The sequence below is a fragment of the Nesoenas mayeri genome (genome assembly GCF_963082525.1).
Source record: "Nesoenas mayeri genome assembly, chromosome: 2".
Lineage (NCBI taxonomy): Eukaryota > Metazoa > Chordata > Aves > Columbiformes > Columbidae > Nesoenas > Nesoenas mayeri.
In genome coordinates, this window is record NC_137543.1 from 26,565,289 (window position 1) to 26,709,467 (window position 144,179).

A 144,179-nucleotide genomic window follows, 5' to 3' on the forward strand; every position below is an offset into this window, starting at 1 on the left:
CCAATTAACAGTGGCCTTCAGTCCTTCCTCCCAGCTGTGGGTGAAGGAGGGAGCTGAAGTCCATTTTGAGCTCGGAGACGCCACCTGAGTCCTCCAGCCAGCTTACAGACGTGCTCCAAGGGCAAATGCACCACAATGCCCTTCCATTCACTTCACAGTTCCTTTTTTCTCAAAAATAACTGATCTGTGGGCAGGAAAATCATTTACTCAAAAATAAAGAGTAAAATGTTTTTCCTCTTCGATAATGTTCCCTGTTCTTTCAGTAGGTATTATGTTCTGTAATGTGCTGTGTGTGCACCCATTTTGCCATCGCTTTGGGTCATCCTTGCTCACAATTGGTTATTTACTCAGGGGCTTTTGAAATTATTGAGTTGACACATCTGTCAGACGGCAAAAGCAGAAATGCTAAAAGGTCACTTGGAGAGAAACCAGCTGCTTCATACAAACCTTTCTGCCTTCAAATAGCACAATCATTATAGTCTAACAGATGGGGCCACTGCTTTCATTTCTGTTTTTCTCCTTCACTTCAGGTATTTAGATACACTACCTCATTGCCAGGTCAACATAGGCCTTCTTGTAATTACCTACACAATAGGCAGCTCACCGCTTAAGAAAAAACAGTTCCATTTTCTGTAAATGGGGAACCTGTTTCCTCACAGATATGAGTTACAGCCACAAACTTTCCTATTAACAGATTAATTTTGACAGCGGTAAGTACATTTTTATTACTCCTGCTCCAGTCATTACACCATGAAGCATGCATTTAGTACTCATCTAATGCTTTGGAGAGCCTGGGGGTTTTTGGCAAAGATGGTGATAAGTAGAAGTGAGTGAATAATTCTTAACAAATAATTTATTCAACAAATTTGGACTGCCTCCCTGTTTGGTGAACATTAACCAGGTGACTGTGATTTCCTTTGATTTATTCAATATCCATATTTTGGGAAAAGCGTCCATCCAGATGATTTATATGGCAGCTGGTGAGTAATTGTGATTCCAAATAGAGGTATTGAGCTGCTGTGAGTCATAAATCATGTGACATTGTTTCTGTGCTGTGATTGGGCAAAGCAAGATTGGTTCTGACATAATTGTTCCCCTGTTTTAAACTCCGCTTTTGGGGGAAAAAAAAACTGTCAAAAACTTGGTTAGTCATCTCTGTGTGGAAAAAGAACAATGACAGGCTGCAGAAGTGTTCAGGTGAATGGAAAAGAAAGCCACTCACCAAGTTTCTTTTATCAGAGATCTCTTTTTCAGAAACACCATGTGCATCTACACAAATTTGTAGACAAGAAAAAGCCTCATTTTCAACAGGAAAAAACCCCAACAAAATAAAAAGCATTAAAAATACAGTAATTGTTTCAAAAAATCCAAGTTGATTTCAAATCAAATCAAATTAATGACCAAGATGAAAATTATGTATTTTTTTACAGAGAGTGCACATTTGAACTTTGTGAAAGTTCTTGATTTTCAATAGATGTAGCAGAACATTTTGTTTAATAAAATTATTGCATTGCAGGCAATAACAGAACACTGAAAAATTGTACTTTGGGAAGGCCATTGCTCTATAAATTAAGCAGGTTTGGAAGTGGCACTTTCAAACTAAGTATGTATTACACATCCCGTTTTGACAAGAATTGGCACCAGGACACAGAAATTTGAAAATAACGAAACTGAACCTACTGTAAAACTGTGATTCTTTGGAAACATGAAAGGAGATGGAGGAAGATCATTACTCTGGAGGACTGATTAGCTCATGGAAGGGAGGAAGGAGAGAAAGAAAGAAAGAGAAAGAAAGGGAGAGTGAAAGGGAGAGAGAAAGAAGAAGGAAGGAAGGAAGGAAGGAAGGAAGGAAGGAAGGAAGGAAGGAAGGAAGGAAGGAAGGAAGAAAAAGATAAGAAAGAATAATTCAGAAGGTATCTTTTTGTTTTGATGGTGGTTGATTTTAATGCACTCACTTGGTTCAGTTATTTTCAGGTAACTCCGGTAGGACAGGCTAATCCTCAAGCTGTGGTTAATCAACCTGATCAATACTGCAAGCTGTATGAAAATGAATTATGGGAAGGAAATATTTTATTTAGAGTATTGTGATGAAACAATTCAAAATGCACCTTAATGTGTAATTTCAAAAACCAATCTTGCAATTTTGAGAGGTTGACTGACTGATAAGGGAAAGGACCACGACTGCAATCTGAGTCAAGACATATAGGAAACTATGTAATATTTAAATTTTCTCTTGATTGGGCATTTGAACTTGGAAAAAGCCACAAAGAGCTCAGTCCAAGATGAAGCTTTGGAAAAGGAAGACAATGCTTCCCAACGTGCTTATGTAGTACTAAATGCTGAAAGAAATGAGATGTCACATGTGAAGGCCTGCAAAACTCAATAACTGAGTTAGGCAACAATACCTGAGGGACTGCTGTGCATCCTGTTACAGCTAACCTGAACTGGGATGATCTCTGACAAAAGGAAAAGATGCAGAAGAGCAGTGATATATTTTCATCCTTTTTCAGGAATTTGCAAGGGTTGACATCACAGCATAGAGTTCAGCACAGTGAAGAAACATACCCAACTCAGATGGATTTCTCCTGAGAAGAATGGATTCTGCTTAATGATAATAATGTGTGGAGAAAAATCTACACAAGTATATCATAACAGCAAATTGAAATGTGCTTTACTCAACACGTAACAAAAAGTTGCAGATTCCTTAGCAAAATAAATTACAAAGGAATTCACTGCATTCCTTTGATGGGAATAGGATTTACTGCTGTCAGTAGCATAGTGGTTAATACATAACAAGCATTGACACTCCCTGTGCTCAAAGAGAGAGATTTTATGGGAAGCCAGCATTTGCTGAAACTTCATCAGGTGTCACCATAATACCTTTGCCAAAGTGAACAACAAACATCATCTTTAAATAATAACAATTATTATTATTTAAGTGAGGTTTTGTGACCAGAAAACAAAGTACAGATGGATGACTGTGGAGTGACAGGATGCCCTCAGGACTGCTTTTCAACACTGCAGTAGAAACAAGTTCAGAGTGGGGTGTCCTAAGCTTGTTGGGATCCATATGAAGTCTGGACAGATACTGAATTATTTCTGCACAGAGCAAAGGCCATTAGGACAAGGAGGTCAATATCCTGTGCTCCAGACTCCTGTTTGACCAGTTGAGGAAAACATCGGTCTAGAAGTGCCAGGATGTAGCTTCCTAGAATGGTGCTGAAAAATATATTTGCATGAATAGACAAAAGTTATTCAGGGGCTGAAAGATCCAAGGAAGGGCCAGTACTTGTCCCAGATGAATAGTGACACGGAGGAAGTTGTCAAGGCTTGGAACCTATGCCAAAAATGCAGGCCAAGTCAAGCAAGAGAGTCCATGTTGGCACAGGAAAAATTGTTCTGGAGCAAAGTATGCACAGAATTGTTTAGAATGACTGGAAAACATTATGTACTTGTCCTAGACTATTATTCTCATGTCAGTAAGATAGCTTTACTAGAAGATACTAGAGCTAAACTATGATTATGCCTGTCAAATGTGTTTACATTAGACATAGAATACCTGGCATAGCGATACTTGGCAATGAAGTGCAGAGTAGTAGGCATGAGTTCTGGCTGCTAGTGGTAAATTTGGGGTTTAAGTCTGTAATCCTCTGTCTTTTATTTACATCAGTCCAATGGGCAGGTTGAAAACAGTGTCAGTATAATTATAAATCTTCTCTTAAGAAGACATTCTGAAGTCAGAGTCTAATCCATAGTGAGGATAAACTGGTAAATTACTCCAAGAAAATGATGCTGTGTGTAGCTCTGAGCAGAACCAGAGATTCAAAACAGTAGCAGTATTCTGGAGATCATCAATCTGATGACATTGTCATCACACTGAAGGGAGATGAGCAGTCCCACCACTTTGCAGGTTGCAAGGTAAGGGACAGTGATGTAATTTTTTTTTTTTTCTGCAGAAGGTGTTATGTCAGCAATATTTCTGGAAGGATAACATAGAAAAGCACAAGGATATTGTATTTTCAGACAAAAGCAGCCTGCGTGGTGGCTGCTGCTGTTAGGGAGGTGGAGCAGCACTGTGTGCTTGGCGAGGACTGCACCTATGAGCCCTCTTCCTCTGCAGCAGCTCTGCTGAAGGGTGTCCTCCTGCGCCAGAACAGAAACCCGCTCCTAAAATAATGTGTCATGATGGCTCCTGTGTGTGCATCTTCAAGGTCCAGGGCTGTATTGAGGCCTGTAGAGCCTTTTGTTTGAGTTATTAGCTTGAATCAGCTCTATGCAAGTCACTGAAAGTCATTACCAGCCTAAGGTTGTTCTATGTCCAATGTGAAATGAAATGAATTGGTTGTTCTTGACAACTGGGATAGAGCTTAGATGCTTAGATGCAGAGCATATTGCCATCAGGTTTTTTTCACAGTATACAGCAAAGATTCTCCTTTTTTTTTTAAAAAAAAAAAAAAAAAAAAATCAATTTGCTTCTTACCATCAAATATTCTGTAAGAATTGCTACTTGCTGGGAGCTGGATTGGCAGTGTTCAGACTGGAAACTATTTCCCGTACTGCCCAGGAGTCCCTGTAAGGGGTGAGACTGTGAGACCTGATAAAAGCAGGTTGAGATGTTTTGAGGAAAAGTAGCAAAATGAAAGAAGTATAAAAAATGAGGTTAAGGAATTTACATCAAAGTAAGCAGAGTGTTGTTTGGGTTAACATTATTTCATGTCAGCTTCAGCTGGCCTCTTTTAAAAAACATCTAAAATAAAAACTACTTAAGGTTTCTACTCCTAACTTGAATCCTAGGTTTTTCATGATATAAAGAGGTAATATTAATATCATCCATCATTAAATCCACTGAGTGTCAAACTTATCACCTTGACACTTTAATGATCCTTAAGATGTCCTTGTAAAAGCTGGGTACCATGGCAACCACTCAAACACAGGGCCCTGGCACTGCTGAACTTCTCTTAATAAATCAGGCATAATTGGCATCTATGTATTATAATAAATTAAAAGTTATTCAACTGGAATGATTTTATATTGTACAATATTAAGTCATTAAGTTTGCTGTTCTGATGTCTCCTTTGTGATATAATTCCTGCATGTGCTTTTAACACAGAAAATGTTATCTCCCCTCTTGCAAAATATAACTAGGGGGTTTGAAAGTGCAGCAAATTAGTGTATAGTTTGTCACCCCCAGCCATGCGGGTTCAGTTTCTGGTTAAAACAGGACCCCACTGAAATGATCTGTTCCCAATGGCCAAAGTAATTAAATTAAGCAGATGAGAAATTCCCGTATGTGTACTCAAGGCATTGCAGGATACTTCTGAGGGGATCTGTCCTTCTCCTCCTTGTCCTTGGCTTTGCCCCCTTACTCAGCCTGTAACCCTACACAGCAGCTGGGGTGGACTGGCCTGGGACAGGGTGGGTGGTTTTCCCTATGTAGCCCCTGGTCATTACCTGGAGAGGGCGAGAAGGCACATGTCACCCCCCTGATACTGATGTGGTGCCAGCAGTGCCCAGATCTGCGCCTGCTCCATCTCCTCTCTCTCCTGCCTTGTCACCTCCAGGTCACCCATTGGAAAAGGTCCAGTAAGGAATTACAAACCCTTGAAGGTAGGAGCCTGCAGCCAAAGGAAAGCAGAAAGCTATATACACACAGAGAAAATTGCCATATACCCAAGCTTTTCCCATCTATTTTGTCCTCTATGGCAACACCAGCTGCAGACAACAGGGTTTGAATTCATTGTCTTTGGGCGGCAAAAGGTCACCACACTGTCTGTGTAGTGTTTTCTGGGAACAGACTGCCTGAATAGAATATCAAATGTTGGATGCAAAACTTGTAAAGCATATTAAAAATATTCCCATGACAGAATGAATAGGGCCAATTTTGAAACTTCATCTCCTTTCTTTCTTTAAATATACTTTATTTTATTTTATTTTATTTTATTGATTTTCTGAACAGTTCCTTCATGTCACTGAGTTATAAGATTTTTTTTAAAACAATTATTATTTTGCCAATAGGATGTCTGCAGTGGATACCATGAAAAAAAAAAAAACCAACATTTGTTTTCTTCAGATTCATATTTTTAAATGTTTAGATTTTAAATGATAAATCTATTCTGGTAATGAGATTGTGAAACAGAAAAAGATGACTTTTTATTGTGCTATATTGTACCTGTTTCTTAGCATCCAGTGGTGCTCCCAGGAAAAGCTGAAAGCATCGCTGAACCTTATCATGTTGAGGATAACAATACTCCCTCATGGCTGGGAGTGCTGGCAGATTTTGCAGAGCTGTTGGCTAGAAAGAGAGCTTTTCATGGACTCGGGCATGAGGAACTCAAGGGTAAACTGGACAGATCTTGGCCCAGTGCTCTATGCCTCAAAGCTACTTTTGTGACACAGAGGAATGGAGAAAACGCAGTAACTGGGCTTTTTCTAAGGCGCTGCAACCTTCACTTTCTCAACCAGGAGACTCCCGTGTAGTCCAGGGACTTGGGATAAAAGAAAGATAGTGGCAGACTACAGAAAATGACCAAGAGAGAGAATTCACCATGATAACACCAGTTGTGCTGGTAAGAAGTAGGAATGAGGAGATTTGCCAGGTTCTCAGTGAAGTCATTGCGAGCTTTGGCTGGACTGGAGTCTGTCTTAAACCTCACTCATTACCCTGTGTGACCAGATTTTGTGACTCCATGTGCTCGTTTGCTTGGTGTGTTCAGTTTTTCCTCGATGCCACACTTTCTGCTTTCTGACCTTCTGATTTGTTACTGAACATCAATAAAGTAAAAGGTCCTTCAGAAATGTTTGTTAGTCCATTTAATAGCAAGCAAATCATGCATGAAAGTTCTTTTTGTTGGCACATGGTCTCTTTGTATCCTGTAACAGCGGTGGCACAGTAGACAATGACACGTTTTTGGAAAGGTCTGCATTAGGAATGTCTAAGAAGTTCTCAAAACAGCAGAGTATTTGTGCATGTACTTAATTTGAAGCCTGTTTCAATAACTCACTGATAGAAAAATCCTACAAATAGTTATGCAGGTGTTTATCTGGACTGCTGAGCCACTTAAGACTGGTCCTCTAGACAGGGAAATTAAGACAAAACATAAACATCTACCTATGTGTCGTCATGATTTTAACTATTATCCTAATTGCCCTTCATGTCAAATTGTTTCTTAGGCTTTCCAATTTTGTTTTATATTCAGGTGTCAGCTCTCAAGGACAAAGAGAGGGTCTGAGTCTTTTGTGACAAACAGGTTTAGCACACTTGAAGATGCAAAAAAGAATGTGAATCATTAAAGAGCTGTTAATAATCCCCTTCGTTTACCTCTACTGCGCACCTATATCACACAGTACATTCAATAGTTCAGTGATTATAAAATAAAAAAACCCTTGAGAACAATACCTTTGTCAATGTGCAGGTAAGAATTTTTACATCAAAAGTTTATTGGTAAAATATGTTAATTTTATCAGTATTTTTGTTTTTAAAAGCTTCTAAATTAATACGTAAAATCTAAAGCATGTTGAATTTCACTACTGAAATTAGTGGGTGTTTTGAACTCCTCTGAGTCCTCAAAAACTTGATTTGGGGTAGTGATACACAAAGACTAAATGCACTACGCAAAATAATGCCGATGGGGTTGGAACTATAATAGATCATCTTTAAGGTCTCTTCTAACCCAAATTATTCTGTGATTCTATGATTCTATGACATCGTAGCATGGTGGAAGAGAAAGACCAAAGTAGATCAGAGGTCTGTACAATATAGACATCTTTAAAGTTTACATGGTGTCTTGGGGCCAGAATAATGGAACTTTGACTTTTGACTATAGAGTTACCACTATTGAAACTTTTGTTTCTGCAAACAGATTTCTTGTTCGTTTGGGTTTATTGATGTATTTGTTATCACATCTGAGGTACCTTATCAGGATTCAAACTTTTTCTGCTATCCTAGCAAGAGTTTCCGAAGAAGCACCTTTTTTTAAACTTCTTTTTTCTTTTTTTTTTTTTTTCTAAAGAGGAGTTGCTGCTTTGGCTGTGCCAAGAATTCTTATGTTCAGCAATTATGCTTGATATATACATTAAACTGTTCATTTTTATCTAATGTATCTAATGGAAAATGATTGTCAGGATGCTATGTGAGATAATTTATAAAAAGCTTGTTCTTCCTCGTCATATCCACCTTTTAGGAACCTTAGACAAGCTACTGCATTATCTGGTAGATGCTCTTCTCTGGGCTTGCTACCTGTGACTCTTTTGAGGGTGCCTCTTTGGTTCCTTAGAAATAGAAATTTTATTAAAAAGAAATAAAGATAAGGGAAAGCCTTAAAAATATGAAATAGGTGCACCCTGATGCAGCTGATGTCAGTAATGCTGATGCTGAGGGATATGACCTCCTTGCTCATCAGTGGATATTGCGTTCAGACGCTAATCGTTTAAATGCCTAATTTACTAGAACCTTCAGAGGCTATGGAAGAAAGGAGTGAGGAAGCAGCATGTGATGTGTTGCAGCACTTCACTCTTGATCTCTTGCCTACACCAGTGTTTCTGTTCATGATTTCCTTTACAAGCAAACTTATTCTTTTATTTTTTAATAGAAATAGAAAATCTGACATCTGACCAAGGCAGCTCTGGCAGCCTCTGCATTTGCCTGTGCTTTAATTCAGTGTGCACCAGCGGGTGTCCAATACTCACTTCTTGATGCTTATATATTGTGTTTCATCCACTGTCATTCTTGGAGCTAAAAAGTGCTGGTTCCTCAGTTCAAGTTTTATATCTGCGTGGGAGAGCAGAAGTGTGAACTGTGACTGCAGCTGGTACAGACCCCTGTGACGTAGCTTTGATCTGCTTAGTTTCCAGTTCCAGCTTCCAGCACCAGTTCCAGCCTCCCAGTATGAGGGAATATTCATGCAGCCCATGTGGAAAGGGACTGGTCTGGGCCTGAGCTCAGTTCAGTCCCTCTCAAGATGAGGTCTTGTTGCATCAAAAGAATATTACAGATTAATTTTCCCAGAAGCTGCTCAGTCTGAGTGGCCTCTCATCTAGGTGCTAAGGGCACGATAAGGCAGCAGAAAATGGCTGACGGGTAATGTGCAGAGTACAACATTATTGTTTTTTATTGTTTGTTTGTTTTCTCCTTCCATTATGAGACCTGACTTGTAGGTTGTCAACATCTCTCATGTACAATGTGTGGGTAACAGCGTGAGTGCGACAAGGATGGCTATGAATAATTTTACACCTAATCATGTTGCGATGCATGCAGACTGTATCTTTGATATTTGTGATTTCCGTGTGATGTGCTTTTAACTGAAGGGAATTTCTACTCTCTGAGAGACAAGAGGGTGACTGCTCTGTTCTCCAGACTCTGAGGACTCACCCTGCGACCCCTGAGAGCAATGCAGTCTCTTATGCTTTCTTCCTCTTTTCCACAATCTATAATCAATTATTTTAAGGAAAGAATAGTTTTATTTTATTTTTATTTTCTGCATGGGACCAGTCCAGACGTTTGACTACTGAGAAGAAAAACAAAAGACAAATCAGATACTCCAAGTTAAAAATACTTCTAAATCAAGCTTTTATGGTTGCTCTCATAAGCATATTTATTCACCACCACTTATCTGGATTTGTTGTGTTTTTTGGAAATTAATAGTTGCAGAGTCAAGGTAAAAAGGTGTCTTTCTGCTTTTACAATAAGATCAGCAGCAGGTATTTAGAATATCCCCTTCCACTCATCATGCTGCAATGCAATTGTCGCTTTTATCATAAAAGAATTACGTATCTCTGTATATGAAAAATGCATTCTAGAACTACTCTGAATTAGTTTTTAATGTACTGTGACCTTGAATTGCCCCAGGATATTAATGCTAAATGATTACTTCTGAATGCTTTTTGAATAGCTGCACAGAGCAATTAAATGCACCATACATCACATGCGACATTGTTAAACACCTCTTCTGGTCAAGGAGCCTAAACAGTACTTTCAAATGATGGTAATTCCTTATTACTAAAGACAAAAAAACCACCAAAACCAGTAGTCACTTGTTAGTATTAAGATAAGCATAACCTGGAAGAGGTTATAAACTTTACCTGAGATGGAACAAAAGAAAAAGATTTTCTTTATGGTGATCTACAAGATCACTACAAAAACAATACCCTATCACAGTGCATTTTCTCTCTAGAGCAGGGGTGTCAAATGTAACTACTCCTACATTTATAAAGTCCTAAAATGACTGTCGGCCCTTTGAAGGCAACCATGAGGATGATGTGGCCCCCAGTGAAAATGAATTTGACACCCCTGCTCTAGACAAAGCAAGCAGTAGCAATAAATCCCTCACTTTCTGACAAGTTGCCATTTTTTTTCCTGTAAAGTGAAAGAATAAATAATATGGCTCATAAAATGCATATAAAATGTGGACACTGCTATTGCATACCTTATATTGCACAACAGTTGATTTTAGAATGTGGAACGGCATAAATCTGATCTCTGCAAAACCTTCTTATGAAATCAGTGGTGTTCAGAAGTGGTCACAGGGGCCGAGATTACTCTGGTAAAAAGAGAAAAAAAGAAAAAAAAAGAGCCTTTTGCTTGGGTTACAGATTCAACTCTATCCTGATTTGGTTTCCTTAAAATGTTGTGACTTCTTGACAGTATGCACTATTTCACCTAACAGCTGCAATTTTGTCCCAGGTTGCAGCAGACACTGTTGATATTCAGTGGATATAGATGTTGAGCTTGACTCTTTTGGTGTGTTTCCAACAAAAAATCAGCACAATTGCTTATATTACACATCAGATGCTTGTGACAAGTGCTTGATAGACTCAACTTTGAGACTTGCCCCCCAGCTTGTTGCCACAGACCATTTCCTCACCTCCAGCCTGGTTCCTGGTAGCAATTCCCACCCTGTGCTGAAGATGCAACATCCCTGTCCCTGCTCCCCTTCCAGACCTCCCAGGCTCATCTGAGGCTGAGACATCATCATGTGTCAGGCAAACTGTCTAAGCTACAAAATGTTTATGACAAATACATATTGACCTTGGAAATAACTCTTGAGTTACTCTCCAAGGAACTGAGCAAGGTCCTGGAAAAAAAAATAAAATTAAAAGAAAGTGTGTGTAGGGCATGCTTCATATGAGATTTCCAGCTTTTGCTGGTGTTCTTGCTCAGGTTTTGGAGTGGGGTAAACTGCTTGCGGTGATGTCCCCTGGCTGAAAAGGGTTAAGGAAGTGGGACTGTGAAGCCATGGTAAATAGAGCAAGTTTTGGAAACTGGCTTTGTTAGCTCTGAGCTGCAGAGCCACAAGGCATCACTAAGGAAAGGTGGGATGTTGGGCGGGTAGAAAAGATAATTACTAGAGGCAGCAGCCCATTACTACAGTCCTGCAGCAGGAGAGAAGCTTCCAAATCATATGTCAAATAAAGAATCCATTTCTGTCCACATGTACTTTAGCTTCCACACACTGAGAAGAAATAACCCAACAACTTCCAGAAGCAGAAGCTGGGGGAGAGTAGGGAGTGAGAGCTACTGTTTGTAGGGGAATTGGTTATTCAGCTCTAAGATAGTTTTCACTGCATGTTTTCAGTGTGAAGAAGCTCACTGTTGTATGACTGGATTAGAGTGTGAAGACAAGCTGTATGTGCTCTACAAAAGGAGAAAAAAACATTTATGATGAAACAGATCTGATGCTCCAGCTACTGAAATCAGCTGCTATGCAATCAAATCTGCTTTATGGCTGCCCCATGTCAGCCAGCAAGGATGTAGACATAAACGTCTTTGAAAAGTTAGAGCATGATTTAGACTAGCCCAAGGCAAGCAGAACATGCATGACTGGCACTTGCATGGCAGGTAATCCAAGCTGACACTGACCTTGCCAACATTACATGACTATATTTTTATTAGAGTAAACTGACCTTGAATTTCCTAGCAGTATTATGTTCCAGCAGGATTCTCTGCAGCATGAGCACAGCATAATCCTGTTCTGTTTATTGTAGAGTTTGGAAGTGTTTGATATGGTCAGCACAGTTACTTCTCCCTGTCCTGCCCTGGTCTTTGGTTTGTTCTCAGCCCCAGAGATTGTATCACAATCTCAAATTACACAAAGCACTTTTCTAATTTTCTAATCTCATGGCCTTCATGGCATCTGTTAGATTGTGACCTGTCTTTACATGTATATGTGGATAAGAAAGCGGCTTGGGGAACATTTCTGTGACCATCATAGGCTATACATGCAAAATACTTGGTGAGTAAATTTTCCAAAATTGGGCAGAGGAAGAGGCAGGACTGATAGCCTTCAGCTTTCTCTTATTCACTAGAAGGGGATAAGCTGGGCTGTTCAGCTGGTGCAATCTGCATCCCTCCATCTGCTGCATCCTCCTTCTGAACTGAGCTCCTTTGCAGGGGACTCCCGTGGGATTGGTTTAACCTCAACTTAATTTGACGTGACTAAGATTTACTAAAACTGGGACGTATTTTATGGCTTTGTCTTAGCTTCTCCGCATCCCTTTTGCTTTGTAAATCTGAAAGAAAAAAGCAACCCACAACTAAAGCCCAATATCAAGTATTTTTAACATAACTTAACTGATGAAGATGTCAGTAACGAAGGTGTAATTTCATTATTGGTTGCTTCTTTGGAAAACTTAAAGCTTCATGAGATGTGATTCTGTAAATTAAGCATGAGGAAAAGAGTAAAGGGAAGGTAGAAATTACTAGAAGCCAGTTTTATGGGACAGAGCCAGACTGTAGATTACCTTTCTCAGCCTTAAATTAAAGTAATAGCTTTTGAGGTAGCAGTTCTCTCTTGTGTGAGGGATCTCAAAAGTTTCTGATGTTATAAACTCCAGGTACTGTGGAAAGGGACAGTACTCTTTGCCTCTTTTAAAATAAATTGGTAGATTAATCAGTCTTTTGCTTCTTACATTTGTGTTCTCTCTAAGCATCCTTACAGCCAAACTGAGGGAGTGCGGTCTGGACGATCAGGTAGTGAGGTGAACTGTGAACCAACTGAAGGAAAGAAGCCAGAGAGTCGTGATCAATAGTGCGGAGTCCAGTTGGAGGTCTGTATCTAGCAAAGTGCCTCAGGGGTCAGTACTGGGGCCGGTATTACTCAGTGTATTCATCAATGATTTGGATGAGGGACTAGAGTGTACTATCAGCAAATTTGCTGATAACACCAAGCTGGGAGGAGTGGCTGACACGCCAGAAGTCTGTGCTGCCATCCAGTGAGACCTGGACAGGCTGGAGAGTTGGATGGGGAAAAATTTAATGAAATATAACAAGCTAAAGTATAGAGTTTTGCATCTGGGCAGGAACAACCCCAGGTTCCAGTATAAGTTGGGGAATGACCTATTGGAGACCAGTGTAGGGGAAAGAGACCTGGGGGTCCTGGTGGACAGCAGGATGACCATGAGCCAGCACTGTGCCTTTGTGGCCAGGAAGGCCAATGGCATCCTGGGGTGTATTAGAAGGGGGTTGGTTAGTAGGTCAGAGAGGTTCTCCTTCCCCTCTACTCTGCCCTGGTGAGACCCCATCTGGAATATTGTGTCCAGTTCTGGGCCCATCAGTTCAAGAAGGACAGGGAACTGCTGGAGAGGGTCCAGCATAGGACAACAAAGATGATTAAGGGAGTGGAGCATCTCCCTTATGAGGAAAGGCTGAGGGAGCTGGGTCTCTTTAGCTTGGGGGAGACTGAGGGGTGTTTACAAATATATAAAGGGTGAGTGTCAGGAGGATGAAGCCAGGCTCTTCTCGGTGACAACCAACGGTAGGACAAGGGGTAATGAGTTCAAACTGGAACACAAGAGGTTCCACTTAAATTTGAGAAGAAACTTCTCAGTAAGGGTAACAGAACACTGGAACAGGCTGCCCAGGAGGCTTGTGGAATCTCCTACTCTGGAGACATTCAAAACCCGCCTGGACGCCTTCCTGGGTAACCTCATCTAGGTTCCTGCTCCGGCAGAGGGATTGAACTAGATGATCTTTTGTGGTCCCTTCATTCTAACATCCCTAAAATTCTGTGATTCTGTGATTTCATGAAGGCTGTATGGTGTAAAGGATAGAGACCACAAAAGGAATCTGCACAGCCAACCGAAAATCTGTTTCCTGTTGTTTACCTCACAGAACTGACAAACTCAGTCTTCTCATCTTTCTTCATTAATTTCTCTCTCTATCCCATAACTGTGTGTTGAATAATTAGTTAATGGGCCTAATTTTGTTTTCATTTACACTAATGTCATTATGTGTGATACCTGATGAGATCAATGAAATCAAATAAACCTGAAGAAACTGCTGAGGCCCTAATCACAGACAGTATTTGAAAAACAATAAAAACAACCTTTTATCCAGAATCTAGAGTCTTGTGGTCCTTTGTATTCCCTATGCATTCCTAGTGACCTCATGTTTTATCTCTGGCTATGTGCAGCACTGCTCAATGTCATTATCTCAGTTTTGTCATTGCTCAATGACATTATCACATTGTTCAATGTCATTATCCCAGAAATGCAGCCACTTCAAAAAATGGATGGGCAGTTATGATGCTTAACTGTACCACTAGACTAACATCGTCCAGAACAAAATGAAATTGTTCTTTCTGCAATTCTGCAACTACAGGGTAATTTTGAAAGACAGGACGCAGTTCTGCACCTGTGGGTTAAAGCTTTCTTAGCTAAGGAAGGGGAACAAATTTTTCGCCTGTAGGAACTTTATTGAAGTAGGTTTGCCAAATTATTTTGAATTTAATTTTGATATCTTTCCTGGTTTTTAGGTAGATGACTTTGATGCAATCTTTAATTTAAATTAAATCTTGCTTGGTTTTGTTTCAAAGTTAACATAATTTAAAAAAAAAAATCCCCCATTTAAAATTTCTTTCTTGGACACAGTGTATTTTTCTACAACTATTTTCAGTCTCAAGCATATTTTTTATGCTGTTATTTGCTTCACTTCTTCATATCATTTTTATCTCTGAAACAATTACAACTTTATTATTATCATTACAGTAATGTGGTGACCAGAACTGAACACAAAACTCTAAACTCCCTGCCAGAACCTTATATAATAGGAGAACAATGGATGAATGTTGTTAATTTTAAATGCAAAATTATAAATCAATTACAGTGATGGCAAAAGTCCTTTGTGACATGCCACAATTTACTTTCAAAGACATTTAAACTGATTTCACATGCTGAACAATCTGTAATAAATTATGATTTTTTTTTTCTTCTGAAATGAAGCTATAATTATGACAGTTGAATTCTTGTTCTGAGAAATAAGGTGGCATTTAATTCCTTGAGAACAAATGACATTCACAAAAGAACGGTTAATTATTCTCAGCTGCAAAAAAAAAGGGGGGTAGGGAGAGGAAAAAAATATGAAAGAGAATGTGGTAGCACTTTATGCGAAGTGTCTATTAATGAATCCTTAATGAAAGCCGTACTGCAATTGAACTTTGCTTGGTGTCCATGTGACAGAGACAATCTTTAAGTCCAACCCTTCCCATAAAATCAAACCCACATTCAGAGTAGGAGTACAATGAAGTGATATATCTTCAGGAAATATTACATCTCTCTTGCCAAATCTTCAATATCCAAAGAACAAAATGCAGAAAAACTCTTGAGGGTGACCAGACAGGCAAACAAAAGTCTAAGTCAGGTTGTGTCGCAATGATACCATGTTATGACTAGTCCTAATAATTCTTAATTTCCATGCTTACCCCCAGGAGGATTCTGATTGGACACAAAAGGACAATTTTTCACAGTGAGAACAATCAGCCATTGGAATAATCTCCCCAGGGAAGTGGTGGATTCCCCAACATTGGACACTATTATGATTCAGCTGGACAAGGCACTGGGCCACCTTGTCTAGACTGTGCTTTTGCCAAGAAAGGTTGCACCAGATTATCTTTGAGGTCCCTTCCAACCTGGTATTCTGTGATTCCATGATTTTATGAATCATTTTGACTTCCGCTAGTATTAATAGTGCGGTAAAGAGGAATGTTAACCAGTCATTTCCCTCACACTACAAATATGTGACCAGGTGCTTAACTCTTCCTGCATACACGACTCTGAGCCTGCTCAGTGGGACCAGACAAGGGTTACAGAGTAAGAGACTCGCTGGATCCAGAGTTTCTTCCCTGAAAGTACTGACCATCCCACTTTCCGGCTGCAGCTTTACCACAACCCGTACACAGCTGTATGTATGAGCGTAGCTTGATCTGCACCTCACATTTCCAGTTCTTGTTGGCTGGTGAAGAGTTGCCAGTATTGCTAATCTGCCTTCCTTCCTCAGGGAAGAGAGATGTTTCAGAAGGGGCATACTAAGTGGAATGCCCTCATTCTTCTCCGTTCAATTATGATTTGTGAATTGCCTAATTTGGGGGCTCTCTGAAATGTAGTCGGAACAACACAGTTGCATGTAAAACAAGGCCTAATGCACTGAGTTACATTAATGTTAAATCAAAGATGATTGGATTAATTGCTGTTTCATTTTATCTTCCGTGCACGTGTGGTGCTGGCAGAATTTCAGAGCTTTTAGAAAAATTAATTGAAAACTATGGGGAAATAACAGAGGAAAAAAGACTTTTGCATCAGGTCTGCTAGTTGTTAAGGGGTATACAGTCTGAAATAGGAAGGTCATAATGTATTTCTTAGTATTTGTATTTTTTTATATTGCTCATAAAATGTGGGGAAATGAATTGATCATACAGTGTTTGAGTTACTGAATATTATAACTGCCAATTATACCTCAGGGTGAAAGCACGTTTTGCATAAGACTTTCACCGCAACAAAGCATATGAGAAAAAATGGCTAATTTCTAATGTGAAAAATGAAGATACTTGTAAAATGTAAAAGTACACATTTTAAAATAGTGTTCACATATTTTTCATTTTGTCACCTTTATATTCAAATCTGGTTAAATCCCTCAGTAGCATGATATGATAGAACAGTGTTAGACCCATGTGGGAACTCACACTATTGAGTAATTTATTTTATTTGTCCACTCAGTTCTGATAGCAAACAGAAGATTTATTAATGTAATGTAAAATATTTGCTGGCAGGTAAAAGTAATTCTGTTAATGAACATGATTAGAACAGCAGCTGGAATATAGAAAATGCAGCGTTTGCAAGATTCGTTGGAATTAATAGACCTTAAAATACTTGGGAAATCAATTAAAATACATCTTCAAGATTATAAAAATGACTGTGCGTGTGTTTAACTTGAAAACGAACACTAAAAGAATTGAATCCATACTTCCTCAGCAAGAACATTTCAAAGTGCCCTTTCCTGACCAACAACAGAGCTTGCCGAAAGATCTGGGGAGCAGATATTTTTCCATGACTTTTAAGTGGAAAGGTTCACTGCCAGTTAGAGCTTGAGGCAGTTGGAAGTCTGCACTTCTCTCCTGTCCTCCCTTAGGGCATACTCACACTGACTATGTATTTTATGTATTTATAAGATTATTTATATCCCAGTGTGTGGGATAAATGTCCATTTAAGTTGCCTTGCTGCCACTGCAGACGGACTCGCTGATGAGGGCTGGCTGCTGCCAGGGAAAAGGAGGAGGCTGGGACTGGCGTTAGGTGGGGTGAGCCGCTGCTGCACCGTTCGGCCAAAAGAAGTTATGCTTTGAGAGAGCCACTTGATCTCCCTCTGCTTTTGTGAGGCTGGCTGTCTCACAACTGTAGGAAACATTTTCCCAGACAATCAAACTGGTGGTTTTTTTTTTAACTAAGTGTAATAGCACTTTTTTTTTTTTTTTTTTTTTTAACTCTGTGGATTTTTAATGCCACTTTCTCTTCTCTAGGCTATATATTAGTGTAGAGATCTGTCCCTGTGAAGCGCAAAACTGGTCTGTGCTGTTCTTTCTCATGTAGTAAGTACAGAAAATTATGGATTTGATTGTGCTTTCATTTCCAGTTGTTAAGCCTTTCAGCCTTTCTTGGCTCCTGCGGTAGCAAACCTAGGGCTGTGGAAAAGTAAGGATACAAGTTGACATCCTCTGCTTGGTGACATCTCTGGTCCAGCATGAACAACAACATACATCCCTGTGCCAACCTATTCATTTGTTTATCCAAAGATAACAAAGATAACTCTTGGGGAAAAAAAGCTATGAAACATACAGCATGCATTCCATTTTTCAGTCACCTATGGACTTTGAAACACAATCACCTTCGCTTGAGACATGCTGCAGATTTTGGGGTTTTATTTACCTGAATATATCACTGATGATCTAAACCTGGCAAATCCAGTATGGATTTAGGTTATCCCTCTGCTATGGCAATATCAGATGCCATAGTGTTTTATTCCCTAGAATTTGGATCTGTGTTACTGACGAATGTATTTGATACAGTAATACAGGTAACATAATTGAAGGTCAATGATCACAGAGCAATAAAGAAGCGAAAAAACCTGGGATTAATGTCACTGTAAGAGATATAGTGTATTTATATCTACATAGACACTCCAATGAATAAGAACCTCTCTGCCATTTCATAATCCAGCCCATGTGAAACTGATAAAAAGCACGATATGCAGAGAGGATTTTGGGACAGCTACCTTGCATGTGAGCAGGCAGTGGTGTTTAAGTGAAAAGTGAGTTTATGAACTTAATTTATACCTTTGTTTTCTTTAAAGAACAACACACTTACATAGACTTCCAGAAGAGATGAGAATTCAGGGATCTTGTCCAGTCCAAGAGCAATTAGTGCATGTCTGGTTGGGAAGGCTTTTTTTTTTTTTTTCAGAATTTCCTGAGAAAAGCAATAAGACAAAGGCTGTAAGTACAAGGAGAGTGTTATCCAAAATACTGCTGCAATCACCAAAGGAATACAAAGATCTGCAGATAATTTTTAGCACATCTATAATTCAAGAAATTGGATTTGAGCCTGAAAGAGATGCCTTCTTATGCAATGCATTCATTAATACCTGGTTATTGGTATATGACAATACAACATCTACTTTATGCCAACAGCAAGAGTTAGAATTTTTTGGAGTGCAACAAGATCTGAAAGATGTAATGCTATCAAGTACTTTGCTTGAGAGAATTGAAGGTCTAGTACTCCAGGTGGCAAAAATTCAGTGTTCAAAAATAAGTCACTCTTCCAGGGAAATCTGTTTCAAATCAGCATCCTGGTCCTTTTCTGTAAGAGACCCCAATTAAAGGAAATGGCTAATTTTTTTTTTCTGTTTGAAAAAAAACACAAAACCAACCCACCCAAGTAATTTTATCCTTTTAATGCTTTTTACATGCAGTGAATTCCTTATTTATGCAAACATGATGAAAAGGAGTCAGAAGGAGACAGAATGTGCACCTCCTAATGAGTTTCACAATATAGTGTTCTTCTCATACGACTGAATGAGCGAGGTTAGATATACAGAAGGCCCAGGCGCTGCTGAAGTCCTCAAATTCCTCCGAAGGGTAGATTTTCCATGACATTTCTTTCCATTTGTACTTTGGCTTCCAAAGAAGGTGCAGAGGGGCAGAGCTGTAGCCAAACCATGAAAAAAAGTCCCTCATTCAATGGGGATGGAAGCCTTGATGAGTGGAATACGAACCTCAGTGGACCAGAGTAAAGTCCAGGCTACCTCCTTCCAGCACATACTCCCCTTGAACTTTCCCCAAGGTGGGAAGTCTTCAAGAATATGAACTGAGAAATGTTGCTGTCCATATACATCATCATTCAGTCTTAAAATCATAGAAACACAGAGTGATTTGTGTAGGAAGAGGCCTCTGAAGGTCACCTAGTCCAGCCTCTCTTGGAGCAGGACTAACCAGGTCTGGTTGCTCAGGTCCGCATCCTCTCCAGTCTTGAACATCTTCAAGGATGAAGGCTCACAGTCTCTCTAGGCAGCCTGGTGCAGTGTTCAACCACCATTATGGTAAAAAAAAAAAGTAAAATCTTCTAATATTGAATTGTAATTTCCAATGTTCTAGCTTGTGCCCTTTGCTGCTCACCACACACTTCCAAGAAGAGTCTGGCTCCCATCTTCTCTGTACCCTCCAATACAGACAGCAGTAAGGTCTCCCCTCAGCAGTCTCCTCTTGAAAATACTGCTTTTATTAGAAAACTCTGTCTCTTGAGAAGTGTGTGACAACATTTTCCTAGGAATGACAGTGGGATTTCTGTCTGCTGTCCATAGTCTGTCCTCATGATCTACTCTGCACTGTGGTGAAAGAACATAAAATCTTGTTTACAGCCACAGGCTACCTTTCTAAGCTGGTTTAAATATCTTCTCTGTTGCTTCCTGTTCAATTCAGGTTAATTTCTAAATGTTTCTGATAAATGTAAGCCGTGAGTATAGAAGGTACATCAATGATTTTTGAGGTTGAGCTTGGAAACAGAAAATATGAGGAAGAGCAATAATTTTGGGTTTAACATAATATTTTACTTAACTCAAAAAGTCCTTGTTCATTTCATTGATAAGGAGAAGTATTGAAAATTTTGAAATGATAAAAGAAGAAGGACTTAAATTTGAGAAAAAACTTCTTCTCAGTAAGGGTGACAGAGCAATGGAACAGGCTGCCCAGGGGGGTTGTGGAGTCTCCTTCTCTGGAGACATTCAAGACCCACCTGGACATGTTCCTGTGCAACCTCACCTAGGCGTTCCTGCTCCAGCAGGGGGATTGGACTAGATGATCTTTTGAGGTCCCTTCCAATCCCAAACATACTGTGATACTGTGATACTGTGATTGGTTTTTTGTATCCCTGGGATAGTGCTGTTGAAATTTTTCATTGAAAAGATGGCATCCTGGATTACTTCAACGTTTTCCAACTTTTTAAACTGGAACTACAACTATATTTGTCACAAATGTATAGCATATTCTGTCTGACTTTACCTTGCATTTTTCAACCAATAGATTATTTGCCTGGACGATTTCATCGAGCTCCATCTACGACTTTTGGGGAAGCCCCAGCTCACATGCCAATATCTGCGCGTGGCCTCATGACTCTTGGTTTCCAGAGGAATCAAACAAGAACCCGTCTTTGGAGCTTTTTTTTGCCCTTGGCATGTGTGCTTTTGAGTTCCATGCCAAGAAGGCATCTCAAAGCTTCTAGAAAAGTAGAAATACTGAAAAGATGAGTGACTTTCAGAGCAGAGGTTTAAGAGTAATGAATATTTGTAAACTATTCCAACAGCATTCTTGGCATCTGGCTGGCAATTTCATGTAATCAGATTTCTCCTTTAGTTCCTGTTATGTTAATTTATTGGTTTGCAGATCTGAAAAATTGCAGCTCACACTCTGTTCAGCTTCCAGGTTCAGGCTTATGGTTTTAAAAAGCGCACTGTGCAATATGGAAATCTGGGTTTTTAATGCACGTTTTAACAATTGCAGTTAAATTATTTGGGGTGGGGGAAAGACATATTCAAGTATAACACCTGTTTTGATGCAATTAAGGCCCTACAGCAGTATATGGATAAAATACTTCTAGAAAACCTTGCTCTGCAGAGTTTAAAATAATTACAGATCCAAAGGAGTTGTAAGTAGGTAGTCCCCAGGAAATAGATTGGAAATGATGGAAGCAGATTGATTTGAACTAACTGTTGCCCAGGTGCAATGGAAGGTGTATGATGGTGACATTTAAAGACATATAAGTGTAATTGGAAAGACAGGTGCTGCTTATGTTGAGACTCACCTGTTTTGGTGTATGCAAACTGAAGCAAAACTGCTGGTGAAGTGCTGTGGCTCTAAACCAGGATCAATTAAGTTATTTTATTTTTAAAACGTTAAAATGTGTAATCAGTTCCTCTGTCCTTTCCTGCAGTAGTGTTCCTTAACAATTGTCTTTGTGAAAGTCATAAATTCAGAATAAACCAAATACAGCACAACTGTCCCCAAAGAAAAACAAGTCTCACATTTATTTCTTTGCCAAGTGCTCTCCTGCAGCAAACAAATGCAGTTCTTAAATCTTTACAACCCAGCCTGATGCTTTCCTGCAAATAACATGTGGGGAAAATGTAGGTTCTTGCTTACAGTGAGATTTTTTCCCTTGTCTTTTGGGCTGGTTTGACACTTATTCTGATCTGCCTTAAAGCACATTATGGAGTACCCCAGGCTTGGGCTACTGCATATGGCCTTTCTTTCCTCTCCCTACACTCCAGGTATGTCGTGTCCTTTCTGTTTGGTCTCAAGCTTCAGTTTAGGTGGACTGGGAGGAGCCTGAAGCACTGTTGTGGGAGATCTGAAGCAAAGGATGAGGGAAAAAAAGGAGAATATGGGGTGGGAACCCAACAGGGGGAAAGAGAGGGTACCTGAGTTCCGGAGGCGTCAGGACACCCCTTGTGAAGGGCTGTGTCATTCCCAGTCATTGTGCTGTCTCATGTGCATCCTTGCTGTGACCCGTGTCCTCTCCCCCTGCTCCAGCTGGGCACAGGTACTGCAGGCTGTGTTCCCAGAGCCAGTGGCTTTGATGCATGGTGCCTCCAACCTGCCTGTCTCTGGCCTTCCCCTGGCAATTCTCTGTGGAGTGCAGCCCCCTCTTGCCAGAAACTTTGAGATATCTATGCAAAAGATAGCTGTGCAGCTTCTGCACTCCCTGGAGCCTGTAGATGTAGCCAGGTACATCTCTTGCTACTCCCTGTTTATTTCCATAGAGAACTGTGTTAGAAGTTGCTGACTGACTTAACCCTGAAAACAGTTCAAGAGCTCTACAAAACCATGAATACTACTATGTCCTCCAGCCCTTAATACTGCAATGAATTACTGCAATAAATGTGAACTTTTTGGTTAATGTAATATCAACAGAGTATCCTCAGAAACAACAGCAACCTACCAACAAAAACCAAACAGACAAATGAAAATGGAATAGCCCCATCACCGTGCTTGGATGTAATTTGTTCCAACTATACACAGAAAGTGTCTAATCTTCGTGTTAAACCCAGGCACTGCAAACAGTCCATTGTGTAAACTGACAGCACAGAAGAAAGTGGGAGAAGCATGCACTGAGAACTACCTGCTCCCAAGTTTAATTTTGGGTAATTTCATGATTCAATTGGCCTGACCCCAGCTGTTCACTTGGCTTTGCTATACACCAGTTGCCTTAGCAGTGAGTAAAGGCGAGATTAAGGTATTGTCTCTCCAATTATAAAAATCCTGGCTAGAAAAACATGTAGCAATTCTGCTGGTAGGTGGGGTGTAGGGGTCACTGACTGTATTGAAACAGAATGAGCTAAATTAATTTGTGATGATATTGGGAGTTGTTTTGCTGGAGTTAGGGCAGGGATTGTTTTGCCCCAGTATGCGTTGTTTCCTCCCATCTTTAATGAACTAGAGTGATCTATCAATGTTTAATCCAATTACTGATGACAATGGAGAAAACAGCAGCAGAAGTGGCCTGGATGGTAGAAATGTATTAACACAGAAAAATCTGATCTTTCCCTAAAGAAGCAGGCTTAAAACAAATCCTGGGAATCATCAAGTGCCTCTTATTTTGGTTCCTTGTGTAATTTAGGGTTAGTCGGTTCATTTGCAATCATTTAACCAATAAAAACAGTAACGACAGAGCTGGTTGCAGATCTGAACAGGAAATGAAAACAACTTTTTTTTCTTCCTAATCAGTTTGCATAGAGCTTTAAAATAATGGCAGAAAAAAATGAAGCCTGGGTTTAAAGAGGTGTCAGTTACAAGGCATGTTTGAAGGGCTCCCATGAACTAAAGAGAACCATGTCGCCCAGTGCCCTCAATACATTTGCCTCCAAGGGATGCAAGAATATACATATATATTATTTTTTTTTTAAATGAGAAATATTACTAATATGCTTGCCTTGCTCATTCTCTTAAAATGAACCATTTTAGTTACTTTCTAATTTCCAATTATTTTTATCCTATTTGCAAATCTAACATATGCACATAATATTAAGCGACTGGTACCTAAACCACTTACTACCCCACTGAGTTTAGGATTTTGCTTGGCCCTATTTGTGGGTTGTCTGTTGGTACTGATAGTTTGTGGTTTTACTCCTTGCTTGGAAGATTCCTACCTCACAGCATTCAGGGTAAGAATGCAAAGTTTAAGTAGTTGCACAAATATCTGAACAAAATGCATGTGTATGAGTTTCCCATTTTTCTTTCCCCTGCTGGGATATCTTGGCAGCCAAGACGAGCACAAGTGCGACAAGAAATTGGAGTTCAGATATTTACCAAAGTGCTGCTGAGGTTCACACCACTTTGCTCACCCTGGTCCCCTCAAACAGTGTTTCTGTTAGCAGCGTGTTTCAAACAGTGATTTGTTCCCTAATATGGCTGTTCCCAACAGTCCTAATTGCTTAAGATAGGCAGATTTCTTATGCCTGTGACCCACTTGAGCACCCTTTGAAGTAGTTTAGTCCCACATGGGTAGGTATGAAGAAAGCAAACCCCAGGCCAGACCTGGGAAAGGCATTTCACCCCTGTGTCATGGGCAATGGTCTGACTGTCATGTCTAGAATTCACTGCTGTGACTTTTGGCACTTTCAATTTAATTCACAAGCGGTAATGAGGCCGGTTCAAGCCTGTGGATGAGGTCTTTCCGTGTCTGTGCTGCCTCTTTTAGGCAGGTGGTAAAAAATGCATTTTGTAGTTGTGACTGATGTCTGTTCAGTTACTATATTTAAAGTGTAATAGACTTTTAGAAATACTGTCTTAGCCAGCAGGTTTTAACTTCATTGGTTTTGAAACAGGAGAGAACTGTTAGCCACTGTGCAGTCTTTGATTGTGCTCTGGGGAATTTCCTAGGGTTAAATTAACCACAGGGGAACTCTACTCTTGCTCTTTAAATGCCAATGAAACATATTGAGAAATACAGGGGAAAAATAATTATAAAACCGAAATGTAAAAACAATAAACTTTATCTTATGTATAATCCCTAGTGCACAGTAAGTTCTGTGTACTTGCACCATTTAATGTTAATTATACCATTTATTTTATATTTTGTTTTTGCTTTATAGAAAAAGTCATGCGACCAGCAATAGGATTTGACCATAAAAGGAGTTTCAGAAAACTACCATTTCTTGGTTTAAATTCAGGGGGGAGATAATTTAGCCACTAAATGTCCTGCCTTACCCACAGCGTCATTAGAGAATTACTCTCCAGAATCGCTTTCATCCCCCAGCTGCTGACAATTTGGCAATGCTGCTTGCTTTTAATTAATCTCTTTGAATCTACATGTAGAAGGTCAATGTCAATGACTATGGCAGAATGAGCAAAAATTTTTGTCCAAAAAATGCATTTTGGTGTCATTGGAATCAAAAGCCTTTTTTGACAGGTTTTTATGTTATACTTGGAAAATATGAAATGGAAGTTTGTTTCTAATTTCATATATCAACAAAGATTTCAGTAACTTAGTTTCTGAAAAATGAAAATTAGCCAGTTTTGGTTTTCTTTTCATCTGCTGATTTCGTTTTTATCTGCTCATCCCACTCATTTCAAATGGAAAATGAAGAGTGGACAGCAGAAGTGTGGAGTTAACACATGGAAAAGTGAAGGAATCTCATTTCCTTCCTCACAGAAGAGTTTTTTAAAAAAAGCAAGAAAGACCTTGTATTTATGTTTTCTTCCATTCAGCACTCTTAAAAATATTCCCTTCCTTTTCAACTGAAAAACAAGTTGGGTAAAATATGGAAATCCATACTTTTAAAATTAGTATTTTTGCATTGCCAAAACCCAACTAATCCTCAAATCAGCATTGAATTTTTAAGCAATGCAAAAGAAAGAAAATTGCATTTTTTTTAAAAAAGGCCAAATTAAACTGGTAAAAGTTTTCCTTTATTTTTTTCCATTCTCTTAATGTACATGTAATCTAGTATTTCTGTCCAACAGATACAACCCTAAAGTGGAATTGGATTCCATATGACACTGAGAAAGAAATACGGAAAAACATATTTCTTCTCAAGTTACATATACTACTTAACACAAAAACATCTACCTAATCCCTAGTCTGTTCCTCTTCTTTTTTACTCTGTTGTAGAGATACTTACTACAACCCTTACTGTCTTTTCTCCTGCTGGATCTTGTGCTAAAATTTTAAGCGAACCATCCATATATCTTCTCACAAAACACTTATGAAAACCATGGATTTAAAAAACCTATATGTGTGTGCATCCTATGCAAGAAATGTGGTACGTTCTCAGATAATGCTACCTGGATACAGACTCTACTTTGTAAAAGCAGGACATGCCGCACACGGCAATATCTAGTTAAAGGAAAAGCTTAATGTGAGTGACTGACCTGTTCATTGCCAGTACTGGAGAGGTATGTTTGTGATGATGCAGATGAATGTCAGTCAGGTACAGAGAAAACATTGGTCTAAAGTTTTCTCCTCTGTGCTATTTAAGCATGTTGGACTAGTGACATGCCTCCTTCATTTATTTATCCCTATGCATTTTCTTGGCTTCTCTAATTCCTCATGATCTGTGCCCTTTTGCACAAAATTCACATTGCATTTAGCTTTTATCTATGGCTTATCCATTTATCACTGCCATAAAGATGGTATTTCACCATTTTCCAGACTACAGGATATATGGAAGTTGGCTGTCATTTTCTCTCATTGGGGTAACAGGAGATGCTTCTGGAAGACTTCATCCACACCTGCTCTCCTGTTTCAATACAATATCCTTTCAGCAGTGTGCAGGCTTCAGACTAGACTTGGCAAATCTGTTTGCTGAGAAAAGGTTAAGCCACAATACCAAATGAGAAAACAAGCATGGCAATACATTTTTCAAGACTGATTTTGATGGTCTAGGGTAGCTTATGACTTCATTGTCATTATTTCAACCTCACACAACCCTGTAAGGTAGGATGTACAATATTGCTGCTGTTCTAGAGATGGAAAAACAATTAGTTTATATAATTCAGTCCTAAAGAAGAATGACTCAACATTTAATCTTCAAAACAGAACTTCATTATTCCTGGCTTTATGACGAGTCTGTAGCTGCAGCTCGAATAACACACATTTCCCTATAGCACCTTTACACAATGAATAAAAGATGATCAGGAGAAAATAGTCCTTGACCTGAAAAACAGCTTTTTAGAGAAAATCTGCAAAAGATGGGAATTTGTTAGTAACAGGTTTCCAGAGTAAGAATAGCCCTAATTTACTCTTGGTTCTGTTAAAAACTCAATTAAAAGATAGGGAAAAATTGTCTTTCATCAGAGTACATTTTGAAAGAAATATATAATAGGTGGAAGAAAGCAGAAGAATAGGATAAACCACAGGAGAGAATGAAAACACGTATGTGAATTGGCATGTGTTGTAAGATAAAATGATCCATGAACTTGGGTTATGCGTATTATTTAGAAATAAAGACACTGGACTACAGAGGTCAGCGTGGATGACTGAGGAATACAAAGGGTCAGCTCAGATATAAAGGAGTGTGTAGAAGAAAGAAAGTGGTTGATACTGAGCAATACCAGAGAGAGCCTGGGATGAAGTTAAGAGAGTGTAACACAAAAGAACAGTGAAAGAAGAGACTGTGAAAAGAGTACTGACTATGCTAAAATAAATATTTCTTTTTTTGGATGCTGGAGAGCGATACGGTCATGTAATCTGCATATTGCCATCACAGTTTCTATAGCGAGTGTAATGTACTGTATTTTTTTACCACCAGGGAGACTGTTGCAACAGACAGGGAGCTACATTAGGAAGTTATGCTTAACAAGTCATGTGTGATTTTACTGTCAAACTGCAAAGTGCTGTTCTCCTATGGAAGAAGGCTGTGAGTTCTTTCTAGGAGTTGATAAACACCACATGATGCAGCTTTCTGGGAAAAACAGAATCCTTTGAAGCATTTCCAGCAAAATCCTTGGAGAGGCAAAGCATATTTTCAGATGCATGATTCTAGGTTAAACAGCTATGTCCCCCACTTGTTTACAAAGCAGCTCGACAGCTGCTGTGAGCCACTGGCCCCCTTTGGACAGACAGGACACATTTGGATCTGTCACAGCGAGCCACGGCCGCCTCCGCTGCGTTACTCCACAAAGATCTCATCAGAGATCTGCTGCTGGCAAGTCTAAAAGCCTCACCAGTTTTAACAGCGGCAGATGATTAGTTTCATTCCTGCTTTAAGTTTCCATGTTGTTTTTAACTCTGAAGTCAGGGGAAACATTTTTAGTGGTGAAACTGGTCCTGAGAAAGCTGCACTCAGCTTTATGCATGAAGAATAAGATATAAAAATAAACAGGAACAGCTGTTTTTTGGCAAGGAATGGACTCTTTAATAGAAGTGAAAAAAGACCTGAAGTCTGTTTGGGCACAGAGATACAGTGTCCAGTCTGAAATTAAAAAGTTTCATTAAAAGAGCAGAAAAAAGGTTGCCATTGCAGCTGTACTTTAACATTTGGGAAATCAGGCTGATAGATGCAGCTCCTGAGCCGTGAAGCCCAGCCGTCACTCCTGAAAAAGCCACTGGAAACAAGCCCAAGCCACAACACCCTGTAAACACCAATGAAACAACCTGTCTTGAGGAATGAGGGACAGAGGTTTAAATCTCTTCTTGCAAATGAAGACGTGCCTGGTTATGGCCCTATTCTTTGTGGATGTGGCTAAGGGTGATTTGGTAAGCTTGGTGCAGCTTTCTACAAAACAAGAGGCACAGCTGGTCACAAAACAAGGCCTGGCTGTTAATTTTTTACTCCAGGCTTTCCTCTTCCTGTCACGGTGGCACTGCTGCTGGGGAGCAAGAGGGAAACAGGACAGGATCAGTGATCAGCCAGGACCACTTGCCTCACGCTGCACCTCTTGGCACCATTTGCCCACTGGCATGGCCAAAGGATGGATGCAAGGGAAAGGTCTAGAGCAGTTTTTCTCCTCTGCTTGCTTTTCTTGCTATATAGCTCATGAGAAACTTTTACTACAAAATAGTACTTGTCCAGCAGTCCTTCTACATACTTCTTTTAAAGGTTCTCGTGATGCTTTTACCCCTATGTAATTTGCTATTCGATGTATTTAGGTTTCTGCTTACCTCCATGCAACACATTCCTAGTCTCTTCTTGCCAGCAGCATTTTTCTCCTAACCAAGTCAAGGGAAAACAGCAGAGACGATAAGTCTCTCTTGGGGAGAGCTGCTGTCTGGGTCCAGTTGCTGTGTGTCCATCAGGGAGGGCAGCTGCAGACCCTGTGCCTCTAAAGCCCACAAACCACAGGTGGCCAGTCCCTTTCCTTTGTCCTCCTTACCAGCAAGTGGTGGTAGAAAAAATTATTATGAATGGCATCTAGCAGGCCTACACTACATCATGTTTTGACATTAGCTTTTAACTACTATTCTGTTTTCTTTCTTCTTTTTTTTTTTTTTCTTTTTTTAACAGCTACCAGTCTGTTCAGTCAAATACCTGTCTGTCTACCACAATCAGACAGACCTTAATGTGTCTGCATTATGAAAGAGGACCTCAGTGTCTTTCCATCACTTTATGATAGTCCCAGTATAGCTTTTTGTCACAAATTCCTCACACATAGCTGTCTCTGCTCCACCACAGAAATCATCTGAGCTAGCTGCTCCAGTATCTGCTGCCATTAATCTTCTCCATGGTGTGGTGAGCAGGACATGGGCTGATTTATGGCAATTACCTGCTCTGATACTGCAGAGCTCAGGTGAGTTAGGTGGAATTGCTGTTACCGGTATGACTTTTGTCCCCAAACAGCCCAAGGGTGTAAAATACACCTCTGTATACCTGCATTCACTTTCTTCTTCACATATTGCTCAGTTAAACAGCGGGAGGTAATATGTGTTTTAATCACATTTAAAAATAATATTATGGTGGTGGTACACTGGTAAGTGAAAGGTTAAACACTTTGACACCAATCCAGAATTAAAAGATGTAATCAAATGTCTTTGTTAGTTTTGTGAAAGCAATATTTACCCATGAAGGCTGTGATTTCTCAGGCTAAGGAAGTTCTAGCTTTTGTTTTAAGTGTCATTCTCAGGTTTTCCTCCTGATTTTCTGGTCTTTGAACTGGTGGGGACCTGGAGTGATGCATGGGACATTCAGATTGTGCCAAGCTGAGATCAGAAGCGATGCCTTGAGCCAATTAAGGAGCAACATTAATGGGGTCTCTGGGAATCCTTGTAAGTGTTCCATACCAGAAAGGATGATGCCCACAACACAGGGCTGAGTTGAGCATTTAAAGCCTAGAGAAATAAGAGCAGACTTTCAAGTCTTCATTATTAAGCAGTTTCCCTACTGATTGTAGTGATAGACAAGTGTGTTTTGTAATAGGAAGACATGTGATTTCTCTTCTTACAAAGATTCATGTGGATACATGAGTTTGTGTGTATGCAGGTGTGTATTACAGCATCTCAACAGTTTATATCCACTAGGTATTAAGTCAACTGCCACATTTTTTTCCCCTGATGTTGCTTTTATTTGCTTAATGTCAATGTGGAAAAAGACAGGTAAGATGAATCCTGTGAATATGGTTGCATATAGAGGAAATGAGGTGAATTTAGGAGGTGATATGTGTGTGCAGCAGGTTGAGTCCATGCACCCATTTGGAGAACAGGTGCAGGAAGAAGTGCAACCAGCAGCTGGAGGAGCAGGGGATGCTGAGGAGGGGCACTGGGGAGCCCAAGCACTGAGGGGCCCGGGGGAGTCTGGTGGCTGGTGTGTGGCTCCATGGACACGGATCTGCCCTGCCCTGCTGTGCCTCTGCATTTTCATGTGGGAAATCACAAGGGTCAATAGCAAATTGGCAGTCCTGCTGATGTGGGACATGCTTATCTGGGAATAAATAATGTTTTTTTCTTCCTTAGTCTGAGCTGTTTCCAAAGCAGCCTAAGTTAAGCTGGAAAAATGTGCTCATTCTAGAATGTGAATCTGTGAGGGCCTTACAGGAATATAAATATAGCATCTTATCTTGCACTGTTATAAACTCCCACACAGACAGGCCTGGAGGCAAGAGGAAAAATGAAGGCAGGGCTATTCATGATACCTCTGGCGTCAGCCACAGTCACGCACGGGCATGTGGGCAGCTGGAGCTGACATATGCTAATAGCGATTAACATATGTACATGGAGCTCAGCCACACAGAGATGCCGCACAAAGAGCCCGGTCAAAGTGATGTTTACCAGGGCATCCTTTGGCCATTGAGCCTTCTATTAAATGCTGTGTGTGATTCATGCTGTGACAAGATGTAGTAAACCTGGTGCCACCTTTAATGTGAAGCCGTGGTTTTCCTCCAGGATGCCTTGCTTGAAAGCCCAGTTTTGGTACAGCTTGTTTGGACAAGGTGAGCTCAGAGCATAAAGGAATTTTTGATCTATATTTCTTCCCAGTGGTTCGTTCCTGGGGGAGGACCACACAGCCCCTTCCAGCTATGGGACTGAGAGCTTCCAGCATCCTCAGTACTTTGGGGCTTTCAGGCCAGTTGTACTATTTGAGGAAGCCCAAAGAAGCTGGGCAATGGTGCTCTCAGAAGCAATCCTATTTTTAAAATGCTTAACTCTGTCTAGGGCCATCTCTAGTCTGAAGCCATGTCATAATCTGGCGGCATGCTGGGGCTTGTTTACAAGATAAACTAACAGCTGCTTTCCTCTCATTTGCTGCCCCTGCTTCAAACTTGAAATGGGAATTATCTGTGTGTGTCAGAAGCAGAAGAGTCAAAACCTCCTTGGAGATGCCCTTTGGGCCTCTCTTTCTGTTACCTTGCAAACATCTTTCTATTTTCTGGGTTGACAACCCAGCACCTAATCTTCTAGAGGCACATGTATTGCTCCCAGGGAGGCATGTTAGGAATGAAGGAACTGATTATTTTTTTTTAGCCCCCCTAACCCCCCTCCATGGGTTAGCCCACTTCTGCTTATCAGCTTACCTCAGCCATTGGTGTTTGAAATCTGGATCAGAACTTTTCGGCTTTCAGGTCCTAGGAATGATTTTTCAGTGGTGGCATCATTTGTGTTCAAAGAAATTGAGTGAAAATGCTTTCATTTTGGGTTTTGTGCACCTGTGGTTAGAAATATAAGAGGAGAGGTCTTAATAATTCTTTTTTTTTTTTTTTTTTTTTTTTTTTGTGCTGGTGTTTAGGCCACACGCAAGCTCCTCTCTTATTTTCATATCAATACTTAGCCTATTAGAAGCCAATGGATTGAGGGTCTCGCAGTACATAGCCTCTCACAGCGTGACGCTCAGACTTCCCATGACATCCTTTCTTCAGCTTTCATGTCAGTGAATATTATATTGTGATGCCTTGAAGCCAGGATAAACTGGGGCCGTTAAATGTTCAGATGTATGCTCAATCTGTGAAGCTTGCAGCTGCTCCACTCTTTTGATAATGCTAGTAAGCAAAATTAGTAAATAAAATAAATGCTCAAGGTTCATTTGCTGCACACCCCAATACATGAATAAGAACAGAATTGAAGACATCAAAGAAAAATAAAAAACAGGCTAGTAATAACATGTTCCCCTTAGGCCTCCTGCTTAACCTAAATGTTATGTTAAAGGGATAAATGGGTGAACTGAATTATTATACACAGTTAAAAGCCAGGAATCCGATTTGAGATCACACCTCTGTTTGTAAGGTCAGCGTTATCTCCTTAAGACAAAACCCAGTAAATATTTTATGGAGAAAATGTGACTTGTTTGACATATTCACAAATTTTGCTTATTATTTACCTACGTGATGAAATCCTGAAGCGGCCCATGAGGCTGGAGCACCGTCACCCTCCTCCCCTCCCACTCTCCCCAACTGTCCCTCACTTGTCTCAGAGACCCAAAAAGGAGTGAATCTGCTGCAGCCGCCTGTGGTTGAAATACTGCATTACCTGCGTACACTGCTAACTCATGCTGCTGCTGGATTAAAATGTAACCCAGAGGTTACATGCTTGAGAAAACATCTCTCAAGGAGGCTCACAGAGCTGGACTGATGAGGTCACCTCAAGTGATGGTGACCAAGGCCAAGGCCAGAGGAAAGTATCTGTGGCAGTGAAGGTCTTTGGAAGTATCACTTGTGAGACAATCTTGCGGCACAAGTGTACCAACAAGCATCCCAAAGGGGGATGTGTTGAGAAGCTCCTCGTGAGTCTCTACCCGCACTCAGAGCTGTTCTGTTGAACTGCAGTTATTGCCTTCACTGTGATGAGTAAGCCCGTCAGAGAAGCTCCTACAAGACTTCAGAAAATGAAGGTACTGCTACCTCAAGCACTGGCCAGCCCTCTGGCAGAAAACTCTCTTCCAGAGAACTGAGATTAAGCACACGAATTACTTTGTCCTGGGAGAAAAGAGCTACATTCTGTGAGGAAGTATCAAAAAAACCCCAACCCTCTTTGTCTTCCTCTGCTTCATTCAAAGACAGAAGGGTGTGCCAGGCAGGTATGATGCAAGGTGCAGAAACTGTATATTTTTTAAAGAATATCAGAAAAAACAGCACAGACATTTAATAAATCCAAAAGTGATTTTACATGGATCACGTAGAAGGATAAGATAAACAAAACGCTGGAGTTGATGCACACTAGGTATGCTGATTGGAAAAGATTGCATTTCTCTCTCCTAGCCTGTGCTTCTTAAGTAGGATATGACTCACACCCCTCTGAAATATTCACCTCTCTTTAAAACCACCATCTCCTTTTTACTCTAAAGTCAATTAATTAAAAAACCCCCTCTCATAATAGGAGTATCAATGGCAGAACAATGGACTGCCTTGGGAAAGGTGATCAGATAAGATGGAGTCTTAAAAAAGTCAGGTGATACACTAATATGAAAAATATGATCCAGCAACAGACACATTTAGGAATATGCATTGTCATAAAAAGGGACAGATTGTATGAAGTGATTGTATCAAAAAGCTCAGCTTAAATATAGAGGAAATACAGAGTAGGAAAGCATAGTATTATTGCAATTCTGGGGCTGAAGACTGTGTTCTAAAAAATAAAAGGGCATCTGAAGTTTAAAGTTAATTCATCAAATTTCTCTCATCTACAGTATGTGTTCTTTTTTTTCTCCCTCCAGTGTTTGAATGTACCACTTGCAGTGTTAACACTAACTCTTAATCTGATTTTATGTATGCTTAACTTTACACTCTATGAGTTCTCATTAAAACTCAAAATGTATAAATTTAAACACATGCTTAGCTCTTTGCAGAATTAAGGTTGCATGTTGTGAAATACATAAGATATGTAATACAGCTGCATTAAAATTACAACAGAATTCCTGGCTGGATTTTCCTGGTCACTTTTGATATTTTAATACAATTTTAAAGGTGGATACCTTTAAAGATTGTGCTACAGGTTAAGAACTTAGTTGGAATTTTTTAACAGAACAAATTCTGCCTAAAATCTTTGACAAATGCAACCCATTTTCCCATTTTGAAGTTATGTGTAAATAACTTACAATTATATAAAATATATTGCAGATTTTATCCCAAATTCTTCTGAATCTTGTTGATAAGCAGTTCATCAGGAATGCTCAGTGTATGACATTCCAGATGCTCCTTAGCTTTGCCTGGGCCAATAAGTCACAACTTCCATCAGACTTCTTCAGAAAGTGGTCACTGATATTCCTGTAAATCTCACCATTTTAATGAGCTTTCCTACCAGTGAACTCATTTCCTGTATTGCCAGTGGAAATAGAACCATGGAGATGTGAACACCCTTGAAACAAAACGAATTATAGGGAATGCACACAGCTAATTTCCATGATACATTCAGCCACTTCTAAATCAGAAGCTGATGAAGATTTCCCACCTGGCCTCCAAAGAGAGGTCCATGAGGCATTGAAACTGTGGCTATAGGAGATATTTCAGGGCAATGTATAGGAAATCTTGCAATATAATTTCTTAATAGTCTAACTCTGGAGAAAGTTTCTTCTTCCTAGCTATCCATGTAGACATTGCCCTGAAGCACGGGAATGTCTTTCTCTTAATTTTTCTTTCTCTAATACCAGTGTTATTATATCAATTTTCCACAGAAGAGCATAACTCTTTTTCTAATCCTGCCACAGTGTTGGCCTCAGTGACAAGAATCTAATTTACAGCAATCTCACATTATATCACTTCCTTTCACCACTGGAGCATGTCAGCAGCCCGAGCAGTGGCAGGTGGCTTCAGGTGGCTGCATTCAGGTCTGATGTGCTGATACCAAGTAAAGAGTAATATAAAATATCAGACCTCTAACACTGCTACCTAAATATCTGTGTATTATATGCCATGTTTTTAAGCCAGTTTTGAACCCCCTTTGGAAATTCCTCAGGAAGACTCAGGAGTGACAGATGGGGTTGATGTGAAGTGCGAGTGGCACTCAGCCCTCCCATGCTCCTGAGAGGGAAAACTCCAGATCTCTCAAATCTGGCTTCAAGACTTAAGTTTATTAAGTTTATTTAATGGGGAAAGAAAGTGAGGATGGAAAAAATGTAAACAAAACACCAGTTTGTCACAGGATCAAAGGAAAATTAAAACTAAAGAAAGAGCACAGAATTGGGGGAGTGTTTGGGGACTGTTTCTTCTGCTCAATATCCCTTACTAAAGAAAGACAGAATTATAAAGATTTCATTGAATTTCAGGCCAGAAGGGGACCATTACGATCAGTTACTCAGACTTCACACCGCTGCCAAGGATGCTGATGCAGCCAGCTTTACCGCAAGGCATCCCTGGAGAGATGGCAGACTGCATGCTGGAGCCCACAGCCAGTACTATGCTTTGCAGGCTGGAGAGTGAAGCAGCAAGGGCTCCCTCCCATTCCGGCCGTGTGCAGGCCATGGATGCTTGTCTTGCCCACAAATTCTCACTAGCCTGTGGTGACTGTCCCACCTCTGCCCTAAGGTGACACCTGCCTCCCCTTGCCCGCCTAGTCAAAATGTCAGGAGGAAAACCTTGTCTCACAAAGTGGCTGGGTATGGTTTTCCTCCAAAGCACCATACTTGTTGGCTGCTGCCTGCTCTGTGCTGTCAGGGGTAGGAAGCAGGTAGGGTGAAGCTGCACCAGGGGAGTACAGATGGAAAACACACTGGATTTTTCTTTGCTTTGATTTACTTTGATTTATTTAATCTTATGAGCATGTACAAATCAGGAAAGGACTTCCAGGTGCTATATTTTGTCCATTCAGTCCACCAAGACCTTATCGGAGCTGTGGTTTGGTCTGCAGGAATCCCTGGTGGGACCCCAAGGGCTTCCCTTGCCTCCTACCAGCTTGGTGCTTCTTCTGCCTGTGCTCCTGGAGCAGCGCATGCCCTCACCTGAAGATACCACAGAAAGAACTGAGCATTTTAGTGCTTTCTTAGCTCATCTGAATGTTTTGTACATTCCTCTTACCAACTGCAGTGAAAATTTTAATGTAGCAACCACTTTTTTATATGTAGCAATAACAGATTTTGTCTTATATTTTACAACACATGCTAACAGCTGTTTACAAAGTAGTGGTGGAGGAATGCAGTCCAGTGGGTATACTGACTATTCATTTATCCAGAGGGATTACACTGCGGTGAACAGCATTTGGACTTCAATTTAATATGCATCCAGCCGAATTATGCGATTAGCTGCTATGCAATAAACCAGAACAGAAACACATGCAGTCAAATGGTGCCAGATAAAAAGCCTATGATTCTTATACAGGTCCTTATAATGTTGTACCATTAAATTATAAATATATGGTTACATGGAATTTGGTTATCTTACTGTATATCTATACTTCTGGTGCACTGTGTATATATATCTGTAGCTATGTGTACAGAGCTGCACTGATTTCAGGGTCTTTATCTTACCCATTAAATAATCTTTTTTTCTTTTTACTTTAACTATGCCAGACTTCAAATGCTGGCACAGTGTTTTTCTGTCACTTAAAAGAGGATATGCGAGTTAAAAGGGAGTCTTTTATTTAAAAAAAACTTTCAGAGGAAAAGCCTATCCCAGCAAAAACAGCCCAGTGATTTTTTAAGAACAAAGAGAAAGAAAGAGATTTTTGATTGGCGCTTGGACTTTTGACAATTACTAGGCTGTCCTTGTCTGCCTCCCAACATCTCTAGCAGTGCTGTCTCTCCCCAGGACAGAGGGGACAGGGATGGGAGGAGATCCTCTCTCCTTCTCCTGCCCTTGTACAAGGGAGGGGGTCAGAAAGAGCCCTCCATAGCGTTTTTGTCCTTGAGCATCCCTAGCTGGCTGTGAGGCCTGGGGAGGAGATCAAACAGGGCAGAGAACCAGGCCGAGAGGGTTGTCCTTCCACTGTCTCCAAGCATTTATATCATCACGAGACTGACCACAGTCCTCACCATCGTCCTGCTCCTCATGAGAATACAGGGAGTTGGCAATACTATCCTATGGACCAGTTGTGGACAGGAGCTGGGTTTTGACATATGGTGTGTATGAACTCAGATAAAATGAGGTGTTGAGTGTAGCAAACAAGGGCACCCTAAATCGATGGATGCTGCTTAATCCACCTGTACCTCACCCTCTTGACTGCACACAGGAGTAAGTTCCTCTCCATCCCACCCTATCCAAAAGAGTTTGTGTTGTTACCTTTCTAGCTTTATAACTTTGTTTCATATTAAAGTGATCAGTGCCCTGGCAAAGATCAAAAGGAAACAAGCCTTCCCTTGTTTTCTTGTTGCACAAGACACAAAACGCTCGTCACATTAAATAAAAGACTGAAAAGAAATAGTGAACAACTGCTATCATAGTAATTGCTATTCATCCTCTGCATTATGTGAGGCCAGAGCCTTATGAAAAATGTACAGAGGTAATTAAAGCTATATTGCTGTATATGCCTAAGTAGGCTGAAATATGGCTGTAGGCAATTTTTCCAAAACGGTGCAGTAGGAAAGTTCTTGGCCTCGTCATAAGGCTCAGACTATGCATATAACAATCCCATGTGATTCCAAGTGTGTAGCCAAATACACTTAAGTAACAAAATGCAATTTGGTTAAGCATACTATCAACAATATGTAAAAATAATAAGTAAAAACATTATAATACAACAAATGTATTTACAGGTATTGTATTAATAAAAGGTTGTTGAATCTTTTTCATTTTTTAAAGTGCTCTCCTCTCTCATAGATGAAAATAAGTAAGCAGCACTGCCTCTCCACCTTTAGACAGCTTAAAAAATTGTAAGGTTTATATGAAAAAAAATCTTACAAATATTTAGCCAGCTTGGTTTTTAATTTGGAATGTGAATTTGCATCAACTCCTTAGAACAGCGGGAGGTCTGTAATCAGTTCTGTACATAACCACATGTATTTATTTTTTCCATATCTTTGTTTTCTGGAAAATTTGCAGTAGATTTTTAAAATATATGCTTTTATTTTTGATACATAAACATGCAGAAAAAGAGAGACAGAATAAATGCCTATGAATTACGTGATATTCTAAAACGTGTTTCCAAACACATTTATCTGAATTCAAGCTGTGACTTAATAGCTATAGCTATATCAACACTATCAGTTTACCATAGGAGGAAAATATATGAAATGAGACATAACCTACTAAGGTCACTTCAGGGGCTATCACCGAGCGGAAAATGAATGCTAATATTTTCAGATTTAACATGGGTAAGCTAGTCAGAACCAATAGTTTGGGGCTGAATTCTGAAATGCCCTCGGTGAAAGTAATGCGAGGGGGGTGGTCAGTGAGATGGAATTATTAAAAGATAGGGTGGAGCCAAGCCCAGCCATATGGTGAATGCCATAACCGGGGCAGACCTGTCATGGCCAGGCACGCTGGGAAAGCAGGCGAAAAGAAATTGTCCTGAAAGAACAACATGCATCCCGCCATGAAGAAATGAGGGCAGAGGGCTGTGGGCAACATGTTGGCCAGTGACTGACACTTGCACTGATGAAAAACAACACTGGAAGTTGAGCCCCGGCTATGCAAAGTTGATTAGGGTAGATGGGACCCTTCATCATGCCTCAAAAAATCATCACAGCTCAAAACACTCACTTCCAATATGCCTAATAAAACCCTCGGTCATTCATGCAAGTTGGATGAGTAACATGTCTATCAGCAAAATAGCATAATCGGGTACATCAGACATAGCCGTTCACATCACACAAGCCCCAAAGTCCTTCTTACCAACAAAAGATGTGAGAGTTTCTGTCTCGCTGCAGCTATGACAGCAGTCTGTGACTGACTGCAGACATTCTTCATTTTTCTTCAGTTGTACTTTTTGGTGAAGGAATTTATACATTAAAATGCATAAATGTTTGCATTTTGTTAAGTGTTAGAGCCAAGAGAATCATTAACTAGATATTTAATTAGCTGTCAAAATTAGGGATCAGTCCTTAAATACTTTATTCATTGAATGACTCTGATGGGAGAACTAACAAAAGTAACGTTTACTTCAGGCGCTTTCAGAACTGAGCTCTCATACAGCAAAAACCTCTGTGCAAGCAACCTGCCCCTGTGCTCTCCAGGTTGCACTGGAGCACTCTCTGGATCATTGGCTGGTCACTAAGGGGGTCTACATTGTTGGAAACACCTGAGCTGGTGCCGACTCCAGCATCTTCTGTCCATGTGGGCAGTGATGCACCAATGCGGTCTAGGTCAGAGCTGACTTGTCTAGTGCTAGTCTTGTGATCTTTGCAGCAGTCTATGGTATGATACAACTGGCATGTCCTTTAAGTGTACAGATGATGGAATGCCATAGCTGGAAACACTCCTTGGCATTATTTAGTTTTCTGTTATGGATGTCATTACTCTGATGTGCCATTGAACTGTGTATAAAATTCAGTTTTAAAATAAAACATTAGAATAAAGCATGCTGTTTGATTCTGAAGTTTTTTGCACCTTGTCTTTTTGCGCAATGTTCACCGTTTTGTCAACTTTCACTTAAATCATTTTTTTTTGAAAATACTAAAGTTTTGAAATGCTCTTTTGCTCAAATAAGAATACACTCTTTCTTTTTCTGTCTGACTACTTGGAAACTGGAAGATTTTAGAAGGTTTTGCTTTAAAAATTTATTTCCCTCTTAGTTTTTCTAGAGAAAAAATGCTGCCTTTCAGGTGGAAAGTTTAAAAAAAGATTACATCTCTGGTAGGTTTTAATTTTTCTAGGAACAAGCCATCCACTACTGCTCAACATCTGCGAGCCTCAAGAGCAAGTTGTCATACCTCAGACAAGCACAGAGAAGTGAAGATATTTTCTAAGAAGTCAGATATCATTTCATGGCAGTGAATTGCTACCCTATGAACACTGAGGAATTGTGGCGTTCCAGTTCTTATTACGTATGCCCACAAGAGAAATAGTAAATTAGACTTTTCTTTGACTGTTTCCTTCGTTCTCTCCTTTTCTTGTACATACTTATAAAATAAAGATCAAACTTCCCTGAATCCTTTTTATCTGCTTTGAAGTCTAAGAAAAACTTTTTGGAAATTCCATTTTCATCTTTGTGAATGTATTCTCTAATGCTTCTAACTTGTTAAATATGGACTATGCTGTTCAAGGAGCAGTTAAGGAAAAAAAGCCCATCTTTGAATCTACATGAATGGACAATCATTCTCACCATTCATGAAAGCCTTCAAAAATAAAAAGCCACAATATACCCCCCTTCTATTACAATTTATTTTAGACCATTTCTGAGGCATGTCCTCTATATTTTGTGAAGGGGAAAAATAGAGTATTTTTTTTTTAATTTTTTCCCAGCAAATTGCTTTGAGTATGTAAAATAAGTAAATTCTACAGCTTTGGATATTTCTTTTAGTATTCATTCATTATTTCTTCCCCAAACTATTCATTCTATTGCCTAGAATATTGTAAAGGGAAGAGACATAATAATGTTAGAAGGATAAATAAAAAGTATCCAACTCAGTGCTATTGCCCACAGATATGAAGATATACATACTCCCTTTCCCTGGGGAGTTGCAGGGGGTGTCAGGCTGAAGTCTCTTGGGTTAGCTGAAAGAAGCTCAAATCTCAGACCCTGATTGGAGAAGAGATACCAACTCCTGTAGCAGATATGGTGCTTTTCCAGTAAAGCAGACTGCGAGGGCAATCCTCAGGCAATGCCTTAGGAAATCTGGGGAGAAAACTCCAATTAGAAGTCAGAAATGCACCTCCTACCCTGGAGGGCTTGGTCTCACTGGCCCACCTGCACCTGAGCCCTCCTGCCCTGGGCAAGGTGTTGCAACCCAACCCCCTAGTGCCACTCTCTAATGACTTGAAATTTCTCTGCAAGGTGAGTCCGTGTCCCACTGATGAGATTCAGCCCCATCCCTCTGGCTAAGGCAGTAAATCCTCTGCCTGGCTTTTGCCTACAAAACGAGCATTGCTTTCATATTTTCCCAAGAACCTGAACTGAGCTCATCCTATACAACACAATGCTTCTTAGCCCAGATCCTGGGACCTACTGGTGGCCTGAAAAATACCATCAAATCATCTTCCTGGTTGTTTGTTACTGTAGGCCAGCTGAGCTATATGAAAGGAACTCAAGATTATGGTCAATCAAAATGTTCTTTCACCTGGAGAATGAAAGAGAGTCTGGTGGTCCTAGTGGTGGAAACATGAGTGACAAGCTGCATTTGCAGTGAAACAGTATTGGGGGAAGCTTATGTGGCTTCAAAAGCAACCTAAGGGGCAGTGCTTCTCTATGAGGATGGTCTTCAACCCAGCTTCCATTTAATGCATGTGCAAAGACACTTTTTGCTTCTCCAGTTCATGGGCAAAGAAAGGTTATTTGTTTCTTCAAAGACAGATGACATGCTGTTCAAAATCTGCTTGGGTCTGAAATGGGTGTAGATTAATCTGGGACTATCTTTAGACTAAGATACTGTTGTAGAAGTTGCATGAATGTTATAGCCGTAAGAATTTCCAGAACAGATATATAGATGTTTCTACTTCGCAAATGTACAGATCTACTGATGGATTTGTATAAACACACACATTCTATTTAGACCTCATCAAAAGGCTGATAATTATAGGCTTTACATCTTTTAAGCGACAGGTCTTATGAGTAAAGTACCTAACTCAGAGATCTGAAAAGGCATTGTATGGCTACCATTTTAACAGAAAAAAAAAGACCAACAAAAAACAAAACACCAACAAAAAAAAGAGAGAAAGAAATAAAAGCCTGCAGCAATGAAGCTCTTAGTGCAAGGTTTCAATTCTCAGCCTTACAGCTATTACATTTCAATTTGATGCAGTAAAAGATTTTGCTGATCCTAAACTAGCGAACAGCAAGAAGGAAATGTCTTTTTTCCCCCTTCAAAGCAGGTGGTTATTGTCTTAAATTATTAGGGATCTAAACTTGGCCATCATCCAAGATATGTCATGGAGCTTAGGTCCTCAGCTCCAGAGTGAAAAGCACACACCCAAATATTTGATCAGAGCATATTCTTCCAGCCTCACTGACAAAGACAAGCTCAGAGGTGATAATACACATAATAATTCTCTTTCAAAATCAAAGACTTTTTTTTTTTTTTCCCCTGGAAGAATTAAAATGTGTTCAATCAGAAAGGTCCAGTGTGTCTCTGGCAAACAGAAAAATTCCTCGGGGATTCAAATTAAGAATGAAAAAAATTCAGAAGATGGCAATTCACAGCAGTGCATAGACACCGCCTCTTGTATAATTTTACTCTTGTGTGTTTGATTGCCTGTGTGAGTTTTGCATCTTGTATGTTATTGTTTATCAGAGACAAATCAACGAGAAGGGAGATTAGAGGGGAGGAAGAAAGGAAAAGAAAAAAATGAGAGGAGGAGAAATCTTATGCATATATGAGGCCAAGGGATATTGCCTTTCAGGGTTCATGCACTGTTACCTTTAATTTTTGTGGTATTTAAAAAGGATGGTAATGAGTGTTGGAGTTAAAATGCAAGGGTTGATGATTTCAGAGAAGACACGTTGTCCAGAACTAGCTAAGGCAGTGGCCCCCAAGGCTTTTCTAGACCACTGAACCACCTTTAACCCTAAGCTGCCATGTGCCCTTTGAGGAACCTATCAGGGCATTTTTTAAAGCAGGGCCCAGAGCAACTGTGCAAAATGCACTTTGCTGAAAAATTCCTCCTGGCAAATCAGAAAAACTACACGGAAAATAGCAGCATAGAATGCTTGGACACTATGTAAGTTTATATATTTTTCTGTTTATTATGGTCGTAGTCCATTTGTGACTGTTTATCTGGGGCTTTTGGGCCACTACAGAGCCATGGGCTATAGTTTGTGGACCACTGAGCTATGGAACCAGTCCTCATTAAACAACACCTGCCAGGGATTATTCATCCTTCAGGGTAACTTCCATACATTAAGAGTCCTGACACTAGGAAAACATGAAATAATAAATTTAGAAGGACTGTATCAGTAGGAAGTGATTTGATTTTGTGATTGAGCTAGTTCAGCTGATGGCATCAAGAAAGTTTATTGTGCTTTACTATTGCTTAGCTTGGAATCTGGTAAGCCAGTTCTTTCCTGAATCTGTTTTTAAAACCAATGTTCTCAAGACTTATTGTACCTTCTAGCTGGGGCAAAGATGGTTTCGATGGTTTTTTAAACTTGACAGAAGAAATGGACACAATTGCAAAGCTGGGTTGCAATTTCTTATACCTACTGATTTTACTAGAAAGCATTTCAGGTGTACTTGTTTGCTTACACAAAATCAGATCTGTTTATGTGTGTTCAACAAACACATATTGAATATGTAATGTGACAAATGAGGATGCACTGAAATGCCTGCCTACCTTGGTAGCTATGTGAGACTAGGGTATACTGTCTATCTGGTGGTTATCAAATATAACGTTATCCATCTCTAATGAGTGTGAATGAAAGAGAGGACAGTATGCAGGAACAGATTTGGAGTTTTGAAAATGCAGATAAATATGTCTGCAAATTTGGTGGGCATGGTAATAAAAAGCATTAAGAAATTGTCTTGCAGTCTGTAGCACCAGTTTGCTACCACTGACCTGTCATACTGACTGTTCATGGGCCGCTTAATATAATGATGATATTGACCTGAGATCGTTCCTGTGAGACACGAGAATGAAAGAGAAACAGCCTTCCCATTGACTTTCCTTATTTTTGTGCATTTGTCAGAAACCAAACATTTTGCGAGTTATTGTGTTGCTGGTTTTCTTGATCCTTAATAATATAGTACTATGTAAAACATTTTGAAGAAAAATGTAGTAGTCTCATATTGGAACAAACTGTTCTGTCGATAAGTTGTATGAGTGTACCACAAAACCAACTCACCCTTAACATGACAGCAATTTCTTCGGTGACATTTACGAGCTCATTGAAAGAACAGTAGCAATTTTATTCATTGTTTGGGCTCACTACCCAAGGTATAATGAAAGTGTTATGAAAATTAGAAAGTACATGCAACATAGCCCTTTTGTAGTGTAAATAACACAACCATTTAAATTATACACATACTAGAATTATATTATACACATATACACTATACACAACCTAGAATAGACCTTTTACTAAACTAAGTTGTATTTTAATTAGGAGAGTGGTAACAAGCCTTTAAAATCAGCCAACACTGTATTTTGGTTTTAACTCAGAAATTCTGGGACTTTATGAATTCATGACAGACCCTCAGGGATACATTTTCAAAGCACTGCACAGGATTTTAGCCATGCAAATCCCATTAAAATCAGTAGGAGACATGTGGCTAAAACCCACGCAAGGCTTTGGAAGAAACATGCCCCTTAATGTTATCTAGACAGTGTTTCGGCCTGTGAATTTCCTTGCTTCCAATTTTTACAACTGAATTCAAAAGGAAATAAAATTTGCCATGGGGATATGGGAATTTAAACAGGATGCAGCTTCTCTTAGTTCCAGAGAAGTAGTTCTGATCTATTAACTACACTAACACATGGTAAAGGTATTTTCAGTCCTGCTTTATGCGTTTAATATGTACCCAGCTATGCTGACCTGTGATTAAATGATTTTACTGTGCAACTAGGTGGCTGACTGTGCAAATATACATCTAGTAGTTCTCAGCAGATTATAATTTCTCTTAACAAAGTTTTTGAACTGGGTAGACCAAAAAGCTCCTTCTGGACCAATGATTGTTTCTGATTTTAGTGCTGTGACACCTTTGTGTGATACGCTGTCTGCTGCCAGGCACTTCAGAAAGACCCAGATATACTATAAAAGTCACAGATCAGATACTCTCAGGAAAGAGCAGTAGCTGATCAGAATGAGCTTTAGATAGGCAGGTCTTCCCTTGGTTGCCTGAGTTGCAGGGACACCAGTGGCGATCTGCAGGAGGGCAGAGATGGGCAGTGATCAGCTTGGAAGCACATTTGGTTGTTGGGTGAAAGGGAGAACTTTAATCTCTTATCTGAAGCAGACAGAAAAATTAAGCTTTCTCTAGACAGTGTCTTTCTCACCAGACATTAAATATGCAAGTAAAAAGTAATATATCTGAAGAGGTTACTCAAACAAATGCCAGGTCCTTCATTTAAATTCAACTTGCAGTCAATGAAGCAGAAATGCTTGTTTTGGAAGGTTGTTTGATGCTGAAAGTAATGGGCAAAACCCGAATCTGCAAGAAGTGTGCATAGGCACATGTAACAAAACAGGGGCAATGCAAATTATGAACCTGATTACCTGTATGGCAGGTAAAACCAGACACCAACATTGGAGCCCCAGGCAGAAACACTGCCAAAGTACATGTTTTCTGAGACCTGCAAATCCAGGTGTCTTGGAGAAGGCTAATTTCAAAGAAGCCCCCCTCTACTTTTCATGCCTACAAATAGGAGTCAGAATTGCAATTAAAACGCGGTCATTTTACAGTATTTCTGTAAGGGGCTGAGCAAGAAGGTTTTTGGTACGGCAGCTCATCTGGGAGTACCTCACAGAGGCACCCTGGCACTGGGAGATGATGTTTTGGGGCCTTTTGGATTTAACATGTGATCTGCCTGTGCAGTTCTGTGAAGTCCATGTACCTTTAACTCCATGGATTTATTTGATTTTTTTATTTTAATTTTAATTCTTCCAAACGCTCTGACGGGGTGAGAGCCGCTGCTAGGCGGGACGTCGGGCCGGGGCAGCTGCCTTCTGGTGAGGGCTGCTTGGCGGGATGCTCCGCTCCCCAGCCCGTCCCCGGCCCCGCACTAGGTGGAGCTGCAGCCCGCCGCCCGCAGCCCCGCCGTCCGCAGCCCCCGCCGCCCGCAGCCCCCGCCGTCCGCAGCCCCCGCCGCCCGCAGCCCCCGCCGCCCTTTGTCCGTCCGCGCCGGGCCGGAGCGGGCGGGAGGCGCAGGATTTGGGGCCGGGGGCGCGGGGCTCTGCGGAGCATAGCGTCATTCCTTCCGCGGTTCTCTTAATCAGGGATTGCTTCCAATACTGAATCTTCTCCTTGACGATGAGGGATACAAATCCTTTCCTCTTGTGGTGTGTTTTGTTGTTTCTTTTTTTTAAAATTATTATTATAATTTTAAAAATTATTTTTATTTTTCTTCAATTGTTTCGGCAGAGCTTAAAATAATTTTTCCTAATTATTCTACCTAATACAATAATCTCGGTATTAGTACTTCAGAAAAAAAAAAAAAAAAGTTTAAAAATTAAAATTGTACTCCAATGTAATTTGCTGTGCAATTGTTGGGAGATGTCTTTGCAAGTGAGAGACATTAAGCTGCATTGCTTTATCTTTCTAGCTTTCTTAATTCCAAATAGGTTGATATGTTTCCCTGAATTATCTGACAACAGCATTGCAATGAATGTAAACTTTGGGGTTCCCCTCCCCCCGCCCCCCCGCCCCGGTTTGATTTTACAAAATTGTCCGGGGGAAAAATATAAATAAGGCAAATGCCTTTTTTTTTTTTTTTCTTTTTTTTTTTCCCTCCTAGTATGTGCCTTTACTTTTTTCTACACTCTAATGACATTTGGCAGGCTCAACTGTGTAATGCTTGACTGGTTTTATTGTTGTCTGCTCCCAGTGGGGAATAGTTGACACTGCTCTCTGTTTTCAATTGATATCCATTTTCAACAATATTGCTTTCTATTAGATTCCTGCACAGTTTGTGCCAGCCAAACCGAATATTTACTATGTTGCCCTCAAAGCCTCAAATCAACAAACATTAAAATAAGTAAAATATGCATTTACTATCTGACATTTTCAAATTTCCCTTTCAAATTATTATTTTGACTATATTTCACAACAAATGAATCAAGCATTAAAGATACAGTATTGCCACTTAAGGTAACTCAGATTGATTTTGATTTCTAAATGACAGGATAAGAAGGTGCACAAAAAGAGGAAAACCTAATGCTCTTACCTACATTTCATTAGCTTCTATGATCACTTCTCTGAAAGTGGCAGCACAGATTTATATTGATTGTTGTTTCCAGTCTTTGTGTTGAATGACATTTTTCCTTATATAATCTTATTAATTCCAAGTAGTTTGCTCATGTAGTAAAATCAGTCCCTGGAATCCTTAAATTTTGAGTTACCCACTGAGTTTAGCCACTTTTATGGGTTGGTGTCTGCCTGAGTTTCCCAGCTCTCCAGCTCTGCACTGCCTCAGTTCTTTTCACCAACTCTTTCACCTCTGATGCCTGTTTATCAGTTTCCCACACTCACCACAAAGGCTTCTCCATTAATGGTATGTATGTCTTTCTGATTTTTCATCATGAGTCATTTATTATGTGCAATTTTGTCTCTGTAAACCCCAGTTTAAGCAGTCACTCTTGTTGACTTGCATGGAAATTATGGCGGATCAAGTAGTAAAACACCATTTATGCACTTTTCCAGGAGGTTTTCTGTGGTTTCTTGTCTTCCTCCTTCTACTCATGTGTCTCCTTCCTCTTCTTGTCATCCTTGTTTTCATCTTTGTGTTTAGAAGCTCTAAGCTGTCTGTCTTGCACAAAAGACCTTTGAAATTTGTCAAGAAAAAGGTTGATAACAGAGGGAATATTACTGCTGTTTTCCTTGTGCTCCCTTCCAGCCCTTCCTAGAGATTTAGATGAGAGACAGATTTTGAAAATTTTGCTCTCTTGACTTGGGTCCAGGTTTGTTATGTTGGAAAGACTGAATGTGGATGTTGAGAAGAGCCATGCTCTTGCCATCACCCAGAGCAGCAGCAGCAGAAGCTGAGGCTTCAGCAGGAGCACCAGGAGAAGTGCTTGACTCAGACAGCTCTAAGTCATTAGAAGCCTAGAGACAGCTTTTCTCTATCCTTCAGCACAAAGGTCCAAGTCCTTTCCTCCTGCAATATATTATAATTAGCTGATGAGCCTTTCTGTAACCAGAAGATTTAGAAATGTAAGTAAACTTGCACAATATTGAAGCTGACACAGGTTCATGTGAGCTGCTTGTTTTTAAACTTTTTTAGCACAATGACAAAAACAAAAAGGTATCATCTACATGAGAAGATATATAAAGGGACTACATGCAGAGAAAACTATGAAGAGCCCCAAAATTAGGGAACAGAAGAACAGAAGATGCTGTGGAAATTTATTTGACTTCTTTGTGTGTATAATGTTCTAATGTAATTTTGATCAAGTGACAATATTCTCTTTAATCCATAGGCAAAATGCTTTCTTCCCTGAACAGGATAGATGGTGTTTGCTGAGCTTGTAGTTATTCAATATTTTGTTTTCCCCCATCAGTCAATGTATGACCTCAGGCTTTATTTACCAAACACCATCCAAGCCCTGCACTTAATACAGAATTATTAATTTCCTCCTGGGCTGTTCTTTTACTCTCCTCATCAACAGTGCTTCACAATAGTTAATGGAGTTCTATATTTGGCCTGTGGCATAGGACTTTCAGTTTTTCTCAAATCAAGTGTATGATATCCTTTCCTTCCCTCCTATTTATTACCTTTCCATAATGGCACAGATGTACAGAGGTCTGATCATAAATTGGTTTCGTCTCCTGTGCGGATCCCAAAGCCCCTGAAGTCCTGGAAGTGAAATGCCAGCTCTTCCCCTGATCCCCAGTGCTCCAGGCTGGGCAGGGGGATCCTGCAGGAGGAAGCCAGTGGCCTCCCCTCAGCTGCAGCCCCTTTGCCCCTCTTTTGTGGTGTAAAGAGGATAAACTGCACTATTCTCTAGATGATTTGCGTTGTCATAGCTCGTACAGTGTGGAAAACACACTCAAATACAAAACACAAGATGTCAGAAAGGGCTACCAGTCTAAGACAAATAATGTACAAAGAAAAGGCACACGATGGAGCAGAGACAGTAAGGCTTAAAAAAAAGTCAAAACCTCAGAATCTTCTGAGACATAGGACTCATCTTTTTGCTGTCAGTCCTTAGGGCAAAATTCATTTGTTTATGACTGGGTTAGAGAAATTCCAAGTTTCTCTTCTGGAAGTTAAATGGCAGCCTTTGGCTGAGCCAAAGGTGTGGAGGTGATTTTCACCTTGGTTTCTTTTGAAGGGAGACAGTTTATCATCACAGCCAACAGGTCACAGGAAGACTCTTCTTTCGAGCAAAGCAGAGAAGCCCTACGCTGCTGTAAATCAGGATAGCTTGAGGAGCTCTAGCTTTGGGTTTTCACCTGCCAAGTGTTTTCACTTGGCTCAATGTTTTCGCTTGGCGTCGCAGTGCTTTCGTGTCTGCTCCAGGCTTTTATTCAAGTGCTGATTAAATTTGGTTAATTACAATGGTAACCAACCACGGCATCCCAAGGTGCCCCCCACCACCTGTGAAACCCAGGGCATCTTGTAAAATAAAGGCATACATACAAACATTGCAGGAGTAAGCTAATGTTGCCTGAGAGCTGGTTATTTTGTGAGATAATATTATGGGATAGTGATTGCCTGGTAGATAATTGTGTGTGAAAGGGTATTTTGTCATACTTGTTTTGCTTTTTTCCTTGAGTAGGCTGAAAGCTGGAATATAGCATTTCCAAAATAGAAAGAGCTGAATCCTAAAGTGACTCCACATAAAAAACAAACACATAAATCACAACATTCACATGAGAAAGACTGGAAAGGAAGTTCTGTGATTACCAAGGTAGATTCCACTTTATTAAGTGAAGGGGGAAATAAAGCTTTGTTTTGTGGTTTCAGATTGCTTTTTACATTAACTATATATATTTACCAATTGACAAAAGGAAGAACATAGTAGATTATAGAGCCAAGGTATGATTGAAGACATGTAGGCAGGGGGCAACTTGGGAAGCATTGATCACAATCTCATTAGGTCTGAGATTGCAGCAAGAATGAATGCTAAATGAGGAGAAGGAGAACAAAAAGATGCTGGAGTCAGACCTGCGTTTCTCCAGAGGATGAGCTACATGGCCATAAAAAAAACCAAATGGACTGAGGAGTGGGACTAACGGAACAGAAAACCCCAAGAACTAAAGACTGGAGAAAGAAAACGGTGTGGACCGCTCCTCTGTTGGTAAGGAATGTACCAAGAAAAGATAAACACGTGCCTAATAAGGAGTTTCACACCAAGATTGAGGAAAAAAAGAGAGCAATTTGATGGGCAAGTTAGATAGTCAGGAAGGAGAAAGTGTGTGGTCCAAAGAGCTACATACAAAGTGAAAAGGGAGACAAAAATAAAGGCAGTGTGCTAAGTAAAAATAGCCAAAGAAATCAAGCTAATTAGTATGAAGCAAACAAGCTTGACAGACTCACTGAGGCCAGGCAGGGGTTGGAGAGGGGAGGGCAGGTAAGAGGTCAAACGAGCTCTTTGCTATAGTATTCATTTAACAAGATGAAGGTCACATCTCAGAAAGTGTGATAGATTTTTCTGGATGGGGAAAGTGAAATGTCATCAAGAATTATGGTTATGTCATAGCAGTGCTCTCATAATCTTGACAAGTCTCCAGTCCTTGCTTAATTAGTAGGACTCATGTTTCTAAAGGGGCAGATATAATAAGAAAAGCTAGCTGAAGATATTTAGCAATTCTGAGGAGATGCGTGACATTTTCCTCATTGTATTTTCCCATCTCCCATGCATCAGCTACACAATTTTAAATTGTCTGCAAGAGAAGGAAGTTGGTGGAAGATGAGTGGCTTGTATATTTAATCTATATCATCTAATGCCTCAGTGGCTGCCTATTATTGTCAAAATACAACAAAACACTTGTATACGTATTTTCTTCTAACCACACAAATAGCTCTGTTGAAATCAATGGTATTACTCCAGTGCTTAAAATTAAACATTTTCTCCAGGATTGTATTAGAGCAAAAGCTAAATGCTGGTGTAGTCAGTCACAGTAAAGTGGTGCAGTTTGTTTTAAGTTGCTAGGAAAGATGGGCCAGACCTGTAGTGAAGGGGGAGCTGGAGAAACTCCAGTCACAGAAAATGCACTCAAGTGGTCTCTAATGGGTGCAAACAATTATTTCATTCCTGGGGTCATGATTTTCACACTTAGCACAACTGGACAAAAGCTTTCCTAATGCCTTATCATGCTGTGGTAATATGACAAGCTGCTGAAGAGGAACACAGCTCTCTACAGTTATTCAAATAAGTTGAAACCTAAATAAAACAAGACTGATAGCTGGAAAATGCTAACAACCTCCCCCTGCACATGATATGAAGAAACTATTCCAAAGTATTTAACATTCACAAGTAAGACTAGATGGATTTAAAAAATTGGGGGTGGGGAGGGTGGGAATATCTATGCGTATGTTATATTTGGCATAGGTTATTTTGGAGAAATGTAAAAATAACAGTAAATTTTCCAATAAAAGAGAAAGCTCTGTGAAGGATGTTACATATTCCAAACACAGACCAGATGAATGCTTTTTTGTAATTTTCTGGTGTTAGATCAGAAGTCTTGTCTATTTAGTATGGAAAGGGGAAGTAAGAAAAAGATAGGAATTCATAGAGGCTTGGAAGATCTTGCATTGCCTGTCAAGAGCTCTTACTGATGAAAGTTAAAGGCAACGCTTGTAAAAATGAATTACATCTGCTATTTTTTTATGCTGCACACAGTTTAATAGTGGACCTCAATCTATTTTATGAGACAAATACCTTAATACAGATGATTTGCAAAAAGAATACAATATTTACCCAAATAAGAATAACATTCTCAACTACATTTAGTGCTAATTTAAAATGACAAGGGCTATCAATCCTTAAACTCCTCAGTATAACCTAATCACCAGCTGGGGTCAGGCCAACATTTGCTTTCTAGCAAAGTATTGTAGAAATAGATGAATTGCCCTGCTCTCCAGAGCATTCAATCTTGGCTGCTTCTGAAATCAGAAAACCAGCCTTGAGGAAGCATCACAACATCTTGTGCCTTTTTTGTTATGAATTTTTATTATGTTCTTAGCTGATAATATTTTTAAGTGTGTCACTTTTCAAGTCCTGTTACTTTCTAGCATGCATATTAGTTTAGAATCTGTAATTTACTGCTGTAACCTCTAAAAGACCCTGGAAAACAAAATCTACCTCTCTGTCTTTTTACCTTAGGTATACACATTTGAAGAAAATAAATAGGTTGGAGTTAATTGCCAGAACAAATAAGAAGTTTGGAAAGATTATTGTTTTTAGGAACTTAAAATAAAATTACCTGAGCCAAAAGGCAAATAGTAAGTATGGTAATAGAGCTCCTGACAAAGAGAAATCTCTTATCATAAGTCATTATCATGATAGATTTTTGTTTTATCTCTTTTTTTTTTTTTTTTTTGAGTGGATACAAGCTTTGTAACTTTTGTACTGTCTTCTCTGTTTTTTATGTGTTCCTGTTTAAACTTACTACTAGTAATAGTAGTGTGATTCCGTGTATATTAGTTTGATATTTCAATTTCTCTAAGAAAAATGTGGTACTGAAGAGACAACAGAATGAAACTGTCCTCAATTATCTGGATTTTTTGTCCTACACATTGAAAGAGATCTGATTTGTATCCCCTCCAAAAACTTCAGAAAGGGTCTGGTTTTGGGAAGGCAGAGTAGACAACCAGCTCTGGGAGAAAAATGAAGTAACTTATAAAAAGTTTCTCACACTGGACATCTAAGTTGTCATTTTTTGAAATGGAGATCTACAAATATAAGTGTATAGTGTAGTTCTGGTTTTTTTGCTACTAGCTAGAAAACAGCAAAATGATTTTACCTTGTCATAAATAAATGGAGTTCTGAGTAGTCCATTGGGAGGTGATGAATTAGTGTTCACCATTCCACCACATTCTCACAAGCTCTTGTAACATAATACCGCAGCATGGGAATTTTTGTATAGAACACAAACATACATACATATATTAATATCTGTCAACTGCTGCATAAAATCTTCCCTAAGAAATTTGCAGAAGATCTTCAGCATGATAGTTTCTCAGTATTATTGCATGCAGTTTAAAAAGCCTGCGATAGTATCTTTGAAACACAATCCTTTTTTTCTTCCTAAGTGCAGACAAGTAACTTAAAAGATGCTGATATTTTATTGTAATTATTGCCTTATCCTATTCTTAGTTCCCTCTGTCCCATTACTTTCCAGACAGTGGAGCAATATGGAAAGATCTGTATGCAGCCAGAATTGCGGTATTACAGAATAGGACATTTCTACCACCCCTTCCCTCATTAAGTAGAAAAGTATGCAGCATGCCATGACTACTGTTTTAGGTATTAGACCAAAGAATATGGAAATTTTCACACAGAGCAATTTTCTCCCCTTCGTACTCCAAAACGGCAGCTCCCAGGTTTCTCTATTTATTTCACCAATGACTAGAGGCGTGAATCGAAGAAATAACCTTGTATGAGAATTATTTCAGCCTCTATGATCGCTTAAAAGTGGACATTCCTTAATGAACTTCTTATCACTCTGAACTGTGACTGCTAAAGGTTGTGATGTGAATCATAATTTATAATGGCCTGGAATCCCTTCATTTAGGTCTTTAAATTATTCTCAGGCAATGCCTCTGAAATAGAATTCTTTATCTGCCTCACTGGTGCTTTTCCTTTTGCAGATCTTTATTACAGCATGTCAGAAAAGTTAGTTGTTTAAAAACTTACCTGAAGGGGTGATGGAGACATTCTGAATCATATAGTTCTGGTGCTGCTGGGTCTGTCTGCACAGCTCTTTGCTTCGCCACTTTACCTGCTTTGGATCTTTGCAAGAAGTGCATTTGGGTCCAGATTGGACAATGCAGTCTGAGAAGCTCTTGAACAGATGGCGGAATAATTCTGCAGCGTTGCTGAGAAATTTCTAAGAGATCTCATTTTTTGGTTTTGTTTATTTTTTTCTTAGCATTTCCCCCATTCTTGTCAACTCTCTGCAGGGCTCTGTCCTTTAGCAAAGAAAATGAAAACACAGTCCATTTCTCCTTTAGGCAGCTGCTGGAAGCTGTGAAGCCATTCAAAGAAACAACCCAGAATGTCATCAAGGTTATGTACTTTCAGAGTTATTGTCAACACCTCATGAGCTGTTCAGTGGTTTTCATCCTGATGTCAGTCATGAGGCTTATTCTATGGCTTAGTCTTTTGAAATGTCCCCAGGTCAGGCTGACTTTCTGAGTAAAAGTGGGCTCATATTTTGAAGATGGCCTACAGTGGTCAACAATAAAAAAAAATTATCCTCATGCTTTTTTTCATTAGGAAATAACAATTTGTGAATGTGAAACTAAAGTAGTGTGAAACTGGTAAAAAGATTTATACAAACCATAGTAATCCGATCCTGCAGATACCTTCCATATGTGTACACAGATATCTCAGCTTCATGAAAGTTGGAGTAGAAAATGAATATCTAAGTTCTTTGTCAATGCTTGTCCACATTCCCATTCCCATTGCAGATATATATTCTCTGAAAACATTGAAAACTGGAGACTTATAGCTCTTGCAGTAGCCATACAGTATACTTATGCCATGTCTATCACATGCTGTTCTTTTTAGACAACCTACTTTGAGAGGCAAAATGCTTCTGATGGCCTTTTCGTTGCTTCAGAAACTTACTTTCTTGAGTGAATCCTCACATGGTGGATGCTTTACTTTGACCATTTTTTCCAAGTCTTTTTTTCCTGTGGTGTTGTCTTCCTCTGAAGTTGTTGAAGGTTGAGAGTGAAGTTATCCTCTGTTGTATCTAGTGTTCACTGTTGTAGCTAAATGTCTATCTCTTGGTGGTGCAACAGGAGATGTCATACACTGACTCTGTTTCAGGTCACAAAACTAAAGCCTACAAGACATTTAGTTGGCAATGAAGCCTGTGACTTCTCCGCAGGATCATCTCTCTGGGAGTGACAGCCACTGTAGGATATAGCTCCTCTTCTAGTGGCCCCTGGGATACAGGTCAGCTTCTCTATAGTGTTCATTCTGGCATTTTGTGCCCAGCAATGGAGATTATTTGTAATGAAAGATGCAAGAGTGTATCAACCCCCCTTTCTAACTTGCTCATGAAGCTGAGCATGTGTCTGGATCATTATCTTTGTCAGACTGAAGGTTTTCTTGTCTCTTCCCTCTGCTCCCAAGGAAACTGAGGCAGATCATTTACCATCCCTGGTGCCTTCCAAGGATAAGGCCTTTTTTTGGAGGTATTAAATGCAAAAGACAATTTTGAAGGCTCCTGTATTTACAAGACTTGATGAAAGCATTGCCCAGTACTCCCACATCACTATAGGGAAAATTAGTCAGACTGTTCCACAGCCTTAGGAACTCTGTTCACCATCCCCTGGCTAGGATATCAAGGCAGCCCTAAACAATTAATGAGGCCTTGATGAATTCAACTCACAGTCTCAAGCAGTATTTAGAGTTAAGCAGCTCCATGATTATCACATAAGATTAAAAGTATAAATGTCCTGATCTCTTATGAAAGCAGACCTAGACTGTGGTAAAAGCCTCTGTTTAAGAGAGGTTTTATAGTCTTTTCACCCTAGAAGCTAAAAAGACAGGGAATCCCCTGCAGCCTGTCTGTTCGACAAATAAATATATTTCCAGATGTGACAAGTTGAAATGTATCTGTCTTACAGAGAGTTTGATGTGCGTTTTGTTTTCTTCCCCTTTGATACCTCTTTTTTCCATTCTCTTATAAAACAATATTTTTTTTTTTGAGTCTCACTTTGTGTGCCACTCATTTTTTGTACCTGGTGAAAGTGTGAGTAAGGGTGCACACACTAAAATCAGTGATGGAGAGTGATAAATCTTCTCCATGGTTCTCTACTGCTGTGTAGAAGATAGCGACTTGTCAGTGGCACTAATTTTCCTCTAGATTCTGATACATACAGAGTAAAGACTGGACTGGGCAAAGGATATAGAGGAGAAGATGACTTTTTCCTCCTGAACATGTCAGATCACTCAAAAGTTTTAGCCTTCTGTAAGATGTTACTCCTCCCAGTTGCTGGTCTGCACTGGAGCCAGACTAGCTGGGAGTTTTCCTTGGCTATGAGAGCTCCTGGGAAGCACAGGGAGGATAAGAGAAAAACACATTGCATATGTGAAGCTCCAGATGGAACCTAGAATCTGGAAATACAGTCTGTTTAAAAAAGGGTAGGAAAATCACCAAAGCTTTTCAGTGGCCTTGTATTGCTCGTGTTTCATCTTAAGTAATGCAAATTCGCTGTTGGGTAGTCAGAGTGACAGGGCATTCCCCGTGGTGGGGGTCAGGCTGTTGCTGCAGCTGGGCTGTCAGCCTTGCAAGGTCAACCTTGGGCAATGCCCAACGCAACCTGGGCAGACAAGTTCAGGCACTTTCTGGTGTCCACGTTGTACGTGCTGTGCAGCTAAGCAGGGCACTTGCATCTTCTGTGCCGTCAGCATCGCACTTTTTTCCAAACACTATATACTCTCACTACAGGATTATAAAAAAGAAATTAAACTGGAGCCCATTAAGCCTGTTTACTCTCTGCAGCAAATATTTTTACCATGTAGTTTTGTGTGCAGGAAGTGCTGTAAACTTCAGCATTGCTGCTGGCTCCTTTGTAATCACTCTGCTGATTATGAATTGCTGCCTTTTGGCAGTTGCTGCTTGTACAGTTATGATTTCTGCTGGTAGGAGGGTAATAGAGGGGAAAAAATGGAAATAAATGTGTAGGCCATGGAGACCTCAGGACAATTAATGTCCTTTAGCAAAATGAAGTAGGGTGCAAGATAAACTAGCCAAATCCAAGGCTTGTGGCAACTCTATTTCTATCTTCTCCCTCCTGCAAAGGCTTTATCTAAAGAGATTTATGTGAAGAAACTAGACCAACCAGCTGGGACTTGATCACAGTATATCAGAAGAAACTACGTAGCCTGAGAGCTGGATTACAGACATCACAGTGAAAGTCTGTTCAAAAAAAAGAAGAGGAAAACATTAAACTGTAAGATAAAACAAAAATTGCCCCTTTCCTCTGTGTGCAAAACAGTGATCTGAGAAAAAAAATACAAAACAAAAAACACAAAGAAAAAAATGCAAACCAATAAAATCCACAACAAACAAACAAATAAAAAAACTCAAGAAGAAATCCCCATAGTTATATGATACCTGATGTGTTTTATTTATTTTTATGGGATAATATAAAGCTTCATGCAGTAAATGTGAGTATTATAGGATTTGGTGTGTTAGTATTTTCATTATGAACTCACATTTTTCAGAAGTCTATAACCTGGCTGTTAGAACTGCCATGGAGACTTTGGAGCTTGCTGTACCTTAGCTCAGCCTTAGGCACTGACCCCCTCTGTTCCCTGTGAAACTGGACACTTACCAGTCTGGCGCTGGTGGGGAGGGAGGGAGCAGGATGCTGTGGGACTAATAGGAATCTCAATTGGAGAGGAAGAATGGACCTCATTGATTTATTTTAGAAGAACTGATTATTTGTGGGAGAGAGGGGCATGTACATATGGAAAACTTTATCCAAGGGATTTCACACCCATCATGAGGCTGAATAAGTCAGTTCTTCATTAGACTGTTGACAGCAGATGGCTAAATGATGGTATTGCTCAGTAATATTTTCTGTTTCTCACTTATTTTGCTGTTTGGTCTTGTCTCAGTCTGGACATCTAGGAAAGTACACACACACCCCAAGCCTTTTGGTTTATGATTTTGAGGTACTTTTCAGGTTGTTATTGTTGGCTTTTCCCCTGTATTTTCCTTCTTGGTTGATGAAAATCCTGTTTAGACTATTTCGCAATACCTTTTGTGCTTATCTCCATCTTTTCTTCAGCACAGATCCTTATGGAAATCTGTCATTACCAAACTCATGTTTGTATCCTCTTCATCTATCTTGTACCTTCTTTTCACCTCATCTTTCTCTTTTCCTTTTCCTTTTCTCTGTGTTTAGCCCAGTGGCAAAAAAAGGGCTATTAATTATCACTGTGAAACTAGTATCTCTGCTTGCATGGGAGTGCTGCCAGACTGATCACATTTGTTCACATTAATGTGTCTCACTAAATTGTAATGGGGCATCTGATGAGACTAGACTCAAATTCGTATCTGTCCTTGCACAGTCCCTTAGTTTTTCCCCAAGAAGATATATATTTGATAATTGGAGTGCATCAGCTAGCATATATTTTCTTCTCTGTGCCCACCTCTTGATTTCCAGTGCTAAAACTATTCTGGCGGGTGGATGTTTCAAGTTTTTACATGGACACATGGTAAATGTGAAGCCAATGAGCTATGGAGAGAGCACTCACAGCCAACAGCTCAATGTGAATGATCATAATGGGTCTTGTTAGAAATAAGCTTGGTATGATGGGATCTGAACTTGGCTTCTTTTAAAGCAGGAAATCTAAGACCTCACCCCCTACCCTTGTCTCAGCATTTTTGTAAAGGGTCAGGTTAAAAAGCAAATTTTGCTCACAGAATTGGTTTTAATTACCTATTCTCACTCTCCAGTCCCAGTTCTTCAGGAAAATGTGTCTGAGCAGATGGCTTTGACTATAGCATGGGCTATGTACCACATAAGAGTACTCTGGCAAATATAGTTAGGTATCTGTCTGATACGGATGACAAGAGACAGTGAAATATGTGAGAGTGTGAAGCTGAAGTACGGTTACTTTGAAAAGCTGAATTAGCTCTGGTTCCATTTTTGTTTCAACAGTTGTTTCTTTCTGTAGGAGCATTATAGCAAGCTGAACTCAACTTTTAATTTGGCCATGCTAGTAGGATGAGTGACCTTCGGTTTGCTGTAGATACTCTCATAGCAGAAGGAACTGAGATGTTTAGGAGACAGTCTCATGAAGCAGAGGAGTTGGAGTTTGGAGAGTGGGGAGAATGTAATGATAAAACATAGAGGTTAGTGATTTGCGTGGCTGGAAAACCAATTAATTTCAATGGTACCTGGCAGATTAGTTAAGCCAGTGTTATTATCTCTGGTTTCTCCCGAAGAGGAAACAGAAGTGGGGTGCTGACATGATGCTGTGACTAACAGTCAGTATTTTGTGTCAGCATGGGGAAATTAGGCATTCTTGCCCATATTTGTTTGGTCTCTCGATCAGGCTATTGTGTCATATGATAGGTGAAGAGATAATACGCTTGGCTAGTCAGAGTGCTTAGGCTGTCATTTGGGAATCATTAACAAATAACCTTTTTTCCTTTGTAATCTTGTCTTATTTCCTCAGAGTTGTCTTTATGCCTTTTTGTTTGTTTGTTTGTTTTGTGTGTGTGTGTGTGTGGGGGGGGTGTGTGTTTGGTTTGGGTTGGGTTTTTTTTGGTGTATGAGGCAGTGGTCTTCTTTGGGGAAAGATTAATATGAAAAAATGGGTTTACATAGCATCCAGAGGACATTGAGGCTTGTCAATCTGATATTCTCTGGAAGTGAGAGGCATAGCAGGAATAGTTGTCCTGCTATTGCGTGAGCACTGTCTCTCACATGGTGTTATGTTACTGCCCATTTCTTAGCTCTGGTGGAAACCGAGAAGTCTAAAATGAGACAACTTGTCTAAAAGCTTGACTTAAACCCTTGGAGCTCTGTGACCACATCCTCAAATTTGCTTCAGTATTGCTGGTAATATACTGAAAAAAGAAAATGAAGATTTGGCAAAGCTCAGTCTCATAGTCCTATGAGAACAAGAGGTGTTTGACATCTATTTGTCATTATTTGTCATTAGATTCTCTCATTCAACATGTTTGGGAGCCAAAATAATATCGTGAACCTAGGGTTACTAGACAGAAACCTTGAGAAATAGAGAGTGGCTTAAGTAATATGTGAACCATCTGTTCATCTGGTTGTGGTTTCTCAGATGATGAATGACCAATACATCTTCCAGAACTGTGGCAGACTCATGAATGATTTGCATAAGGAAAGGAGATGACATTTGTCAGCTTCTGATCTCTGGTTGTTAAAACATGTAATTTCTGAAGAAAATATCTTTCTTCTTTCTCCCTTGCTGTCCCTTGCAATAGGAAAGGAGCTCCCTTTACACATCTTGGTGTCTTTTCTTTGCTCTTCTTGATGTCCATACTCAGAAGTCCTTTTTGTGATGTTTACAAGATATCCTCAAGACTTATAGAGAGCTAAAACTCTGGCTTATTAACATGGGCAGTGTTGCCTTTTCAACCCCTTTTTAGTTCCCTTCTCTCTGTAGCAATCTGTCATCCCCTGGTTTGTGCTGATATTGGAAACTTTTAGGGACAAAGGCTGCAGGTCCATGAGTAAGGCTCATAAAATAGCAATTATAGTAATTGATTCTCCTGAGATAATTGAATCATTTCTATACATCTTGCTTTAAAAGGAAAGATATACTCTCTTTCCATCACAGTTCCTCTTACAATATCCATGACCCTTTTTCCAACATGAAAGCAATTCTCAGATCATGTATGTTTGTGTGTATACCTTATAATAAAAATATTTTCTCAGGGAGCTATAATGTTTCAGTTGCCACTGCAAACATGTCAGAGGAGTATGTGAAAATGAGTTGATATAGTGCAGGAGCTTTATTGGCAATTACTTCTCAGACACACACTGGACATTTAATTAGTTACACCACCAGTTGAATGGTGGGCTTCAAGACAGTAGAAGATTTCTTTGTCATTCCTTAGACATAAAATTTAACCTTTTTTCTTACTAGGGCAATGAAACTATGCTATGACTATGGTCAAAGATGAGGTGGCAGGTAAGGAGGTGTGAGCTGACAACCCTGTAATTGGAGATGGATGAGGGATTCCTTTTCACAGAGGTACTGCTCAGTCAGGGACTTGCTGTGGGAAAAGCATGGCAGTGAAGAACTGAGTAAAAATGGATGGTAGAGGGGAAGAGCCTTGTTTCCATCCACTGGTTCCCTTCCCCAAAGCAAGATGACATGGCCACTCCAGTGGAAGTCTCCCTGTGTTTCCCGGTGCCCATGAGGCCAGGTGTGTACCAGGGTGGAAGGGGGTCAGGAGCAGGCTGGGCAGGCATGACCACACTCTGCTCCCTCCTCCAGGGCAACTTGCGGCCAGATGCAGCCAGATGTGCCCATGCCCATCCTGCAGCAGAGCCAGCAGATACCACAGGGATGACAGCAATATGGAGAAGGGGAGAGGATACAGTCCCTGCATGGGCTGTGCTCCCCTCCTGCTGGTCCCACAGCTTGCCCAGGACATGGGAGACTCCAGCCCTTCCCCAGCACAGCAGGATCCTTTTGGACCTCTTTCTTCCAAAAAGGCTCTTGGTGAAGATTTTGCCATATGAAGAATAACTTTCCCTGAGTAAAGATAGGACCCGCTACATTTATAAAGCAGCTCCTATGTTTGAGGAATGACTCCCACCACTATTTCAGCAGGACATTTAAGCTGTGAAGGCATAATGAATATCGATGTATGTTCTGTGCAGTGTCAAACTGTTTAATTTTGAGAAGCTGAAGTCACTAGCCTGTTGTTTCATGCTTCTGTCTAATTGAAATATTAAAGAACTGATCTTTCTGCTGTATATTTAGTCTGGACATTCCAGCCTTTGAACTCTCACCAGTGCTGTGAGTAATGTTATCCACACGCATTCACTCTATTGTTACAGAAAAAACTCTACATCTGAGTGTTTTGGGTTTTTTTAATCAAAGGACCAGCGTGATATATACACAGAAAATATTCGGGGGCGGGGGGAGGGGGGGAGGGATGGGGGAAGGGGAAGGAGAAAAAAATAAGGAGCACGAGGAAGAAAGAAGAAAGAAATCTCAGCCCATTACACGAGCTCTTGGGGAAGGAGGGAGGAAGCTTTCATTAGACTCACCATCATTTTCAGTTTTAATCACCTCTGTTCTTTTCAAATTAAAAGAGAAATTTTGATCAAGGGTCTAGAAGACCCAGAAGTGCCTTCTGGGGTTATCTGAACCAGTCACCTGTTTGGAAGAGACAGCCTTTCACCATCAGACGGATATGCATTTTCAATAATTAACTATTTTTAGCGTGGCATAAGTGAAAAATTAATAAGCCCCAGCAGCAAATAAGCACTGCAGTGTGGGTAGAGAAGAAAATATAGACCGCAGCTCAACCTCCTGCTTTGAAAGTTCAGCTCCCTTTCTTCTCCCCTGCCTCAGTCCTGGAAGGGTGACTTCCCTCTTTAATAGACCCACATTTACACTGAGAGGTTGCCATTTCGCAGCTAGTCCAAGTATTAACATTCATCGTCTCATTTCAGCACCTCCTGTGAGTAATTGCAGCCCTGAGAAATAGTCTCTCCCTCTGTTTCTTTTCTACCCAGACAAGGGGTCTCTGCAAACTCTGGGCACTCCCCTGGGGAGCTCGTTCCTCCTGCAGTACTCCCCGATGTGTTCATTTGCTCATTCCCTTTGCTGGGACTGGCCGTGAGAGCTGGGCTGAGCAAGAGGACACGGTCTGTCCAACAGCAGTGTCCTGGATGTAGGGACATTGCAGCCCAGGTGGCACAGGAAGGAGGACAGAGCCCTTAGAGAAAAATTTCCCACTGGCTGTGGAGCTGCGAGCACCAAAAGCAAACCTGGCAACCTTCTAGGCAATAAACAGGTCTGTTCCCAGCTTCCCACTGCCACAGTGGGGACACAAGGCTGGTCTGAGATGTTACTTGAGAGATCCTCACACATGAACCACATCACCATCGAAGTGATGAGCAGACACATCAGGAGCTAGGGCAACATCTAGGCATTTAGTGTCATCCTGTGTCCGCTTCTGACACTACCATCTCTGAGGTCAGGGTACCAGGCTCTGCAGCATGTCCAGCGTGGGTTGGCCTTTTAGCCAAATTTTCAAATGAAAGTAAACCAGCAGAAGTTCTGGGAAAATGGAGGAGCAAGGTCTGTGGTACCTCATCAATGTTTAGGATACAAAACTGGTCTAATGAGCCATCAGTGAGGATTCACTCAAACTGGGATGCACTGAAGACTACAGTATCTGCAGTATGCAGGACTGCAAATCGTTTGAAGCCAGAGCAAAATGAGCTGTGCCAGCTTTTAGGCAGCTGCACAACCTTCTTTTGCAATAGGTTGTCCAGCCTGCCTTGAATGCAACATGAACATGTGTCCTAAGTATTTGGCAGATTTTAAATGAGTGACAGATTCATTTTTCATTATTTTAAGTTGAATTGAAAATTCAAAAATTGAAGCTATAAATTGACTTGAGAAATGTGCGGTCTAGTTTCTGTATGGTAGGCATCAATTTTAAAGGTCTAATGATCATTAAAACACCAGTAACTAGGGAAGAACTAGTGGAGTGGAGCACTAGCACTTGAAGCTGGACCACACAGTTAAAGCATTGTGTGGACAAATGAAATGAAATTTTGTTCAAGCAATACTCTTACAGCCTAGATATAGTATAATACATATATAAATACCTGTAGGTTCCTCTTTATAAAATAGAACATATACAAAAGTCCACAGAGGCCATTATTTATGTTATCACTCAAATTAGAGACTAAGGAAATAGTACAGGTGCAGTTGATGGACTATACAATAACAAAGGCTCAAATATCCCTAATAAATTTGTTTTTAAAATAAGAAATTTAATGACCACATTCTGGTTAATCAGTGGAAAATGACCTAAAGATTTTTATTTGATAGGGCAACTATTATTGATTTCAGTACAGTCCTGATAGGGAAGGTTATTATGCATAAAGTTGGAACAAAATATTAAGGCAGGTGGAATCATCTGCCTGACAGATGTCAGTCCTGCCGAGTCTCAGGGGTATCAGTGAAGGGATACTTGAGATTATGGAGTCTGAACGATGTCTATTTTCCTTTCATTTTGTAGAGTTGCTCAAACTTTCTTTTTTCCCTGTAGACATTGCTTTTGCAAAGCTAAATCAATTACTTGTTTAACTATTGTTTTAAAAATAAATTTAGCTAGATTGCTGGGATGAGTTTAGGATAATTACATGTTTTTAAACCTTAAGAAAATGTTGGCCCTTTTTTATCTGAAGTATCTTAATGTAGCAGGCAAAACAACAATTCTTATTTATAGGTTTCTATGTGTGGTGTAATAGTTATGTACTGGTCAGAAGTAGGAGAGGACACTTAGAAAGCATTATGCAAGAGAGAAATTCAGGATTTTGTTTTGAAGCTGCTCATATTTGAGCTTCATATTTTCAGTTAAAAATGAGAAATAGCATGTCAAGTTAGCACATGAGGAACCTAAATGAAGTATGAATTATTTGTAAAACATTATGCAGATATAACTTGCCTCGCATTAGATAAGTACATCTTTGTGCTGTGTTTGCTGAGTGGAAACTGTTATATTTTTCTGCAGAAGAAGGAGATGCCATTGGTTACATCCTGTTTGAAATGTATTTATGGTCAGACCCTGGAGTATTTGAAACCACTGATGCGAGGTGCTGACAGTATAGATCAATGCTTCTTACTGACTGAGCTGACCTTTTTTGTACCAAGAAGTGAAATTCTTATGGGACAAAAACTTTAGTACCTGGCTGGTAATAGTGGAATTCAATTACCCAAGGAGTCAGCTGCAAAAAAGGTACAGCAGCTGAATATTTTTGAGACTGCTCCAGACAAGTAGAAGACAGATCACATACCTACTGATAATATAATATTCTTTGTATGAATTTCGAATGTAGATATAAATTGCCTGCTTCAGAGCCAGAGCTGCAGTGGTGATTTCACTTCAGTGTATGTAACCCAGAGTGCAGAATTGTAATTAATAATAAATCCAGGCAAACAAACTTTGCACAGCCTCTCCCTTCATGATTATGAGGTACAGAATCAAACCACAAGCCAAATATCACATTCCTTGAAAGGAAAGGGATCATACACAGGAAAAATCTCATCAAAAGCCTCCTCCCCATTTCACCCCACACTAAAAATAACATCCCACAGAAAGCTGCCTTCCCAAAAGCACGTCTCTTCCGTACAAGCCGTTTGGCTCTCCATGGCACAGCTAGATGTAGAGCAGCATGCAGAGCTCACATCAGTGCAGCAAACATTCCCTCTTGTGCCTGGAAATTGGATGTACCATTGTCATTGCCAGAAGAGAGCTACGATACTGACACATGAAAGTGCCTCTGACAGCCTGGGGAAATTGGTTTATTTTTTTCTTGCAGAAGAAGATTTGCAATCCGGGCTAACAAATTATTCTTTTATCTAGTTGTTTGCGTTATGGGACACCAATCCAGGATCAGGGCTCCTTCATGGTACACACTGTGAAGACATGCAAGGAAGAGAGCAGTCGGTACCCCAGAGAGCTCGCAATCTGCATAACAGGCAGGAGCTACCAGGTGGAAGGCAGCTGGGCTAAGAGAATACAATAACGATAAAATGGGTATGCATAGCATCCTTCTCATTAAAAGATGGTGGTAATTTGAGGGCATCATGGAGGAGGTAGCTTGAAGGAAGAATTTAAATGAGGTTAAGAAGCCGGCTATACAACAGGGATATTTTGCAGTCATGGTTTGGGCTGAGAGGCATCCAGGAGGTGCTCAAATGAGGGAAAAGCAGGCACCAAGGCAGTGGTAGGAAGACTGATGGCAGGTGATAACAGTCTGCTAAACACAGGCTTCATTAGCACATCTCAAGCTGCTCTAAAAATTCATTTGTCATTGTGGTGGGCTAGTCTAGGCCCCACTTTGGGTTTTTCAGGCTAATTTCAAGTGTTCTGAAAATAAGTACTAGAAAATAGGCAATGCTTCTGTCACTAATGCTCTCAGCGTAGACGAACATAATGTTGGATGCTGCTTCCTGATACATGGAGTAAAGTAGCAGTAATCAAGAAAATATGATGTTGTTTTCAATCTGATGAGTGTCCCAGGATCCTCAAGCTCCAGATAGGCAGACACTGCTTGACGGTAGGTGATGGGTAGGGATTTTCAGTATTCATGGGCAAACACACACAGCCGCTCTGCAGACCACAGCTTACAGATCTCAAAGCCAAAGCAAGGTCTGAGAACTGACTCTGGGTGTAGTCTGGGAGAGTGGAGAGCTCTGTCACAAATCTTCAGCTTCTGAATATATTTCTGGACAGCTAGAAACTCCCTTAATGGTGCTATTTATCCCTCATTTATCAAACTAGCAAGAGTTATTTTTTTCCATTGGCTTTACTGGATGCTGTTCACAGACTGACATTTATAAACTAGTTTCTCACGCTGAATTGTGTCAGAGAATGTGGGCAGGTATTGTAACACTGGGCTAAAACAGTAGGGCTGTAATTTCATAAAAGAGGCTTCAAAAATATGCAGTCCCTATAATCTTGGAAGGAATGATTTGCAGTATGAGACTGTAGACTAAAATATGAGTGGACAGGTTAATGGGTATTTTTAACTTGGACAATAGCTTGTGAATAGTCATTAGGGGTTGAAATGCACTCTGTATTTCAATCTGGCCACACACCTGAAATAGCTGTGATGCAGTTACCAGAGAAGCTGTGTTTGTAGGAGAGCAAAATTTAACTTGAGAGATGCATCTGTGTGGGCAGGAGAATGTCACAGACTTTAAAGCCTCTCTGCAACTTTGAAATCTTAGCTCCTATTTCAGAAGTAGCTTAGGCACTTAACTGAAGGATATTTTCCAAAGCATCTAAGTGGATTAAAGACTTAAAATTCTCAGAAGTCAGTGGCAGCCCAATATGCAGCTAGATAGCTAGATAGTACTGCTTAGGCACCTTTTTGACTTGCACCGAAAGTCAGCGGAATTTGCGTTGTTAGAGACCAAAGTCACTTTCCAGGATGGGTTTGACTTTTGTAGTAAATGGGAGTGTATATTAAAGGACAACTCAGTCCTGAAGATTTGCCTGCTTGTTCAAGGGGAGAGCACGACAGAGTTATCTTTATATCTTTACTGCCCTCTATGTGACCAGAGAGCTGTACCTCAGCATGCCTTGCCATCATCTGTTGCAAATGCAGATAGTCTTTGTGGGCAGCGAGAAGATACGGGGTGGCATTATGAACACGTGGAGCTGAGCCGGGGACTTCCCGGGGCACTGGTCCACTCCCTGGCTCAGGTCTTAAGGCAGAACAGACCTTCCTGTTGATGTGTCTGAGTTTTGCTGGTTGTCTACAACAGCAACTTTCTGCCAGCTCTCTGGTTGTAGAGCATCCATATGTGTCTGTATGGTGGGGGAACTGGAAATGAGTGCAAACCACTGGTTTCTTTGGTTTCCTTTTAATCCATGCTGGTCGGTGAGTTCAGGTTGCAGAGGATCTGCTGGTACTACTATCAATGTGCATCAATGCTCCTTCCATTTCTAGCATCAAAGGTCTGTATAAGTGCTAGTCCAGTGACAAAGAGATACTTGGTGTAGCAATCAGGGGAAGGAGTAGCTTTTTGTACCAAGGAAACATTCACAAGTCAACTCTCATCTTCCTGAAATGCTTCTTATCCTGTGCCAAGGAAAGCCAGTGAGTGTGGGGTGTGTGAGTGTGTGTGTGTCTACGATGGGTGGGGGAGTGGGGCTGGAGGTTTGTTTACTACAGTTTTACTTCATTAATATTTTAGTCTCAGGTGCAGAACTTGGAGAGTCTCACTGAAATAGCAAACAGCACTGATTGTGGTGTTTGTGACAGTGCCATGGGGCATTTGCATTATTTATCCCAGGCTGCACTACCCATACAGCTTTCAGGGAATATTTTCAGACAGAATCGCTAATTAGCACATATGTGGAATCTTCTCAAAGCAGTTGGGAACTCTCCTCATTACTTTTTAATTTTTTCTATTTGCTGAACGTATGTCAAAAATGAAAATTCAGAACGATGGTTTGAAGGAATTTTGCATATTAAATACTCCAAATGAAACGAGCGGGATCTTCTACCGGAACATTGAGAAAGACTGTGAGTGTCTCTGGTCTGCAAAGCTCCTGCAGCATCACGTTTAGGTTGTTGCCCAAAGTCTGTGAGAGCAGCTAAACGCTGTGCTCATTGCCCTGAAGATTTGCAGGCCATTGCTTGCTGCCACTTAATAATCACCCACTTTCACCTTGGATGTTGCTGCTGATTAGTTCTATGTAAACATATTATAAAACATGCCAAGCATCTTCCATAATCAGATGGAGGATACTTTATGTATGTGCATACCCAATTTTTAATTTTAATAATATATATAAAGAAACTCTTATGTTATTACAGTACTAAAATGTTTAAAAATGCTTTTAATAATGTTTAAAAAATGTTTTAAAATATTTTAAAAACCTTTTCTCACGGTACATCATCAAATTGTTCCTGACTGATTTTATAAATTTTTTCTTTTTATTTTTCTTATTTTAGTAAATTCTCTATGTTTTCACCTTGATTTCTCAATCACACATTTTATGTGATCATTAAGTGATTTATCTGAATTTACAGGAGTGGGAGTGAGAGCAAAATGTTTCTTGTACACTTGTGCATTGCAAAAGACCAATTTAAGAAACAGCTTTTCTAAGTTAAGGCTCAATTTAGCAGCAACATTAATGTTTAAATGTTATTTATTATGGATTTAAATACAACATAAAAAAGCTTCAGTCTGATTGCCTAGGCACTCTTTTCTGGAAACTAAAACTGCAGGACTGAAATGACAAAACCCCCAAACATTAGCACACCTATCACATCACAGTCAGATAAAATGCATAGTGCTAAGCAGAAAATGCTGTTCCTTTTGTTCTTGCCCATGAAAAACTGAAGACAAATTTTCCATCCCCTGCCACAGTCACTCCATCCTCCCAAATGCCGGCTCCGGTTTTCCAGCCTATGAGTGAGGGTCACAGAGGAGAACATGTGGGGAAATCAGTGTCAAAACTGAAGGCTTAGGGCTGATTTAAAAAATGGAGAGACTTTTTCCAGAAGAAAAATTTTCAGTGGAAATTTAAATTATGCAGTTTCAACCCCCAGATATATCCCAGTGTCTCGTGTGATGGCTATGGCTCAGTCCTTCATCTATGTTGAAGGTCTTGACTTTCTGTGCAGACCACACGACGCACCGCAGCTTCTCTTTGTCTGGAGCTGTGGCAGAGCTGCCTGCGGAGGGCTCTGGCCACCGTGCCTCATGGAGAGCCTGGTCTCGTTAGTCCGTGCAGGTCAATAAGGTCACGGAGCATCTGACCAGGAATCAGGTATCACAGCAGCATTTCTGCATCAAAACTGCTTTGATTCTGATTTATACTATGCCTGAGATTTAAAAAAAAAAGCAACAAAATACCTTGGAAATTGAAGTACACAGTGTTTCAATGACAACTTCAAATAACCAGGCAAAAAAAAAATAGATATTCATTTAACAAAAGTATTGATTTATGTAAAAAATTCAATTTTCTGGCCAAAAAGCAGCTTTACTGAAGAATTTTGGCAACTCTACAAGAGATCACTAATGGTGAGAATTACTGGTGGCTCTCTGTCTCTTCAATTCTGACAGATCTGGCTTATTCATCTCTTCCTGTGTCAACTAAAACAGGTTGGCATAAGGCAGTGTCAGAGTCGTGCCTCTTACAGAAAGAGCCTTGCAGAACAAAAGAGCTGCTCCCATCTGTGTTGTTGTGATCTTTAACATGTCCTTAAGAGATGGCCTCAAGTGGTGGCCAGGTAGCCACACACAATGTTAATTGTGAAGTCAATGAATTGGGAAAGAAAAGGATTATAACGTTTTAGATAAATTTTTGAATTTCAAATTTACATTCCCCCTGCCCCCTCCCCTTGCTCCCCCACTTCCCTCCCCCCCCAAATACAATCGAGCCAATTAAGGTGAAATCAATAAGGAAAAGGAAGTGTCAAAGATCATTTAGTAAATCAGCAAAATATGTCTAATTGGCACCTGTGAATGACTCCATGGTGGTTATGTTCAGCCCTGGTAAAAGTGGGCTGGAATACCCGCAGTGTGTTTTTCGGAAAGACATGGATATTGTCACTAAAGGTGAAAGCCTGTTTTATTTTTTCACCCTTGTCATCCACTCTCTGTGCTGCCAACCTCCACTTCAGTTGCCACAGTGCATAAATTACAGTTTAGATCACACAACCATCCATCATCAAATCACCCCATGAAAGTGCTACTAAAGTATGTTGCCAGTTCTCCCGGTTGACACTCTTTTTGTGATTGACACATATCTAACTTACACCATCCCTTGTCTCACTGCTGAATTTGGCCCTGAAACTTCCTCAGGAGCTGTGCACATTCAGTCAATCTGAAAGTTTAATGTAAATCATCTCCCTTTTGTTGTCCTTTTTGCCTTTTTTATTTATTTATTTTAAATTTATTTTACAGTTTCCTCTAGTTATTAGGGCATTTAATTGGCTTCTTTCTAGCTAACTCAGTCCTTTACCTAGGCGAGGTAGAAAATGGGTTAGATCATATCTCAGACTTTGGCTAATTATTATTATAAATATCTATTTGCTGCCTATCACTGCAGTACCTGGAAGAAAGCCAGTACATTAAAAGATCATACCTTGATAACATACCTTGGTAGTAAGCTGGTGTCCAGAATCCACCAGCATATGAACAATTTGTACATTTGTATATTTTGCCACACAATCCATGAACAGTCTACAGGATTATATATAAAAATCACCAGATTGCTCTTTTGGCTTGCAGTTGATAAGTCTGGATGAATAATCATGAGAGCTTTCTATGGACACATGGTTGTGCCTTTTCCACATGCAAGTGCACCTAAGCCGTGTTAAAACCTGACTCCGAATTCTCTGCACTTAGAATTTTTTTTTTAACCACTGCACTGCTGAAATGAAACACAAAATAATAATTTATGGAACAGATTTTGATGAAACTGCTAAGGTTATGGAGTGCATGTATGCATGTCTGCATATAAACATATATAATAGTAAAAACTATAATGAATGAAAGAATTCAACAAAACCAAAATGAATTAAAATTATTGATTTTTCCTAAATGGTATGATTCAGGTGTGCTGTGTTCAAAACTATATACATTATGTCTGTTTTTCTTTCAGTCACTCAGAACTGCTGTAAACGAACTGCTAGGTAAGGTCTGCGAAGTGTGAATCATTTGATTGCCGTTGTTTGTGCAGCATCTGTTCCATAGCATGTTTAATTATTTTTGTGTGTTGAATTCACGTAGGTTACTTGAGAATTGCCTTAACTAAGTGTTAAAATTGCAGCTATTGCAGAATTCATTATCTTGATAATCATTAGAGATGTGCAGAGGAGATTCTTCTTCACACTTCATTCTGAAAGCTTAGAGTGCAGCTCAAAATTCTACTTTCAGTCATACATAGAATCATAGAATAGTTTGGGTTGGAAGGGATATTCAAAGGTCATCTAGTTCAACCCTCTGCAATGAGCAGGGACATCTTCAACTAGATCAGGTTGCTCGGAGTCCCCTCCAGCCTGGTCTAGGATGTTTCCAGGGATTGGGCATCTACTACCTCTCTGGGCAATCTGGACAGTGTCTCACCACCCTACATGCACCTTTCTGTTCCCTTGCCAGGCTCCACTCTGTAACCTGAAAGGCTGCAGACCTTTCTTTTCATTCAGGTAAGGATCTCAGAGTTTACTTGAGCAGGTATATTAACCTGGGAGCACTGTGGTTAGTTTTCTCTGCTGGTCTTACAGTGTCTCAGGTGTGTTCAGTGAGCCAAACAGAACAGAAAATCCCAAGGAAGTCCATATTTAGCTCCAGTGTGATAAGGCAGGATGGCATGTAGCTATTACGTGTATATTAACACGGTGCCATATCTAGTCCTGCGTTGCAATAAGGTATGTAAAAAACAGGATATATCAGGCAACATTTCCCTACAACAAACATTTTCCAGCACCAAACATTTTCGCTTTCAGGCAGTAAACTGGTAAGGCTACAAATTTACATGGGTTTGTACGCAAACTACCTATCTATCCTTTTTTTAAACTTCAGTGGAGTCTAACTTCTATTAGCCCGTGGCTTTAGGTAAGTGAACTGTACTAGCCTGTCCTACACTTTGTACATCAGGAACTGAATTTGAATGGGATTTCCCTTATTTTATTTCAGGTTTTTGATGACTTTGAAATTGCTCTTGGCAGCTATTTTCAGCCTTTTTACCCCTGTATGAGCTAGAAATATTCTTTTAGTTAGAATCAGAGCTTTTAACATTAAAAATCACCTGACTTCAGCAAGTGGGAGGTCTCAGTACAATATAAAAGTGCACAGCTCAAAGTAAGAACTGGCAGTGCTGCTACTGGTCCTTAGCACTGGCCTTTGATGCCATGAGCATGGGATACAGCTGGTAGTGCATCATGGCAATTTATGCAAGAAGCTCACACATTCATAGCACTTACTTGTCCTTAATAGGATTGTGTTATAAGATAATGGATATCTTCTTTCCTAAGGAGATATTTAAAACAGTATCTGCATTTAGAAAGCACTTCAAAACTGAAAATGGGAGAAAATGCATGTTTTACAAGTACTCTCTATTCACATAATAATGTACAGACTTTAGGATATAGACTTAAGTGAAAAGCTTAGCTGAGTTTTTTAAGAGAGAAATTTCTCAGTCTTGGGATTTGAACTGCTATTCTACCATCAAAATCAATGAGCAGGATTGCTAGAACTCTGCTCGATCCTTGCAAAATGCACTAAGTACCAAGTGATTCTCAGGAATCTTAAAATACATTAGAAAGCCAGGTTCAAAAAATAGAATGAGATTTCCAGTATATTAGTTGACTCACTTCAATTAACAGTTCTTTAATTATAGACATTCATTAATATAATAAAGTTCTTCTAGTTGGCATCAATTGGTATCAGGCATGTAACTAAAGTCTCATTTCCCTGAGGGTGTACATGGCTAGTTTAATTTGCCTGAGGGCTTTTTACTGTAAAATCTCAACCAATGTTAAGCAAGTAAAGCTAAGGTACATTGGAGAAATCCCAAATCAGGACAGATGTTTCTTCACAATGATGTGCAAGCCCCGATATTCCCATGGAAACAGTTCTGAATTGAATATTTTCATGTAGTGATTTCAACTACATAACCAAAGTTATATAATGTGTGCATGTTCACACGCACATGTGGCTGTGGGTGTATGCTAACAGGCTTAAGCAGTTATTCTCATAGTAATGTTGCCTATGTTTTTATGTGCACAGGTGTCTCTATATATACATATGTATGTATCTATTTAATATCTTAAGCACATTATGAAGAATTGATATTTCTCTTCTGTTCTTCCATCTGTTTTGTTCCTTGAGAGAGTAGAAAAGGCAAAACCTAATTTCAGTGACAAATTCTCAAAATAATATTGAGGCCTTTGAAGACAGCCCTTGGATTTTTCCAGGTGCCGATAAGAAAGCCAGAAGCAGAAAGCTGAACCAGTGCTGGTGGAGAGCTGGTGCTGTTTTGCTAAGTACTGTGTTGTCTATACACACGTGATAGCAGGTAAGCACCTCATTGCAGGGAAAGACCTCCACTCTGTTACTCTCCAATTTCCTTCTGTTCACTGACCACCTCTTTTACAGGTGAAGGTAATTTCCATTTCCTTGTACATGTTCTCTTTCATTTTCCATGCCAAAACTCACTTCAGTATTTTTATGTTGGCATTTCTAATCTGTACAGGATGATTTTTATTATTTATCTCTCCTTAATGGTGTTTCCTTTTCAGTCATAGACTAGTCTACTGATTTCATTTGCACAGAGTGAAACCTTGCAGTGAAAATGAGAGACAGTAATAGGATCTTAGAAGGCAGCAATCCAGAGCAACCAAGGCTTGCTGGGAACAGAGACGGGAGCTGATGATGAAATGATTTTAACAGCCAAAATCAAAGAAAGATACGTCTTGTGAGAATGCTTCTCTGAATGTGGCTGCAAGAATTATTTTATTGGTTTCTTTATAGCTAGATGTCAGTAATCTAAGAAAAAACTCTACTATTCTAGAAATCAGAACTTACCTGTGGTGCTCCTCTTAAACCAGGAGCAATAATGAATCCAAGGGCCTTTGGAAAATCACATTATGTCCTGTGTGAGGTAGATCCAGACTCAAAAATGCATGACAGCCACCATCGAGGTCTCATTTTGTCCTGGTGTTGTGGGATATTCAGCTCTGGGCTGCAGCTTGACTGATCCTTCAGGTTATGATAGGTGAAGTACAGAGACAGGCTTTAGTCAAAAATGTGTCGGCATTGAATAGATTAGGGGATGAAGACACTGGAGACTGACTTCAAAAGAGAATCTTTTCTGTAAGGCTGAAAATATCAAGGATTTAGTATTTAACTGTTTTGAGATTGTCAAACATATCAGTCCAAAGCCTGTCACCTCCCCAAACTTAGATGTGAGGTTGTTACCCCAGCCAGAGAAATGATGTAACACAGGGGCAGGATTTTTTTATTAACACTAATGCAAATACCATCACACAATGATATATCATACAAGACACCCATTCATACTTTTCACAGAAAAAAAGGGGAGTGTCAAAGGTTTTGCAGTGAAGATGACTTTGCTTTGGTCACATTTTGCCCTTTTACCCTCAATACAACAGTACTTGCTGTTCCCACTTCGTTGGTTTCAGTCCCTGCCTTTGTACTGAGGAAGGTAAGGGGAGGCCAGTACTGTTTGTAAGTATCATTGGACGTGCTTGCACAATTAAGGAAACTACTGTTAGTGGGCAGACAGGAAGGAAGTTCAAGTTTATCATAGACTCTAAGTAAAAGCAAAATAAATTAGACTACCTTGGGCACTTACATATTTCTCTGTCTTTTCATTTGGCACTCACCTTGGATGTTTCTGTGCACACCTGGAAGATTTAGTGCAGGCATTCAGGGCATTCTCTGGAGGTTTTAGGTATCTCTGACTTTATTAAAGTACAAGATGTTCAATTTATTTCAGTTTAACCAAATGCTCTAGTTTGGTTTATTCTCTTGTTTGTTTATTAATTCTCCTCAGCAGTATATATTTACCTGTCTAAAAAATTCCCATTATTTCCCCCAACTTATTTATAAAAATATTGAACCCCATCATCACACTCACCACCTTTGAGATCCCACTGTAGGCCCTCTAAATTGGACTGAAAAGTCCATTAAGAATGTTTTTATGAATTCTGTCATATAGTCAGTTTTCAATCCATTTAGTATTTGAAATATTGATGTTGTATGATGATAATTTTTAATCAGAATATTCCTGTGTTACTAAGCTGAAGTGCATTCAGTCTAAATATATTGAGTCAATGCAGCCACTTTTATCAACGTATGTAGTAATTTCATCAAAAAACATGATTAAATGAATTTGACAAGATGTATTTTCCATGAAACCATATTGATTGACATAATTATTTATTATCATAATTTAAATCTGTATTGATTGAACCCCTCATTTGCTGGTCCATTAATTCGCTTGAGTTTTGATGTCATAGTAACCAGATTATTTGGTTATTGTTCTAACATGAGGTTTCCAATAGTCCTTTACAATCTTTCCAGTATCCAAAAAAAAAAAAAAAAGACAGTCAATGCCTTGGTTTTCTTGGCCAGAAGTTTGAAAACACTTACTAGTATGTTATCTGGATGTGGTGATTTAAGAAAGTCTATTCTCTTTAAATGCTCTTCAACCTATTTCCACCTGCCTTTGGGGAAAAAAATCAGAATTATAAATTGCCTTTGATTTTCCACCTAAAATGGTGGCTGGATTTAGTTTCACCCAAAAGCCAGGCGAATTCAGTCAGAGGTTAGGAAATGATTCCTACTGATTGGCAGTGAGACGTCTACAATGTAAGAAGCAGCTCCAAGCAGCCAATGAAGTCTTCCATCTTACATCTCTCAAATTATGGTGTGTAGAGTGCAGCTCTTCCTTTCTGCTTAGCACTCACATGGAAATTTAATTTTGGTTTCCAAATTTTTCAAGTATGTTTTCTTATTCTTTCTTTTCAAATGACAAATATTATCATACTCTAAAAACAATGGGACATGACGAAGCATGTATTACTGGGTCATTAATGCACTTCTCTTTGGCCTTGTGCCTCACAGTGCTCCAGAGACTTGCATTAATGGCCCAGTAATACGACATGCCCTATCGTGTCTTATTGCTTAATTGGACTCCAGACAAATTCAGTTAAACCACATATGCTGTCTTTTATGACTACTGCTGTACAGTTTTTATTTCCTATGTTCTTGGGTGCTTTTGGAGGTCTTTGAGTTGTTTCAAATGTATCTCTTGAGACCACAGATTGTAGAGGCAGAGTTTTAACTCTGCCCTCGGCCCTTTGCCATCCACGTACCAGATGGGTATGTGCTCTGATGGGCAAAACACAAACCCTGAGACATGCACCTGGAAAACCCATAGCAGAAAAATGGAAAGAGGCATTATAGTTGTTCTAGGTCTATTCTGCATGATCTGTTGGCCATAAAACTCATCTTTAACTGCATGTCAGGCATGTATGGGTTGTACTCATCTGGCATCCATGGTGTCCTCATATGTGTAAAACAAGACCATCTCTAGTGTTTGAGAGGTTTCTCCCCTACATTTCTCATTTCCCCAGGAGGGCTGCATGCTATAGCTGGCACAATAATGAAATGTTCTTATAGACCTTTCCACTGTGTTCACTGTGCTGCAGATTAGTCCCCATGTGAGGAATGCTGACAGCTGTTGAAGTAATTGAAGCCTGGGTAACTGAGGCCAAAAGGCGCCTGCCACTGCTAAAGGTGAAACAGGAGGCATGGAGGCAGCAGAGAATAAATACTGGTGTCTGTCCTCACCATGCCCTGTCGTGAAACCAAAGTGTCCACTAACTTTTGGCTGACTGGTCCTGGTTGAAGGAGAGAGTGAGACAGAAGAGATTTTGGATTTGTATTGACAGGAAAGTGAATGTTTGAGCCGAGTAAATTTCTGGTGGATTTAGTTACTTTTGGTGCAGGAATGAAGTTGGTGACTGATAGGTTTCACAGCATCTTCACAGCATCCTAGACTAAAAGTCATCTTTGAATGCTGTAGGACCTTGCGTCATTTCAGTTATCATTGCTGCTACTGGGTGTTAGATTAAACTGTGGACGTGTTTCAGCATTGAGATTTCACAAGTGTCACATGCACTGTATACCATGGATAATAAAGATTGCCAGTGAACACTGTTGAAGTATTTAAAGCAGAAATCTTGAAATTGGTGAATTAATCAAAACTCTTAAAGCATTAATTTCAGAATAAAATTCTCAAGTGATTATGATTTGTATAAATTGCTTTTAGACATTGGACACAGTTTGAGTGCTTATGCTAATAAAAGAGCATCATTATGCTCTTCGGAAAAAAAAGAACATTTCAACCAAATATGCTTTAGTAAATTGTTATCAACTGGCGATAAGAAAACCAGGGGAAATGCAGAGGTCTTATTAGTCTAAATCCATCCTGATACCAAAAAAAAAAAACCAAGGCAAAAGCAGCAATGTAATCTATCCTCACTCAGTATTACTCCAGCATTTAATACATCAACTTACATAAAGAATAAATTGGATCCACTTCTGACTAACAGCTTGTCATGCGTGCTGTCTTCGGGAAGTGGCACGGTTGCAACCAGGGTAGCAGAACATGAAGAGTCTTGCCATTTGGTGAATTGTGGTACCTGTTAATAATAACTACTACTAATAACTACTGTTTTTTGCTAATACTATGAGTCTCATTACCTGAGTGCAAAAAAGGGCTGCCAGTTATGCTTGAAATGCGGATTTTATCTGTCCCAGACACAATCAGTTTTTGGGCAGTGTGATGTAGATATAATTTCCGTTTGTATTTTCTGCTGCATTAAAGGTCATTCCTTCATTTGTTTTCAAAATGCTGCAATTATTTTGGTGTCTTCTTTTGGAAAAATGATGTATAGTAACAAATACATTCAGATGACTGGTGAAATAATCATTAAAAAGAACAAACAAAAATGTTGTAAAGTTAAATACTTCAGAAAAATCAAATGTTTAGTGTCTACAAAGCATTTTATAAATGATTCTGTAAGTTATGATAGCATCCAGGATGGTCTTGAAAACAGTCTCTCTCTCCTTGGTGCTTCAGGCTGGTGTGTCGGTGTCAGGCTGCCACCCCGCTGATGCTGTTTGGAAGCAGCAAGGGCTGGCTTGGAGCAGGAACTTTGTTCTCCCACCAAGATGTGTACGCTGGTTGATGGAAAGGAGGAAAGCAGGCAACACAGCACTGGCAGCCCAAAAGTCAGTACTGGGGAGGTAACATCATATTGAACAGGACTCCACTAGCCACATGTGAAGCAGTGTTGTCTCAATTAAAACAAGTAAATCAATTCTTAAATGAAGATTATTCTTGTGAAAGTATTTTAATCTGTATTTATCCTAAAAAAAGCAACATGATACAAATACAGACTAAAATTATGTCAAATTTTGTTCACTGTGCAGTTTTACAAAACCTTGGAATGACTCAGAGCCTCCTTGAGCACAGGGTTTTTGTGTTTATTGTGTTGTGTATATATTGCCACTCTCTACATTTTAAAGTTCAGCCATGGGGACAGTAAGCTAAGACATTCTTGAAAGCCATTACAACCTAAAGCAAACAAAACCAGCTAAACCAGGCAGCAATAGACGTGACTAGTGCCGCAGAGGTACAGTGTTACTTTGGAGAGAGTCTCCATTTCTAGATTAGACTTTTATCTGTTAAACAGCTTAAGTGATTTTGCACAATGAGTCCTTCAGACCAAAGGACCCATTAGACCCTGAGGGATGCCTGCATACACAGCTTGGTCCATCAGCAGCTCACAGTGACCTCACCTGAGCCTTGAGTCCAACCACCTCTCCCAAAGGCTCAGTGAGCTTGTGACTTTGCATAGGCCTTTTTGGCTTCATGGTGTCATTGAGGAAATAAAACACAGACCTGACATGAGCCCTCCAGCATTGCATTTGTTGGAGCCCATGTGGAAGGTTAATGACTGCACTATGGTTTAAAAGAAGCTTTGAGTTACATTACTAAGTTCCTGTCAGCTGCTCCATGCCAAAATTGCCAAACTGAGCAACAAGTGCTGCCAGCCCTTGAGAACGGCCTTGGGGAGGGTGGGAAAGCCACTAGCACATGCCATGGTCTGTGCTGGTCTGCCTGAGAGGTTGGAAATTCATGGGTTAAATAGCCAAAGCCCTCCTAGGGTTCAGGAGCATGAGCAGCAAGAGCTCCTGGACCTTACCTCTGCTGCTCGCCCCTGTGTTGCTACTGAAGAGACCTCTGGTCACTGGGGTAATGCCCTGACCAGTGATGAGGCTGTGAAGGCTGCAGGAGTGAATGTGGCTTCTCATGAGAGTATTTTAAAGCAATGTGGCTCCAGCCTCTGCTGTGAAGCAGAGTGAAGGTGTAAAGGTGGCTGCAAGTGTCTCCCAAGTCCTTGCTTGCTCCTTCTAATCCTCCCCAGCAGCCCCGCAAAGTGTTCCTCTCACAAGTTTACACACAAGCTCTTCCTAGCTCCTTTGAAGGGAGTGTTTTGTTGAAGTATTAACTTTTAACACTTTCTTGAAAGCAGGTATTTTTAAGTATGGCACATAAGATACAGACACCTATTTGGTATGCATTTTCCTCCATTTCTTGAGATGAGTTTTATCATATCTATTAGCTGATCACGGTGCCCTGAGCTAGGATATCCAGCTTCATACACTGCAACACCAGGCTGTCCATCGGTCTCGTTTCAAATTTTATAGGGTGGCAGCATGCTGTGGTGCTCAGAGCACAGGTCACGGAGCAGAGCGCAAGGGACCCTCTTCCCAGTGCTTTCCATAGCTGCAGGCTCATCTCCAAATTATATGAAGCTCCCCAGCTAGAGCAGAGGGACAGTGATATTTATTTACACAACTCGTAAGCATGTGCAATAGGTCTGACAAGACCGTGCAAATTAATTCCTGCTAATGAAAGCTTTTTTTTTTTTTTTTTTAATATTTCATTTGTGCTATGGCTGTGCCCTTTCTGTCAGCACTTTTTATGCAGATGAATTTGTTATTACACCATCAGTAGCTCTGGGTCTTCATTGCTGCTTCATCACTATTTTCACTGTGGTAATGACCAGAGGAATTAAGGCTCCGCTGTGTCATACTCTCAGAATGGGAAATACCACTAAAATATGTAATCATTCCCCAAATGGTAAGAGGTTTTAGAAAGGAATTTACAATATAAGGCCTTTATTCTTCAAAGTGCACTGGTCTAGCTTGATGGCTTAGAGCAGCTTCTCTGATTTAAGAGTATGAAAGCTAAGCAAATTAGTACTTCTTTTCAGGAACTGACTGCAGAGGACAAGAACATAGTTTGAAAGATGGAGACTGAGTAATCAGATACATATAGATTTGCTGCTCCAAACTGCATTTATTTAGGTTACGGCCCAGTGAAACCAAGTCTTCCTGGGTAATGAGACTCATGTCAACACGTGTTATGATTTTTGAGGGCCACACCCAAGAAACAGAGTCTCTTGCTTTGCCCACCACAAGGCACATGCAGCTTGGGGTGTAAAACCCTAGCAGACAGCATGGTTTAAAAGGAAGGTGATGGGTGTGTTTGGCTGCGGTGGCAAATCTCATTGTTTAGTAACTCTGGTTCACTTCAGAAGTCTCAGACAGATTAGCAAGAACAAGGAAGAAACTAGCCAGGCAGGAGAGAACCGCAGTGTGCACTACATAGGTCAGCTGTTCAGACTAGAAGGACAACCAGCTACTAGGTGGCTGACAACTGAAGTTGGTAGCAGAAGTGTTGATGACATGTTTTTTCATGAGATTTTTTATTTTTCTTTTGGCTGAATCAAGAGTCTTTTGCAGACTCGTAAGCAACACGGACTGAGTTCTGGTATTTCTGTGTCCCAGAAGCACATCCTGACAATCCAGTTATTGGCTGGTCCCCAAGATCTTTATTTCCCTACCAAAAAGAAAAAAAAAAGTTTGACAGCTCTCATTTTCATTTTGATGAGGACCAAAATCACATTCTGAAACCTGCACTTTTTCCACAAAATTGATTTGTTTACTAGCTAGCCCTATAAATAATATTTCTAAAAGCTGTGTTTGACAAGCATGATATTGCTAATATGGCTCCCGCTGGTGTGTCATCCATGGCCAGCTTTTCAGAGGAATGTCTGCAAAGCAGAGCTATGAGACAGCTCTGCATATGAGCTGCAGACACCATCCCTTTTGGAAAACTGTCTGTTTGCAGGGCACAAAAGAACAGTGCCAAGTCAATGTTAAATCATCATATGGGAAATGGTTAACAAGACAGCTTTCCTTTATGCCTCCTCTGTAATCTCTGCCAAATCAATCTGCTACCTAAGACTGGAAGCTGAAAATCTAATAAACAGGTCTGCAGTGAAGGATGCACTGTACCTGTGCCTGGAGCAGTTCCCTCTGCATATCTGTTCACCAGTAGTGTGCCCTCTCATTACCCAAGGGAAAAAATTAAATATTCAAATTGTTATTATTTATTTAGAGGACATAAAAAAAAATCAAACCAAGTCAATATTTATCCATCTGAAAAAAGCCCTGTATATGGCAGACGCTTTATTCAGAGTAAATTAATAGACATATGTCTTAGAGAAATGCTGTTGTTGTTGATTTATTCTTTTGTCCTTCTTTCAGTTAAGCTTTCCTCAGGTGTTTTTCAAACCCCAGAGCTTCTAAAGCTTCTGTAAAAAGTCTATTTTTGAATAAACCACATTAGCTCTTTAAAATATACAGGAAAGACTAACTCGTCTAATAACAACTTTGGAAAATAACTGTAGCTGAATATAAATAAAATTAAATTTGCACAGAGGAAAAAGCCATTTCAACCTATTTTTTCCATATAATTCATACCACAGATACTCAATAATTCAGTGAGCTTTCAGGCAATATAACTCAATGTTGACTCATTAAATGCATTAGCTATAAAATGCATCTCTAGTAGGAAGGATGAGAAATGGTTTGCATTCTTCCCTTTTCATCATTATTCCTTAGTGGTTTTAGTTTTAGGCTTTGGTTTATTATTTTGTTTTTACGTTTCACACTTTATAAAGAATGCTTTACAGCAACTTTGGGAGCTCCAGTGCATCATTAAAAAATAAACACATTTTCTTCCTTACCAGAAACCTGACCAAGAGCAAAATTGTCTTGGTTTTACTTAACAGAAATGCTGACAGATATTAAATTAATGTTTAATTAATCCTTTGGAGATGGCTAGCCAGACAAAAAAGTGGAAAACAAAACTGGTAGGGCTAGGAGTGAGGATTTCTCCCAGCCCGATAGAGCCCAGTTGTGTTGGATTTTTATAGGCACGTGAGAAAAAGAACAAATAATCTGAGGAAATGAAAAGTACCAACTGCATTAATTTGAAAACAATGTGGAGTTCATTTCTCTGGGCAATAACTGCATTTTCTTAGCATCTTCCAATGGAAGAACTCATAATACTTTATGAAAATGAATGACATGTCCCGGTAGAGCTGTATAAATTAGGTGACAGCAAACTTGCTGATCAGAGATGTCCTTGGAAGGAGTCTTCCTGGGGAAATACTCCTCTGCACAGCTAGAGATATCAGGGGCCTGCTGCAAGGTGCCTTATCTCTGATGAATGCAGGAGTCAGTGAGGGGGGTGTTGACCTGATGTGCGGGGACAGCACGTTCAAGGGGGATCAACAGTGCTGGAGCTGCTTTTCTGTGGGGGGTTGAACCAAGTCTGATTCTTGCCACCCCTGCAAGGTGCCACTCTTCCTACCAATCATTTTTTCTCTTCTGGCTTTCCATCATGGATGCTAATTAGGATTCCCCTTGTTTTGCTTGGAGCTTGTCTCTTCGAAGGCAGTGTTGTAAAGAAGAACGGGAAATATGCCGAAAAGTCTCACAGATGCTCTGGGAATTACTGCTGTGAAAATGTATGTAATAACAATAACTAAGGGAACTTGGATGTTGACACTGGGAACTGCAAGATTGCAGAGGAGGCAAGTAGTTGAGAAAAAGGTCTCTTGGCTTGCTGGCTTTCTCTGGTGCCTCACAGCCTTCCTTCCTCTGGTGAGGAGTCTCTGCCTGAGCATTCTGTAGCAGGACTTTTACACTGAGGAGACAAGATAGCTCCCAGGAGAATAACGATCAGCTCGCTTGTCCCTAGAAGATTTTGACACATGGGCAGGCAATACATTTCTAGCACAGAAGAATATAATTTAAGACCAATCCTTTAAACTGTTGCATATAATTTTCTCTGCCTGTCCACAAAACATCACTGAGATCCATCAAGCTCAGGCTTTAACTGAAACAGATATAGGTATGGCACAGTGAAACCACAGGTACTACCCATGAAATTCTCACTGGCTGACTTCATGCAGATGAAATTGCAGAGACAGTGGTATCCAAACTCCTAAGGAACCCATGAGCCAGACATTTTGAAAAGATTGGAGCTTCAAGATGCTTCAAGATAGACTTTAGCAGAGGTGTTAATGCCCCTCATCTGCACAAGGGCTGTCACTTGCAGAAATCCTGTGGCATCAGAGTGCCAAGTTTTCAGTCTGTTAACTGGAGTTCTGGCATTGACTGACTATATCTTGTTAGGAGGTCTGAAATTAATGGATCCCTGCTTCTGCATGTGGAAAACTGAACATCATCGCCTAACATGATGGTTGTCATCCATATGTGTAGTTTCAGGTAGGATAATATTAGAGGATTAGACGTGATTGATTCAACATTTAGATGATGTAGAAAATCCTGTAAGTTGGAACAATTCAATGAGTAAATAGATAAATAAATGAAAGGAAAACCACCCTCAGGCAAGACGTTTGGCCCTTGGCATATAACTCAATGAACGGAAACTGGATCACACAAGTCCCAGATGAACTGATTTTCTTGGTTATCCACATGTTTCTCTTCATTGTCGCACATGGAAGAAATAAATAATATAATTTTGTCTGGTTAAGTTAGGTGAGTTGGCTAAGCTATGGATCTGGGGTGCCATTACAAGTGCATTAGGTTGATTAGGCGCTCAAAAAGGATTTAAAAAAACCAACACCCTGATGCCTCTTTGTTTGCTCCTCACCCCCAAGAAGCCATTTATTTCTTCTTCTAATGCCTAAAGAATTATTTTCACATTCTTTTCAATTCATACTTCGTTGTGAAACCATTGTCTGCAAAATGAGTTCAGCTGTTATCTACTCCCTAAAAAAAATTATTTCCACATTTGCAATGTAACAGTCTGACAAACAAATAACACCTGCAGAGGATCACACTCAATAAAGAAAGGGAAGAAAAATAGGTAGAAAGCATGAGAATTCCACTAATGCTCAGTGATTGATCTTGTTAGTACGCATAGCCTGTCAGAGCACATTGCCCCAGCGCAAGCACACAGCACTGAAGAACCAGTAGCACGGGAAAGAAATGCATTTCTATATAGATCACAGTCAGACACCCTCCCCCAGCTTTTTGAGCGGAGCTTGATTGTCAGCATTATACACACGCTCAGACAATGCTTTCAATAGACGCCTTTTTGGAAGACAATTGCAGAAAGCATGATAACGGGATTTGTCACCCTGATGTGGCTGCTGTTTCAGCAGGCATTATAATAATGAAAGGAAGTTTTACTAATTGAAAATGTGAATGAAATTCAGCTGTCTTTTTATTTTAATTCTTTTGGATGAAAGCCAATTAAGATCATCTGTCTAATGCATCTATTCACCCCTACTGCAACAATGTGTCAATTATAAAGGATGTCTAATAAACTCAGACTTCCCAGGACAGAAAGCTGACTATACAAAGCAAGTAGTGAGAAACATCAACACGTACCTGTAAAATATTTTGGAAGGATTGGCCAAACCCTGCAATCAGCTGACCCTATTTTCCACAGCCTGACTAAGGGGAGTTAACCTGCACATACTCAGCAGTGGGTGGTTCAGGCACATCTGTGTCCTCCCACCACTATTCTGCACTAGCAGTCCTCTTCAGGCACATCATGGGACCTAATCAACAACATTTCACGCTATTAGCTACCTACTAATTGAAATGGTACAGAGTGTTTGCACAGCAAATAAGTCTGAGTGTGACATCACCGGCGTGTTTCATCTCTTTACTCAGGTGTTTCTGCAGTGATTTGGGGTCTTGCACCCACGGAGGCATCTCACTCCCTCTTGGGCTCCCTCCAGTCACTGACAAGTGTGGCCCAAAGGGAAGTGGCTTGTGGAGGAAAACTGGTGATGCTCATCCTGTGTCCACAGTATACACCTTTCAGGTGTTTTGCCCTAGAACAGCTCTAGTCTGGTTGTGTGGACTGAAAGCCTGTTAGTGGCATTAAACGCTTGTCTAGAGCTTATCTTACAGCTTAGTTTAATGTATAAGCCAGTTCCTATCATCCAAGACAGTGCTGCAATGCCAAGCACGTGTGGTAAATGAGGGTAACTTGCTTCAAAAACACACAGCTGATCCAAACTGAAGTGCAATGGTAGAAAAAGATGCTCAGAAGAGAATGAGCATTCTGAGAGATAGGTTAAAATCATAATAGTAAAGTAAGTTTTAAAATACATTTTATTGCTGATTAAACATAGTATTATCATTAGGTAAGGTACAGAAATATACGCAATTTCAATATTTCACCCTCTGCTACTATTGGGTCCCTTACAGAAATGAATGCTGGATAAACATTGCAAATGTTTACATAAGAACAGTGCCTCTGTAAGATGCACTTTCTCTTTAATCAGAAATCTGTTAAACCATCTTTCAAGAGTGGAGAAAAATAATTTCACTGCAATCCTTTTGTATTTATTTTTCTGCAGATACTCTTGACTGTGGTTTTTCTGGAAGAAACTATTGCCTAGAAAAAACACACTTCGAATTAAGACTATAGGATAGCCATGAACTTCCAACTCATCCATGGCAAGAGTTTGTCCTAAAAGCCTACTCAAAGATTAAGCTCATCCAGCCAGGAAACAGAAACCCTCCCTGCACCTCCCTGCCCAACTAGAACAGACCATATACAAAGACTTAAAATCTTGCTCTTCAGTATATGAAAATCAGCTCCAAGCCAAGCATTGATTTAAAATTGTTATCCTGCAAATCCCTACAGCTAGCAAGAACCTCACAAAGTCTCACCAGTCATTTATTGACAGTATGTAAACAGAAATAAAACACAATGAATTGAATCTGCTCTGATAATGAAGTGACATGACCAGCTGTGGGTCCATCAGAAAGCCTTTCTGGCTTCAGGCAGCACCTGTGAGAAAAGGTGCTTTGGGAATGACAAGCTTGAGAGAAGAGCAGAAAGACTGATAACAGTAACAGTACCTCTAGGATTAGAGCTTTACTTGTTAGAGAGGTTTTTACCTCAGTCCTTTATGTTATTATTAGCCTTACAACAGTAATGTGGGATTAAATACGTCTCTTTTCTATACCTCTGCGTATACATCCATTGACCTTTCTCTTCTAATCTCCAATTTAATTTAATTTTATTTTTTATTAAAACCAGTATAAAGTTGAAATATATGGTTTCACAGATGAACTTCATATTTGCTGATGTGGTGAAAAACTTAGTTGGGAAATCATCAGCTATGCCCAGTCTCACCTGAATTGTTAGGCATCTATATTCATACTCCTTTTCCAGGCTTAAAGCATCAGACACCCATCAAATTGTTCTGCCATGTGGTATCCCATAGTGGCGCTTCCTTAGCTTTTTCTGTTAAAACTGTTTTACCTGCATGACCTTACTAAGTATTTATTAGGTCCTAGATGGACAAGATTTACATTCTTACAAAAAAAGGTAGTTTACTTAGGTTATCTTAGGTGAAGTGCAGGTTTGACACTGGTATTCTGTATCCCAGGTTCACTGACTGTGCTTTTTCATTCAAAGAAAGTAAATTACCACCAGTTCCTCTTTTTGGTTGGTCCTTGTGATGTTCACAGCACTTCAGGCTTTGCAGGTCTGACAGGTGGGAGCATTCCACTGGGCTCTGGCATGAGAGACACCCTGCTCTGCTCAGCTCTGCTGCAATAATATGGGGTGTTTCAAAAAGATGGATCCAGTTTGAAATCACTATATCTCTGGAACCATGAACTGCCCATGAAGGAAACTCTTACCACTTGGAAGGGTGTGCATACAGTTTCAAGAGATTACTGCTAGATGCTAGGTTATCGCTAGATGTAAATTGTTGTGTAATTTTAACATGTTGCCACCGTGAAATATACTGCTTTGAAATTGGGTCCATCTTTTTGAAACACCCTGTACATAGTCTGTGTATGCCCAGTGGGGGCAATTTCCCCAGCCACCTGGAGAATTGCTTCATGGAGGGAACTCAGAATCTGGGGAAATTCTGGATCTTTCAGGGTTAAGAAAAAAAATGTAATTTTGCATTTAAGTCCTTAAAGTGGTGATGAAGGCCATTAACTTGTGAATTTAGCCCCAGCACCTTCCTACAGTGAGGACTTTTTCATAGAAGCATTACAAGACAAGATTCTGAAGGAGAACCCTTCACTCAACCCCTCAAAAAACCCCAGCTCTGGCATCATAATAGGTTTGGAGGATCCTGTTTTATAGTCTAGTAAGTAGGTAGTGAAGATGATCAGAAGGAGAGATGCAGAGAGAGAGAGAGGTGACGTTTTCAGGGCAGTAGGATGAGAAGATAATCTTGCAGTAGCATTTTGGTTCAATATAATATTGATGAGTGAAAATACCAAAAGCTTTATCATGATCTGGGCAACAGCATTAAAATTTTGTTGGGATTGCTACAGCTCTGCCTGAAGAATATTCTGCAGGAAGACTCTGTAGGCCTTAAACATAGCCCAGATATAGGTGTCTAGAGAAAATGTGAGACAAACATCATAATTGGATTATGCATGTGAATGGCTGGTAGGACAGAGAAAGAAGGCTGTGAGGAGGACTCGGGACAGGTGAATTAAAAACTTATCTTTTATCTTCCTTTATCGTGACCACTCACAAGGCTGCAACATAGAAACAGTCCAGGACTATAATTTACACAGGTTGTAGGAGCTCTGAATAGAAAGACAGAGAAACAGAAGTGAGTTTAAAGGAAAAAGAGAAGGAAAGATGGCCTGAGTGTGACTCATCATCTGGCTCCGCTGCTCTGAAACCTGGAAGGAAAGTAACACGGAGCTTCTAAAGAATATGTCCTATAAACAGAGCTGAGGAAGTTAAAGAAAGAAAATATTTCATGCCCATTAAGGCCAGCCATGGGCAAGTCTTCACCATCTCTGCTGGCAGGTCTTACCATCTCAGGGCCCACTGCACTAACGAAAGACAAGTGATTTTTTGTTATTTCCAAGCATGGTCACATTATCCTGGAAAAGGCTTTGTTCACAAAATCGGCTGACAAATAGGACGAGAGTGGTTTGGAAAAGATTTTTTAAGACTGTCACAGGGAACAGTTGACCAAAAGCAAGTGCTATAAACCAGTGAAGATAGATGACTTCAAAAACGGAGGACAGGCTCTCTGGACAGCAGTAGCACACTGTACATCAAAAAAAAAAAACTTTAAAGATGGATAGATGGAGTGGTGGTGAAGGAGGCAAATTTTTCTTTTAGCAAAAGAGACAAAAATATTGTTATCCTGTAAACATGCAAGATGGAAGAGGCTAAAGAGGGAGCATATAGAAAGTTTAAGTTTTCACAAGAAAATGAACCCGAGGGAATGGTAGGAAGATGTGCCAAGGGAGGTTCAAGTTGGACATTAGGAAAATGTTCTTCACTCAGAGGGTGGTGGAGCACCGGAACAGGCTCCCCAGGGAGGTGTCACAGCCCCAAGCCTGACAGTGTTCAAGAAGAGACTGGACAATGCCCTCAGACACATGGTGTCAACTGTGGGGCTATCATATGCAGGGACAGGAGTTGGACTCGGTGATCCTTGTGGGTCCCTTCCAACCCAGGACATTCTATGATTCTATGAAGTATGGGATGTGTAATAGATGCAATGAAGAACAGGTGCAGAGATGCTGTTATTCCAGCAAGCAGGAGGTTTAAAGGAGAAATACATGTAAGAGAGAAGCTTGCATGTATTATGAAAGGAAAAGAAGTGGGAGAAAGGCAACGGAAAGCCACACCCTCTTACTTTTAAGATTTTCTCCAAGAAGATATTGATACAATATGGAGTGGAGGGAATAGTGGAGGCAGCTGGAGGAAAGCACTGGTGTGGCTTTAGATACAGGAGTCAAGAGAAGGGATGGAACTAAGGAGGTAGAAGAGCTGAAGGAGGAGAGCAATGAACTTGTAAATATCAGTAAAAGTAGATAGATATGTGGCTCAACCCAACAAATCAATATTCACAATATTATCATAGTAAAGATACTTATCCTCACCTAAAATGAAAATTTCAAACCATATAACTGAGTGTTAAACACAGCTTTCTCAGGCTAGAAAAGTGTCTGGTTATGGGTATAAACGCTCAGGAGGCAGTTTCCCCCTTCTAGCACAACAAACAAAATTCCATCAAATGAAAGATACTTTAGTCACTTTTTAGTTTTCCTAAAATAACAAGTTTGTCCACACAAATCTGTGATTATTATCTGTGATTTAGTCTGTGTTTATTATTTACTAGGTATGTGAAGTAGAGCCATATATAGAGATAAGGCTTGCTGCAAACAAATAGCATAATATTTCAGAAAAGGTGAGCTACTATATGATATCATGCCAATAACTGTATAATTTGAAGGTTTATATTAGGACTGTATTTGTGGAGATTTTGCTGAATAACCCATACTATGGAATTTAATTTATTGAGAGCAGATTTATCACATTATATCATCACTGTCCAATGTATTACTCTTGCAGTATGGAATTGAGGATTCTTACTTTTACCTTCAGTTTTCACACCTTATGAAAATACTGTGGAGAGAAAAATGTAAGGTACATTGTTAGGACACTTAACAGCTTGTCCAACTGTGGGACATTGATTTGCCTTGTCTGCAAATGCTTTTCCAAATTATCCCCAGGTTCTCTCTCTGCATCTCCCCTTTTTAGACTGGCTCTGTCTCCCTCATCTGTTGCCCACAGAAATGCCCTCAGACTGCACCTGGAAAGGCTGTGCTCTACACGTGATGACATTTTAATCTGTGCTGCCATGGCAGGGGATTTCCAGCCCCTTGTTCAGTAAGATAATGTGTAATGGTGCAAACATTCCTGCATCTCTCCAAAAGTGGGGAAGGGTTGTGCCACCTTACCCTTGTATTTGCAAATACAAGTCTAAGTGCAAACCACCTGCAAAACACAGTCTGGTCCGGGACTTCCATGCCACAAATCCAGCCCAGACAACCCAGACCTTTTTGGCCAATTAACCTCTTGTTGATCACAGAGCGCACAGTCCAACTTGAGACATGCTGGTGGCATGTTGGGTCATTTCTGCTGGAACATCAATGCACAAGATTAAATGTTACATCAGCTTGCTCTGCTCCGTCTACAGATGCACTAGTGTTTTCAAATCACAACAGAGCAAATCTGAAATGGTGACACTGCTTCCGTGGAAGGAGGCCAGGTTTCTAAGCAGTTGTTTGTGGATTTTCTGTATCATTCAAGAGTGTCCAGCACCAAAGAGAAATATATATTCCTGGATCCATCAATGGTCACAGCACACATTGCTAGATGAACCCCACAGGCTTAGGCTACACAGAGACACCTTGGAGAACTCTTGCCCTACATCAGGGGAACTTGGTCTGCACCAGATCTCTTTCTTCTTTAAGACAGCGGAGACTGGGCTTTGCCCTCTTAATTGAACTCAGGCTGGACGTCACCAGAAGGTAAAGTCACACACTGTTCCCAGGCTCTGCTCCCTGCTGATGAGAAGTAGTCTGAAGACATTTGCTCTGGGCTATCTTTTGCTTGTGGATTGGATGGGCCAATGTGGGAGCTGTCTTTCAGGAGGGCAGAGGCTGCATTCTATCTCTATTTTCTTTTATATCATTTTACAAGCAGCAACTTGTAAGGTATCCAGCTGCATTTGAACATAACACATACAAATCACTCAGGCACCCCATAAAAATCACTCTGAGTAGAAGTACTGAAGGAGGGGGGCGCCTAGATATTTGCGTCCCCTAAATCCTCTGCCACTCCAGTGTCCTGCATTCCTTTCCTTCATCTCATTTGTTCATCTCTTACATGTTGGCCTGGGCAAGGCACGTGTGCCTTGGCAGACTCTGACCTCAAGGTACATCTCAGCTGCCTTCTGCTTCCAGAGTAAATTTAGGGTGATTTTTCTTCTTTAAAAGCCTTCTAGAAATGTAATATCTGCAAATCTCAGCCCCTCTGCCAAGTGAAGTTCAATGTGACAAATAGGTATAGAAATTGCTAGCAAAGAAAAGGAGGGAAACACATGCACAGACAGGTACAGACAGACTAAAGCTGCAAGTGCACAAACTTCATGTCTGAAAGAAAACAGATAGAAAATGACTTGGTCTATGCTAAAAGCACGTGTAGCTCCTCCATGCTGTAGCTCAGTTCCTGGAGTGCAGCTAGAAAGGGCAGGGAAAAGACACATTTGCAAAACAGGGTCAAGACAAGGCCATGCTGGAAATGTGGGAGGAGGGAGAGGTGCTGAAGGTCTGCCAGTGATGTGGCTGCTCGCCGCCCCAGCTGGGCTGGGGCAAAGGTTGCATCCTATGCCCCACATCTGGTCTGACATGGAGGGACAGGAGGAAATACAGGGTGGGGTAAGTCTGTATGTGCCCTCCTCTTGCCAAGCCACCCTTCTGCATGACCGCAGGGAGCAGAACAGAGGCAGAGTGTCTGGTTTCTAGGCCTGGCTCTCCCTGTCTGCTTCATATCTACTTCTTCTTTGTCTCACTTGGTCATTTAAGCTGGAGTTTCTGCAGCACCTAAACCAGAGATACCCTCTTCTTATGTAGCACCTCTAGATGACACTGTAATGCAGATGAAAATTAGAAATTCTATCTCAACACAACACATGTCCCCTTCATGTTTATTAATAATTAATATTAGCTTTGCTTTTTATTATTTTAGTGGTTTTGTGAAAATAGAAATAATTGTTGCTGATTATTATTTAAGTGATGACAACATGATTAATAATACTTCAGGATAGGAAGGGTTCACACTAAACAACCTAGAATGGGGAGGTATTATCTCTGTTGGTGGCAAAGCTCATAACATGCAGGCGTTGGAAAAATGATAACCCACCTGTAGAGGAAGAATGATTAAAGACAGATGGATATGGCAACACACAGATAAAGGAGATCAATATTTAGGATATAAAACAACTTAAGAGCCTTAAGAGCCCATGAACTTCCTCTGACATGAGCAGTCTTTGCTGAAGTGAGGTTGACACAGCAGTTACCTACCTGCCCATCAAAGTGGGCTCAGGATCTCCTTGTGGACACCCATGGACCCAACCATCCATGGACAAATTCTTCCCTGGTTGATCCCCCACTGCCATACATAGCTTTATGAAAGCTAAGTTTGGACAATGATTTCTGTATTTAAAGAGTTACTGAATTACTGAAAACTTTTAGCAAAGTGTAGGCCTGTTGCACCCATACATTTTCCCCATTATAGCAAGCATCTTCCAGTGGTCTGCTTTCTGGTCATAACAGTCAATGCTAAAAGCCCAATATTTGTTTTTGGTCCTACAGTCTGAACCTACTCTGCTTCCTACATCTCATTTCTACCTTACAACAGGAACAGGAAACTGTAGAGCTGGTCACAAAATTTCCTCCTGAAAAAATTATTGTTTTTTTTTTTCCCAAATAATTTGAAATTCCTAAGATTTTTACTATGAAATTTCAATGTGATGTCTTACACAGCCAGCCCTTTGGCTACCTCATGCTTTTAGATAGCCTCTGCACTTCTCATAGCACCCTTTTTCAGAAGAGTACCCTGTGGAGGCAAGGTCCGCTGTGAAACTGGCCTATGCAGAAGAACAAAAGCATAAAGGGGTGGGACATGTATCTAATTTTCCCCAGAACACCTTGATTTTCACTTGTAAGGTTGCGAGGTTTTGACTTGTTTGTTTGCTAAAATGTAAATATTTTGCAATTCCAGTTTTATATGCCTGCAAGAAACACTTTAAATGAGACTTTTTCTATATTTTCTGCTGTCATGCAGCCTGAGATACTCAGGAGTGCCTTTGAATAACTCCCTGGGTGAAGCAGACTCGCCTTTCCTGCAGCCATTTCTACTTTTCTTCTCTTGTCCCTTTACCAGTGACTACAAACTGATTATGCCACTGTGCTGGGGCTGAAGCCCGTGTTAAACAAGATGCTGTTTGCTGCCTGTCAAGTGAGTATTTGGTTCAGTATGTGCTCAGCTGTTAGAAACAAGATACCCATGTAGACCTAAGAGAGGAAATCTCTACACAGGCACAAATTCTCTGTTTCTTTTCGTATAATTACATGAGAAAGAGCTATTGACTTGAGATTGTGTTTATCTTTTAGTTATAAATGTATGTATTAGAAATACAGTTTACAACGGTGGACATGTTAAAGAATATTTCCCTGTGTTCTCTTTGTGTTTCTTCTGGAAAAGATTTCTGTATGTTTCTTTCAGAGATTTTTCACGGTAATTAGGCCTAATTCTTTAATTGCCTCCCCCTCCATCCCTAAAAATGCTGCCGCTTCCTAGTGGTTCTGGATATAACATATGTTGCCGGATATAAACAGGGGGGCCTATTAACACGGTAATAAATTTGCACGCTCTATAAATTCTTGCATCATTCATAATCTAAAATAAAAGATGAGAAAAAAGTGCTTTGATTTGTTGCCTTCAGACTGACCTTCAATATGTAGATTTATATGGCAGAAAACAGTGTTTTGAAACTCTCCATTACTTTAGGCTGGAGGAAAAAAAAGGGCCTTTTAATAATTTTTTTTAATGGAGTACAGTTGGTCCATCAAGTTTCAGTTTCATTTTGAAATGTGCCCTGGGAGAATGTGCCGTAAATGCCAACATATTCAGCAGCATGAACTCAAGATGATATCAGCTTGTAATGGTGTTCTTTTGCCAGTGACTTCTACTAGGTTCTTTTTTTAAAAAAAAAAAAAAGAAAAAGGGTAGATAGAAGAAATAGCTTAGAATTTTGTTTATCACCCATTCCCTCAGAGGAGCAGAATACAAACTATTATCTTCCTTCCTCATCTTTGGTGCTTTCTTTATTGAAAATTCTCAGGCAGGGATTCTGCTGTGCATTTACTGTTGACCTCAGACAGCAGTAACACAATTTCCTTGTTGACTAAAGAGAATACAAAGCTGCAAAGGACATGTATTTTGATTGACAAGCAATAGGTACATCTGTTTTCAGACTTCTAGATTCTTGAAGATACTGCTGAATAAACCATACAGTTGCCATCTTGCAATAAACATAATTCATTCCCCCTAGAAACACATTCAATATTAAAAGGCGCTTTGCGTAAAACAACAGTATTAATAAAATGATGACACCATACATTATGGGGCAGATTCGTAGGTAACGTACATCAGCACAAATCAGTTGAAAACAATGGACCCATCTCTGCCTGCTAAAATATATCTCTTTTATCTTATTTATATTAGGCAATTTGTTAGAATATGTGATAAAATGTGTCTAAACAGTACAGGTAGGAGCACAATAGCGACATGACAAAGCAGCCCCTGAGAGAAGGTGCATTTTTCACAACATCAGAAGTTAGATCCCTTGATGAAGATAACAGATAGGTTTGCTCTATGTAATCATGTACATAATTATCTTCCAGACAAAAAACCTACCTAATTTCTTTCTGTTGCTATGCATCATTATCTTATATATTTTGGTAACCATTTCATTACCACTTCCATCCCACTGCTCATTCTTTTATCTCAATTGTTTTGACTGACATCATCAAACTGAATATTAATCTCGTTCTCCATACAGCCTTTAATAACTACCTTGGTGTCAGAAATGACATATGTGATAAATACACCTGATCTGATGTATTATTAAGCATTGAGAAGGTGCCCTGGTACCTGCAGAGGAGTAGAGGAGCCTGCATTGCTCTGAACAAGCACCTCCGAGAACCAGATATGAGGTTTACTTGCTGACATTCAAAAAATGGAGTTGTTTACTCAGTGTCTTTTTTTCCTCTCCGAGTAAATAAGCATAAAAGATCCTGTTAGGGTTTTGTTTCCAGAGTGACATTCTGGGATTTTTCCCCCCTTTCCTTTTTGGTTTTTTTTTTTTTTTTTTTGTATTATTTTCCAAAAGTGAAAGTTTATTATTTTTATTGATTGGCCAATTAGAAAAACTGGTGGCTACTTACCTGTTAGAATGGAAAGATTCGATTACAGAGCCTCAGGAGCAAGCTCTGGCTGAGTCCTGGTCTAAAGAGACATGAAAGGATACAGTGGCAGTTAAGTCTCCTGGCACATGAAGGAGTGTAAACCATTGATCACAATACGAAATGCTGAAAACTGAAAAGGAATCCAATTTATTCTAAATAAAACTACTCTGTTCTCCAGTGACAGATTCCAGAGTCAGACACCAGAGAGGAACTGACAGCAGATGTTTTAGAGCCAAGACACAGAGAGGCTGAGTAATAGTATAGAAAAGAAATTGCTTTGAACTTCACCCCTGCTTTAAATACTTCAAATCAATAGGGTCACAGAGCTCTTTAATAGAGTGATGAGGTCTTGCCCCAGCAGATCTTCACAGTGACAAGCTGATGTGCTTCCTAGCAGCAGGGTCATAAAAATTTCAGGCTTCGCTCTGAAAGAGGGCTTTGTATTAGCGAGGTCCATTTGGAGTAACTCCCTTGTATGGCCACTCTCAAAAGCTGAGCCCTAATAGTCTACATCTAAATGGGACTGACCTCATGAATTACCTCAAGAAACTTAATCTATAAACTGGCTTCTTCTTATGCAGACTGATGAATTCTTGTTTATTCCTAAATGGCTGTCACAAAACCTATTCATCAAACTCTTAACGGGGGAGAGAGTCTCACATAATCCTGCTTCAAGTGCGGCACCATTAAATAATCATTAGACTTCATTGCTGGTCTTGAGACCCACTCCAAATCCACAAAGCAAGCTTTTTACCATTCATCAGAACTGCATTTAGATGAGATTTTGACCTGATAAAAAAGGGTGTTTTTTGTCACTATCAGTTTCATGGTTGTGCTCTTTCTCTTTTCAGAAGCTGCGGTGAGGTTTATTTTTTTCCCTTTCCTTAACAAAAGTAAAAGAAAATAAAGGCAGATGGCCAACTCTTTCCAATATCCGTTTGCTTTATTTGAGTAGTTTAATGTAGTGAAACAGAGTGAAATGTTGCTACTTGCTAAATGGTAAACAACACCATTACCCAGAATTCAGCAGCAGACTGATGCAAAACAGGGTGCTAGTGATTAATTAAACTGTTGTTGTAATTGTAATCCATGATACATAATAGATAGTGTGCTGCGTATCTTAAAAGCTGCAAATTAGCAAATAATAACTTCCTTACATAGCACATCTCCATTCCACACTGTTAATGCACAAATAATCAAAAATAAAATGTTGTTATTACTAAATAATAAAAAGAATCTCTTTTGGTTTTCCTTACCCTGCAACCATGTGCTGGGGGATTTGCATATTGTGGGGCAGCAGATCACACATCCCTGCAGAAAAAAATGTGGATCTTTTTTCTCCCATCCCTCTTGGGTACAAAAGCACCATATTCATTATTAATCAATAACAGCTAGAAAGATCAGCCTGAGCTGTGAAATTTCCGGATCTGGTTCTGAGATGTTATAATCCCAGTTATCATCATCTCTCAACCAGGACAGGATGCTCTGACTTTGAAGGTTTTCTCACTCACCACAAAAGACTCAAGACCTGCTCCCTTGGGACCGTTCTCTGCTGGGGCTCTGAGCTGTGCTGCCACAGCCTCCCTTTCATGAACTGCATATATGGTACCAGTCTTCCCTATGCAATATAAAGACCAATGTAAATGATAAGGCATGACCAGACATTGCAAAAACTTATTAAGGGCACAGTTTTCCTTTAAAACTCAGAGTTCTTCTCTGCCTAGGTAGCCCTGGTTCACCTGTGGGGTTGCAGAGGTTGCTCTTGTACAGTGCTGTACCTACTGCTAGGAATCATCCAATGGGAGAATTGTCCCAAATTGTTTCTACACTTGCTGACAGGCTTACTGTGGAGGTAATTAATCAAACTGAATTCTTTGCCATTTAATTTTAATCTCATTGACAAAGTAATTATAGTTAAAATAACTATTTTTAAAATTCCCTAGAAATACAAAATAATCCAAATTGGGCCTTTTATGCTGCTTTCTGTCTTCTGCACTCAATTTTAATATTGAAATACCTTTAAGTAACTGGCAAGTGTTCGATGCACTATTTCTCCACTCTGATCAAGCTTTTCTGTTTTTCCTAATAAACGTCTTCAGGTACCCTATCCACATATTTGTGTGGGTGCTTAGTTTCTGCTCAGTTCTTGGTTAGTGACTAAGAGGGAAGAGATAGTTGAATGGAGATTGTGAAGAACAGAGGAGAGACATGAAGTACAACTGCTGCCTGTGTTTACAGAATGAGGTTCACAGGATTATGTGTCTCAGGGAAATTTAATAAGATTCTGTGAGTACGTGATGTACTGTACTGTCTTGTGTGCGTAAGAGATGCACACAGGTCTTGACATTCATATTTATTCATAGAGGATTCTGAAATGGCATGATTTTAAATATAGCATAAAATCCAAGGATAGTAATAAGGATAGAGGGTGATAGTGGAGCCTGATGCCTTAATTAATGCAAACGCTAACCCTGATTTTTTGAGAAATGGCAAGTTGTTCCACCTACACCCATGCTGCTGCCATCCTCTGCTGTGCAGAGAGGTGTGGAACCTCGGCCAGAATGTAAAGAAATAGTGCAGCCCTAGTCTGGCTGTATGCTGCTACTAGAGAGTAGAATAAACATCCACCTGCTACCTTTTTGTATCCTCCCTACTGTTCCCGTGATCTAAAGATGTGTTGTTTACCCATGCTGTTTAGTCTCCTTCTCCTTCAACTCTTCCTTTGATTCCCTCTGTGTGGGATGTGGGAATGTTTGTAATAACTTTTATGAATATTATATGTTCCATCTGCTTTTTGGAGTGCTGTGGCATTGCTCACAATATTACAAAGAGTTAATTCAAGTGAGGGCTCACAGCTTCTAGCAAAGGAAACAACAGGTTGAGATAGTAGACTTGGTGATCAATTTGCTAAACAGGCAATGCTATTACGTTTTACCTTACTTTACTCAAAAGTTTTGCTTCAGGTGAGGAGTATTAGGGAGGATAACATGGTGGAAAGCAAAGCTGTGGAAAAGGAGAAAGAAAAACTTCTGGGAGTATGAAAGCTGAAACAAGCCAAATTCCAGTTTGGGGACTCAGGGGTGGCATTTACTATGATCTATGTCCACCTCTACCCCCTTCAGTGCAAAGAGCCACCTGAGATGCTGACCATCATTATTTGTAGGTCTCTAACTTTGGGTTAAAACCAAAGCACCCTCTAATCATCCCAGTCTTCCTTTCTCTCCTTTGGTGACTTGGCAAGCTCCTGTTTCTCTTCCTAATGTACTGTTTTTCATGTTCCTAGCACTTTCTACAGTCTCACCTGGCTTCATATGGCTCTCTCAAAACCAGTAACTTCCAGAAGTATTACTTGAAATTTTTTTCAGTTTCTTGCCTTATCTCCCTTCTTCTCTACGAGTCTTGTATATTTTAGTTTAGGTTACGGTATTCTAAGGAGGAATTGCATTAGCCTTGAATTTAGTTTATCATAAGCTTAGGTTAGTCAGTGTTTTGTATTTTGTTTTCTCAGGTACCGTTTCAATTGACTGTAAATTTACAGTTTGCTTTTAACATGCTTATTACATGGATATGTATATATATCCATGCCAAGCTTGCTGCTTGTTTTACAATGTAAGACCATCTGTAAGAGTCTGTTTTTGCTCAACTAGTGAAAGATAGTAACTTGTAACTGCTTTTTTTTTGGTGGCTAAAAAGCTATTGACATAGTCTGTTTCAATCACCTTTATGTATCACATCTTAAAGATGTAGAAAAGCCTATCTTGAGACACCTATCAAGTTGCATCGTGTTTGCTGTGATTTAAGGAGTGGATAATATGAAACATCATTTTACCAACAAGAGCACTGATTTGCTCAGGCGTAAGTGACAGCTGCAGGAGTGCAGTTTGACTCTGAGTATGGAAATCCAAATGGTGCTGACCCCACAAGGCGTTATCTGTGCAGGAATGCACAGGCTCTGCTTTTCAGGCAGGCACGAGAATAAAGACATATTTCCTGGTCTGTGAAAGGTGTTTGTGAAAATACCTGGCTAAATTAATATTTACAGTACAAGAAAACTAGAAAATGAACACTGAGATTTGGTTTGTTCTCTTTAAAAATCACTGCAAACTGCTTATGCTTTCTTTTGACCTCTATTAATCCTATAAAGTACTTTCAAGGCAATATAGGACTCTCCTGTACAATAGCCTCATGTTTCTAAGTCTTGACAAATTCCCCACTTACCTATACAGTAGTTTTAGTATCTCTAGTTTCCCTAGCTTCATCTTCTCTCCCTCTCTCTATTGTACTCTTTTAATTAAGAACTGTTTTGCTCTTTAGTTTTCTTCCCTCCATTTAATAGGGGGGAATGTCATTAACTCTTGCTTTTCTTGATTTCTTTGAGGTTTTTTCTTTCATAACTGTATTAAATATGATCCATTTTCAGTAAGGTATTATGGCCTATCCAGGGAATAATCTTGAATTCTACACCCAGAGTGCTAATTTCACCTTGGGGATTCTCATCATCACCACTTACTGAGCTAATGTCCTGCTTGCAATAGGATGCCAGTTCCACTCTGTGTGAAAGTCTGGTGTATTTTTAATCGACATCTTAATCTCATATCACCTCAGGAAAAAGTGTCTAAAGGTTAGTATTTATGTTAAATAAAAGGATTTTTTTTGGTCATTTGGTAAAATACCTATAAAATAATTGGATATTAGGCATTCTGTTACATGGATAAAGTTTTCAGAAACATATGAAAACTTTGTCACATATTTCTTACTAGATAGTGAAGACAAGGAGAGATTAGAGAACTTGTGGACTTTTGTTTTCCAACAGCAAGAAAATAAAAAGGAGTTTCCTTGCTCTTATTTAGTACTGGAATCTCATCCTCAGATCAGTGTCACTTGTTTAGTTTATGTAAGCCCATGAAAAAAAAAAAATTAAAGGAAAGAATGCAAGGAAGAATTAAGTGGAAAATTTTATATTCAGTACCTAGCCAATCTGAAGTGACTAAATGCCCAGATGATACTAGGCTTAGTCAAAGTGCCATGAGAAACAGCTGCTTGACAATGCTGATTTCATACTGAGAATTCCTAAGATTCCTGCAGCATTAGAGATTTTCGCATGATATGGTAGGGTGTTAAGAATACTACTTTATTAACTTTCCTAGTAGTTTTGTGACATACTTTTTAAGATGGGGGAAGTGTAATTCCTTTTCTTCTATCATATCTCGTACCTTTCTCTCTGGATAAAATTCAGCCAGATGCCCTAAAAAGCTAGTAGCCTGAGAAATTTAAAGGAGGGTGTGTGGTCATCACTTTCTCTATGGAGAACCTGGCGGGCAGTAATGGAGATATTGCCTCCCTCACTGTGGGCACAAGGTCTTTTAAAGGTCTTTTCCCCTGATTTTCCTCAGCTGTCATGCTGGTTTATAGATGAGTCATAAATGATGCCACAGGAGGAAGGAAGCTAAAATTTCTGGCGTGAACATCTTATGCTCATGGCAAAGTGTGACCGTTTAAGGAAAAACAAAGTTGTAAAGTCTTAATTTAAGGATGTTTGGGGAAATTTGGGGTAGGGAGGGAGGGGCCTATTAGTATATTGGCAAAATCAAATACAGCACAAATATTTTCCAAATCAAAGAGATTAGATCATGAGATCTGAACCAGCACAAGTGCAGCTGAGTTTTTGTTTCTGTGAATACTCTGCTTCACTATTCAAATGGTTTCATCATTTGTATTTGAGCACCATACATACCTCTGCAGGAAGAGAACAGCAACATCTATGTGGATTTTTACTCTTTCTGCGTGGCTTCATGTCACAGCTTTTGTATTGGCCCTGGGGGTTGCTACTGTCCCTGGAGGCAGAGAAGACAAGTAGACTCACAAAGGGTCTGATGAGGCCACTGCTCACATTATTGAATGTTGATAGTTGCAATCTAAATAGTCGTTGTCATCAGATCTCTTTTCTGGGATGGAGGGTAGAGATTATTGGGGAGTTATGTGTCTGGACAGGCGTCAAAAACTGCATCAGTTTTGTTGATCAGGGAGCTCTGAATAACATGGAGTAAAAACATGAGTAAAACATGTCCAACATGATTTTACTGGAAATGTCAGACTTAGCTGATCTTAAAGTATTTTCGACAAATCAGTGGTTCTTTGTAGTACTAGCTGGAACTTGCTTTGAAGTGGCTTTGCTGCTTTTATATACTGCAAAAGCTCAAAGGTCAGTAGATTTATCCATTTGAAGGTCTCTGTGGAGAGGTCAGCTCAAAGCTTCACTCTGTTTTACTCCTCATTCAAACGAACACAGGGCGACTGCAGAGGTTAGTTAGGAGATAGGATTACAGTGTCTGCAGTGTGGAGAAGGTGAGCCTCTCAATGTCCCTATTATAACTAATTCCATGGGAACAAATGACCCAATTCGTGAATGACTGGGCTTCGGTGAGAACGCTGTGGTCAAAACAGAAGTAATCCAGAACTTAATCTGCACTGTTAATCTGTGGTATAAAAGTTTTATCTACTGTCACGTTTTCAGGACTTCAGGGGTCTCAAGTCATCTAGGTGACCTGTAGTGTTTGAGAAACTGGACACCTGAGAAGGAATTTGTGCTGAAAATTGTATTTCTGTGTCTGTGCTTTTTCATGTGAACATAACCTTTTGTTTCAGGCGTGAATCCTCTTCTGCTAATCCATGTTACTTTGAGATCAGACAACTGCAATGTGTTCTACTTGCAGCTATTCCTGGAGGGAATTTAAAAGTGCGAGCTATTCCACTTATCAAAGGCAGGGAACATTTAACACCACTGTGCCATGAACCATAGCAATTCCCTGTGGTCTCCTGGGTAGGATTCAAGGTGATGGCATTGACCTTTATAAACCTAAGTGGTCTGGCCCAGATTATTAGCACCTTTCTCGATGCAATACACCACAGCTGTAAATAGAAAAGATTCTAAGTGAAAGTGCTATGGGATAATGCTTTGAGTGTGCAAAAGCTAGGACTTTTTTTCTGCACATTCTTCCACATATATCAGGTTTTTGGAGGCATTCTGGAAAGGAGTGTAATGAGGGGTTGATGGATTGTTCATCAGTGTGGAATAACACATTGCGAAAACATATTTTTTCATAACTTTGTTTCTGGCAAGGAATTTTCATTTAATTTGACTGAGTCCAGATCATTAGCCCACTGGCTCAGTGAGTAATTCAGGAGAGTATAATTTTAGTTGTAACACTGGAAGACCAGCTATGTAAGCACTGTCCTTCTGTCTGAAAACCTGAACTGTAAAGGCAGCCAGACTCAAAACTTGTTCCTAGAAGACGACCTATTTCCCAGACTTTGTGGTGGTGCTAGTACCCCTGGGGCAAGGGGTAGTGATGGTAAACTCAGCTGCTGAGATGCACTGATCTTCCCCAGGAATCCTGGTTGTTAAAGAATGTCATCATCTCTGTGCCTCAGTGGGGAGAGGAGATTTTGAGATTTTTTCTCAACTTTAACTGCACAAATACAGGGCAACAATGAGGGGAAAAAAAAAAGATCATTTGATGCCTTTCATAGAAGCAAATCATTCCATTGTTTAAAAACCAGGTGCTTTAGTAAAGAAAATTAATTCTTCCATTTTGTAAGTGTTATGAATTAGAAATCTCCAGCTCTTGAGTTTTAAATAAAAATTAACTAGACTTGCCCACAGGAATCTTCACATTCTTTTCTGTCTTTCTCACTGATCACTTCCTTCTGAAGCTGAGTGTTCACATAATCTGCTGTGTCAGTCACAGCATGGGAGGTTTTGGACACAGGCTGGGTGTGGCATGTTGGCATGTGACAGAGCAGAGCGGTTTCCAATCACCAAGCAGTTATGGCTGGGTGGTTTCCCACCTTAAATTCTTAAGAGAGAGCAGTTTAATGCAAAAGCACAGTTATGCTTCATATATAAGTTGGAAAAATATATACACTGGACTACAACTGGCTTTGGCATCCTTCATATGGACTCTGTGTGAGCTTGAGGGTAGAGAAACATGGCAATAGAGAAGCATAGAAAGGATTTATCTGAGTCCTGGAAACCTGGTAAAGGAGGTTTGCTCTGTATGAGTAGGGGCTGTTAGACTCAGTGTCATGTCCAGTGTGTTAGTGATAGTACTTTGCAAAGTAGACTACCATAAATTAGAAAAGGGAGAGAAAAGGTAAAAGTACTATACAAATACAGTTGCTAATCCCACGGGATTTCTGTTTTGCTGCTGGATATTAAAGGTCTTTGACTTACACAGTAAGAGCCCATGTGCCTAGACAAAAGAAAAATTGCACAGAGCTTTCAAGTTACTCAAGTTTATCTGAATAGCAACAACTCCTGAAGGAATGACAGAAATGTTTTTTTCCTTCCTCCTTTCTCTGTTTATAGCTCTGACCTGCACTTCTTCAGCACTTCAAACAAAGACAGAAACTCTTTATTTGCTCTGCCTGGGTTTTGTTATTCTAGGTTCCTTGTGTGACAGCAGAGTCTTCTCAGATTGCTCTTATCTGTGTTGGCTTGTAGAGATGTTAAACCTCAGAGCCCTAAGATCCCACGCACCATCAGAGCAACTATCATAGCACATGTTGGCCTCTCAAGATATAAACAAATCTTTCAGTATCAAAAGGTAATAAAATACAGAAAACGTTAAGATCTTTGATAGTTTTGCAATGAATAGCTTCTCTCTGAAGTGTCCTAGATGGTGCTTCTCTGATAGCCATCAGATTGAGAAAGTAGTGTAAGATGATTACTCTTAAACTTGCAGGGTTTTTGTTTGGTTGGTTGGTTTTATGTGGTTTTGGGTTGATTGTGGTTTTTTGTTGTTGTTGTTCTTGTGGTTTTGTTTGTTTTGTGGGGGTTTTTTTTATTTTTTATTTTTTTTTTAATAATAGCATTTTAACAGTGCACATTGTTTCTAGAACAATTTCTCCTGTGTATTAAAACAGAAATACCTGGAAATGTGTCCTAGTATATTAAGCACATCACTGTTTTACAGCATCAATGGGTATACAAAGAGTGAAGGATTTAAGGCAGTGTCTAGAATAAACAGAAAAAATGTACCATAGAGATGGTACCTTCCTCTTTTTACTGAGTACCCAGGGCCCCCGTTACACAGATGAGCTCAAGACTCAAATCATGTAAAGCCCTGTCTCCTCTGCTATGGTTTTCCTACTCACCTAGTAAGCTGTCACCACTGTTCAGGTAGAGGCCTCAATTCAATTTGTCGTTAAGCACCTAAAATACAGACCATACTTCCCTGTAGCTTCTCTGTAGCCAAAAAGGAAGCAGCTCCAAGGTCAGTTCAGTGCACTTACATTGAATCACCCTCATGAGCGGACTGGTTCTCTTAAGACCAGAGAGGAAACCTAGGAAGACTATATATATACACCCAGCCTATATGCATATACCTACGCATCAAGGAACTGCATCTTCCACCAGATACAAGCCTTTATTAATCCCCTTCTCCATCCTCCAGCCTTCCTCTTGTGTGATTGCCACAAAATGTAGCCCATGAGCTGTAAAATTAAAAACCACATGGACATCATGCTAGGAAAGTGTGTGTGCACATTGTGCAGACTGCTGTGTACATGATGGAGTGGAAAAGACATGAAGGGCATGGCTCCAGCATGCTTTCCTCCACAGAGGGTGGATGTTCCCTATCATTCTGTGATACCCACCCACATACAAACGAGTCATCTTTGCCATCCTGGCCCTGCTGTCCTGGCTGCTGCAATGGAAAGCTGCAAAACCAGAATTGCCCATGGCTGTTTTGCTCTTTAAAGAAGAGATGCAAAGGTTGCACTGACCTTTAACATAAGCCAACATTCCCTGCAGGACAAACCTTTAGTCCTGAAGTGCTCTGAACTATTCATTTCAGTGACTTGGCCCAGCAAAGCAGGCAATCACTAGCCAGTGGGCTGGAGACTGCCCTTATCCTGGGCTACAGTGGTCCTGACCCATTCTCCCAGCTGTGGTCTCTCTGCCTGGGCAGTGGGGATGTCAAAGATGCAGCCTGATTACACCAGTCAGTGAAATCTCAGACTTCTTGGGATCTATCACTGAGCAAATCTCTCCATTACTGCAGTAGCACTGTTAGAAATAAGGTATTAGGATCCCAATTAAGTATATGGTGTCCATGATTTCAGATTAAAAACCCCACCCAAGTATAGTCCTTGCTCCAATAGTTTAGAAAAGGGAGGAAAACCTACCAAACAAGTACACTATGTGCCTGGAAGAGGGAAGCAATAGTCCTTATGACTAATAGGTTTCCTGCCGTGTGGTGTATACATGAACTCATACAGCCCTGTATAGGCATGGACACAGAAGAGTCTTACATACAAAAGAGATTGTCTTACCTTGCCCTTCACTAGGTGATTTTAGTTCCAGTTTATTTCAATTCCCTGGTTGCCTGAAACCCAGTCTGCTGAAATACCACCAGTTGCTCCAGGTAGCACATAATTGTCATCCCATTTTTAGAGGAATAACGAGGCTCCCTGCTGGCCCAAGGCTGGAGAGGGGCATTAACACATCACTCCACTGGCAAGGTGGAGGAGCCCTTCCCGCTGTGATGAAGGTCGCACCACTCACATCCCACGAGCCCCCCCATCCTGGGTCCCAGTGCTGGGGGTGTGGGAGCTGTTGCCAGGCAGCACATCCTCCATATCGCAGGAGACTTTGGTTTACCATCTCCCTGCACAGTATGGGAACCTGAGACTTGCCTTTCCCCATCAGCCCCTGTGAGGGCCTCTGTCAGGCAGGAGAGCTTTGGGGAAAAGCGACGTTGGTTTTTAAGAAGAACCCTGCAATTGAAGTGTAAATTCACCCCTGTCTCCCTCCCTTCCTTCTCCTCTGCTCTGAGGGTTACCCACAAAATAGATTTCTGTAGATAATGGGTAAAGCTCTGGTCTCCCTTTCACTGATGTAGCTGCATTAGGATCAGAATCAGGCCCATCCGCTTTTTTTAGAAGAAAGAAATATATATTTCTCCTCCATCACGAAACTTCCTTGAGGAGATTTTGTTATGTTACGATCCAAGTCCTGCTATTTGGCACAGCAAGTAATTATTGTACAGTTACTGATTTTCTGACTCACCCCTTTGCAGATCAGTTCTGCTTCTTCGGATTCATTACAAGCCTCAAGGAGCTGAGCAGAAAAACAGCATGTCCCACCTTCAGATGTCAGATAGTAAAGCTTAGTCATGCAGCTTAAAATAAAGTAAGCAATGGGCAGATGGCAAAAAGGACAAAATGTGGCTTATTTAATCTGCCTGTGTTTGCAAGGAAGTAATTGTCTTTTAGGCTCCAGAAAACAGAGTGCTACCAGAAGACAAACAATGAAGCCTCTCTTTCCAGGGCACATATGACACTATTTGTATAGCTTCAACAGGAGCCTGCAGTTAATTCAGGACTTTCAATAAAATTTACATTCACCATATGTAGAGGATAAAACACCTTCCTTGAATTAGGAAGCTGAATTGACATGCTTCCCCTCTCTCATGTGATCAGTTCACCCAGAGAAACTGTAATCCTCTTTTGAGCCTATACAGTAAAAATGTCTTTAACAAAACAGTCCTCCCAACAAAAAACTATTACGTGAGGAAACAAGGCACTAAGTGGTACAATAACCTGAAACACATAATACTGTCAGAAACAATGACTATAGGCTTGACAGTTTCCATCAAACTGGCACCAATTTAAAGCTTTTAGTAAGTGCAATCATTAATGTATGCAGAGCTGTTAAGTAGTGAGTCAGAGTAACTTGGCTACATTTTGTTTTGTACTGACAAACTATGAAAGAACAGCCAAAATACTGAAAGTACAGTTGCTGATTAGGTATTTAGTTTCACAAATATCCTTGACAGTTTATTCAGTTACTTTTAATGAATGAGTGTCTACAGCACAGTTCTGCACAGGGTTAAGGAATCCCTTTCTTGCCTCAGACAATTGGACACATTCAAAACGTACTGTGTCACTGGTGAGAGGACCAGCTCCTGAGCAAAACCAAGAGGGACAGCCTGAGTCAAACTGCATGTAAGAAAAACTCACACCTTTCAAATCCTCTGAAAAGTTCTAGCTGTTAGATGTTTTAATCAGGAAGCACCTCTTGAAGATGCCCAAGTGTGTTATGTTTAACACTCTCTGGAGAGCCAGAGAGGACCTGGCTAACTCTAGAGGGTGCTGTATGTATTTGTACCTGGTTGACAAGTGACAGCTGTGAGGCATGGATAACTGGAGAAAATGGAACACGAACCCGTGTTCAATGATGCCTACAAATTTGTTGTAAGTCCCCACATTTCCAACCTTGAGCTCAAATAATTTCTAGAAGTTTTTACAAAACCTAAAAGGAGGTGTGGGGAAGACAGCTGTGATTGTTAGGAGGAGGAATCATCAGCCTTATGAGGAGAGACTGGAGCTGAAACTCTTGCAGAGGAGAAGGCTGGTGAGGAGGGAATGTGTTCCAGGAGTATAAAATCATGAAGATGGCAGAGGAGGTTAGAGCAGCTTTTTCATCCACCAGTTGTGCAAGCACTCAGTAATGCAAATAGTGAGATGTTTTAAAAAGACAGAAAGAAGTTCTGCACAAGTCTGTAGAGACAGAGAGTTTCAGATGGTTCAAAGAAAAAGTGGACAAATTTGTGGAAAAATAGCTATAATGATAAAGGGAATATATAGACATACCCTCTGTCATCCCTAATCCAGTGACTGCAGAGAATGGATTAGAGGCCAGGGCTGCTGCTGCCATTGGGGCAGAATGCTTGGCAAAATAGACCATTGCCTGGGGTTGGCTGGGCATTTCTTGCTTCATATTCTTCATGAAACTCTAGAGGCATTCCACTTTGGGTGTTGTGAGTGATGGCCATAAACAATGGTATTGTACAGAATTTTGATCCTGGATCTCACTTAGTTGTCATCTAAAACCTTTACTTGCCTCTGGTTTTGATGTTAGAGTTCATCCAGTGTTTAAAGATCCACTTCTGGGCTTTGTCTAGATGCAGAGAAATCTGGAAAGTGAAGAAGAACTCAACACCACCTTCATCCTTTGCCCTCAGGAAGCAGGTTCTTTTCTACCTGTTTCATGCCTAGGGCTTGGTTTGCTTCTCTACTTATCTGTGTCCTGAAAAAAGACAGACATAAAAGAAAGAGGACCGGTGCTTACCTAGAGAATAAGTTAAGAGTTGATAGACTCTTCTGTCTCCCTGTCTAATGTACTGGGCTAATTTCTAGCAATATTTTTGGAGGTATTCATAAAAACAACAGAATATTGCTGGTGACATGTGGAAATATGCATGATCATTTTAGGTTGGACACGTTTACTTGGAGGTTATATGAATCTTCTTGTAATCTAGAAAACATCATGGCAATCTAGTAAAAACAGACACTACTACTTTAGAATGTGGCCATAGCAATGAAGAAAGTGCAAAGGAGCATGCTAAGAGAAGAAGAATGTCAGCAACGTTTCAAACCCACCAGTGAAATAAAAAAAAATCTGGTGGCTAGGTCAAGTTCTTGGGTCAGTTCTGATTTTATTATAAGCAGTTTATTTGTTCCTCAAAAGGAACACACCAGAAGTGCAAATGTGGCTTGTCACGTCCTGCTGGAGCTCTCTGTACTTCACGTTGCACACAAATTTTATTTCAAAGATGATAGTGTTTGCCAGGGTGTCTCAAATAATTGTTATCCTCCTAGTCAGCAAGTTCCTACAGTACCACATAATACAGCAAATTCCTGCTATCTAACTTTAAAGTTACCTCGACTCAATTTCTCTCCTCTATGGCTTTCCCAGGACTGAAAATAACAATAAAGAAATGGTTCAAAAAGCAGAAACAAAACCAAAGAAGCATTTAAACTTATCTTTTTTAATAGAGGCCTGGAGAAAAAGCAAGTTAACCCTTCTGATAAAAAAATAAATGCATGTTAATCTCACCTCAGACAGATTTTCTGTAGTTGCCATCCAACTCCTCCCCTCTAAATTCAGGCACCTCTGTTAGTAATGCGTTGTCTGATTAGCAAAAGTATTTAGTAAGCTAATGTTCACTGTCCACAGCAGGAGGCTCACACAGCTTGGCTGATGAGAAATGAACTGCCTGAAGCTAGCTTTTAATGGCAACTAATTTCCCATATTTGATACTCAGCTCAGCCAACTAATATCTAGCTCAACCGTGACAAGACAATCACAGTTCCTTTTGAAAATCCTTTAATCTGGGATGCAAACCAGTGTGCTCAAGGCTATAATGAACTTCTGAGATTATGTACTGGCTATTTTAGAAGGAGGTATATTTTCTCTTGCCTCTTTTCTGTCTCAGAAAGGCTTAAGAATACACATTTTCATAGTTTCCTGCTTTTATGAATTTTGCCTAGTGCTCAGAGATAATCTCCTCCTGAAAGTCATTGGCAAAAAAAGTTTTAAAAGGTCAAGTAAACAGCTTTCCATTCAGATAACCCATAGGATGTGGCAGTTCACAATAGTACAACATCATAAGTGGCTTTTAAATCAATTGATCTTGTTATTCTAAATGTGTTTTAAATATCTAACATGTTTTGTACTGCACTGGCTTGGGCTTTGTCAAATCCCATTACTCTCTGTTACTCTATCTCATTACACAGTGAATTATTAAATAGAACACTTAACCTAATTAGATATTATTGTCATGATACATACAGACATCCTGAAATGAGTCATTCCTTTTTGTTGTCCTGACTAGTCCCTCGTTTTGTTTTGTTTTGTTTTGGGGTTGTTTTTATTTTTGTTTTGTTTTTGTTTGATTTCTGTTGTTGTTGTTTTTTGGTCGTTGTTTGTTTTGTGTTTTTTTGTTTATTTTTTTTGTTTGTTTTTTAACTCTTATTCTGTGGTGGTGATGGTTGTTTTTTTTGCTTTCTTAAGAAGTATAAAATCTCTGGTAAAAGACAGTTTTGGGTTTTTTTGTTTTGTTTTTCTGGTTATTTTTTAAATGATTCCTGGATATACCAACACACAATGTATAGATGTAGGTTTGTAAGAGAAATTACATGTGTGTCTGTATGTAGATAAACACACGCACACACACAGAGCAACTAAAAATTACTCTGGACACAAACACATTTTTGGTCCTTTAGTAGTGTGCATAGTCTTTCACTTCCATGGAATAAATAAGATATGCTTGAAATACTTTGGTTTTGGACTAGACTAAAAGTTCTCATTACAAAGTAATTCATTCTAGGAGGGAGGAAAGATTTGGACTCTTCTATCAGTTCTCTGACACCCCCAGCCTGTCCCACACTGTATGCCCGGTACAACACAGGGCTGTCCAACCTGCTGTTGAGCCTGCACTGATGGCCAAAGCGTGCAGCTGTAAAGCTGTATGAGAGAATTGCTGGCTATCCATTTCAGAGAATTATTGGATCCACAAAGCCAGGCTAGTGCATTTTCTCAGTCTTTTCAAAATACGGCGCAGTCACGGCTGGCTAATTGGAAAAGATGTTTCCTATCATATAGTATACTTTTAAATTAACAGACTGTCACTTGCAGATCTGTTTCAGGTCACTTCATTATTATTCTAGCAAACTTTCAAAATAAAATATTTATTTTTTCTCAGTCATACTGTGCAAATCAGGTCAAAAATATTGCTTGACACAGGCATAACTCGTAAGAGTTGCTTTGGCTATTTACCAAACTGTCATGTTTATCTTTTCAGTGGCATTTCCCATATTGGGAAACATGACAAATGCTGTAGACAGTGTTATTGTTGTGGGAGGCAGTTATCCCGTGTTTAATGATGCTAACTATAGATTATTCATTTTTCAGAAATGGCCTATGTGTATGTTGCGTTCAAGTAAAACCCTCTAAGATGTATTGACTTGCAGTTACTTCATGCCACCTGAACACGTCTCTATGTTGAGGATGTCCTAGGGGTGATGCAGTGTCTTAGCGAAGGTCCCCATTGCTGCTTGCTTTGTGTGACATCACTGGATCTTCTGAGTGTCCTCTGTCTTTTTGCCAACAATCTCAGAGGTACTAGCCCCGTGTGTCAAGTCCTTCTCACAACAGTTAGGTGATCTTTTGTAACTTATTTTTTGTTCACACCCATATGCTTGCCACCACTTCATTTATTTCTTTATTTTTAAGTCAAAATGATAGAATTCCAATGCTGCTGTCAAGATGACCTTCAGTTCTCTATGTCACCATTAGACTTAAATGCTTTTGTTATTCATGGCATGCATGTTAGCTATCACAACTGTATTTGTAATGAATGTTCACAACAATATTTCACTGTATTTCATGGTGAAAGTGAGAGACATACAAATATATCAAATGAAAAGAAAAACTACAAAATGGTGGCTACTGGCTAAGTCAACGAGCTGAGCATGTTCTTATCTGTATGTATAAATGTGAGTTTACTGGATTTCTCTAGCTATTTTGTGAGTGAAATTAGAAGCTGTCTATCATGACAGTAAGAACCTTACTAGTCACTGATGCTTGGTGCTGCTTTGCAAGTATCATCTCTGTGTGGATGAACTGGTTTTGAAAAAAATAGGCATAAGTATTGCCATTTCTATGATCTGGAAAGCATGTAAATTTTTTGATGTTCTATTTAATATCTGTGATGCATCAGAATGCCCATCCAGAACCTGCTGAGATGAGCTGTTTTATGATCCTGTCAATATCCACAGGAAGCCAATGTTTTTTATCGAGTCCAAAATTCACTAAGAATTCAAGATAAATATCAACAGTATTGCAAAATTATATGTCCTTTACAAATCACTATTTTAAATTATGTATGTCTGAAATAAAAATAGATTCCTAGTGTTTGCTTTGGTGCTACATATGCTATTGTGTTATATCAGGAGGAAACATTGTGTTTAGAGGACTTTCTGATTGTAAGTCAAGTGTTCAAAAAATAGGGGGAAGCTGATTAGGAGATCAGGGATTAGGAGAATGGGTGGCCATCTACGAAATCTTAACCAGAGCCCTTGTGAAGCAGCACAGTCTGTACTCGCACGATCTCCTGCTACTTTCCAAAGGACTCTTGGCTCATTCAGTTCATAGAAGGGAGGATGCAGAAATAGTGTGTTACATCTATGTGGGAAAAGGCTTATTACCTGCAGGGCTTTGGCTTGTTTTGTGGCTGCTGTTAGGATACACTCAGTGCTTGAGGTGGGATGTCATGAGAAGGGAAAGGTCATACTTTCATGGGAAAGCAGCTCACAGAAACCCTGGAAAACAGAATTCTTTTTCTCATTCCACCACTAAATTCTTGTGTGATGCTGGGCAGTCACTCAGATTGGTTCTTTCACAGGTGGCCAATAATTATATGTTCCACCATTTAAAAGTGCACAAGTTAGATTAGGTTTTCTATATAAAAGTGCCAAGCACTCATAACTGCAGTGAACTTCTTGAGTGAGTACAGCTACATTATGCTAAGTACTTAAAAAAATTAATTCCTAGACATCCTAAAGTGGGCACCTAAAATTAATGGGCATTTTTTTACTATTTTCATCTTAATCTCTTCAAGCATTAGTTCCTCACTAGTCAAATGAGATAATTATACCTCTCTCCATCATCAGGTTGTTACACAGGCAATGGCATTGAAGATTTTGAACCAGTTAGGTGCTATAGTGACGAGTGTTATGAGGAAGCTTTGAAGTAAAATGCTGTCTCTGTATTCAGCACCAGAGTTGGATGGAGTGCATTGGAAAGGGCCTGGGGCCATGTGCTGAATGTCAGTACTAGAACCCAAAGTGATCCAGTATATGGTAAGCACACTCCTGTCTGCATAATCAGTGAAACCAGTTGTGTGCCTCTGAACCAGAACCAGTGAAGCCAAGTCAGATGCAGCTTTGTGTCCTCTGTGTCTAAGCCAGGGTGAAGTCCCACTGGAGTTTTTTTCTGTAGATGGGAGACTATTAACCCTCTCCTGTCTTGGTTCTCTAACAGGTAGTAATGGATGAGTTCACAATAAAGTTTTTCTTCTAAAGGATTCAGTAAAAGGGTATCTAGCTTCCCATTTCCACAAAAAAAAATCACTGATACAGATTGTGAGGTCTCAGTCATCTTTGGACAATTTTCACAGAAACTGGCCAGTGCATTCAACACATCGTGGCCATCAAAATCTTGCTGTCAAGGGAACACAGTTTAAAATTAATTTGTGGTGGTGCACATGAGCATTTGTATTCAGGATGACAGCTGAACTCTGTTTCTCATGTTTCTTAGTGTCTTAAAGATTCATACTATTTTAATAGGCTGTTTTCCATGCAGCCTTGTTTTAGAAAAAGAGCTGAAATATCAGGTGTGTTAAATAGCCTTACAGAGCCAGTGCATGGAGAAAGACTGGGATCTTTATGAGTGTCACAGATCTTCTCAGGCTTGAGCCACCCTTTGTTCAAGAGAACTGGTTGTCACCCTTTCTGTGGATCAACTCCCACAGGAGGAGGGCGTTGGGTTATGAGATAAAAGGCTCATGACACAAAAGATCCCAGAGCCATGAGGGCAGATGGGGGAGCCCCAGTACCCTGATCAGAGACATAAGCACCTACCTGTGTTTTCTTATTAAACTCTATTTTGAACTATTTTTCTGAGTAACAGATATTTTGCATGCCTGAGTGTTATGTGGCCAGCAACTGGAGTTGTGCTGTGGGGTGTCAGTGAGCAGAGAGGCCAAAGCCAATACATACTGTCTGGGTACATCTGCCAGTGTGTGACTGCTAGCAAACATCAAGCTGGACTTGCCAGAAAGTTGAATAAGAGGCTGGGAAGCCAGGAGAGATCAGAAGGTCTGCCAGCTCTGGTCACCAGCAACTGGAGGGGGATGCAGGCTTTGGGAACCCATGTGTCCAGTTGCCAACTGCTGGGCAGATGGAGGATCCAGGGTCAGTTTTGTGGCAGGCAGAGTGTCTAGAACCAGCTAGTAGAGGGATCCATATGGTGTGTATATATGTATGTATGTTTTCCATTAACGGACTGTCACCCCAGCCAGCTAGAGAGGGTTACAGGATGAGGCTATGGTGCTGTTTGTGTTTGCTAGTGCTGTGTTTTCTGTCTGTTTTGAATCCCGTGGCTGGCCAGAGGTATATGTGTATGTATACGTATGGTGTGTATGTGATCCTATTGGGATCGCTGGCTGGGCCAGGGGCTATGAAGCTGCAGCAGCCTCCTCTCTGTTGGGCTGCTGGGCATGTCCCTAACAGATGGGCCCTTCTCTGCCAGAAGGTTTCAAACCTGTCTCCTAAACAACTAAGGAATGCTGCTCAGGAGTACTAGGTTTGCTTCCAGGATATAAGGAAGTATGGCCTCATGGTTACAGATCCGCTTGTATCTCTTCCTCTGAACCTGTCCCCTGTCATACCCTTACCTGCTGTATAATCACTTCTCTCTTGGGAATGGCAGGCAGCACTCAGCAGCCCTGTTTCAACAACACATACACTACATCAGACAGAAAGCACTACTGCATGGCTTCTTCCCTTTGTGATAATGGGCTTTATACTGTTCTTTACATTTTTTTTGCCCCGAAAGCTTTTCTGGGAGGACATGTAGTTGAAAGGAGAGGCTGTTGCTAGGTTATCTTCCCTAGGCTTGCTAGCAAGCATTTCAAATGACTTCCATGTTCCTGAGCAGAAAGACTTCTCCAGGAACTGACATTTTTACTGTTTTCCAAAGACAGCTACATTTTCAGCTTGAAGGAGGATGTTGCCTCTGCAAGGTTGTAGCAGAACGGTATAAGAGTGGGTGGGAGGGGTGAGCTGAACATGCAGGCACCCAAGTTTTAAGATAAAAATAGCATGTGAGGGAGTGTGTTGCCAGCTGGATGATGACTCGCCAGCCCCAAGTGCTGAGGTTCACATTGGTGTAGAGTCCAGGATGGGCACTTCAGTGTCTGTTGCCTGCAGTTTGCTAGTTCTGAGACCTCATCTTCCTTCAAAGCACACAAGGGATATCTATACACATTTTCACTCACTGAGTTACAACCTGATTTATCCCTACTTACCTCATGATTCAAGAGGTAAATGATTTGTTAGGATAGATGTGTCAAAACTGATGTTTTTTAACTCTTAGGTCCTGCTATGGCTGGTCCTTGGAACTTAGTCAGAGAATTGGATTCTTCTTGTATCACACACACTTCTTCCAGAAGAGCTTGAAAATTGAGCTAATTGAACTGTTCACTGTGTAGAAACTATTTGCTAGGAGGGAAAAAAAACAGGCTTTTCATTGTAACACGATTTTGAGAGGAAATCGTCCAATTTAGAATTAGATGATAACCTAGTTGATAAAAATCTCCTTACAGGCGCTTGGCCATGCTGTGTTAATTTTTCCTTCATAAATTGCTTGTTCCAAGTATTGCAAAACTCTGTGGTTTACTGCAAACATATTACTGCTAAGAACTGAACACAGAGGTCTTTTTTTCTTCTTTTCTAAGTAGACCCAGTGCAGCTGTTGATCAATTTTGTGACATGAAGGATGATGTTGTCATGACCTGGCAGGAACAAACACTGACTGCAGGAGATGGAAGAGGAGTGGATCCAGACAAGAAAATAACCCATCAGTAAACACTGTTCAGAAAAATAGCAAGGGGGCAAAAGGTACAGTTAAAGAAATCAGGGAGATATGAGGAGGAGGCAGCTGTGAATTTTAAAATCCTGCAGTTGAGAATCGGAATCTCATAAACCTCAAATTTTTATTCTCTTTTTCTCTCTCTCATTCTCATGCAGAAATATTGCTTTTGATGTTTGGTTCAGCATGTTTTTTTTCTGAATATAAGATAATTCTCAGACTAGATAGTGGGGGGCAGACTTCAGCTGGTGTAAATGGGTCTCACTTCATACTTGCTGAGAAGCTGCTCCAACACCCTTTGTTCCCTGTATATGAAACAGAACTGCTGAAACACATCAACTGCTCGACGCTTATCACAGCATTCTTGGTTAGGCTCTCTTCATCTTCTGCTTTTGTATCATATTGCTTTGTACCGTTCTCTTGCAGTTTTGTCAGAGAGGTAACTGCACTTCATTGACGGTGTGGGTGCAACTTGTAGTCTTTGGGGAAAAAAAATAAAGAAGCAAACTGACACTTATACTGTAAATGCTTGGAATTAATTCCAGGAAAGAATAATCTTTCAAAGCAGAAACACTACATGGATAGCAGATTTTCAGCTACTCACAATTTCTTTCTATACTGACTTGGCATGAGTGCTGATATATTTTCCTTTGCCCTTTCCCTAGATGCATTAATGCCACTGTACATAACTACAAGTTCACTGTTGTTGGATGCAGCACAAAAATGTATCTGCATCCCTGCAGGTGGATGTTGTAATTTTGAAATATTGTGTTGGGCTGGTGAAGAAGTAATTTTACTAAACAGCTGATACCTAGTTTTACTTTAGCTTTTAATTTTCTTTTCCTTCTCTGCTATGAAAAATTGCCTGTTTCTCAGACCTCAGAAAACAGTGCTGGATTCTCTAATATAAAATTGCTTTGCTCTAGCTCCACTGGCTTGAGAGTGCATACTCCCGATTTACTGGCCTTCAGCAAGAAAAGACCTGACGCCATAGTGCTGCATGTATTTCATATTAAATGTACCTTGTATAATATCACAAAGGCATTTTTCTAATGTCTGTATCTTCTAAATAATTAATCTAGAAACCTGTATGTCATGGCTCCACTAATACCACTCTACTAGAGTTGACCATTGTTTATGATTTAACATTAACTTTGTTTTTCAGTCAAATAAAAAAGCACATTTTATGTGCACCCAACTCAGATGTTTCTGGGATAATAGGGCCTTTGATAACATTGAGGGAAAAATTTAATTGTACCCCCACCCCCACATCATTTACATAACTCAGATTGATGAGATAGGAAGGAAAGTGTTTACAATGCAAGAAGATAGGAATTTAGGGATTTAAATAGGAAGCAAATCGAAATGAGCTGTCTGAGGTAATTACGAAACACATACTTCATATGTTTTCATTAGATATTGCTATTATACTACATAAGGCAAAGGAGTTTGATTAAACTACAGCTCAGTATATAAATTTATGCATAAATTACCCAGAAATCAGTTAGTTCATTATCTTTCAGGAACTCAGCAGGGGACTGAGCAAAAGTTTAGGTCCATTGGGATAAATAATTTGAACAAGAATAAAACCTGGTTTTGATAGGAAGAAAAACCACAGGCAAGGTCTGTGAGATGGAGCACGACAAGGGGTTAAATTAACTCCTGTGCAAAGCCGGAGGCATGGAGAACAGCAGGGAGAGCAGGGAGGCCAGTGAGGGCTGAGCTCCTCCTGTCCCCTGGGAAGCCCAGGGCACAGGTAGTGTTTGGCCACAGCTCCAGCAGGACTACGCTAATGCCTGGAGAAAGGACAATTCTCTCCGACTGGCAAACCTACAATGCAGGCAACAGATTTATCCTTTCTGTTTGTAAATTGTTTCACCCCTAGTTTGCTCATGGAAGCAACCACAGGCTGGTTTCACCACTAGTTTGCTCATGGAAGGGGGCTCAGCAAATAGCAGGAAGCTAAATTACTTTCTGATTTAACCTCCAGCCTGTGACGTGTTTTTTTATGAGAAGGAAAATATTTTCTCAGATATGCTTTACCTTTACCTTTCACAATATACTTATTTTTAGAGACATTATGTATGGGGCCATCTCTTATACATCTTGGGCAGGATAATAGCTGAAATCCCCCATCAGGCTGCCATCAGCCTTGAGACAGCTTTTGACCACTGGATGTTGCTGTGAAGGAAGAACCAGATGAAAGGTGATGCTGCCAGGGAATCTGTGACAAGCAGCCAGAGTATGATCTCCACAGACCCTTCTAACATTAAAATCTGTGCTAAATATTAGTTAGTGCATTTTCAATTGGTTGTTTTTCTTCAGGCTAGACTCTGCCATTTAAAGAAACAAGTGCTCATGAAAATGTAATGCCAACCATTCGGTAAGAGAAACCATCACAAAAAATTCTGCATTAACCTTTCTTAAAATTATTGTAGGTCTGTGAATTTACTCCAGGTCTGTACATCAGTATTTGGTTGGTAGAAACTGTGGCTCTCACAAGTACGTATATGTTCCTTTTGCCCTTCATCGAAGCAGGCTGGTCTAAATTCCTCCAGGTTCTGCTTAGATAAAGTGATGTTGCAACGTTTTTGTTGCTAACGAGGTTACAGGTTTAGTACCTGTGTTCAGAATTTATGGTATGATGTCGTTGAAATGCCTCTCGAAAATCTCTTTCTAGAGGCTATTTATACTTTTCTGCATTTTTGTTAGTAACTGCTATGAACACTGTCAAAAGGCTTAATATTTAACTTACATCTCTCTTTCAGGCTTCCTCCTCACCCCCCTTCTATTCCTGCTGAGGGTGCGTGTTCCCTTTTAGGCCTTCATCTCTTTAAATTTCTTTACAATCAATTACAAGACACTGATCTGTCTATCTCACTTGCTGTCTGTAGTATATCAGAACCAACTTCAACTGTAATCCGCTCTGCTTTGTTATTGACCGCCTCTCTCCAAACCTGGTATCATCATCAAATACCACTGCCCAACTATACAATCGTCTAATAAATAAACACAACAAACCTTGGCCCTAATAATAAGGTTTCTGACTCTCCAATAATCCCCTTTCCCATTAATTCACTCCGAAGTCCAATATTCTTTCTATACTCCCTGACAGAATAATCTATTACATCAAACATTTTTCAGGGACTGTGTTACAAACACTGTTCCTTTTCCACCATGATCCCTGTCAGCAGGTGCCACATGGTAAGCTTGTTAACTCTTTCAGAAGTTTGACTGGTATTTCATAGATTTATACATTTTCACACCAGAAGGGACATCTCACTTGACGCTCAGTATGACCTGAGCTACAAGGTTTTCTCTATCAGTTCTTAGGTCAGTGTAGACTAAACCTTTCCGTGCTACAGCATATCTCTTGGGAAGACTTCCAGTCTTGAATTCAAGTGGTAGGAGCTGTCCACATTTGTTTTTGATGGCTAATTACTATTGCTTTGAAAAATATACACTTTTGAATTTGCTGTTTGAATCCAGCTTGAATTTGACTGCTGTCAGCCTGCAAGCACTGTGTCCTGTTATGTTTCCATGTGCAAGATTAAACAACTTAATGTCCTCAGAAATTTTTCCCTGCAGAGAGAGTATGGAAAGTTCATTTCAGTTGCAAATAGGCTGCTCACTCATTCCCTCACTCCAACGAATGTCCTCCACTTCTCACAGCACATTTATGCTGCAATTTAAGCCCTCTTCAATCTTCTGCTGTCCCCTGTAAGTGTAGGTGGGGTAAGCAGAAACAGCATATTACAGTAATGCTTTGCCCCTACTGACTACATAGGTAAATTAATATCCATAATCCTACTTTCTATTTCCCTGTTCACTCATGAATGTTTCACATCAGGTCTTTTGGCCATGACATCCTGCTGGGAGGTTCGCAGTCTACTGCCTTTATTGAGTCTATGATGCTTGCTGTAACTGAAACAAGAACTGTCACTATGGCTTTCTTTTGCAACTTTTGCCCAATATTTTCTCCGACAGCACTTTCATCCAATGTTATCTTCACCTGATTACTTTTCCCAGTGTTATTTTGAATAAGAGGAATGGTTTCTGGCTGTCAGATCAAATCCCTTCTTAAAAGTATAGGCATTAAATTTGATACCTTCTATTTCATTGATTTTTTTTTTCCTTATATTTTAAAGAGCATTTTAATCCAGTACATTTGCTAGTATATCTGCATTTATCTTTCTCACTTTTTTTCTGAATAGGGCATGGGTCTTTGATGCTGACAATTAGTTTAAGCCTTCTGATGTCCTCCTTTCTTTGGCTTCATCTTGTGTGTAGCCTTGATTTATTATGGTATATTTTCTTCTCATGGAAAATAAATATTTGATTATTTCTTCATCACATTTTGTGAACATAGAAATAAAGTAATAATTTTGGTTTTTTACATTGTCAGCCCTTCCAACAATATATTAGCCCTTCTATCTCTCATTCCACCTCTTGTGCCATCTCTTGTTCCTTTATGTATATGAAACATGTCTTCCCATTTATCTTACATCTCATTCAAAGCTCTTTATATTCTTCACCTTGCCTTCTCTTATCATTTTTCTGCAGTCTCACAATCATTTCTATAATCTTCCTACTCCTCGTCTGTATTGATGTTTTATAGCCAGTGCTAACCTTTATCTCATTCCTGATTACTTTTTGTACTTTTGTTCATTGCACAGTGTATGAATTGTTACAAGCTTTGGGCTTGCCTGATCCAATGGTGCTTAATGCTATGGATATATTGATGCACCTGTCTACAAGGAATCTCTGACTATCTACCATTTTTCTCCCTGAATCCATTTCCCTGCAATTAATAATTTCTCAAATCTCAGCAGGCTGACTCCTCTGCATAAACTGTCTATAGCTAAGTCATGCCTTCCCCTCTTCTTGTTGTATTCCTGGGATAAAAGGGTTGTTTTGATCAGGGAGACAAACTCGGTGTGAAACTGTCAATGAAAAAGCCAGAATACCAGTGTTTGACAAACTGTACACTGGGACAAGCTGAAACTGGGAAAGGAAGCACAAGAACTCCCTGTTGTCCCCTCTCCTCCTCAAGAGCAGCCTCTTCTTGAAAATGAGGGGGATGACAGCAATGCAGTTCTGGTGTTAGAGACTGCTGAGGAGGAGAAGAATGTCCCCATGTGCCAAGGACACCTTGGAGAGAGTCACTGCTAAATCCACCACCATCATCAGTGTCTCTGACTGGGTCTTTTTTCTCCTTTACACCTTCCTTCCAAAAGTTCATGTCTTCGCTAAACATATAACGTGCATGTCAAGAAGTAAGACTAGAAACCTGTCAAAAACAATGAAAAAAACCTTCCATTCTGTTGGATGAGGCCAAGGTTTCTTTCCAGGTAGCAAAATGTATCAAGCTCTTCAACAGCAACGCATCACTGCCTGTGGGAAACAACAGGTTTACACTGTGCAGTGGAATTTGTTGTAGGATCTTCAAACCAGTGTAGTCCATGTTAGCACCAAGAACAGGCATCGCCATTCAGTGCTGTGTGCAAACTAACAAGGTGCGCTGGACTGTTTCTGGTTTGGATAACAGAATTAAGTTCATATCTCCAAGGACTGATTTAGACTTGGTGGGTAAGCCAGTAAACTCTCCGTGGACAACTTTTTCTCATACTAGTGTCTGGGAGACAAAGGACTGCAACAGAGTCAGGAGCACAACTACACAACTACTAAATTCACTGGTTCCATGATTTACTTTTGCCTCTACTTGGCACCAGAACAGGCCTGAGGTGTGTTTTTGGTGGGTTGCTTTTTTTTTGTGTGTGTGTGTTCTGTTTGTTTTGGGGGGTTTTGGTTGGGTTTGGTTTGGTTTGGTTTGGTTTTTCTTGTATGAGAACACAACAGAAATGTTATGTTTAGATTTTCATGAAATCAGGTCCCAGTTAGCAAATTTTCTGTGTGTTTTGCCTCATCCCAGGTCTTTTTCCTTCTCACACCAGCCTCTGCCCGTACACACACAGTAGCTGCTGCACTGTGCATCGCACACACAGCGCTCAACCCAGGGGCTGTGCCTAGAGACACCTGTAAAACAATAGCAGGTTTCTTCCACACATTATAATTTCTTTTTCCTGTGCTGCTTGTTAGTAACAATTTGCAAGTCCCTTTGTACCTTCTGATTATAACCTAACCTGCACTATTCAGATTTTGTGGATTAATTCATTTTTCTTTATTACTTTTCCCTTAAACTTTGTAAGCATGTATATTCATGAAAAGAACAGAGGGAAAAAAAAATACCAGAAATTACCACAAGAAAAACCCCTGCTAAAAGCAATAAGTTTGCTGACAGATGGTAGAATCAGTTGAAAATCGAGTACCATATTTACTAAGTCTAACCCATTTAGTAAGCCAGAAAAGTGTTATCTAATTCTATCCCCTGTGTGTTTGTGTTTTGGAATAAACAGATGCCTAATGAGGAATGTGTCTAGTATGGTTTTCGAAGAACCTGGATGGATCCTAGTTCTGATTCAATACTTGATTTTGACAAAGATGATAACATGCACAGCAGAACCTATTGTTTTGGCTTTCAAAACTGCAAATATTCCAACGCTAGCTGACGGACAAAAAGTGGTTTCGAAAAAGGTGCCAGTATAGGGCACAAATCAGAAAAAATACTGAAGTGTTGAATGACTTAACCTGCATTTTACATTTGCTGTTCTATTTATATAACACGCAAAAATGCAGTGAAGGAAAGGGCAAACATACTCGAATCCCTTGCAGGCTTGACAGCTACCACAATCAATTCCTGCAAGTTTTGCACTGGGTTTTAGAAAATAATAGAGACTGGCTTAGAAAGACATATGCCTGTGTACTTTGTGGCAGATCTGGGTGAGAAGCAAAAATTGAATAAACAGAGAAGGGTGATGTGAACAAGGAAGGCTTTAGGGAAGATGAGCCCTTCGCGGGCCGTGCTTGACCAGCCAGGCTATTGCATGTGCAATGCCTGCACAGAGGAACGTCAGGTTCCTCAAAGGCTGCCTGGATGGCTTCTAAAATCTTGCCCTTAATTGGTACCATCTCAAAGTTTAACGAAGAAAATGAGCCCTCTCTGAAGTCCATAACAAAATGCTTATGGACAAGATTTCTCCCATGCTACAGAAAGCTTTTAACATAAGTCTGCTTTTCCCAATTTTTGCAGGATGTGTGAAATGGATAAAAAATAGGATCTGGTCTTCTGTAAAAATAAATAAATTTGCATCTTCACTTAGAGGAGAGTATTTCAAAGGATTATTTACCAGAAGGGAGATTTGTTGTTTGTTTTCCACAGTATTTAAAAATACAGTGATCAGCGGTATATTTCAATAAACTAATATTCACCCTTCCTATTTGTTAAAGTTGCTCAAGAGCTACTGAAGGCATTTTACTGAATTTTTATCCTATATTCAATTACATGAAACTGGTCAGCACTGAGAGATTTTAATTCTGGAATTCTTAAATACTTTTCTCAAAATACCAGTAAGAGTCAATGGTTGAAGCAGTGGGCTGAACACCAGGAGTCTCAGCCCTGTGCCCACCATATGCTGTCTACCACTTCTGTGTGCACAAGATTTCTCCTCTCTTTCTATATTCCCCTGTCCACCCAGGAAGTGCACAGTGCTTCTCACCCTATGGAAATCTAAATCTAAACTCACATATGCATTACTGTAATACAGTAAATTTTCTGATTTTTTCATAGGAATATCTAAGATATGGGTCAAGTAAGCATATTGTCACCTCATTGCTGCAGGAAATGCCAACTTGTCTATGAAAGGAAAGTGGACACTGATGATGGTGATAGAGTGTTTTAACACATGGAGGTACATGACTCTTAAATATTAATAGCAAGAATTGAATTTCACCTCTTATCTAGGCAGTATCTGAATATGGTTTTCTGTTCCCATTTTAGGGAAAGCAAATTTTGATGGGGGACCCGAGGGAAAAGAAAAAGTGCTAGCAGTACGGTTTTCTTCTGAAGGCTTTTCCACCCCTCAAAGGCAGCACAGGCAAAATGCTTGTGGGCAAGATTTTACTCTGTGTTTGGTTTAAAAATGCAACATAAGTATAAATTTGTTTTGTTTCTAGTTTTATGCAAAAGAAGGAGGGAAACGGGAAAAGATTGTGCATCCTGATTTTAAGGTTTCAGGTTTTACTTTGCCCTTTCTTGGCTCTACTTTGTTGCTTTTCCAAGGCATTAAAACAGAGACTCAGGGGTCTCGCTAGACATAATGGTATAAAGTTTCTGGTGCAGTAAGCTGTAACACTCTGTATGCTCTGGAAAGTTTGCATTCAGCCTTTTAATAAGTGAAGACGCAACATAATGCTCCTGATAATTTTCAGCACGGACAGATGGTATATGAACAGCCTGGTGGGAGGAGAACCAGCCCAGCTTAGGGTAACAATGTTCAACTAGCTATCAGGGAGGAAACAGGCTTCCTCTGCCATTGCCCAGTGCCAAGGAGCTTGTTTTATCTCCTGCTCACCATACTGATCAGGCTTTGCTTTCTTCTGTTTTATAGGCATTGGCTTTATGCAGAGAGTGCAGTTCCTTTCTACTGCCAAAATGAAACAGTATTTTAGATTATAACTAGGCTAGAAGTCATTTACAATTAATTCTGCTCAAAAACTCCCATAGCTGGAAATGCCGATTACACCAATTTTCTGTGAGTTGTTAAAAGGTGAAGAAGCTGTTCACTGCTGCTACTCCACACTGAATTTTCTGACTTGGGTACTAAAGCTGGAGCTGACTGAAAGCAGCCCTGGCAGTGGAGCAGGAGCAGGGGTGGGTTGAGCGCTGCTTCAGGAAGCCTCCCTGGGACGGCCGTATCCACATGAGATTTTGCGAGGGCTGTGGATGTGGATCTGTTGGTACTGCTCCTCTGCAAGAGAATTCAGCAGCAGTGGCAGCTGCAAGAGTCATGCTGGAGACAGACAGCATGCTATGATGGCTAAACACATTATTTTTGTAGATCTACTTCTGAAAATGCCACTTGCCCTCTTACAGCTAGACTGTTCTGGCAAACCCTAAACACTTTCTAATCCTTGGAAGGAGCCAGGAATACATTTCTTCATTATTCTTACAAGAATATGTTAATTGCACAGGACAAAGTATTTCCCCAACCTTGTAGTGCTGTCCACAGTCAGAAAAATCCTGCCACATTCTGCCTCTGGACAGATGCTTCAGCTGAGCCTGACAGTGATATGGTTAATAGCTCAAGGAGATTGCTAGTGATGGGATGATGGATTGAAGATGTGCATTTACTCCTAATTCTGGGTACTGGGGGCTAGCAGATACAAGTGTCTTCCACAAGCAATAAATTAATTTTAAAAAGGAAATGAAGGAACAATGGTTATTGCTTTCTCTCAAGCCTGTCTCTCTATTGTAAGCATGTGTCAAAGAGGAAAAGAAAATAAGAAAGAGAAATATAACCTCTCTGTCACTGCAATTGTCTTTAAAATGTTCGATCACTTTTTTGTTTCAATTTAGTTTTCTTGCCTCTATACTTTTTTTAATTGCATCTGAATTCAAGACTACCAAAAATAGCACTAAGCAGTTTCTGTAAATCTCTCTCTGCTTTTTTCATATCAGGGTGGACAGGAGTTTTTCATTTCATACATTATTGACCACATGATAGAATGGTGATTCCACAAAGTGAGCAGAAGCTTTGAAAAGTTAACGAGGAGGGACAACATGGAGTTGTTGTTGTTGTTCTTGTTGTTGTTACTTTTTAATGCTATGTAGCATTTAGGACTGGGCAGCTGGGCACGCTAGATCGTGACTGCCACTGCTGTCATTTCTGTTGCACTGCGCTGCTGACAGAAGACGTCATCCCTCATGGGCTCTCCCCTCCCACCGTGGTACCTGCAGCAGATGGGGTGCTGCACCCACCGCCTTCCCAGCACTGCATCCCCCTGCGCCTCACAGGCAAATTAGGAAGCACCCACGCTTCCATCCACGGAGCATGGTGAATCAACACATAACATCTGGAGATTAACACTAATCTCAGGAAGAAAAAAAACAAAACTTAATATATTTCTGGTTTCCTAAGGAGTGAAGCATCTACCTTCCCTAAAGACATCACTGAATAAGTCTAGTATGTCCTCTGGCTAACATCTGTAGTAAGCTTACCTCAAAGACACAAGTACCGGGAGGGTTATTACAGTGGGTACCTTTGGATATATTATTTTACATGGAGCTACCATCTGTTTCATACTGTAGCACATATCTGAGCGCTCTAACAGCAGCTGCAAACACCTCTGTCAGGACACTTTTAAGCATATGGGGGCAGCCAATATGGTGCTGGGCAGTATCATGGGGCTGAGAATACGCTGACATGTTCTGGGCTGGATCCCCTCTTACACTGGTGTTATTTTTATATAGCTCCATAGACTTCATCTGAACAAGGCTATATTTATACAAACATGAGGTTAGGACCTCATCCAAAGATTATTTAAGTCTTAAACAATTTAGTTGATGATGAAAATAATGGAGAAATTCTTCCTCAGGAGAGCGTCTAGTCCTTATGAAATCTTTGGCTCTTCAGCTGTCAAAAAAAAAAAAAAATAAATAAAACACTTTCCAGTTTTATATCTTTAGCTGGTTAAGTCTGGCATGATATCATTGACTTGAAATGAACCTAAAGATTTTTCTCACTAGTCAAAGAATAAGACCTGATTGACTCAAATTACTGAAAGAAAGATGCCAGTTAAATATGAAGAAAGAACAACTTTAACAGAAAGACAGTGAAATACTGGGATGGGCTGCTTAGAGAAAATAAGGCATTTCCATCACCAGAAGTCCCCAAGAGTGGGTGAGGCAAACACCTGTCAGGAAGGACATGGGAGTGCTGTGGGATGGTAATGTGGGGGAGCAAGGCAGGGTGGAGGCCACCGCTCATGGACCCCATAGCACAAACCCTCTTGGGGCATCCTGCTGGGGAGCAGCAATCTGGCTGGCAATAGAGCCAGGTCTCTCAGTCCCTAAAGGGAGTTTGAGCATTCACTTGTTTTCTGCCGGGAAGGGTTGAACACAGTATTTTTTCCCTTGTGCCTTTTCTAGACATTTTAGTTGCCCTAACCCCTGTGAGTGCCTGGGCACTGCTGATGCAGGAGCCTGGAGACCTGGAGGCCTCTTGAAGAAATAAGATTCATGTGCCATAAAATACATCCCCCTCCTTCCATGCTGTGCCCTGTGTCTTGCCTACTTGGAGGGCAAATTCTTTGAGCAATGATCGTCTTTTACTGCAAAATTGCAGCGCATTTTGCACGAGGAGATTCACTTTCAGTGGCTCCATTAAATACTACTCTGACAACTACCACAAACAATGCTTCCTTTCCTTCCACATGCACATACCTAGATTTCTTCAATTCAACAAATAGTTATGCCAGAGTTGTCATTGTCCTTGTCCTTACTAGTCTTCTTTTGAAACTATCTGCCAACTACTAGCACAGAGTTTGAGACATGAAGATAAACACCTAGTTACTGAACATAATAGCATACAAAAAGTTAGAAGCTAAAACTTAGGGTTTGTGCTACTTAGGAGGTCAGACCTTCAGAACCACAGACACAAATGCACACACACATATATATCTTTATATATATATATATTCATATATATACACACATGCACTCTTATATGCCAGGGGTCCAATATAATTTTGTAAGTTCACCCACAATTTCTAAGGTCATATCTGCTGGCCATATATCATTATCAGTGATACAGATGTTGAGACTGATTATTTTTTAAAATGTCTCCATTGCACCAAAGCAGCTACTTTTATGTGCTTTTTCCTTTTCTTTCTCTTTTTTTTTCTTTTTCTTTTTCTTTTTCCTCTTTTTCTTTTTTATTTTTTTCTCTTTTTCTTTTTCTTTTTCTTTTTTCTCTTTTTCTTTTTCTTTTTTTTTTCAGATCTTACAAATTATTGCTGCTTAGAAGAGTTTCCTCTTCAGCCCTTCCAACTTAGTCCCAAAATTGTGGGAGGGAATCAAAGGAATTATATTTGCTGCTGTTTGACTTTGAATCACTGGCAAATGTTTTATGTAACTCATTTTCTTCCACACAATTAGATTCTAAGGACACAGGGACTAGGCTTTTTTTTTTTTTAATTCAAAGGTCTCAGTAAGCAAAGCATAATGTATTCTGCCCAAACTGTGAGAACAGAGCAATATAGAATAATTTACTTCGCTAATGCCAAATTAAAATTCATAACACAATTCTTTAATTACCATCTGAATCCAATTCTCAAAGAAGTTTGCCCTAATTGCATTGTTGATATGCACGGATGCAAATAAGATGTTGACTATTTCCCTTGTAGCAAATGACTCTGTTTCTAATATGCACACATCTAACAACATGGGGCCAAATTCATTCCTGGTAAAAAGCCATTAGAGTCAGCAGAGTTATACCAGGGATGAATCTGAAACACTCATCTCTGGGAAGCTGGTCTAGTAATCAGGCACTAAAAATCAACCCTCCAGTGCCTACGGACAAACGTGTTGTCCCTGTTTTCCCTGAGCAAGACAGTGAAAAGCTCCCAGAAACCCCCCAGCAGGCTGGGAAGACAAAAGTGTGAAATAGGCGTGTGTGGAACAACGTTTGCCAGAAGGTAGCAGGGATGTAGAAGCCCAGATGTTCTTTGCTTTTGTGACAGCGCTGAATGGGGATCCTATTCTTAGCCCACAAGCACAGGTGTTTCACAAGAAGAAAGTAAAAACATCAGGTTGGAGACACGGGAAATTAAATAAAGTTAATCAAACAAGGGAGAGAATAGCATGGGCATCATTGGGGCATTTTTGTAACTGCAGCATACTTCTCTCAGGTGAGCTAATAAAATGTGAGCACTTTTAAACATTCTCCTTATTCCAGAAATAAAATAGGTTAAAAATATCTTTCTATCTTCCTTTTCTGATAAATATATGGGCACAAAGATGTCACATTCTTCATGAAAAAATCTCTCAGCTTGCTGAAAGCTGTGGTCATGTTCAACTTTATTTCTATCCCATTTGAACGTATTTCTCCTATATCTAATGTAAATAAATTATTTTCTCAAATAAAAGCCACCCATTCTCCTCATTGTCTGACAGTAAGGAAAAAATAGCAGTATAGGTGCTTTTTGGAACCCCAGGGGTGCGTACATAAGACAGCAGCCTTGCAGTTAGGGCAGGAGGTGGGAGAACACCAAGGGGTCATTTTGCTGAGTGTGTTTTCATTTCATTTTTTCCAGCTACACAGGATGAGCTGAAGTCCTCCTGCTCACTTTCATTAGAGGTTCTGGTCTAAGAGAAATAATATTCATAGAGTGTTTGTTCTGACTAAACCTTGTTTTCTTAAAGGAGATCTGCAAAAGGTGAGGAAATGGGCTTGTTGCCCTTCTTTCTTCTTTTATGATGTTTAAAAAAAGGCCTGAAATGTTTGCATTTTTTATTTATTACATCAGAAATTCAGTCTTGGTCTACTCTGCTGTTCCTGGAAAAGTCTGTGTACAGTTAGATAATAGGTTGTCGTAGATATTAGAAATACTTATATAAATAAAACTCTAGCAAAAGGGAAATTGTTATTGTTCATATGGTTTAAAAGTCTGGGTGTAGTTAATAACTGTGTATCTCAAAGGCCTGAATGGGGTAATTAGAACTCTCCTAAGTGCACTAAAGATCCTCGGTGGTTGTGGCACCTGCATGGCCTGAAGGTAGGCACGTACTTTTCTCGCTGTGGCCAAAGCCCAGACGCCAGCACAGATCTCTGCCTGGCTTGGGAAGTTCTGGCTCAGCTGCTGTGCGAGAGTGGTGAGTCTGTGGTAGCTGGTGCAATTGTGGGTCATCTGAGAAGTCTGTCCTGGTGGTGGTGGTCATCAATGGAAAGATGAGAGGTCACACAGAAGGGCACAGGTCACAGGAGGAGAACTCAGTTGAATAACAGTGAGGCAGAAAGTGCCAAGGATGAGCTGGTGAATGTGCACGTAACATAGAGCTGCAGATGTCGGCTTTTTGTGGTATTGCCTGGCTGCTTCATTAAAATTTGATGCAACTAGTAGAGGCCTGAGGTGTCTCCCTCTTCCTGCATGGAAATGGCTGCAGCAAGCAATGGTGAGTTAAGCCAGCAGCACAAGGGCAGATGAGTGCTGTGAACCCCAACTCAACCTGTCGTGAATAGACTGAAATTGTGTGCTAAAATTCACAAACAGAGACATTTCTCAGTTATTTAGAGGACAATGGCAGAAAATCAGGTAAGGATGAAAATAAACAAATACCGATGGATGAGACAAAATTGCACGTAATTGTCATCATTGAAACCTCTGTGTTGAGTGGCTTAGACAACATGTTAAAATCTCTATTTACAGATGGCAAAGTAGTGGAAATTCAGTTACCTGGAGAACGTTGTAGAATTTTGCTTTGTAAAACTCAAAATTTCAGCATTACCAGAAGTCCCTAGCTGCCATCTGGGGACATCCTTGTCACCTTCATTTCTGGCTTCTGGCTGAGCTGCTAAGGTTTGGTGTTGCACTCTTGGCTTCTCCTCCTTCTCCTGACTCCAGCTGTCCAGCTGCCTTGGCTGGGAGACTGAGCAGAGATCGACCAATGTTTTAATGAGCAAAGCTCAGAGAAGGTGGTGTCTGGGATCCGTCACACACCCCACATTCACAGATAGGACAATCGACATCTTAATGTTCAGCTTACAGAAAGAGACAGTCAGTTAGCATGAACATGCTGGACATCCCACAAAATACGGTTTGGCACAAAAAGGTTGGTTTGTTTGGGTTTTTTTTTATAGCCAATAGGAACACTCAGTTCTGAATTTCAGTATGAATAACATTAATTGCTGGACTACAAGCAGGGGTCACTGATGTACCAGATTTCCCCTCATTGGTAGGTTTAATATGGTGAAAATGGTAAAATATGGTAAAATATGGTAAAAATATGGTAAAAATGGACAACAACCTCAATCAGTAATATATCTAACACTTCAAAAAGGCTGATTTCCCAAAGTGAAGGATAATGTTGTGTGAAACTGGCTGTGGAGAAATATTGATAAGAAAACTGCGAGTTTTTTCAGAGGAGCTTGTCAGAGGATCAGAAAGTTTGCCATTTTCCAGTCAAGAAAGATGACAACTTTACATAAAGTCCATCTGGCTCTAATGAAGAGAAAGTAAAATTAGAGATTTAGAAAAACACCACTATTTAATAAGTAGAAAAGGGGGAAATACTATCGATTAAAAGTTGTGAAGTCTACAAATTTAATAAGAGAGCCAAATACAGGGATAATTTCTGTTTAACGAAGCTAAGGACACTGAGGAATAATTTTTAAGTGCCTGGTATCATTTTAACATCTTTGTCAACAACCCAGAGCACCAGAATGTAAAAATTGACAGAAGATTTAAATCAGTAGTATTGCAGGATAACGATTACTAGACCTCACCAATATGTTTTTATGGCCAGTAGATCTCTGCTCAGAACCACGGCTGTTCATCACTGAGCTGTCACTCTTTGAGGCTGTGTGCTTAATTGACAATGCACAAAAAATTTACAGAGATTTTGTCTTAATATTGAGTAGTGTTTTAACTAAAAAATGAGCCTTGTGAGAGAGCACTTGCAAAGATCTGAGGGGTCTTGAGAAGTCACATACAGAGAAGTTATCATTTTGAGTCACCCTGTGCTGTTCAGATCATTCATAAATAATCTAGGAGTAAATACAAAATGAATGCAAACACATATAAAATTGCGGCTAATCTGCAGATATATTTATTTGAAGTTCAGTGCTCATGTTATACTTATGAAGTGATGCCTAGCAATCTTTGCAGATAAAGGAAAAGTGGACAGAACAATAAATATTAACAAGGGCTAGAAAGTCAGACAGAATGATACATGCATCTTGGCAAACTGGTCAAGTCACAGAAATTGCATTTCAATAGAGACAAATGCAGAGAGATGAACAGGGAATAAGAATGGTGGCAGACTTTCACAGCAGCAGATCTGGCAAACGATGGCTCTAAAAGTAGTAACAGTCTCAGGGATAAACAGTTCAAAGTGAGCTGCATATCCAAAGCTGTTGCAAAATAGTTAATGCAATCACTGAATCACAAAGTAGGGAGTAGCTACAGCACTGCCTTTATGATGGACATGTGTCTATATTTCAAAAATAAGTTGGAAGATTCAAATGAGAATTAAATACATTTGTATATGAGTGTGTATATAAATATATATATACACATGTTTCCAAAGCAGGAGAGAAAATGTTTTGCATTTGCAAGCTTCCAGAGATCTAATTTTTCTGTTGAGAAAGAGACTGAAAGGTTACATGAGTGCTCTAGATTGACCTTCAGGCAGAAAAACTATTGGGTGCTAATGGACTCTTCAGGAGCAAATCTAGGATCTCTAAACTGCAAGAAAAAAAAATAAGGTAAAAATGATCACTAGAATAAACTGAAAATAGTGAATTTTACATGCCTTGACATATTTTCAGTTATTTTCACTGTTCAGGAAAACATCTGAGCAAAGAGATTCTTTGCTGTAATCCCAGGTAAATTACTGAAGTCGAGTAGGGGGTCACTGGGTGTGGGCAGCGGTGAGCCAAGGTGACTGTCTGGCTTTGAGCCGAGTCTATACTGGATGAGACAAGTTCAATGGAGTTTACTTCTCCCTTTGCAGCAAGGTGTGAACCTACAGGGGAAGGCCAGAAAGTGGGAACTGGTAGGCTGTTACCACCACTAACATGGATAAATGCAGCGTGTGCCGTTTACTCTACATGATGCAGTTGGGACGGCCCCACCAACCCATCTGAGAAAGGAACAAAAAGTTCATAAAAAGGTGTACAGGAGTGTGCTCCTGTCATAGATACAGAGACAGCTGGACTAAAAGAAGAGGCAAGGCCCCTTAGCCTCCATGTACGTGTGGGGGAAAAGGAACTACTTTCTACTTTGATGCTCCCCAGTTGTGAGAAGGAAGTTGCATCTGAACAGAAAATTCTGGCTGTAGAGAACAGTGCTGCCTTTAAGGGCAGGGAGTCTTACACACAGACAAAGAGGATGCAAGAGGAGACTCATAGAGGACTAGTGCTAAAATAAAACTTCAGACAGTGAGCATGAGTTGTGTTCAGAGATGAGTCTGTAATGCACTCTCCCAGGACCCATCCAGATGTATTGGGTTGGGGCCACCACGCGATCTAAAGAGGAGTACAATCAGCTTTCAGCAAACATTGTGTAACGTTTCCTTCATTTTATGTTCAAATTAGTTTGGCTCAGTTCTTTTGATGTGTGATTGTGACTGTCCAAGAAATCCCAAGGGTAAAGCTCACCTTGTACTCCTACACCCTATGTGTCTCACAAACCGTCACAAATCTGAGTTCAGGAGGGAGACCAGAGGTGTCTTCTGCCTGAACTGAAGCAGGAACACTGCATTAAAACTCTTCTGAGTTGGATTTTGTAAATTTGACCACTCATGTGGTGTTTTCAATGTAAAATTTTTGGGTTAGAAGCAGGTGTGTCCCTTAGAGCACTGGAACAGTCTGTTGTTATTTTTGTTCCTAGAATATCAAAATATATTTCTTAGGGAAAGTGAATGGTGTTGTATAAATAACTTTGAGAGTTGGGAGAAAAATACCATCAAAGATTTTGCTTCAGTGCAGTCCAAAACTGTGTCAGAAGCATTCCCATCAATGCCTGTCACACAGAAACAGGAACAAGTTATGAGGTCTGAGACAGAGAACACAAATTGGTACATATACCAGCAGTTTCCCTGTCTTTCTTTTAAACCATTTCTGGCTGTTAAATTATCTAAAAACTGCTCCCCAAATCAAAGACTATGGGATTCCAAGAGCAGGGCACCTTGACTTCTCTTTAAATTTGCACTGGGAATGTTACATATAATTATTCAAGAAATATTATTTAATGTTTTAAAATTCATCTTCTGTTCATTTAAGTGGAAGAACACTCACTAAATTTCTAACATAACACTGTCTCACGTTAGTTCATAAGCTTTAAAACTGTAAAGTCTTCAAAGTGAAAGAATTTTAAACTGTCAGATATTTTCTCTCACCTGTGGAATGAATTAAGTTTTGTATTCTCTTATTTATTCTGTGAAGTTCAGACAGCCAATTTCACTTTGATTTGGAATTATTTTCATGTTTTGATTTTAGCAAATCTAGTAACATCTGTTTTCCTTACTGAGCTTTTCTTAAGCTGTTAAACCCTAAGCTCACAATATCTAGAAGGTCGTCCTAGCATTAACATCACTTAATATTGTCTCTGATATATCTTTTTAGACCTGGAATGCTCAAACATTTTTACTCAATTATGTATAGTTTTCTCTCAAATAAGAAACAATCACATTAGATTAGGGGTGTCAAACTCATTTTCACCACGGGCCACATCAGCCTCATGGTGGCCTTCAAAGAGCTCAAAGTAATTTTAGGACTGTATAAATGTAACTACTCTTACATTCATACAGTCTTAGAATTACATTTGGCCCTTTGAAGGCAACTGCAAGGTTGATGTGGCCCCTGGTGAAAATGAGTTGGACACCCCTGCATTAGATGTTTTAAGAAAATTTGGTACCTGGTTTCTTAAATTATAGTACAGCTTTTCAATCATTCAGCAGGCAAAAAAATGGGAGTATCTTTTGCCACTCCAAAGGTTGTGTCACACGGACAATAACCCATTACAGCTCCTCAGATAGCTTAGAGAAAAGAGATCTGTGTTACGGCGCTAACCTCAGCTGACAGAGCACACAAGAATCCAGTAACTAAGCTTTTGGTGGAGAGTGATGGACAAAGGGAAATGTTTCATTTTCCCTCTTTAAGGGAAATGAGAAATTTCAGGAAAAAAAAACCCTACAAAAATTCTCACTGCCAACAAAGAGAAATAAACCCACCTTTTGGCTGGTTCTGTTATAAGTCTTTTATTGTGGTGGAACCCTGTAGTTACAATACTTACTATGCTACTTTCCCTAAACTGTGGTTATGTTTTGGCTTCAGGTCCATGCAGCTTCAGATTTAGCTGCAGACTATAATATAAGGTTGCTGTGGGGTTTTTGTATGTGAGTGCGTGTTTCTGTTTTTCCTCAAGTGAGAGATTTCATTTCTTTTAACGGATACCGTTGTGCTCTTATAAAAAGATCTGCATGGAAGTGCTGTGATCTGGCTGCCACTGCATGCCCCAGCCATGAATCAGGGCAGAGATATTTAGGATCACAAAGGCAAGTGGGAGGTATACTGCTACAGAGTAGATGGCACGGAAACTGGTGTAGGGCATTAAAACCAAAGGGGAAAAGTGTTGTTTTAAACCTTCCTAAGGGGAGCTCTTTGACCCTGCTAATTGATAATAATAAAGTGTGAGAGAAAGCAGATGTCGGTTGTTGAAAAACATACCTCTGTAAAGAAAGCTGGAAAAAAAAAGGTTAAGTTTCAAAGCAATCATTTAAATCTATATTTGCAACGAGTTCAGTCTGCAGTGAAACCAACTAGTGTATCATAGCATTTGTGATTTATTACAGCATCATAAGGCAAGCATGAGTTGACAAAAGACAAATGCTACAGACTGCATCAATCAGAGGTTCTTTGGGGTGAAGCAGAATTTTTTTTTCAGAGAAGCTCATGAAGTCACTGAGAGATACTGACCACTCATGAGTAGTGCAACAGTTTCAGAGCGGACCTTCAGCAGGAGCTGTTTTTGCAGATGTCTACTACCAGCGCCCTGCTCAGAACCAAGGCAGCGCAGGGAATTTATGGCAAGGTGTTCTGAGCCATCCGTGTTGCAGAGATAGAAATGAACGTCACCTGCTTCAGAAGTGCTTTCTGCTTGTGAGAGCAGCCAGTCTAAGAAACAGACTGTGTATTGAAACACTGATAGATCAATATATACGATATCCAACCATTAATGACTTGCATGGGTGCAAGAGAGTAATGTATTCATAAGTTTCAATGCGTGTGTGACATCTGTTCTCGAGATCCTAATGGACTTTATGTTTATCAGCCTAAGAGCTTTTTGAGGAGATCATCCATGTAGTGAGTGACCTGAGTTTTACTGTTATGAGGCAGATTAATATTCTGATTTGGTTTATGGTCACTTTGGAGCATCCACAATTGCTGAACAAGCCTTTGGGATGCACCTCTGACAGAGGGCAGCATGCCATGAACATGTTAAACATGGCCAGATTCTTCCTATATGTTTTTAAATTCTAAATCTAAAGATTTGATACCTGACACTGTGCAAGGATGTAAAGTCTGTGATAAGAAACAACTAAAGTAAATAATGCAGTTCTGATTGTAAATGAAAATCATCTCAAGCTTGTTACTGCTCCGAGATACAGGAAGGGCATCCTGCTTCATTTTCACTGTAAGACAGACAAAGCAGCACCAACAAATCAGAAAAATTCATTCCATTCTTAATTACTGGTAAATTATCCCACTGGCAGTAGTATATCTTTAAGCCAATGCTATTAAGCATTCACTTTGAACCCTCCTGCTGTGACTCAGTCTGGGGGAGGCTTGCAGAGAAGTGTGAGCTGACTTCATCAAATATGATATATTTTCATGTTTTCATGGTTCCAGTTGGTCTGAGCAAAGGTCATAATAAACTTCTTTCTTGAACGCAAAATGAATGACTAAAAAGATTGAAATGCTGGGCAGAATGGATGCAGCTGCAGAAAACCAAAATGCCTTTTGTGGGTATCTGCTTGTTATTCGGTCATCTATGAGGTTCTCATCTAGCCAGGTAACATCATGGATGCCATCACCTAGCTAGATGATACCATCATGAGGGTGGAGACACTGGAAAATCACAGAGAAAGCCAAGATCTGCCTAGCAGATCTTCTACAATCAGCAGGTTTCATGGGTTCAACATACTGCCTTGCCAGATGAAGAAATCCCTTGTTTGCCAATGGAGTGATGTAAGGCACTTTTACAGCTTAATTCCTCACCCTCCCCATGGAAGGTGGAGACCAATCCCCCTGTGGTTAATCAAGAGGCCATGATTTGCCAAGACTGCCTTTGTAGAGAGTCCAGGCTTGGGGCTGAGAGTGCCCTCTCCGTCTTGCAAGCTGCAGGGAGCAGTGCATGGTGGAAATCTCTCCCAGGAGCCTCCACAGCCACTACGCTCCTCCTCGCTGCTTTGTGACACAAGTCACTTTTAACAGGGTAAACACTGTTCAGTTTCCAGCAACAGATGTGTTCAGGGAGCTAGAAAGCATCAGGGGTTCCTGAGCAACCTAACACTAAAATCCAAGTCTGAATACGGTCTATCTCAAATCTTCAGCCACAGTCACTTTCTTTCTGAAGACTCCTTTCAAACTCTTTAATCAAGGTTCCTACTCTTTGCTCTAATGAGTTGGAACAGCAACAGCAGTTTGCTGTGCAGAGATGAAGAGGAGCAGAGCAGGATACGGTGAGCTGATCTCCAGCACCACCAGGAGATACCTCTAGTCAAACCGATCTTTCACAGCTCTTGCCCTTTCCTTTTTTAACCAGACTTAACCAGGGGTCAGTCTGCTCCCCTGATTCTTGCTCCCACAGTCCCAAAACACATTTTCAATGCCTTAGTTTTTTGGAAAGTAGGTCATTTCTCTTGGCATGGATGTGGTGAGTAATAGAAACCTTGTCCTTGGGGAAGGGAGTCAGCCTTGGGCACTGGGGATGCAGTGAGTACAGCGAGGTGTAGATGGCGTTTATTGATTTGGGACACACAACTTAACTGAAACTGTAGATGACTTTGAGCAGTAGAAAGAGCTTGAGAGGGAAGAAGAATCTAAATGTCTTCTGCGCTGCTCATCTGCTAAGTTTTTTTAATAATGACTCTTTCTCACTCTTGGGAGGCAATGGAATCAAAATTGAGACAAGAGGAATAGTGGAGAGGATGAGTGTTGGAAAGGCTTGCAGGGAATTCAGTCACGAATCCAGCTTTTAGACAACATCATCAATTTGCAAATGTGACAGGAGATGTGTGAAATTCTGTCGTTTTTGTTTTTCTAATTAAAAAACATCCTGGAAAAAAAAAAAAAAAAAAAGCCCAAACATCTTTGGACTTAAAAACCCAGACTTATTTTGCTACCTGAGCAGCTCTTTGAGGTTTTGCATTGGTGTTTGTATGCCGATATTTCACAGTATCACAGTATCACCATATGTTTGGGATTGGAAGGGACCTCAAAAGATCATTTAATCCAATCCCCCTGCTGGAGCAGGAACGCCTAGGTGAGGTCGCACAGGAACATGTCCAGGCGGGTTTTGAATGTCTCCAGAGAAGGAGACTCCACAACCTCCCTGGGCAGCCTGTTCCAGTGCTGTCACCCTCACTGAGAAGAAGTTTTTTCTCAAATTTAAGTGGAACCTCTTGTGTTCCAGCTTGATCCCATTACCCCTTGTCCTATCATTGTTTGCCACCGAGAAGAGCCTGGCTCCATCCTCGTGGCACTCACCCTTTATATATTTATAAACATTAATAAGGTCACCCCTCAGTCTCCTCTTCTCCAAACTAAAGAGACCCAGCTCCCTCAGCCTTTCCTCATAAGGGAGATGCTCCACTCCCTTAATCATCTTCGTTGCCCTGCGCTGGACTCTCTCCAGCAGTTCCCTGTCCTTCTGGAACTGAGGGGCCCAGAACTGGACACAATATTCCATAAGAACTGGGTACTTCTGGGTTCCCTCCTGATCCCAGCACTAAGGAGTCCTTCCACACACCAGCCCTCCTCTTGCTGTGACAGGGGCATCTCTCCAAGCCACACCATCTATCTTTGTTTTTCTTAAGAGCTAACGAAGTCTCCTTGCAGGTTCAAGTGGAGACAGCGTGGCCTTCAAGAGCTGAGAGTAGGTGAATCTGTGACAGAAAGGATACATAGTGTCCTTGGAGGATCTTAGGTGAAAACCATAATACAGCCCAAGGCTGTGTTATGTTTCTCATGTAGCCTCCCACTTTGGGGATTACACTGGCTGCCGTAGCTGGGGGGTGCCCCCAGAGTGTGTTTTGGCAGAGCTGCGCTGCCAAGGAGAAGTGTGAGGGCAGTGCTGAAGGCTGGCTGCCGGGCACAGAGCCAGGCCAGACACCCGGCTCCCCATAGATCCTCTCGGAGTGAGAAAAGGCAAGACTTCTTAACAAATCAGGTGCTTTTCTGATCAAAATAAAAAACTTCCTTCTTCCAAATTTTGTTTTATAATGGCATGTTTCTGATTTTAGGCCAGCATCTCCATGATCCAAAGGATTACATTTTTCACTCGTGACTCCCCTTTTCAGACAGGCTTATTTTGCTAGCAATTAAAATTGGAAAACTATTTTGAACAAAGGCAGAGAGAAAATGAATCCGTTTCAAACCTTTAGAGGTGGAAACTATTCTTTTTTCCCGGCACAAGCTGTGCTTGGACTCCACCAGATGTGGGGGCTGGCCCCTGGTGGAGAGCAAACCTCTCCCTTTGATGGGATCCACCGAGGCCTCGAGGAGGGACTACGGGATTTTGTGCCTCCGAGTCCCAGCTGTCAGCTCTTCTGCTGTGGGGATGAACCAGGCCAACAGCAGCTCTGCTTTTACTGTGGATTTCATGTAGTGGGTGTTCCAAAAACCTGCTGATGGTAGTGGTTTTAAAATCCCTGAATCGATGGATGGAAATGACTGCTGGAACAAACCGAACATGTTACCCATCTCTTCCTTTCCTTCATAGGAGGAAGCCCCTCACAGTACAATAGTTCTCATTGTTGCCCTGATTATTTACTCAAGACACCATTTTGTTCTATTTCATGCCTTGTTTACGTTTCATAGTTCAATACAGGGCATTTCCTTCCTAAAATTCAAGCCTTAGCATTCACATGCTTATTCTACGAGATGGAAAGCCATGTTTCCTTTTTGCAAAAAAAATATGTATGCCTTTGAAAGTCCTGCTTCTACAGGTTCAGTGGTTCTGTATTAATAGCAGAGAGGCAAATCTTTAGCACTTCTCCAGTGTGGGAAAGGTAACAGTCCTTTGCGTTACAGTGCCTCTCCTCTAATTCTTACCATGTGCGGGACGTCCCCTGTGAAGTGAGAAGACTTTTTTTTTTTTTTAACTTTACTGAGATAGGCAATTTGCAGTGGCACAGACAATCTGCTCTGTTAAGAGTCTGGCACCATTTACAGTGGCTGGAGCAAGAGACTCAGCAGTAGATTAGTGCTAATTTCTCTTCACACAAATAATGGCACTGATGACTCTTGACCATGTGACAGGTTTGTGAGTGATGAGCCTTGAGACTCCAGTAGTGACACTTTTCTTTCTCCACACTGGTAAATTATTCATTATTGGTGCAGCCCTGGGAAAACATAAAAAGAGAGAGCGGGAGAGAGGAGGGATTATGTTGCTAATGATAGAAACTGCTGACAAGTCCATTGGGGCTGGGGCTGGGTTGGAAAAAAAGCTTGCAGTGTATGGGCAGGTTGAGGCATTGTGTTATACCCATTTCAGAATATAACATCTATTGTTCATTTCAAATATCTTCTTCAGAAATGCAAGCAGAGATAAGTGTAAAACTGGCAATTTTGGGGAGTATAATAAAAATACAGGTGCTACTGGTTTGCACCTTGGACTGATGATGTTCATTCTAAGTTTGTTCACTCTATTCATGTGAAAATCCCACTGTACTTTCATTACGCTCCTTATTTGTAGTGATTCTGAATAAATGCTGTTAAACATTTTCTTCATTTCAGCCCAGGACTTAAAATATGTCATATTCCAAGCTGAACAAAGAATTTGTCTCATAAAGAGTTTGTGAGAAACTCTGAGGTAAGGTTTGCTGAAACCTGTCTGAGTGATAGAATGTGTGAGATCCCATGTCTGCTCCTGCTGGTATGTGCTGTGCTGCTTGTGAGTCACCACAGGTTTGAAATGTGTGTCGTTCCTTCACAGTCTATCTGCTGAAGCACTGATTAAGCAATACCAGACTTGTCCAAGTAAGACAATGGGGGATTTTAGCCATCTTTCATTCCTGACTGATAATTTTCCTGTATTTTGGAAAAGTGCATCACTGGGTACCATATTTTCTGATCAGCCTGCATACAGGAGTGATTATTTTTAATAAGCCCCAGTCTGAAGCACCTCTAGTCCACTTAAGATTGCTCTTTGCTTCTTCTTTGCTCCCATAGGCACACAATTCAAACCAGGAGCACAAAAGCAGTGGCAGCCCAATACCTGAAGCTGAAAAGCTTTGGATGCAGGAAAAGAAAAACACACACTGCAGATAGACTGGGATGATCTAATGGGAAGAATCCAAATCCCCTTGCACTGAGTAACACATCAGTACTCAAGCCTGCAACGCTGTAATAAAGTCAAGCCTGAACATCCACTTCAGATAACTGATTTGGGTATAATTTAAAGGTAGACATGTGATGCGCTCCGGTGTTCCAAGGAGTAATTAAGTGTCTCCTCCATGGCTGGTAGGTAGCAGTACCAGGGGTGCCCTTGACACCTGAATCTGGATGTTGAAAAAGGGTAACATTTCCAGCTGCCTTAGCTGCTAAATGTCAGTGAAGGAGTCTGGCTAAGCAGCTTCAAGGGCTCCCAGCCTGGAGAAGGCATCTCTTTTCAGGAGATGCTATGATCTTTTCTCAAGGAAACAGAGTTTGTTCCACGTTCCCCACCCCCTCACATTGAGCCACAGTGGTTTTTACCCCCAGCTCTGTGAAGTGTCCATCTCCAGCGCAGCTCTCTGAATGTCAGGAGCTATTTTGGTCCTCTCTAGGAAGAATTTCGACATTTCCCATCTGTGTCTGCACCTGATGGTTGTCTGTCATGTTGAAGTCTAACCAAGAGAGCTCTCAGAGCCCGGAGAGCAGCCTCGCCAACCCTCCACACTGCATATAAATGCACAGCTTCACTCGCCTGCCTATAGGACTGTTGTCTGGGCACAAGAGCTTCTTTAAGATGAATTTATTCTGTTCCCATTCTGCATCCCGTCCCTATGAGCTGATTTGATGCCAGATCCCACACTGAAGGTGAAATGATCCCCCTCCTCCTCTGAGCTTCTGCATGGCAAGATCAGAGGGGGAAAGGCAGTCTCCTTCAGTACCTCCAGAGCCCAAGCTCACTCAAAGCACCCTGGGGGATATTGCAGTCTCTCAGTATCCCACAGAGTCATCGTTGTTTCTGCCCAGTGATGTTCAAGCCTATCACAACTGCTCTTAGACCTGGAAGGGCTGAAAAGCAGAAGCAAAGCAGGCAGTGGGCTGATGAAGGGAAAACGTCTATGAAAACAAAGTGGAACAGGAAGCCAGACACTAACAAAACCATCGGCGGGATGCCTTCCCTCCCTGTATTCCCATCCTTTGTCTCCTCAGCAGTTCCTGTAGTCTTACTGTGCTTGCAAGGGAAAGGGGGGAAATAAAATATCAAAATTAACTCCTTGTTATCTAAAGAACAAAAAATACCTCCATACTTGAACAGGTTCTGAATGCTACACAAAGCCCTGGTGGGTTTTTTATATTCCCCCTTTTTATTTTTTTTCCTTGCAATGAATTCCTGCAAAGGATTATAAAAAATAGGCTGCTTTGTTTGATAAATCCTTGTCAGTTCAGAACAATAAACAATCCCTGATTCCAAACACTGTATTTAAATATAATAGATGGTAATGACTTGAAATTAAACCCTCACTGTTACTATATCTGTAGTAAAAGAAAGCTGGAAAGACAAGAGGACAAGGGTTGGCTCCATGTTCAAGGGAGTGGGACTTGGACACATGAGCCTCCTTTGTGCTGCAGCCTGCCTTTATTGGCAACAGCAGTACTGTATTAACCCTCCAAACAGCCCATAACATGATGGGAGCAGCTAAGAAGGAATCTTGTCTATCTGCTCCAAATGAGTTATCTGCTTCTACCTGTTGCTTTGGGAACAGAGGACACGGTACTGCTGTACCCCACATTCCCATCCAGTTCCAGGAGGAATTTGAAGCTATGGTCCCTGTATCTTTTCCCAGGGTCCTAGCTAGCAGCCTAGACAACTCAAAGCAATATTTCTTAAGATACTCGAATGATGAGCACTTGAAAACTGAGGCAGATGAAACAAGTGCTTAGACCTCCTTGCTACTGCGTCATCATAGCTATGTAAATCTGCAAAAGAATTGATTGCTAAGCAAGAGTAAAGGACAAGTTATAAGCATGTTGTTCTGTTTAATTGTGCAGGTGTTTTAGTTTACAAATATTTGTCAGCCAAACCCTGGGAAATGCTTATTCCTTAAGTTTATAAACTAGAAAAAGAAAATGGTAACACAGTTCTCAGGCAGTAGAAGCCAGAAGGAACTCCATTTTTCATTTTTAGTACAACTGCAAAGGTTATTTTTTTTTTCTTTAAGTTGTTCAAGGTGATTCATAGTGTTGGTACTTAAAGAGATATATGAGCTCAAGGCTACCCATTTAAAAAGCCTGAGAAACTAACTTCAAGGAGAGATCCCTGAACAATCCGTTTAAGCAGATATGTTGCTGCATCTGTGTGGGTTTGCTTATTTATTTATTTTATGGTCAAAGTGATATAATAATGCTGCAGGATTGGCTGAGTGCTGCTTAAAGTTTGAGCATGTCTGAAAGTGCCAGGCAAAATGACAGGGGAAGTGCATCCCTTATTCATCTCATGCAATGATGGTTGTTTTGTTTGGAACCACTGAAATGATGCAAATAGAGCTATTTTTTTTAATGTTTCACAGCAGTCTCTTCCCACGCTCTGATGCTTGAAAGGGCACCCCACAGACAAAATTTTATTTATGCTATTTTTTATTTATATATGTGTTTTTGTCTACTTAGCTTATGAAGCATTTTTTGAAAAATCTTTATGATTCCCTTAGCCATGCAGTATCTTTGTGCTATTAGTATGTATAAGAGACAAATAGTTGTCTAGTATGTGAACAGCCATTCTGTTTAATTTCTGAAATGTTTAAAAGATATCAAAATGATTCAACACAAAAAGCATTTTAAGAAACAGCATCAATAAAACATCAAGTTGTTTTGGCCAGGAATACAATAATAGCTGTTTGTTTACTTTGGATTTTTTTTTTTTCTTGTGTATGTAGGTAGGAAAGGGTGTTTCAGTCACAAAATAGCAGGGACAAGGCAGGGATGGGGCTTTTTATCCTATTCTATCCATAACCCAGCATTTGCAGCACATACCTGAGACACTGGAGGGCAATTGCTGCATGAAGCATCAGACTCTAGATTTCTTTTCTCCCAGAAGGATCAGACGAAGGGCTGCTGTGAAGTGTGGGGATTGCTCGATCTGCCCTGCTGGCACTGTTATCCTGGGGATGAAGGACAAAATATTAATTAGACTGGGCTCTGAAACCCAGGTATCTCCCCATTGTTTCTCAAATACTAGGCTTGAGTGTCCTCATTTTTTTGCAGGGCAGGAGGGGGGAATTTGATGCCTATAGCAGCTGGAACAGCATCAACAGGAAGGTTTAAGCAAAATTCTGTCTAGGAGAACTCGGTAGCCTGTCGATGCTGGTGGTTCCCCAGAAAAACGAGTTCAGGTACCCCCCAGGAAAGGAGAGGACTGATCCTGAGTCTGACACCTCTCACATGCTTGGATCTCAGGGATGGACCAAAGGGAGAACAGGGGAAGAAGTGGCATTTCTGTGGTTCCTTGGTTTCTTTTCTTTCCTTAGAGGGGGCAAAATAAAATGTACATT